At 46.4% G+C, this 139,169-nt stretch overlaps 9 protein-coding genes and 1 non-coding gene across 13 annotated transcripts; 9 read left to right on the top strand and 1 right to left on the bottom strand.

Moving 5' to 3' along the window:
- The first annotated feature begins 9,107 nt into the window (after nucleotides 1-9,107).
- Nucleotides 9,108-9,839, top strand: LOC133889195 (histone H2B.1-like). Its single transcript, XM_062329707.1, has one exon. It carries the CDS (start codon nucleotides 9,208-9,210, stop codon nucleotides 9,664-9,666), a length of 459 nt encoding a protein of 152 aa, XP_062185691.1. The 5' UTR covers nucleotides 9,108-9,207; the 3' UTR covers nucleotides 9,667-9,839.
- A 580-nt stretch (nucleotides 9,840-10,419) lies between these two features.
- On the top strand, nucleotides 10,420-22,769 carry LOC133888932 (aspartate--tRNA ligase, chloroplastic/mitochondrial-like). 4 transcript variants are annotated; one of them, XM_062329443.1, is made up of 16 exons: nucleotides 10,420-10,967; nucleotides 11,639-11,779; nucleotides 12,085-12,194; nucleotides 13,292-13,403; nucleotides 13,959-14,030; nucleotides 14,595-14,686; nucleotides 14,994-15,114; nucleotides 15,447-15,569; nucleotides 18,084-18,279; nucleotides 18,374-18,561; nucleotides 18,753-18,824; nucleotides 19,731-19,829; nucleotides 20,180-20,260; nucleotides 20,849-20,906; nucleotides 21,249-21,472; nucleotides 22,299-22,769. In XM_062329443.1, the coding sequence occupies exons 1-15, from the start codon at nucleotides 10,584-10,586 to the stop codon at nucleotides 21,428-21,430; spliced, it is 2,031 nt and encodes a 676-aa protein (XP_062185427.1). In that variant the 5' UTR covers nucleotides 10,420-10,583; the 3' UTR covers nucleotides 21,431-21,472; nucleotides 22,299-22,769. The 4 variants fall into 4 exon arrangements, with proteins under 4 accessions (XP_062185427.1, XP_062185582.1, XP_062185507.1 ...); XM_062329598.1 differs by having other exon boundaries at nucleotides 22,283-22,769; XM_062329523.1 differs by lacking the exon at nucleotides 22,299-22,769 and adding an exon at nucleotides 21,777-21,916.
- Nucleotides 22,770-28,720: 5,951 nt separating this feature from the next.
- On the top strand, nucleotides 28,721-29,448 carry LOC133887229 (uncharacterized). Its single transcript, XM_062327180.1, has one exon. The coding sequence runs from the start codon at nucleotides 28,727-28,729 to the stop codon at nucleotides 29,381-29,383; it is 657 nt and encodes a 218-aa protein (XP_062183164.1). The 5' UTR covers nucleotides 28,721-28,726; the 3' UTR covers nucleotides 29,384-29,448.
- A 21,947-nt stretch (nucleotides 29,449-51,395) lies between these two features.
- On the top strand, nucleotides 51,396-52,121 carry LOC133930604 (uncharacterized). Its single transcript, XM_062377285.1, has one exon. The coding sequence runs from the start codon at nucleotides 51,444-51,446 to the stop codon at nucleotides 52,119-52,121; it is 678 nt and encodes a 225-aa protein (XP_062233269.1). The 5' UTR covers nucleotides 51,396-51,443.
- Nucleotides 52,122-64,269: 12,148 nt separating this feature from the next.
- On the top strand, nucleotides 64,270-64,995 carry LOC133930596 (uncharacterized). The gene has a single exon (XM_062377272.1). It carries the CDS (start codon nucleotides 64,270-64,272, stop codon nucleotides 64,993-64,995), a length of 726 nt encoding a protein of 241 aa, XP_062233256.1.
- Nucleotides 64,996-77,526: 12,531 nt separating this feature from the next.
- On the top strand, nucleotides 77,527-78,252 carry LOC133930586 (uncharacterized). Its single transcript, XM_062377262.1, has one exon. It carries the CDS (start codon nucleotides 77,527-77,529, stop codon nucleotides 78,250-78,252), a length of 726 nt encoding a protein of 241 aa, XP_062233246.1.
- Nucleotides 78,253-90,783: 12,531 nt separating this feature from the next.
- LOC133930577 (uncharacterized) lies at nucleotides 90,784-91,509 on the top strand. Its single transcript, XM_062377251.1, has one exon. The coding sequence runs from the start codon at nucleotides 90,784-90,786 to the stop codon at nucleotides 91,507-91,509; it is 726 nt and encodes a 241-aa protein (XP_062233235.1).
- A 12,492-nt stretch (nucleotides 91,510-104,001) lies between these two features.
- Nucleotides 104,002-104,727, top strand: LOC133930570 (uncharacterized). Its single transcript, XM_062377241.1, has one exon. It carries the CDS (start codon nucleotides 104,002-104,004, stop codon nucleotides 104,725-104,727), a length of 726 nt encoding a protein of 241 aa, XP_062233225.1.
- A 3,340-nt stretch (nucleotides 104,728-108,067) lies between these two features.
- LOC133891330 (small nucleolar RNA Z247) lies at nucleotides 108,068-108,206 on the top strand. Its single transcript, XR_009904180.1, has one exon. It is a non-coding gene; the product is annotated as a small nucleolar RNA Z247 (small nucleolar RNA).
- A 27,061-nt stretch (nucleotides 108,207-135,267) lies between these two features.
- Nucleotides 135,268-136,660, bottom strand: LOC133888843 (carboxylesterase 15-like). The gene has a single exon (XM_062329255.1). The coding sequence runs from the start codon at nucleotides 136,441-136,443 to the stop codon at nucleotides 135,460-135,462; it is 984 nt and encodes a 327-aa protein (XP_062185239.1). The 5' UTR covers nucleotides 136,444-136,660; the 3' UTR covers nucleotides 135,268-135,459.
- Between the last annotated feature and the right edge of the window lie 2,509 nt (nucleotides 136,661-139,169).

The following is a 139,169-nucleotide window of genomic DNA, read 5'->3' as shown; positions in this document are numbered from 1 at the left end:
ATATCAATGTGCCGTTCTTATGTCAAATTTTATTTTTTTTGGATTCCATATGTTTAATCTATCTGGTGAGATGCTCGATTGTGCGAAAAAAGTTCGCTCTTTCATTTTCCTGGTTGATAAAAGAATCCCGATCGGTATGCGCGCGGGCAGTTCCCGCTGACTTACGTCTGTCGTGGTAGGCTGTGGTGTTCGATGTCGTGGCAGGCTCCCGGGCATCACCGAGTCCCTGGGGTTCTCGGGTAATCCTATCGCTCGAGCTGCTCGAGTAGTCTGGAACCTAGGCCCCAAGGGCAGGCTGTCGGTGCTCGGTCTGGTCTGTCATACCCGGGCGCCACCGAACCATAGGACCTCTGGGTTATGCCTTTGCCTGTTTTGTCTGCCGGTCTGGGTATTCGAGAGGTCTCGGGTCGAAAATGAGAGCAGTCTATAATGAGTACCGCACTAACAGAGCGCACCAAGCAAAGAATTTCTCTATTTTCCTCAAGTCACAGATCGACAATCAAAAGAGAAAGCAGCTCGACCGCGAGGGCCTCAGTGCCCCGGTCGCTGCTCGGCCCTAGGGGTCCTCGGGTGGTCCTACTACTCAGGCATAAGTGGTCGGGATCGCCTGAACCCGGGCTCTCCATGCGCCCCCAGTGCTCGGGCACCCCAGCCGTGGGAACTAAGTTCCCGAGCACCCCGAGCTCGGAGCGCATGCCTATCCTGGATCGGTTGGCCGAAAAGCTGACAGTTGTCCGGTGAGTGGTTAAATTCACATTAATTTACATTCAGTAATATATTGTTCTCGAGTTGTCCTCGGGGGCCCTCGTACTCTAATTTGTTCGGCGAGATGGTCTCCTCGCGCACAAAACCCTGCCACGTGTCCACTTTTCCCGGAACAGCAGAACGGACAGTAGAAAGGTGTACCGTACGTACGGCAATGTCTGACCAAAGTCTTTCATGGTGGTCGTGGTGTTCGGTCCGCTTAAAAGGCCCCGGGCACTACCGAGCCTCTTGGGTTCTCGGGTTATCTCACGGCTCGAGCTGCTCGAGCGGTCGGGAGCATAGACCCTAGGGGCGGGCTGTCGGTGCTCGATCCGGTCCGTCCTAGCCCGGGCACCACTAAACCGTGGGGACTCTTGGTCGCATTCCCGCCCGCAAGTGTCTCCAGTCTACCTGTTTGAGTGGTCGCAGAGTGGAAAGGTGTTCACTGGTCATGGCGTGCTCCGTGCTGGATTGATCTATCTCCCGAGCAAGGAAGTTCGTGCCTTTGTCTTTTGACTTAGCCGTTGCAGACTCGCGAGGGCTCGGGGGCTGAACGTGCAGAGAAGGCGTCACTGCTCGGGCGACGAGTGGTCGGGGCGACTTCATTCTGGGGGAGGGAAAGGTCGGGCTCGGTCCGACTGAGTACTCCTCGGGGCATCAAGTGAAAACAATAGAAACTTCATCAAGCACTCAGAAGAACACTGGAGTTGAGACCCCAAAGAAAGGCTTCCATTATATTCACAAAAAGAACAGCTATTCTGAGGGATCACTCCCATATTTACATCAAGTCGAAGAAAAAGAAAACTACCAAAGCCTAAACTAAGTCGGAGCCCTCGCCGCTGCTCCCCGGGTCCGGAGTCGGCGGCGCCTCTCACGTGAAGCAGGCCGCCACCTCGGCGGCGGCGCCCTAAACTGCCTCCCGGGCGGCCTCCTCCTCAGCTTCGACCACCCCTTCCCGAGCTGGTTCCAGCAGGAAGTTCGGGTCTCGGCTTCGATAGCAGGCCAGGATATGCTCGGCCACCGCTTGGGCCAAGCCTCGCCCTTCCCGGGCGGCTAGCTCCTGGACGGCCAAGGGAGATGTGGCCGATGCCCGTCCCCTTCGCCTCCACATGGACTCGCCCGAGCCCGGCCACCCTCACGGACCTATGCACTTGCTGAAGGATGTCTTCCATCATCAGCTTCACGTTAGCCCGTTCGGTCTTGGCGGTCTCGAGCTCCTCCGTCACGCTCTGCAGTCGCTCCTCGAGGCCCTGTCCCCTGGTCGCGCCAGCCGAGGCGGCGCCGGACGCCTGGGCTTCAGCCTGCTTCAAACGCTTTGCAAAGGCGGAGAGTGCCTGCTCGCGGGCGGCCAGCTCTGACTCCCACTTGGCAGCCCGCTCCTCCTGAGCGGCTGACGCCACCACCGCCTCGGCAGCCTCCGTCTCCCGGAGGATCAGCAGTTCCTCCCGGACTTCCAGATCCGCCGACGTCGGTCTCTCGGATCACGACGTCCTCCTCCCGGCACTGGAGCTCCTCCTTCCGCGCTGGAGTTCGGCGCGTATCTGGTCAGCCTCCGCCATCCTCTCGCGGGCCAGGACCGCCTCCTCCCGCGCCTGCACCTGCCTCTCCCTGGCGAGTGCCTCGGCAGCTTGCTGCTGTGATGCCTCGTCCAGGCGGGCGGCTTCTTTCTGCTCCCGCACGGCTGTCGGTGTATCAGGAACCAGGGGTCCCCGAATCCTGAGACCAGGTCAGCCATCCGCCACATGGCGCCATCCCGCGAGGTCTCTCCTGTAGGATGAGAAAAGGTCAAGTCCCGGGAGAAGGTGCTCGGGGCCACGGTCGGTGACCCCGAGTACCCCAGTTCCCCGATGATCCACGAAATCCAAGTACCGGGAAGAAAGTGCTCGGGGAGGTGTACGGTCACCCCCGAGCACCCTAGTCCCCCGACGATCAGAAGAGCTAAGTTCTAGGAGAGAATGCTCGGGGCTGCGTGCGGCAGCTCCCGAGCACTTGGTTCCCCGAGGATCCGTACAAGAGTACTCGGGAGAGAGTGCTCGGGGCTGCGCGTGGCAGCCCCGGAGCACTCGGTTCCCCGAGGGTCTGTGCAAGGGTGCTCGGGAGAAAGTGCTCGGGGAGGTGAACAGTACCCCCGAGCACCCGGCACCCCGTGACAAGGATAGGCATTCTCGTGAGAGAGTGCTCGGGGATGTGAACAGTACCCCTGAACACTCGGTACCCTGACGACCCAAAAAGACCCCCGAGGGGTTTGCCGATGAGGTGTCAACCAGTCAAAGGCCCGAGGCCGCATTTAATGAGCGTGCGTGGCCTGACATCTCCAACTGCTCCCGCCGCGCTCAGCGTCAGTTCCTGCCATGCTTTGGCAGAGAGGCGTGGGGTCATTAATTTCACGGGTCCCGTCCCGTGCCACCCGGCTTGTCTCAGGATAACGTCGTAAGGATAAAGGCGTTCCGTCTGCCACGCTGCTGTGGCAGGGGAACAAGACAGGGCGAGCACGCCGGGTTGCTCTGCGGCTGCCCGTTGGGCCCTCTCCACGGCGCCCGTTAATAGGGCATTTATGGCGACGGGTGACCGGGCGTGCGACGCATTTTCCACCCCCAATCACCTCCTCGCCGGCCGGTCTGCGCCGGATCACCTCCTCGCCGGCCGCCTCGTCCACCCCGGGAATCTGGATAGTCCCGGGGTTTCAGCGCCCTGGCCGGTCGACCAGCCCCTAGGCGTCGAACTCCGGCAGCTTTGCTTGCAGCGCCACCCGGTCAGGGTTGGCGCAAAGCGCTAGCTCCTTCTAGGGGAGCTCCGCCCGGCTCAGGTAGTCCACCCCGATCACCACCCGGAGCAGGCCCCTCAACGCCGCTTTGTCCAGGTCCGACTCCGCGTCGATCTGGGTCCGGGTGATGTCCTGAGAGCCGGTGTATACCCAGCAGGGCCGGGCCTGCTCCCGCAGTGGCGCCAGGCGGTGGCGCAGGTAGTCCACCACCACAATCACCGAAGTGAGCCTGGCCTGGCGCAGGAAGTCGATGCGCTCCAGGACCGGCGCCATCTGCGCGTCCGCCTGCGGCGGCACCTCCCAGGTCGCCTGCCGCGGCGCGCTCGGCGGGACGGTTTCCTCGGCTAGCGTAACCGCCAGGCGAATCTCCCTCGGGCCGTGCGGGTGTCAGCAGTTGCCAGGTGTATTTTCCTCGATTTGCGCGGTTACCACGCGCATCGCCTGCCTCGTTATCACGCGCCACCCGTCCCGTTATCACACGCCTCGGGAGTCGGTTGGACGCGCGTCCGTTCGGCTCCCCGTTGGGCCGTACCAGAAGCCCGGACCGAAAGGGCCACTATCTAAGAGCTCTCCATGTGGCGTCAGTACTGGCTTCGGCCTCATTGACGACGAAGGGCCCCTCCGCAGTCTCTGGGCCATCGCCTACCAATGGGCCCAGGGGCTACTGTCGGTGAATCAGGAACCGGGGGTCCCCGAATCCCAAGGCCAGGCCAGCAATCCGCCGCGTGACGCCATCCCGTGGAGTCTCCTCCGTGTGGTAAAAAAGATTAAGTCCCGGGAGAGGGTGCTTGTGGCCACAGTTAGTGCTCCCCGAGTACCCAAGTTCCCCGATGATCTACGAAGTCTAAGTACCGGGAAGAAAGTGCTCGGGGAGGTATACGGTGACCCCCGAGCACCCGAGTCCCCCGACGATCAGGAAAGCTAAGTACCAGGAGAAGTGTGCCCGGGGCCACGAGCGGTGGCCCCCTGGGCACCCAAGTACCCCGAGGACCCGCTGAAGGAAGTTCCGGGAAGGAGTGCTCGGGGCTGCGAGCAGCGGCCCCCGAGCACTCGGTCCCCCGAAGGTCCGTACAAGTGTGCCCGGGAGAGAGTGCTCGGGGAGGTGAGCAGTACCCCCGAGCACTCGGTTCCCCGAGGATCAAGAAAGAGCATTCTCGGAAGAGAGTGCTCGGGGAGGTGAACAGTGACCCCCTGAGCACTTGGTTCCCCGACGACTCAGAGAGCCCCATGATAGTGGCCCCCGCAGGGGCCCACTGATGAGGTGTCAGCAAGTCAAAGGCCCAAGGCCACTTTTAAAGAGCGCGCGTGGCCTGTCACCCCCAACTGCTCCCGCCACGCTGGGTGTCAGTTCCTGCCACATTCTGGCAGAAGGGCGTGGGGTCATTAAATGCACGGGTCCCATCCCATGCCATCCGGCCCGTCTCGGGATAACGTCGTAAAGGCCGAGGTGTTCCGTCTGCCGCGCTGCTGTGGCAGGAGAACAAGACAGGGCGGGCACGTCGGGCCGCTCTACGGCTGCCTGGTGGGCCCTCTCCACGGCGCCCGTTGCCATTGCATTTATGGAGACGGATGACCAGGCGTGGGGCGCATTTTCCACCCCCGGTCACTTCGTACAAAGGCTATGATGATGCCCTTTCCATTTATGGTATCTTGGAACTCGTGCCCCCCTCCCGTTCGGGGCACGCTATTGCCAGCGGGTATTTAAAGCAGCCGGCAGCACAGACAAAGACAAGTTTTTGAAGCTTTGAAATCTGTGAGCAAGTTGAAGAAACTGAGAATAGGTTTTAAAGCAGAGAAGAGAAGAGAAAATCGAGAGCACCCAGAGCCAACAGACACACGCAGACCGAAGAACAAGGAGCCTCAGGCTCTAAGATAGACAAACATTCTTGTAACTAGCAACATCCTTGAGGGACATTCTCAGGGCATTTATAATATCCATACAGGAGTAGGGTGTTACGCTCCGTGCGGCCCGAACTTGTCTAAACACCAGTGCATTTACTCCGTTCCGCACTAGATCGTTCCACCCCACCGGCCATCGCATTCATTTTCTCCGGCAAACATATTCAGGATCATCCCCCCGGCCGAATCTCTAAAAAGGGGTCCCTCAGGATCCCTGCGACAGGAGTTAACCCTCCGACAAGATGAGATCTAAAAAATTAGACGAAAATTATCCATTAATTTCTCTCCTATTTTTTATTTTATTTTATTAGTAGAATGAGTCCTATATTCATAGTCGGTAAGAGGTAGAGAGGCAAGAGAAATAGAATGGATGATAAAAGTGGGTGAATTATTTGAATTTTAGGGGCTTTTATTAGATGAGAGAGGAGTATGGAAAGAGGTGACGCAGGAAACAACTCATATTTTGTATAGTAGACATTTTCGATTAAAGATCTAATAATAGTATTTTAATGTGAACTAAGATTGTTTCCATATATTAATGGTTTACCAAAAAAGACTTGTATGTAGGAATATAGTAGCAAGTAGATCATTGTTTATAGGTGCAGTGGAACTAAGCTCAATTGATGATAGGAAATCAGAGTCCTTTTTCTTGCCATCTTCTCCATCAAATTTCTGATAATAGAAAGGCATAAAGTATAAATAACAAAACTTTAGCAACAATATACATGTTCAGTAAGTACAACTGAATGGAATGGATTTGAAAGCAAGGGTGTTGCAATGGTCTAAGAGATGGAGGTTGATACTAAAGGTGGGAGACAAAATGAAGATTGACAAGACTCTAGTTTATCGATGATTTGTCAATCTTACGAACCTGTGAATAAGGTATGTGATATTTCTAGTAGTTGAATCACATGTCACACACAGAGATTTATACAGGTCCAAGCCTCCCTTAATATAATAGCTATGCATCATTTTTATCTTGTATTGATCTATAAGACTGTTTATAAGGGGTTCTTAACTAGCCTAGATAGATCTCAAACTAGTCGAAGGGCTACTTGTGCTTAGTCGTGGAAAATTGCTGACGTAAATTAGGAGTGAAGGGCTCAAAACTTTTGCAGGTTTGAATGGCTTGAATAGACTTGTCCACCATAGGGTCCTCTGGCTCCGTATATATACAGAGGTTATTGTGCGATCTTTGTACTCCTCCCTTATCATTCTTACAGACAAACTTCTCTATTTACGAGATATCCCTATTATTTGTGAGCAGTTTACATACGTCTAGAGATTCCCCTCCCATGCACATAGATATGTCCCAAGAATATAGAAAACCATAAGGGATCATGATATGGTGGTTTTATACTACCCATCGTCAATGTTTTAATGTCTAAGACTCTAGGGTTGGGTGCCCAGATCTATGCTCCGAGGTGTTGGGTGGTAGCATGTTCGGCTGGGTGCCCGAATCTGAGCTTTGAGGTGTTAGGTGACAACGGGGTCTCTTACCTTGACCCGGAGGTGCTGAACAGTGGCAAGGCAGGACTGGGTGGCGAAGCAGTGTTGGAAGGCGGCAACAGGGCGGGGTTGAGCGGGCGCTCATGGTGCTCGGAGGTGGGAGCGATCGAGCAGAGAGCGTGGGATGGGAACAATAGCTGGAGGCTGGGTGCGTCCGTGCATGGGTGGTCGAGGGGTGTGGATGATAGGATAAGGGTGGATGTGGTAAGGGATTGGGTTTGGAGGATTGGGCCCACTTGTTAAAGAGCTACATGGGTGAACGGTTGTCATGGCTATAGGTATGTCTTACCTATATCCGTATACCCATCAGTTACTATTTTTCGCTCACGAACGTATCCATGGGTATCAAATGAGACCCATACCCGACCCCATTAGGGTATTTACCCATGAATAATTAGGTTAAATTATCATCTCTAGTCCGTATAGACTTGCTAGGATGACAAATTTAAAGAAAAATCGCAATACTCATTAACTTGAACCTTGGCCCAGACTCGAGTTTGGTTTGTTTTGAAATCGAGCCGAGCTCGAATCAAACCTAGAATGAGTCGAACTCGAGTAGCTCGGAAGTTTCGATCTTTTTTGACAGCCCTACACAAGTTGAGTTTGGTGTGGGCCAACATGATTTAGGTGCGGCATGAGTGGGAGGAGAGAGAAGAGATAATAGATATAGGCCATACGAGGATTCGATCCAAGTGGGAGGGAGAAGAGAGAGAACTTGGGCCATAAGAGGATTCCGCCCAAGTAGGTTTGAGATATTTCAATTCACTTTTCTTTTTATAGAATAAAAATCAAATAATTTGGAAAAAATAGCAAATATAATAATTTTTTAGTAAATCTCGAAGGACAACAAAATAATTATTTTTACTTAATTTAATAAAAAATCCTAAATATTTCTCATATATTCTATTAGAGTTTTATTAATTTCTCTATGATTTTTAAAAAGTTCAAAAGCATAAAGTGAATATGGTAAGAAACAACACTAAAATTAACTTTTTCATGTCTACCATTATTTTTCCTACATAAAGCATAGTGTAACTAAACTAATAAAAGTGGTTTCACTAATTTTGGAGATATGATGGGTTGGATATGAATTAATCTAGTCACAACATATTTATACAATCTTGCATGTTACAATAACTAATTCATGAGTTAATGTATTTTTAAAAGAGGTAGGATCATGTAAGAAGACTAACAAAATTGGTTTCGTGATTTTGGATTAGCAAACTATGCATTTAACTTGGTTTAGCAAATATATTTTCTCACAAAAAACATTCAACTTTTTTATGTGTAGAAATATTTTTATCATGTAGATAACGTTACAAGGAAACTAACAAAATTTGTTTCACTTGATATGAAGCTCAAATGAATTAGTTATGGATTTTACAAGCTTGAGCCCTTTTTTATTTTTTGTTAAACTTCACTAAAATTCAAGAAAACTCGGTTACCGACAAAACTGAGTGGTTACCGATAATACTGAAAATATGAAAAATACGCTTGATGAATCGACGAAACTGCTTGATAACCGGTGCAAACCGAGCGGTTACCGTTCGGTCGATTCAATCCAAATTCTCACCGAATTTCAAATTTGACCAAGTAAATTTTGAGTGAATTCTTGTCGAATTTCGAATAGTTATTACGATAACCGTGATTTTTCGGTTATCATTGTGTCTCGATTTTCATGCCCCAAACGATTTTATAAATACTGGATAGAGAAGAGGAAGCAGACTGTCAAAACAAAAGGAATAAATTACTCATGTGCCACTAAAAAAATCACTCAATTATTTAATATATTAATAACTTAAAATACTAAATTAAACCGATTTCATCACACCCATAAATAAATAACTATATATAAATAAAATTATCTCATCCAATATACCTAACCTGACACTAAGTTCTGAGTGCCATCCTGCTCACGCAACCGCCAGGAAACAAAAAAATCCCGCTCGTTTCGTATTACCTGTGGGAACACTCGCCCACGACGTCACGTACGCGCGTCGAAAGCCACTTCCCTCCGTCTCCTCCCGCCCTCATTTTCGCCACGTCAGCGATCCGCATCAAAATCGCATCGCAACCGTCCACATGAAGAAGAACCAACGCCTCACACCGCTCCATGTCAGCGATCCAGGGCACCTACCTTTCCGCGAATCAGCGCCCGCCGCTCCGGCTCTATAAAGTTACCGCCCCGTCTCCTCTTCTCTCCACAGCGACACAGGCTTCGCAGCTTCCTCTCCCCAATCGAGCGAAACCCCAGCCACCGCCTCCGCCCACCCCGAACCCGAGCGGAATCGATGGCTCCCAAGGCGGAGAAGAAGCCGGCGGCGAAGAAGCCCGCGGAGGAGGAGCCCGCGGCCGAGAAGGCGGAGAAGGCCCCGGCGGGGAAGAAGCCCAAAGCGGAGAAGCGGCTCCCGGCGGGCAAGTCCGCCGGCAAGGAGGGCGGCGACAAGAAAGGGAAGAAGAAGGCGAAGAAGAGCGTGGAGACATACAAGATCTACATCTTCAAGGTGCTGAAGCAGGTGCACCCGGACATCGGGATCTCCTCCAAGGCCATGTCCATCATGAACTCCTTCATCAACGACATCTTCGAGAAGCTCGCCGCGGAGGCCGCCAAGCTCGCGCGCTACAACAAGAAGCCCACCATCACCTCTCGCGAGATCCAGACCTCGGTCCGCCTCGTCCTCCCAGGGGAGCTCGCCAAGCACGCCGTCTCCGAGGGCACCAAGGCCGTCACAAAATTCACCTCGGCCTAGGCGCTAGGCTTCGCTCTGTTCCCTTATGGTAGTGGTCGTAGTTTGGTGATTTGGATGGTATGGATGGTGTAGTTAGGTGTCACTGTGTCGCCCTTGTAAGAATTATCCTGGTGGTTTTGGAAGACAACTGTTATCTGAATCTGCTAATAGTTATCGCGCTTCTTTAATCTGCAGATGATTGTTTATAATTTCTGTTCATTCTGATCTCTATAATTTCTTTCATCCTGATCTTTATGATTTCTTTCATTCTGATCTTGATGCCATGACTTTGATATGTCTCGTTTTTGGCGATCTGCAAATGTTCTTCCTCACTGTTCATGTTTTTACTGATATCTTGCGAACATTTCAGCTATCGATGTAGTAAAGTTTCGGAATCCATTCGATTTGTGAATTTGGCATCGAGACATGCACTGTTTGAACTTTGAAATGTCGTTCTCGATTTCTCTTCCTACTCCAGCGCTTTGTGCGTGGAAGGGGCCGATTCTGTCGCTTAATTTTGTGCACTTCGAGCGGTCTGTAAAGGTTGTTGCCGAACAATGCCTTGCTGTGAAATTTTGGTTGATTTTGGCGGCATCTAAAATTGGAGCCACAATTCGAACGATTTGGGGCAGTCAGTTCGGATTTGAAATTCCTCGTGAAAGATTTGGGCGGGATTTGAACTTGGAATCCGCCATGCGCCATGTGCAAACCTGTTTTGGTCCCGCTTCGAAATTTCAGTAATTCAACTCGTCCCTTTCGAGTGCAAATGGCGTATTTTGTTGATGTGTAAGCTCATCATCAAGGTGTATTCCATCTGCGAAATCTTGATGAAGGCGTAAACATTGATCTGTAAGATTCGTGCCGGAGGATAAGGCGTCTCTTCCTCCAATTCTCAAGTCCAAAACCCACCTCCGTCTGTTTCCTTGTCATCGTCTCCAATGGCTTCCTCTCTCCTCCGGGCCTCGCCCCTCTCCCTCCTCGCCCGCCTAAATCCTCTCAACCATAGGCTGCCTCCCGCCTCGCCCCTCCGCCTTGTCCTCCCGCTCTCCGCCTTGTCCTCCCGCTCGCCGCCCCCGCTCCGAACCCTAGCGGCCGCGGCGGCCACCGACGCGGCGACCCCGCCAGAGGAGGCGGCGCCCGCTGCGGAGCCGAGGCATGAGAAACTGCAGCCGCTGCAGTGGCCTTCGAGGGACGCGCTGTGCGGCGAGCTCGGCGTCGGTGACGCTGGCCGCCGGGTGCGGCTCTGCGGCTGGGTCGCCCTCTGCCGGACGCATGCCGGGCTCACGTTCCTCACCCTACGAGACCGCTCCGGCATGGTCCAGGTGAGCCACTTCCGTTGTTGTATTGGTGGAACGTTAGTGGCAGACTGATAGTTTGCTTGCTGCTGCGGTGGTTGTGCTGGCAATAGCTTTGGTTTCCTTGTTGTAATTGCTACTACAGTGTTGTGTGATCTCTTACTTGTGAACTCGTGACTACATTAATGTAGTTGCTGCTACTGTAGAGATAATGTTCGACAATTGTTGATAGTCTCACATTTTCACTAAAGCCTTCATTGCCCGATGTGTTATCTGGAATGCTTGTTGCATTGCTAAGTTATTGGTGTATTGTTAATCGTAGAACTAGCATCAGCGACTGTTTTATCCCCAAATGATTCTCAACTGCTTGTGGTTAATGGAAGGGCAATTGAGCAGCAGTATTCAATAACAGTTGTATTTGAATGATTTCTTCTTCAGAAAATATGTGTTGCTATGGCTACTTACCTTTTTTATTGACTGATGCTGACTACTTGAGTGATCTGGTAACTTTCGTAGTCAGACAAATGGTCACACTAGCACTATATTACTGGTAATTGTTATCCCCATCTGATTGGTGATTTATGGGAAGTTTTTAACACCATCAACTGGTAGAGTGATGATTCTTACAGGATTATGTATGTATGTGTTCTGGTTCTTGATGATTGGAAGGTCTGGTGCTCTTTCCCCCCTTTGTGTAGGTGACAACTTTGCCAGAATATCCAGAAGTTTACAACATAGTGAATAAGCTGAGAGTGGAGTCAGTGGTTGCTATTGAGGGGGTGGTGCGGCCACGCCCGACAGATGCCATCAAGGCAGATATGAAGACTGGGGCTATAGAGGTATTGATTGTTAGCCATTGTACCTATTGTTTTTTGGGATGAAGGAGCTAGAGGTGACTTTTCATGGACATATATTGAAAATTATACTATCTAGCATAGAAATATCAATCTTTAAAAAGCTCTCTTTTCTTTTATGCACTATGTTTTGGACATGCAAAATGTTTGGGATAAGGAATGATATCTGTAATATAATTCATAGTTCAAGTACTTGTTTCCTTGACTGTCAACAAAGTTTCTATTTTCCTTGTGTTCATCCAGAAACCAACATGACCTTCTAACTATGATGTCATGTTGATACCTTGAAGGTTGCTGCAGATCATGTTTTAGTGCTGAACTCGGTAACTCGTTCATTGCCTTTTCCAGTTACAACTGCTGATACTGTAAAAGAAAAGTTTCCAGAAGAAATTAGATTGAGGTACGACATTTACGATATGTAGTTTCTGCATCTTTTTGCCCTGGCCTATTTTGAAGTGGCTGGGAGAATGGTTAATCCCTCAAATTAGCCAGCTTGCGACCTTGTGTATTGCTTATTGGCTAACGAATGCTTAGACTTGCAAGTATTGTGCAGATTGGCAATTATATGGTGTATTTAAAGTTACACACAAGACTTTAGGCAAGATAATGATTAGACGACTTAGGCAGTATCAAAAATTTATTCAGGCATACATGATACTAAGTTACTAACTATTGGGTGCATGTTATTTGGATAAGGTGTTTAACCCATTTGTAAAGTTGCATGATTGCCTTGCGAATGGTATGCATTGAGATATCATGGGAGTATGGCATAACGATTCATCACACACTTTGTGACTGCTGAGATTGCTGTATTCATATTCACTTCAGTTTTTAACTGCATACTTAATTGTGTTCGCTTGCTGCTATAATTTTGGATTATTGTCCTTTCAAACCTCTTCAATAGTGCTGCATATTTGATTTTGTGATGAGGCTGAGCAGATTCCGTTTTGTTGGGAAATTCTTGTCATCATTCTGATTATGCTAACTTGTAGCAACTTATTTAACTATTCTACTGTAGTCAAACCAACCTTTGGATTCTGCTGGATCATAACGTCTTTCAATTGGCTGTATTATGTTCCTTGACCTGAACAACAGCTTTGTTCCAGTTATAAATGTTCTTATCAAAAGATATAGCATTACTCTTTCCCTAAATCTGATCTCCTTGTTCCCGTTCTTTTTTCCTTTCAGGGCTCTATATTACCGTTACACTTAAATTTATTTAAATTACATGTTTATTAAATGAGTGTGTGGGAGTTAGCAATCCACGTATCAGAACCATAACTTATGCATCAGTCTCCTTGTATCGTTATTATTTTATTTTTTACTATTACTAGTACCTTTATTATTATTATTATTATTATTGTTTTCTCATCATCTTTTTAGTTGGATCTTATGTGTTTCATCTCTAGTCTGCCCCAACTTGCTTGGGACAAAGGCTTTGTTGTTGTTGTATTAAATGAGTGCTTTTTTATGACTTCATTTTCGTAAATATTGTAGGTTTCGAGTGCTGGACTTGCGTCGTCCTCAAATGCAGTCAAACTTGAGATTGCGCCATAATGTTGTTAAGCTCATTCGTCGTTACTTGGAGGATAAACATGATTTTGTTGAGGTATGCTGGTTATATCTACTATTACACTCATTTTTTACTTCATCTGATTTTCCACCCCCAATACATCCTACCTTTTGTCGATATACCTGACATGTTCACTTCGGACCATGATATATCCAAGTGGTCCTATTGTTTAGATGAATTGCAGCAGAAATAGTAAAATATTTCCTCTCGTGTTGTAGTGCAAAAGGTCAACTCTAGACTCAGGGCTTTAATTCTTCAACCACTTCTATAATAGCATCAATTTTAATGTTATGGAAAATTTGTATCTCATTGCATAAAGATAATTCTTGTTTTGTCACAAACAGTACTAATTTAGATGATGAAAATTGTGTGTATTGGTTAAAATGGATCCATCATGCATGCACTCTCTGCTGTATGCTCTTGCCACCTTAATGACGAGTCCCTAAAATTTAAGGCATCACTTTAACTAGCATTTACTAGAATTTCTACGCTTGCTAGTAACTTAAATATCAATCTTCTCCTCTAAAAAGATAATTAAATGCCAATCTTCTATTTTATCTGAGCTAAAGTTTACTACATGTTCCAAGGTAGATTGAGACTCCAGTTTTATCCAAGTCTACACCAGAAGGTGCTCGGGACTATCTTGTACCATCGAGAGTTCAGGTGATTACGCTACGTGCTATGTGTCATTTTTTTCTTCACAGACATAGTATGTTTGATTCCACTGTTGAAAAACAAATGATTCTCTTTGCTAATTTCTCATCCTTTGCAACTCTGAGAGATCTAATGCCTGATGCCATGTTTGGACTTTGGATGCTTTACTTCAGAAGTAACTTTCTCCAATATCAATGCTTGCTTGTTGATTCTGGTATTTGAGAAAGTTACTTTGAGGTCTGGATTTTAAAAGTTGTTTTATTCTATGGGTGAAAACTATTCTGGGCAACTTCCCTTGAGTCCCTTTTTTTTTTTTTTTTTTTTTTTTTTTTTTTTTTTTTTTGCGTGTGCGGATGCCATGATGTTCAATGCTCTCCACTTCTGCTCTTCAATTGTTTGCTAAGTTGTGTTCTATTCGAGTATATCACAATATGTTTATGGAAGTACATCCTTAATCAGAATTCTATTTTGAGTGCTTGTTAGTGGTAGGTCTAATAACTATGCAGTGAAAGTTTTTAACTTTTTCAAATAAGTGCTGCGTGTTCCTGAATCCCTCCAACATTGTTTCTGAAGCCAGGAACATTCTATGCTCTCCCTCAAAGCCCTCAGCTGTTCAAGCAAATGTTGATGGTTTCTGGCTTCGAAAAGTATTATCAAATTGCAAGGTAAGTAGGCGATATGTTTGAAAGGCTGGGTGTTGTTTCATAGATTTTTTGTGTGTGTTTTACCAATCGCAACTCTCCAAGCATTATTTTATCTTCTCTGGTGTGAATTTCACTTATGCCAATAAAATTTACGTTCATTTTTATAGCCTCCGGAGCTCAATCCTTGAATTTATTTCCTTTTCCACCTGAATACAGTCAATATAAATTGCTCATAGCACAAGCATGTACATTATGACTATATTGGTGGCATATAGCATTATTAAACCAATTATTACCTTGAAAAGCTCTATCACTTGCTTTCTATCAGGTGCTTCCGAGATGAAGATTTGCGTGCTGATAGGCAACCAGAGTTTACACAACTTGATATGGAGATTGCCTTTACATCAATGGAGGATATGTTGAAGTTGAATGAAGAATTGATGAGACATGTATGCTAGTTTTGACATACCTTTTTTTCGCTATTTTTTATGTCAAAATTCATGTGTATTTTAGAGTACCCACCCCTTTTCACCCTTGCCTGTCAGTGAATGAGAAATGTACTAGGTAACTGCAAATAGTGATAACACATTTTTTATTGTTGAATTATAAAAATACAATGCAATCTGTAACTCTTATGGCTGATTGTTTCATTCGCTATTGCATATTAGATAGTAGTAGTCAAGCTCTTAGTTAGTTCATTGTTAAGAAAATGTCTTTGTTTCTTCAGCTAATACTGCTGTTCATACTGATTGAATGAATGATGGAACAATTTATATAACAGATATTTCAAGAGGTAGGAGATATCAAGCTGCCAAATCCTTTTCCAAGGTTAACATACGCTGAGGCAATGAATCGCTATGGGACAGACAGGCCTGACCTTCGGTTCGATTGGGAGCTAAAAGATGTGAGAACTTCTATGCTTTGTGCAGAATGACATGTGTAATTCACAACTAGTATTGTTAGTAGTGTGCTGTTGCTTCTATATGTTCTGTTAGTAGCCTGTTATGTAGATCCCTGCTTTTGCGATGCAACATATATGTTGAACTGATATGGTTGGGTTGATTGGATCGGTAAGAATAACTGGCGGAGCGTACTCACCCTCTCAAGGAGGCCTTGAGCAACCAATTTATGTGGACTAAACTTCTTAATTCATTACTTGATTACAATAGGTGATGCACCCTTCTTTATATAGGAGCCAACCCTGACAATCTAAACTAATAAATCTTATCTCTAAGACTAACTAATATATCTTATCTCTAACTAATCTAATCTGTTCCCTAATCTTATCTCTAACCCGACGCTACAACAACATGCTGCTATAGTAGCAACCAACCTAACTTAAACTAACAAACTATATCTCTATCTAATTTAATTCTCCTCCTGCTGAAGATACTCTCCATAACACTGCACCCTCCCGACTTGCAGCTCATCCTCGAGTTGCTAGGCGGAGGCTAAGGCTGAAGACCATGTTGAATCTGAATGGACGTGAGGTTGGCAAGCAAACATTGTAGTGTCACGGCCAGGATGATGGTGGTGTTGGCTGCAGTTGTCATCAGGAGATTGAGTGATCATTGATGGCCTGTCGTCGGCCGACAGCGAGGAGAACATCGAAATCCTCCCGACGAACGTGCACATGTCCTCGGCGGTGAGCTGTCGAGGTGGATGTCGGCGCCAACGTGGGGAAGCACAACTTGAATGTCGACGGATGTGATCTCCCGGTTGTTGTCGCAGATGTTGATACCCATGTGCAAGAGCCGAACTTGGAGCTCCTCTTTGTCCTGGATGTCAGCCTTGTCCATCTCACTTCCCGCGGCCACAGATGCCTCTAACACTGTAGATAGCCGTAGCACCACAACATCATTCGGAGGTGGTGGCGCAGAACCTCCGACATTGCCCATGCCAGAGCCGCTAGGCCTGTGCGTGATCTGCTCACCCAACAGCTGATTGACAACCACGTTGAGGGAGCAAAGCTGTGGTTTGATGTGTGCGATGTCCTTACTGTTGCGTTTGACAGTGAACAAGATCTGATCCAGCTTGGACGAGAAGTCGGCCATAGTCGGAGGATTACCCATGACTGACCGGACGTGTGCACAGGAAGAAGGCCGACGCAGGCGAGCACCAGCGGAGCTCGGGAGGGCAGGACTCGGTCGGCGGCGGCCAGAGGTCGGAGGCTGGTGAAAAGGCAGAGCAGGGGCGGCTCAGGAGGCGCCCGACCGGGGCGTAGCGAGAGGCGGTGGCTTGGTGGATAGGCGGCCCGACACGACGATGAGATTGAGGCGGCCGTGCGGAGTAGGGGCAGACGACATCGCGTGAGGGCAGGTGGTGCGGAGAGGCCGATCGGCACGGAAGGAGGGGCGTCCGTGTTGGAGGCGGAACAGAGATGACGGGGTGGACGACGTCGAGCGGGGCCGACGGCGCTGGTCGGGGGATCGATGGCTAGCGGCGTACTAGTGTGGAGGATGCCAGGGCCGGGAGATCCGGCAGGGGTGGACGGCGTCTGGCGACGCAGGCGTGCAGAGAGGCCAGTCGGAAGAGCGGCGATGGTCGGGTGGAGAGCAGGAGGCTTGATCTGGGCGGCGACATGAGCGGATCGGGCGGATCCGCTCGAGTTCTGGGTGGGCGGCGCCAAGACCGGTGTGGGAAGGCCGAGACGAGCGATTGGGTGGCTGATTTTGTGGCGGATGCTGTAGCGACGGAAGGCTAGATGATATGGTTTGCATGAAGGAAACGTCTCTGATATCAAAGATGATATGGTTGGGTTGATTGGATCGGTAGGAATAACTGACGGAGCGCACTCACCCTCTCAAGGAGGCTCTGAGCATCCAATTTACGTGGACTAAACTTCTTAATTCATTGTTTAATTACAATGGGTGATGCACGCTCCTTTATATAGGAGCCGACCCAGACAATCTAAACCAACAAACCTTATCTCTAAGACTAACTAATACTCTATTCGATTGCAAATGTAGGTCGTTTTAAACTTGTGCACAATGATTAAGAAAGTAGATCAATGACCTTGTTGCCCTTCATTTATTCTGCATTGGAAAAGATAACTCATTCATTTGTGAGAGTGATAGCATTTATTAAACAAGGATAAGACAGGAACAAAAGAGAAAAAAATACATAGAAGTTCGAGAATGACTTATATTTAGAGAATAGTTGAGGAGGCTAAAACGACCTACATTTGCAATCAGAGAGAGTATATCTTATCTCTAACTAATCAAATCCGATCCCTAATCTTATCTCCAACGCACTGCTACAGTACCAACCAAACTAACTTAAACTAACAAACTATATCTCTATCTAATTTAATTCTCCTCCTGCCGAAGATACTCTCCATAACATGAACATAGGCTTAGTCCTTCCTTGGTTTATTAAGTACAGAGTTCTCTCTTATTTTTTATTTTGTCAAATGCAGGTTAGCGATGTATTTTTGGGCAGTAACTTTAAAGTTTTTGCTGATACATTAGAAAATGGAGGTATTATAAAGGCACTGTGTGTGCCTGGTGGTGCCAATGTGTTTTCAAACACTGACCTAAAGAAAGGAAGTGTTTACACTGAAGCTTCCAAAGCTGGAGCGAAGGGCCTTCCTTTCCTCAAAGTTACAGAGAATGGTAAAAGCAAAATATATTTTCTTTTTCTGTTAGACAAATATTGTGACATGGCTTCTGGAATTGTGTTTTTATTTAAATTTATCTTCTCTTACAGGGGAGCTTGAAGGAATTGGTCCGCTGGTATCAAGTCTGAAATCCGAAAAGAAAGATCAGCTAGTGGAACTTCTTGAGGCGAAGGCAGGTGATCTTATCCTGTTTGCACTGGGCGAACAATCAACAGCTAACCGGATTCTTGGCAGGTTAAGATTATTTGTAGCTCATAAGCTTGAAGTGATAGACACGGTGAGTCTCAAACAGAGGATTTTTTTTGTCCTTATTGTCGATATGTTTCATATGTTACTTATGGCATATTGATGCGATGCTGTGGTTCTTTGCCATCTTTTGCTTTTTTATGAAGGGAATAGTTTTGTTTCTGCTTCATCTATGCTCCTGACATCTGCCTTTGCTTTTTCAATTTTTTTTCTTTACGTCAGTCAGCACAGTCAGTTCTCTGGGTAACAGATTTTCCAATGTTCGAATGGAATGGTGATGAGCAGAGATATGAGGTAAGTTTTTGATCTATCGAAGAATTATCGGAACTGCTTATTTCTTCGTACTTTTCAAAAACCAAAATGGATGTTCTTTTCTGTGTTGTTGTCACGTTATTTTAGAGAACTGTCATTATATTAGCTGTTTGAAAGGCTGCCTAGTATTTTGTTGAATGTGGACACTTGTCACGTGCATAGATTAGATGGCCCTGAACCCAAGCACCACAACCATACTGATTCCCAGCGGCCGCACCACAAGGACAGTGATAGATGAGATACTGGGAGCTCCGATATATTTCTTGGTTAATGAGAGAAGATACAAACCCATCCTTACATAGATGCAATGACTTGACCCTTAAGGAACTAATATCCAAAATCAAGGAAACAACTGAATCTAATCTTATCCCTAAATAACAACCCAATCCTGAGGCCACCAAAACAGCAATCACGTGGTTACAGTGCGCCAGCCCTAGGAATGCACGGTGCGCTTCTTCCTCCCTCACATGGGCCTTAATGGGCTGCACATGACAAACACCATCAACAAAACTTGGTATAGTTGGATATCAGATTTTATCACCAGAATACCCACCGTTATTGTGCGGAGTCTTCAGAATCTGTAAATGTCATCTAAAGACAATGTGGTTTGACACAAATATTAGCGAACATATTTAAAGACAACTAAGACAATATGCATTTTTTATTACATAAAAATGACATTTTAATGCATTGGTATCAATAGAATCCTGGCAATAGCTTATGGCCACTGTTCTCCTGGGTAGAAAGGTGAAATTGTGTTGTTGTGCCAAAATTCATGTAAAGAAGAGGCCGAATGCACTGAGAATTTGCATTTCGCTAAAAGTAAAAGGTTGTCGTATCTGATTTTCTGTTTTCTGAATGTCTATTCTGCCGCCTTTATGGATATAGGCCCTACACCACCCTTTCACTGCACCAAATCCTCAAGATATGGATGATCTACCATCAGCTCGTGCCTTGGCTTATGACATGATTTACAACGGGTTGGAGGTACTTCCTGTTTTTCATCTTTCTGAGTGTGCACACATTCTTTGTTCAGCTTTATATTTGTATTGTTGTTTGGTCCAGAATTGAAGACGGTATACTTCAACATCTTGACCCTAAGAGATGCTAAATCACTTACACAGACCTCACTGTTTTAGTGAATGCCCCCTTTTTTTTTATTATGAATAATGAAATGAGGTGTGCAAACTGCAAAAGTTTATCTTATTGGTAATTAGTTTAGCTACATACATGTATGTGTAACTGAAATACATGAAAAAAGAGTGCTAGATTTAATGATGTAGAAACAGAGTCGAAAATAGTACTGAACATCTTATATTCTGTCCTGTTATCAATAGATTGGAGGGGGCAGTTTGAGAATCTACAAAAGTGATGTACAACAAAGGATTTTTGAGATAATTGGTATCTCACCTGAACAGGTATGACTTCTGTTATCAGCTTACACTTCGAGGAGGCTTCTTTCAGTCCTCAGTTGTCTCATAGATTGTGCATACTGGAAGGCACGAGGCCATTAATTGTTTGTCAAATGCTCGACTCAAATGTACCTCTAAATTCTGGAGAAATGCAAGTTCCCCTGTGTGCTTTAGAATGGCTGCATACTTAATTTTTAAGGCACCCCAAGTGTGTAACTTACATTGTACCGACTTAATGCACCCCAGGGAGTTCAAAATTGTTCCTTTAAACAAGATCCGAACATCAAGTTGTGGAATGAATAATTTGACTGCCACAAATTCTGTAACATGCTTATTAGATGACCAGAATTACGGAATAAATTTAATTGCAAGGTTACCATATGTTTACAAACCAGATGGCCAAAACTATAGAACTGCCAACATTGTAGGGTTATAAATATGTGAACTGGCAACTTTCTGTAAACTTAAGTCTTTTTTTTGAAAGGGAGTAAACTTAATCTTTTTGATCCACGAATTCTGCTTAAGATTCTTAATTTGGAGAACATGGTGATGCTCTTTTTTTTCTTTACATCATATTCCATTTTTCTGATGCAGGCAGAGGAGAAATTTGGTTACCTTTTAGAATCTTTCGATATGGGTGCCCCTCCGCATGGTATGCATGTTCAATCTCAAGTAATACTGCATCTGTTGTTCTTCAGTTTTTACAATATGGCTAAGCTTGCAGAACTATCTTTGATTGGTCTTCTTTTTCTTTTTCATTAATCCGCTATTCCTCATACTAGAGCAGCTCTTTTGGAGCAATTCTACTTATCTCTCGTTACATCCATACCTTAAAACAAATTATTCATTCTAAGGTGCTTGAGTAAAGGCTAATGCTCATGCTTGATATTTTAGATCTACCATGTGTTGTTGTGCATAGTATATGTTGTTTTAGTTTGCTTATTATTTTGAAATGTCGAACGCAAAGGTCACCTTCATTATAATCTTACTGCAGGAGGCATTGCCTATGGATTGGATCGGTTGGTGATGCTTTTGGCTGGTGAGAATTCGATTCGGGATGTGATAGCTTTCCCAAAGACCACGACTGCTCAGTGTGCGCTCACCAAAGCACCATCAGCTGTAGACCCTCAGCAATTGAAGGATCTCGCCTTCCCTACTTCTCGAGGAAACTGTTGATTGCAAAAATGCATGGGGTTAAGGATCAGCTAATAGTTTACAGTGAGCTCCTTTTCTGTTTTGAACACATTCTTTTTTTGCACAGCAGGGAGTGTGAATTTGTTCGTGAATTTTTTTTGACCCAGAAAGATTATATATAGGGAGACGCGTATACCTGCCAAAGTACTGGATGCAACGTTAGTTTGATAATAGATTGAGGACCGCCAACACATTGGCGATGCTATGTATTTGTATACAACCTTGGCTTCTCTCCTATAAATTATCAATAGAACATGCATCATTGCCGAAATTCCATTTGCTGCACAGCGTCGTTGTTTCATGTAACTGATATATTTTTCTTCTGTAGCGTGCTCGGAAACTGGGATAACAGCGCAACTCCATTTGTACGAGCACAGGTTCCGTACGAGTCACCGTGAGATGCTTCTTCGAGTTTCACTTTCACCCACTGCACCATTCGCATTCGGTGGCTTTCAGCTATCGTGCTGTGATTGAGAAATCCGTTAATTTGGAAATCATTTCTAGGGAAACTCGAAGCCCAAGAGCACGCTTCATCTGCTAGCTATCGATCCATTGGTAGAGCGAGGGGGTGTTCCGAGTAGTCCCGGGCGTCTTAAAAAATCCTAGAAATGTTCAGTAAGTAGTTTAATATCAGGTATAAATTTGTATAGTATTAGGCTAATTGCACGTGGTCAATTATGTTGTTATGCTTTGCACGCCTAGGGCTCGGTTTCTAGCTCCGCCACTGTATCAATCAGAAGAACATCGCACTTCACAGTGCAGAATATCAATGTTAATGGTGCACCGAAACAAGACTAGGAAGCTTTCTAATCAGCACTTGCTCGACTTCTCCAGGAGATGGCCGCAGCAGCAGGGTCCTGGAGCAGCAGCTCGACCGCGGCGCAGACGGGCATGGCGAGGGGGAGGAGAGGAAGGCGGCGGCGAAGAGCACGCGCTTCCCAGAACCGTACGTCGACGAAGAGCCTCACGGTGAGCGTGGGTCGCCGTGGTCGTGGACGCCATGTCGAACGCGGGACGGACGCAACGACACGACGAACAGCTGCAGGAGGGATCGAGGTGGGGAGGCAAGAGCTAGCGTAGAAGGCGAGGAGGATTGCCAATCTTTTGAAGCGAGTACAGGTAGGAAGCAAGCTTTGCATGCACTGTGCTGTGCTTTCTGCTCTGTGATCGCAAGCGCCGAGGGCGTGAAGCTAGCACTAGTACACCTACCACTGGGAAGCTTGCACGGGGAAGTGGGATGAATCAGGACTGCACCTTCTATTCAGATAATGCTTCACTCATACAGAGTCTACTGGACCAGCGACATCCATGAGCAAAGTGGATGATTATGTCAGAAATTTGTCAAATTATTCAAGCTAATCAACACATGAATCGTCGATTCGAGTGTATTCAAATGGCGATCTCGGTGGCGGCGTCCGGCTTGGCGGTGAGGAGCGCGATCTCGTCAGCGGCGGCCGGCTCGGTGGGGGACAGAGTGCTCCATCGACGACGGGCGCCTGAAGCAGTTGAGAACTAGGGCCGCGACACTCTTTTACGTAGCGCGCCGCCATTTTACTCAAGCAGGATGAGAACTAGCGTGCACGGGAGGCTCCGGCTCCGTTTTTTTTTTGTTTGACGGAAGCGGCTCGGTGCGAAGACGAAGCGATCCTCGAGCCGCGCCTCGCTCGTTTGCTGGAGCCGCACCCGTGGCCTTGATCCGGAAAGGGGCCTCACCAGTGGCGGACGAAGAAAGTAAAACTAGAAGGAAGGGCTCATCTCCTCTTCTTTCTCCTTCAGCCCCTTCTTCTTTCTCCTCCCTCTCCTTTCTCTCCATGGAGCACCGTGCCGTTCGTTCTGGCTGCACAACTCAGCCAAATCACCTGTGGATAGCAAGGCGATCAACCTGCTCCTCCTCCGGTCCTCGTCGAGCAGCGCCGGTGTGCTTGGCAGCGAGGATCAGTGAAAGAAGCAGCAGAGCTGCTAATTCGCGCGTGTGCGAGCCGGTAAGCTCGTGCCTCTTTTGACAGCTCCTCTTCCTTTTTTTTTAAACTTTTATCCCTCAACATCTTTTTATTTTTGATTTTTTTTAAAAATTTCTATCAATTTTATTCAACAATACTCCTACTAAAGTGTGTTCCGTGCCTTTACAGCAAAATTGTCATGACGATTTTAACCAAGTTGGTCTCAAGTATGTCGCTCCGACTAGTTTGCTGAATTACGACTGATGGGCGTACGCTGATGCTTATTAGCCAGTTAAACCTGTTCTGCTTAACCTGCTTTTGCATCCAAGCGAATTTGTTTTTGTCAGTTTAGCCGTGTAGCAGAGTAGCAGGCGCGTACTCAGTTTTGTCCAGCACTCGACTAGCTTGGGCTCTGCTGCAACAACAGCTACCCTTCGTGCCGGCGCCAATTAAGCACCTCTTGGTTTCTTGTTTCTGCAACGACGCCAAGAAATCAATTCAATATAGCATATAGAGTGCACAACGGTTGTTGGATAATTTGGTACGTAGTTTCTGTTTAAAACACGTTGGATTTCGAGTTTTAATTCCATAAAGCCAAGCAAATCGCCGCCCAAACGCATCGCTACCAGATTTCTTTTCTTCTTGGGAAACTTCTGCAAACTTGTCCACCAAACAACTAATGGTGCACAGAAGTTGGTGTCTCGGTTAAAGTTAGAGCAAAAGCACATTGTATAACAAACCACAAAAATTTAGCCATATCACAACCAAACAAATAAAAGTTCAGTTTTTTTGCGCCCCAGCCCCCATCCACAAAAAATGACAGCGAGGACTACCTCTCCGACCCATTTTGACATGATCATCTTTTGTTAGAATGCTATTCTTTAGCACCAACCAAAGAAAGATCTTAATCTCAAGGGGTAACTTTGTTTTCCAAAGAAATTTATAAGAGAATTGCATCTGACTTATTTTCAGAGCTCCATAGAAAGATTTGACCGAAAATTGACCTTTTTTAATAAGAGACCAATATCAACAGATCTCCTTCTCATTTGAAAGTTGGACTCCAGCGCATATAATTTGAAGTTGTTGCCATAGAATCAAGGTTTCAACCCCTTCCTGCCCCCACATCAATCTAGGGTGTGATTGGTTGCCCGTACAAGGTCTTGCCCGCATGGACCGTATACGCAGGTTAAGAGGAAGCAACTTGAACGGAGTTATATTTGTTGAAAAGAAGAATATTTAGTTAGTTGTATCTGTCTACACAGGCTGAACTGAATTTCTGTTTGGTGACCGAATCTGAGACCATATAAGTAGATGCAAAGAGTTGAGATTGTGATTGGTTGCTGTCGGGACCGATCTAAGGATAGACTAATACATATATTATATATTGAGATAGGAATCAATCTCAATATATAGAGACTTCATAGATGATAACCAAAACATATTGTCACAACTTAATGTAATTATTCGTTATTACAATATGACCTTCGAGGGTCGAAAAAGCAATAACAACTCCGCAATTAGCATAGTCTTCTTATTCCTTATCTCTCACAGACTGTCAATGTAGAGCACCACCTTAGAATTCTCCATCCTCAGAGTGTTCCTTAAAATCTTCCTTAATTGAGTATTATGGTTATAGCAAGTATGAGTACGTCTCGTACTCTGCAAATTGTGGTAAAAGTTGAAATGAAAGTATTCACAATAATAAGGCTTATATAGGTTTATTTGCATAAAGATGGAATTTAGCAAAATATTTAATAAAAGTGAAAGTAAATGATTGAATGTAAACAACATCAAGAATTAACCTTCTTGATATAAACCATCTCAACCGAAGTTGACCACCTCAAACATGGTCCCACAACCTTGAATGAACCACTAACCACAGTGAGCACAACCGATTATCAGGTTTAATCATATGTGACATTCCTCGTCACTCATGATCGTGAGCATGACTGATTAATCAGTTTTACACTCTGCAGAGGTTGTACACTTTTACCTATAAGATGTGATTATCCATTATGCTTGTGTTTGCGAAACACATACACACTTCTGAAGTATACGGCCAGGATTATCACTGCAAGACCTTTACAAAGTTTCTCCCAATATGTGTCTACCTGCTAAGGTTCTACTGCCGCGTGAACAATAACCTCAACAACGTAAGTCCCCTTTTGCACCATACGGTTCCAGAGAAATCCTATCCATTCCCCGTTCCACCCTCTGGTCTACACTACATTGGGAGAAAACTAATTAGTCACCCATGCAAGTCCTATACCAGGCTTGTGGTTGTACTGTAAAGCTTAGTCTAATCGCACCATAAACCGGTTCTTAATGTGGTCTAGGCAAGACCGCCATCATCCAACATAGGAAAATCACCAAAAAGCCACAATCTTCCCAGAACACACCATATGTCAACCAATATGCTAAACTTGTCCAGATCCTAAGTTTCATGTTGTTAAAAATATTATCACCATTTTATCTCATGTTGCATAGAACCATTATCAATCCAGCTTTTACAACTAGCTGAAACGCGAATGCAACACATTGAGCTTGAAGCTTTATTCGAAAATTTGTATCTAGATATTGATGAGAATGTGTAATTTCTAATTTTCTGAGTTAGGTTGTATTCTTTTTTCCTTTGCTATAAAGATTTTTAATGAGGCAACCTACCAATAAAGCTTATTTTTATAATTAGTTATGTCTCCCTATTATTTCTAATTTTTTTAATGATTTTTCTTTATTTTTTAAAAGCGAACCAGGACCTGCCACCCACCTCTCATCTTTGCCTATCAATATCCACTGTCCGCCTATACCAAACTCCCAGTGATCCTAATATCCTATTCCCATCGGCCACCCCTTTTTCTTTTTCTACTTGCTAGCTAAAGTCACTTACTCATTTCAATAAATTAATCCTATATTTTCATTCATAGATCAAGACGAAGAGATTCTGTAAGCATAAATGAAAAATAAGTACATTTTCAACTCTAAAATAACAAATAAAAAAATACATAGGTAATAGACAAGTCTACCCCAAATTAACACTGTCCCTTCATCTTTAGACACTCTCAAAAGTGCATGTACAATTAGGGTCTGTTTGGCAGAGCTTTTAGAGCAGTTTCCCGGTTGGAATCAGGGGAAGCTCTGTCAAACAGCAGCTTTCAGCTTTTAGCTCTCTGAGTAGAATCTGTGGGAGTGATTATCTAAAATGAAATAAAAGTTGAGAGCTGAAAAAAAACAGCTTCATCTGATTCACTTCCGGCAGAAAATCACTTCCTCTATATATTTTATTTTAGAGAATCACTTTCAGTCACATAATCATTTCTTCAAAAAAATTACTCCCCGTAAAAAATTTAAATTAAAAAAACTCTACCAAACAGACCTTTGGTTCCCATCTATCCATCCATAACCTTGCTCCTCATTAGGGATGAAAACGGACGGAAACGGTTGGGAAAACTCTCTAACCGTTTTCACTTTCATATTTTCTCTGCCGGACGAAAAAGAAAACAGGATAGGCGGGAACGGGAAAAAATAAAAACGGTCGGACATAATCGGAGGGTCGAAAACGAACCAATCCGATCGGGAAAATACCGGTATCGGTCGGGATTTGAAAACACAAAATGGAAACACCGACCTACAGAACCATCAAGACATGTCAACATGTATAAGTTTAACATTATCTTCAGATAACACTGAATTAATAAGTTTAATGAACCAATCTAATCACCAAGTCGCATTAAAGTAAAAAAATGTCATATGCTTTTTTGATTCACATGACATATCATTTTTTATCAATATTTCACTCAAACAATACAAGATACGAAGATACAACAATATAAGCTTTAGGACCGAGTAGTAGTTTGGTTGGTTCGCTCTCAGTGGCAGACTGACAGGGACGGCCAGTCGTGGGTTCGATCCCTAGGATCGACCCACGAGCCTCATCGGGGGTTTTTCCTTAGTAGTTAGGGGTATGCACACACGTGCCCGTTTAGCGAGAATATATCTGTAACGTGTATGCTTAGGACATGCACGTGTGTGCGCGCGTTAGGCGTGAGTGTGATGTAAGTGGGTTATGTACGTCATGTTTTGTACCCCTCTAAAAAAGAACCACATAAACCTTAACTCGATACTCGAGCATATAATAAACATAAGTGATAAGTCTCAACCAAAGACATAAGTGAGCGTAGGGGTGAAAACGGACAAAAACGGTCAGAAAACGCCCCTACCGTTTTCACTTTCACATTTTCTCAGTCGGACAAAAACGAAAATAGGATAGACGGGAACGAGAAAAAACGAAAACGAACTGAAAAAAACGGGATACGGCACCAGAACGAAACGGGATTTTCCCGTTCCGTTTTTATCCCTACTCCTCATCACTTTCATGATTACTTTGCACACGACAGCAGATTTTTTAAAAAAAAAAAATCTTGAGAAGTACGTGGGTGTCTGGGTTCAAGCCCGGGCGGCGGGGAGCCCGATGGCACTCTCTACGGATAAATGTTTGCCACATTTACATGTGACCACGGTCACCATTCGAACCGTCGATCGGTGCAGTGGTTGTGTGCTTGGGGTAGTTGGAGAGAATATTCCTTGCGCTGCAAGCGGTTAGCGCAGATATCAACGCATGAATCAACGCTGTAGATATACACCACCGTTACTTATAAGTGTACGCAATCTTCCCTCTCCACTCTCCACCATTTTAGTCTATTTATTTCAACTAGAGATTATAAAAACAATTTGTATATTGTAGATTGTAAGAAGTTAGATTATGGATTGTTACAATCTGGTGGAAGATAGATTGCTAGATTGCTGGATTGTTATAATCTAGGTGTTGAATTATAACAATTCAGTTTTTACAACTAGCTGTTTATTTCAGCTTTTAAATTATAATCACAATACAACTTTTACGACCTAACTATTTATTTCAGTTTTTAAATTTTAATCATAATTCAGTTTTTACGATCCCAGATAAACAGGCTCTTAGCAAACGATTGGCCCGCAACAAAGTTAGAGTAGAAGGCATGGGCTTAAGACGCAGAGCAGTCAGATCACTCACGTACGGTCTATGCTTGCGCAAACCTTACCCAAAATCTAGATACTAGCTTGCGCTAGCTCTGATCGAGCACACGTCTATCGTAGTGCGTCCTTTGCTTGCGAAGCATAGGAGGTCACGGTCTATGCTTTCGAAGCACACGAGTGTGCCCGGCCGTGTGAGCGCGCGCGCGACGCTGCTCTATATATTCGTGCAAGCGTGAGGCCCGTTCCAATGTCACTTCCCCGTTTACTCCACACCAAGAAAGCTTAGCTAGCTAGCTAGTACTAAGTAGCCAGTGAGCTCCAAGATTCGATGGCAACCACCACCACCACGCTTAGCATGAAGCTTCTCATCGACCGGAAGGCGCAGCGCCTGCTGTTTGCGGAGGCGAGCAAGGACGTCGTGGACTTCCTCTTCTCCCTCCTCGTCTTGCCCGTTGGAACGGCCGTCAAGCTGCTTGGGAAGGAGGGCATGGTCGGCTGCGTCGGCAACCTCTACGGCAGCGTCGAGGACCTCGACGCCACCTACGTCCAGCCCGGCGCGGCCAAGGACGCGCTCCTCCGCCCCACCGTGCTCTCCCTGGCAGCGAGCTCTAGCAGCTCCCTCCTCCGCCTGCCAGCGCCGCTGTCTGCGCAGCCAAAGAGCTTCTACAGGTGCACGAGCATTTTCAACAGCAGCTGCCGCTCCTACATCACGGACGCGTACGGTAAAGCGTGTCCGACCTGTGGCAACCAGATGACGGCGGTAGCGCAGTATATCCCGCCGGCCGGCCAGATGGCCGAGAAAGGGTTCGTGCAGGGGGTGGTGACGTACACGGTGATGGACGACCTCACCGTGACGCCCATGTCCGCCATCTCCAGCATCACCCTGCTCAACGCCTTCGCGGTGAGGGACCTCGGCGATCTCCAGGAGAAGACCGTGCAGCTCGGCTACAACGAGGTCGATCACTGGATCTTTCATCTGTTCTGAATTATTCTTCGTTTTTAATTTATGAATGTGCGCGCATCAACTGATGATTTTGGTGCAGGGTTTGGAGATTCTCAAGGCGTCGCTGCAGTCCAAGACCGTCCTCACTGATGTTTTCCTCGGCAAAGGCTCCTCCCGGCTCCCGGTGATGCTTGAAGTTCAGTGGTGCATGCATGCGTTTGGCTGGCTCGTACGACATGGTTTTTTCCCCTTATAGGGGAGGCAGCTCGATCCGTCTGCAAGGTTTAAAAAGAATAATCCGAGGCCACTCTTTCGCGTCTTGTATAAAATGCCACTTCTTTAGTTCGAATTCATAAAATGCCACTTCCTTTATGGACATTCAAACTATTTGCCACCATTTGAATATTTCTAGGTATTTGTTTTACTTTAATTACAAAAGTCACATGTGCAGTGACTGTTTTTCCCTAGTAAAATTCGTTGATACACCGAGTTGACCTGTCCAGTCACCTTGCATAGAATTAGTGATTCTGGCGAGCACATGTCAGTTTTGTTGGCTTTTTCACCAGGATCAAACAACAACGAAGAACATAAACACATAAAAGAATAACGAGATTTTTCTCAACATACGCTGCTACTTTATTTCTCACACACGTACACTTTATAATTCACAGATACGACTTTTTTTTTCACGGCACCTTTCTCTTCTCCGGGGCACATTATAGGTTGCCCCCCTCTCTTCATTATATAGGGACCAAATACTAGACTTCTAATTCTACTCTGATACAATTCTATTCCTACTAGGACTTTAATCCTACTCCAACTCTCTACTTTGATATAGACTCTTCTACATGCCAAAACTAATCCTACCATAAAACAAGATTAATTTCCAACACTCTCCCTTAATCGTGTTTTCTTCACACTCGATTCAGGATGTCGAACACTTCTTCGTCACCCCGAACGCACTTGCACTTAGTTTAGGATGGCAAGCCCACTCCTGCCTGCCTCCTTGCACACTTAATTTAGGATGATGAACACTGCTTCATCAACCTAGGATAGCGAGCACACCTCTTTCACACTGCACTTGTTTTAGGACGACGAACACTACTTCATCATTCGAGGATGGAGAGCACACCTCTTTCACCCTGCACTTGTTTTAGGACGACGAACACTACTTCATCATCCGAGAATGGAGAGCACACCTCTTTCACCCTGCACTCACCACACACCACTTTGGACATGCATGGGCACTAACTACATGACCACACCTCAACACAAGATTACACGCTTCGCACTGCATTACACCGAGGCAGGCCTCTACCAGCGCCCACGGGCTGCACACGTCTTGCTAGCATACTTGGTTGCACAGGATCCCCACAAGCCATAAGAGCCGCACAGCATGCATGCAAGCCCATCAAGACCATGCTCCCAAACCAGCCATCAAGCAGCCTTGTCCGCTGCACGTGGCAAGACCTGGACCGTCTCCCACACAACAAGCCAAGCACAGAGTCCGGACCGGACACGCTTCCTACCCCGTCCAGCGATTCCTCCAGTGTAGGACTCCAACTTGGGCCCCACCAACTGATTCGGAACCGGCGCCCGATCCCGAAACAGACACCAACGCCGCCAACCAAGTATGACTCCTGAACAACAGCCGAGTTGAACTCTCGCACTCCAGTTCAACTCACAGCGCGACCGCCTAGATGCTGCTGAATCGAGTCTGAGTCACCGAATCACCCACGCCATCAACTCCCCTGTTCTTATCCACCTCCGCATGAGTCGTGCCTGGTCTCGCAAGCCGCACCACGCAGCTACGCTGCGCTCACGCTGCACACCCGCGACGCAACACCGGCCTTTGGATCTCATCAACTTCTACATCTTGACAGGCTCTAATACCAATTGTTGGCTTTTTCACCAGGATCGAACAACCACGAAGAACACAAACACACAAAAGAGTGACGAGATTTTTCTCAACCTATGCTGCTACTTTATTTCTCATGCATGCATACTTTATAATTCACGGACACGACTCTTTTTTTCATGGCACCTCTCTCTTCTCCGGGGCACATTATAGGGTGCCCCCTCCCTTCATTATATAGGGGTCAAATACTAGACTCCTAATCCTACTCTGATGCAATCCTATTCCTACTAGGACTCTAATCATACTCCAACTTTCTACTTTGACATGGACTCTCCTACATGCCAAAACTAAATCTACCATAAAACAAGATTAATTTCCAACAAGTCTTCGGCGATCACCGGCAGGGTGAGCGTCTAAGGATCCCATTTTAGGTTGATCCCACCTCACGGCGATGAGCGACTTGTACAGCCACGGCGTCGTGCTAGCTGTTTGTCGGAGGGTTAACAACTGTCGCAGGGATCCTGAGGGACCCCTTTTTAGAGATTCGGCCGGAGGGATGATCCTGAATATGTTCGCCGGAGAAATAAATGGGTATGAATGCGATGGCCGGTGGGGTGGAACGATCTAGTGCGGAACGGAGTAAATGCGCTGGTGTTTAGATAGGTTCGGGCCGCGCGGAGGCGTAACACCCTACTTCTGTATGGATACTATAAATGCCCTGGGAATGTCCCTCAAGGATGTTGCTGGATACAAGAATGTTTGTCTATCTTAGAGCCTGAGGCTCCTTGTTCTTCGGTCTGCGTGTGTCTATTGGCTCTGGGTGCTCTTGATCTTCTCTTCTCTGCTTAAAGCCTATTCTCAGTTTCTTCAACTTGTCTTTGTTCGTGCTGCTGGCTGCTTTAAATACCCGCCGACAGCAGCGTGCCCCGAACGGGGGGGGGGGGCACGAGTTCCAAGATACCATAAATGGAAAGGGCGTCATCATAGCCTCTGTGCGAAGTGACCGGGGGTGGAAAATGTGTCCCACGCCCGGTCATCCGTTTCCATAAATGCAATGGCAACGGGCGCCGTGGAGAGGGCCCACCGGGCAGCCGCAGAGCGGCCCGGCGTGCCCGTCCTGTCTTGTTCTCCTGCCACAGCAGCGCGGCAGACGGAACGCCTCGGCCCTTACGACGTTATCCCGAGACGGGTCGGTTGGCACGGGATGGGACCCGTGCATTTAATGACCCCACGCCCTTCTGCTAGAATATGGCAGGAACTGACACCGAGCGTGGCGGGAGCAGTTGGGGGTGACAGGCCACGCGCGCTCCTTAAATGCGGCTTTAGACCTTTGACTGGATGAGACCTCATCAGTGGGCCCCTGCGGGGGCCACTGTCAGGGGGCTCTTTGAGTCGTCGGGGAACCGAGTGCTCGGGGGTCACTGTTCGCCTCCCCGAGCACTCTCTCCCGAGAATGCCCTTTCTTGATCCTCGGGGAACCGAGTGCTCAGGGGTACTGTTCACCTCCCCGAGCACTCTCTCCTGGGCACGCTTGTACGGATCCTCAGGGGACCGAGTGCTCAGGGGCCGCTGCTCGCAGCCCCGAGCACTCTCTCCTGAAACTTCCTTCAGTGGGTCCTCAGGATACTTGGGTGCCCAGGGGGCCACCGCTCGCAGCCCCGGGCACACTTCTCCCGGTACTTAGCTTTCCTGATCGTCGGGGGACTCGGATGCTCGGGGGTCACCGTATACCTCCCCGAGCACTTTCTTCCCGGCACTTAGACTTTGCAGATCGTCGGGGAACTTAGGTACTCGGGGACCACTGACTGTGGCCCCGAGCGCCCTCTCCCGGGACTTAATTTTTTTTTACCTTGCGGAGGAGACTCCGCGGGATGGCGCCACGTGGCGAATTGCTGGCCTGGCCTCGGGATTCGGGGACCCCCGGTTCCTGATTCATCGACACTGTTGACTGGCCGACGATCGCTGGACCGGTCTCGCCTGCCCTGGGAGCAGGCACTCGTGGGCTGGGCACTCCCACGTTGTCGCACAAGTAGTGGGCGCTGACCATCGTCGACCCCAGGCTCGGCGCTGGGGGCGGGGACGACCTCCCTGCTGCCAGGTCCATGCACAAGGTGGCCATGCTGGCATACCACTACCTCAGCCACAACCCCACGGCGCAGCTGCTCAGGCGCGACGTCGTGGCGTCCCTCGATCTGCTCCAGTAGCCGCAGGAGGAACCCGCCGCGGCCGCCTGAATCGGAGAGGCCTGATCGGGCTCAAGGACTCGATCGTTAACAGGGTGTATCATACGATTGGTAGCTGTAGGTAGCTTATGCGCAGACGATGATTGCTTGATTGGTTTGAAGCAGTCGTTTGACGCGACAGGGTGTGACGGCCAGTTTGTGCGCAATCACTGCCGTTCATGTATATCTGACGCTTCTGCTACGTGGTCTAACCCCTCTTGCGGAAAGTGTTTGTCCCTCTGATGTGCAGCCGCAGTTATCAGCGTTTCGTCGCGCCAACCCAATATGTTGTCATCGTTGTTGAAATATGTGTTTAATATTGTATAAGATATGTTAAGTATTAAATTTAAAGTTATATTTGTAATATAAGGTAAAGTTAGACTAGGACCTGTGTAACCTAGTCTTTTCATAAAGGGATAAATGCAAAACCCCCCTAAAAGTCACTTGGATTTTGACTTTCCCCCCCAAAAGTTGTTTTGTTGCAAAAAACCCCCCAAAGGTTTGATTTTATTACAAAACACCCCCAAAAATTCAATTTTTTTAAAAAAAAATCACAAAAAATTCTAAAAAAAAACTAGAGACAATTATAAGACCTTTTGTGAATTTGTTTTTTCAAAAATAATAGCCTTTGCATCATATTTCATGGAGAGTAAGTTTGAAAAAAAAGAAAAACGTGCAACTCATTTATTAATTTTAGTTAAATGCATAGTTAATTATTTACTAATCCAAAAATCATGAAACAAAATTTTTTAGTCTTCTTACATGATCCTCTATCTTGTAAAAATACAAGAAATCTTGAAATAGTTATTGTAACATGCAGGATTGAGTAAATGTGTTGCAGATAGATTAATTCATAACTAATCCATAACACCCCCAAAATTAGTGAAACCACTTTTATTAGTTTACTTAAACAATTATTTGTGTAGAAAAAATAATGGTAGACATGACAAAGTTAAAATAACATGAGTTAATAAATGAGCTGCATATTTTTCTTTTTTTTTTCCCCAAACTTCCTCTCCATGAAATATGATGCAAAGGATATAATTTTTGAAAACAAATTTCACAGAAGGTCTTAGAATTGTCTCTAGTTGTTTGTAGAATTTTTTAATGATTTTTTTAATTTTTTAATTTTTAGGGGGTTTTTTGCAACAAAGTCAAATTTTGGGGGGGTTTTTTTTGCAACAAAACAACTTTTTGGGGGGAAAGTCAAAATCCAAATGACTTTTGGGGTTTTTTTTTTGCAGTTTTCCCTTTCATAAATATGATAAAAGGGCCGTTGTTATACCTATAATGACCAACGACAAACTCGTAAAGGGGCGCTGTTGATTTTGCTAGGACCCTAGAATGACAAGTGATGCAACTGTGTGGAGGAGCACCAATAGTTATACCTTAAGGATGTAAGCTTCAACTGAACCTCGTTAATAAACATAGTGTCTCTAGTATTATCTGTGATTTCACGCATATTGTCTTGGTAGATCAATTTATCGTTTCTGTAAGGCTAAATTTCTTAACAGTTGTATCTCCGTGGTGAAGCCGGCCTCGGCGACTGCAATGGATCGTAATGCGGGCTGTGAGGATTGGACCTAGGGAAGCGCGCGTGACTACCCAAGCCCGGTTGGATTTACAGATTTGCTCGACCCATCACGCATGATCACCGCGGTCCACGGGTTGGGCTCTGGTGCGCGGCATCGGGACCTGACCAGCTCAATACTGTAGGGGTGTGTTTAGTTGTCCGAATTTTCATAAGCTTGACGCGGTGGATTCGTATAATTTCAAGAAGAGCGTATTTGGTTGCCCGTATTTACTATTCTAAGTCTAGTCCAGCGGATACAAGTTCTGCATCCGCTCATGCAAGCGGGACCACTTGTCAGTGTATAAAATCATCTTCATGTGAATAATTAATCACAATCTCAAGTCTTATATCTGCTCATACGACCTCATATTCAGTTAACCAAATAGAAACTCAGCTCAGCATGTCCAAACAAATACAACAAACTAAACATTTTTCTTTTCAACAAATATGATTCCGCTCAACCTGCTTATATGATGTAACTCTACGAAATCTCGTTCAGGGAACTAAATACACCATAGCTCTGGGTCTCAGTGGTTGAGTGGAGGACAGAGGGATTTGAAGAGATCAATATTCAATATCCATGTGATTCTTCATCAGATACCACAAACCAATATAATTCCTCCACTCAGAGCTCCTGCTATAATTTTTAGGAAAAAATAAATAACTATTTGATTCTTGCTCTCCTTAAATCAATAATCCCCATGCTAGCTTTAGCTACCTCGCTGTGCACATAGTTGCATAGACAGGTCAAATCGAGCATCTCACATGGCTTCAAATGCGTAGTGTCCAAATCTCTATGATGGCCGCCAAAAATTATAGGTTTTTTCTTTTTTTCTTTTCTTCTTCCTCCTTCTACGTCCAAAATTAAAGAGAGCTAGGAGGGGGGGGGGGGGGTTCACAAGTGCGCCCGAGGGGTAAGGGGTCTTGAGCCCCCGGTGGATCCGCTTAGTCGCTTCCGCTCTGAGCTAGACTCTATCTAGCTACGACTAAGCATACACCACACCATATGTGCGTACATCCACACGTACATACCGCCTCACACAAAACCATACAATATTGATTAAGGTGGTCAGAATCCCGATTCGAATGTTAGAATCCGACTCTACAGGGCTCAAAGGACTCGAGTCCTGATCCTAGCCCTAATTCAACCCGAAGTCCAATTTAACTCTATATTTGAGCCGAAAGCTTATCTTCAAAACGACATAGTATCATATATATAAAGTTGACATAATTTTAATTTTTTATTCTAAGATGTAGTTTCATATTCAAAATTTGTAATTTTGGCAACTTATATCCATATAAACAACACATTCATAAACTTTCATGTATGTAATAAAAATATACTTACTAATTTTTTCGATCGAATTCACGTTGTTATGTTCAACACCACCATTCCACTCTAGAGAAGAAAATTGACCCGACTGGCTAGATACAATGTTGACAACATGAGGAACAAATCTTGTAAGCTGTTGTTGTTGTCAACGTTGAATACATGATGAAGGTCAAGGTACAGTGACTTTGTCCTTGTTGATCGGAATTGAATTGATGAGGGAAGGTGCATATTGGGATGTAAATGACTCGAGCTTGAGTGCAAGACGTCAATTGGTACTAAAATTATGGCTTATTATGATGAAAATATGGGGCTTTTGACAATTGAGATATGTGGATGATAGAGGAGAGGCCAATTTGGACGATTAGATCATGCAGTTCTCAAATTTGATTGAATAATATGTGTAGTATCTATGCTCTTAGATAAGTGGTAAGTATTTCAGTAATTAATGCCAACCATATTATTATGACTAGTAAGTTTATTTCACTACGTGAAAAAAGTCAATAATAACGGGTGATAACTGGTATTAGTGATGGGTCCTGTACCCGTCACTCTTATCATGGTCCTAATGACCCGTCATTAGTGATGGATGATGACCCGTCACTAATGAGGTTATTAGTGATGTGTCATAATCGTGACTCGTTACTAATATTCAGTCATTAGTGATTGGTCATAACCGTGACCCGTCGCTGACTGAACATTTGTGACGGATTGTAATCTTGACCCGTCGCTAATGACCGATGAATATTTTTCGTATTTTTTTGACACAAAAAAGTTAAAAAAATATATTTTTTCATCCGAGACATCCCAACGCAGGCCCATCCCATATACCTCAGAAGTCACATTTTTTTTCACATTATTTTCAAGTTTGCGTTCCATGGGAATCGAATCCACGACCTCCTACTCGCACGTGTAGCCATCTTACCACCTCTGCTATCATATAGTTATGATAGAAATCGGATATTTTATCGTTTTAATCTTCTTTGTCGAAAGTCATTAGTGACGTGTCATAACCATGATCCGTCATTAATGACTAATTTTGCCAAATTTCGTCGAGGGTTATAATTTGATAAGTGACCCGGAGTGCATTCGGTAAAACAGGCATAACTTTTGCATCCAGACTCTGATTTTGACATTTTCTTGACTCTACGAACATCTAAAAAAGTTACATCCGTTTCTCCCCCACTTCGTCGGGTTTAGAGAATTTTCGCGGCTAAAAACGGCTTGGAAGATTGAGTTCTCGCCCCTAAAAGTTTTTGCACCGTTTTCAGAACGCGTGTTTGTGTCTATAGCCGTCATACGTTACATCAAACTTGAGCAGAAATGTACAATGATTTGTATTCTAGTCCTGCCGAGGTGAGAAAAAATAAGAGAAAAATAAAATAAAAAATATATTTACGAATACCATCATTAGTGACCGGAGTTGGTCATTAGTGGTAGATTACAAGTTGATCTGTCACTAATTACTGGTATAAGACTACCCATCACTAATGAGTGGATCATTAGGTTACAACTTGACATGTCACTGATGACTGGTCTAGGACGACCCGTCACTAATGACTGGCCTAGGACGACCCGTCACTGATGACCTAGTCATTAGTGATGAGCAGTGACGGGTCACAACTTGACATGTCACTATTATCATTAGCGACAAGTCATGTTACGACCTGTCACTAATGATTGGTGACAGGTCTATATCTGATCCCGATCAGAAAGGATATTAGTGACGCGTCCTTATTGGACCCGTAACTAATAGGACATTGGTGACGCGTGTTGAGCAGCCGTCACTAATGTAGTGTCTCCTTTGCTGGTTTCTTACGTAGTGTTTTGAAGGGCAATTGAAATTAGTTCATAATATTGTTGGGTGATCTTGGTGCCTTAATAGAATGTTGAGCGATCAAAGGATGTGAATCTCAAAGTGGGGTAGTGTTTTTTAGCAAACACGACAGCCCTAGGAAAAGAATGACAAGTTATAATTTTGGAGTTAAGTGTTTGACCATCAATGAGGCAATATAGACTTTGAAAATTGGAAGTTTACCTCAGTAACCTCATAAAAGATTGAAGAAAATTCTTGACATCAATAGGCTAACACCCAAACTCACAGAAGTTTGCAAGTTTTCTCCTAAAAGAAAATACTTATAGTATGGAGATGACCATAACCGGAATTACTCCTGGATAAAATTGGATGAACGACCCGATAGCTAGAAGACCCTACCGGATGACGGTAAAGGAATCTACCTATGTTGTATCATAAGGGAATGAAGAAGTCAATCAACAGTATTGGACCAAGGAAATTGAAAGGTTTAAACTATGTTTTAAAGCAACATTAGTTTAGTGAGAACTGCAACCAAATCTCAACAGAGGATAAAGTGATAATTCATGAATAGACAAATCACTATAGTGTCGCATACTCTATGAGACCATCCGTAGTCAGAACCACTTTAAGTGGGGTAGCCCCACATTGACTCTGAAACCATATCGTTTAAGGATACAAACACAAGTATGTGTTGGAATCAAGGATGATTACCATGCAAGGACTGGTAAACCACCGGTGATTGGTAGAGATTATGGAATTAGAACCAAGAGTTATTGATATATCTAATGGATTAAAGGAAAATTATCGATCGGTGAATGCCAGACAACCCATAGATAATCAAAGTTATCAGTGAGATTCTAGATGATAATATTGATGTTCTGAAGAGAATAACACATGAAGTGGGATGATATCATGATTTATCACTGGACTAAAATTGGTTATAGGATATCAAGCATAGTTGATTAAGTAGTTATACTCGGAATAAAGTCCTGGTATTGAAATACTGGAATCACTTGGAGTCATGACGGTATGCAGTGGAAACCCATAAGAAATTATACGACATGACAAGATAAGTGTACTAATGACAGAGTGGTTTAGAAACGGAAGATAACCTAGGTTAGCGTTATATTGGAAAATATATTGGATATGATAAATCGTCTAGCCAAAAGGGATAACAGTTACATGCGACAAGCATTACGAAATTTCCACATAAAGGATAAAGTAGCAGTTGATCAAGAAAAAGATCCGATAGAAGATAGTATTTCTCTGATCCTTTTTAAAACCATTCGAATCTCAGGGTCGAGATTCACTTTAAGTGGGGTAGATTTGTAACACCCTGGATTTTAGTATATAAAAATATAGCAAAGTTCGCTCCAAATTAAAACTTTTTATAATTATTAAACTAGTATAAAATTAAGGAAATATATATTTGAATATGTTTATACTTGTATGTATGTATTTAAATATATTATTTTGGGCTAAGTATTCCAGAAAGCGCCAAGTTAATTTCTAAATAAATCGTTGCAATAAATTGATCATATGCATTTTGGTTTATTGGTTCTTCTGGTTCTTTGTGTGGCACTTTGAATTTGAATGCCTCTCAAATTCAAATTTCAATCTTTATTCTTTTCAGCTCAAATACAAATTGAATTCAATTATCCTGAATTCAAACATCTCTCAAATCCCGAAGCTTCAAGTATGAATCTTTCTCCTAATTCAAATACCCTTATTTGAATTAATGCCAAATTCAAATACTCCTATTTGAGTTTAATCCTATATATCTCAAATCCATTTTCAATCAAACCTTCGTCGATTTCCTATTCGAATGTAAATTCAAATCGTTCATAATGTGTTCAAATACCTTCCCGTTCAATCGCTTCACGAATCCATTTTCAGTTCAAATCTCGTATTCAAATCATCGCTATCCCAATCCAATCCACATACATTCATTGAATTATCACAAATCCATTTCGATTCGATTGCATTCAAATTGAATCATTCAATTTCAATTTGAATAATTTCAAATCCTATTACAAATTCAAATACATCTTTTGCAATTCAAATATACAAATATCTCACTCTAATCTCTCTCACATCTCTCTTTCTCTCTCATCTCTCCTTCTCTAAGCCCATCACCTTCCCCATGCTTCTCTCTGTGTGATCACCGACCCAAGGCAGGCCCATGCTCCTCTCTCTCCCTCTGATGTTTCCACCACAAGCTCATCCCCATGCCTCACTGATCTTCTCACTGAGGATGGCAAAACCAAATTCTCTTCATCCCTCTCCCTTCTCAAACAAGCTTCTCCACACACATACATACATACACAAAGCACAGCAGCAGCAGCACGCTGGCGTCGTTCTGCTCCTCTCCCTCGCATGCATCACACACACAAACATGCATACATATACACAGGCACCCACACGGAGCACAACATCACAGCGCGCCCCTGCAAGCAGCACAGTCGCGCTCGCACGTCCTCCTACGTTGTCGTCGTCGACCTTCCGCTGCCGGTCGTGCCCGCGTCGCTGTTTCGCCACTCGGCTATGCTGTCGCATAGAGCCGCCCTGATCCCCGTCGCTGTGCTCACTGCCGTCGCGCCGCAACGCCGTTGTGCACGTGTAGCCATGCCCTTCGCAGCCACGCACGCCACACCGTCCTCCGCGTCGCCGAGCCGCTGAGCTGAGCTTCGCCACCAGTGAGCCTCCCTCCGCTCCTCTCTCCTCGGCTGCCGAACCCGAGCCACCGCCGGCATGCTCGGCCCTCATCTTCCCTGACCGTTTATCATCTCCTTCGGCCTCCCTGCGAGCTCTCCGTGCTCAGTCGCCGCTGCCGCCGTGCAAGTTGCCGTCACAGCGCCGTCGCTGTTCGTCACGGTGAGCCCACCTCCCTTTCCACTGTTTTCCCTTTGCGTCGCCACGCCACCGCTCACGCGCACGTCGCCCAGCCCGCTGGATGTGCCGTCCGTGCGTGCCGTAGCTTGTCGCTGAAGACGCGCCGCAGCCCATCCGCGTCGCCACGCCGAGCGCGTCCTGCACGCACGACGCGCTGCTGCGCACGCCGCCACGCCTCCGGTCTTCGCCCCTCCCCGAGCTCTGGCGCCACTTCCCTCTCCCTCGGCCGGACTTCCTCCCGGCCGACCTCCCTTCTTCCCCGGCGCCTCTCCTCCCCGAGCTCCGGCCTCCTCTCTCTCCGGCCCCCATCCGCCTTCACCACCCCGGCCGGCGCCCCTCTTCCCTCCGGCGTAGCCGCTCCCTCCGGCACCACCGCCGCCCCTCACTCCACCTCTCTCTGTGCCGCATAGGCAAAGGTCGGCGAGCCCTCTCTTCTCCGTCCACTTCCTCTCTGCTGGAATCCCGCCGCCGCCGATCGTCTCCTCTCCGGTCGCCCCTCCCCAAGCTCCCTCCGCCTCTCTCTCTGTGAGCCACCGGCACAAGCCGAGCCACCGGACGGCCTTATCCCTCCCCCCTCTCACCGCCATGTGGACCCCACCAACCGGCTAGTCCACCGGCCGGGTCCACGGTGGACCATACACCGAGCTCCCCTTCGGTCTACCGGCCTACACACCGAGTCCACCGCACCGGCCCACGGCTTCTGGTCCACCGTGAACTCCCACACAAAACCTCCTTCGGTTCACAAATCCCGTAGACCGAGTCCATGAAATAGTACCCATTTTCTTTTTCCAGGATTTTCTATTCCGGCAATCTTCCGCCCGCTATAACTCCTCCGTTTCAACTCCGATTTCGGCGATTCTTTCGCCAATATTTCTCTAAAACCATAATCTTCATCTCTGTCAAATCTTGTAAATTTTGGAGTTCGTTTATTTTCTCATCCGGTATTTAATTCGTGTTGTCGTGTTTAATCTAGATTTAGATCTCATCTTTTAATAGATAAAGTTGAAGTTAAATAAATCGATAAATATGTTTAGGTTATAATCGTAGATTATTCACTCATGATAACCTAGATTAAGTAGGTTAATTCCTTTTTCTTAATAAGAGTAACTAAATGTTGTTTCAATTAAGTGTTTAAGAATAAATTGATATTTCATGTTATAGTTTATAGATTAAATCTTAGTTATAATTAATGTAATAGGTTAACTAGTGTAGCTGATAAATAAATAAGTATCAATCATTAGAATATGATAGAATAATTTATTGTTGGTAATTAATTAATTGAATACGCTTCTAATAGTTAATTAATTAGATTCAAAGAATAGATTAACCTAATTAATTAATTACACATATGCTTTTATGATAGAAATAGAATATAACTTAATTAGTGTGGCAATTAAACAACATTAAGTAATTAAGATTAGTTGCTAACTCACCATATTTAGTGCTATAGATTAGAATATCTAATCTCCACACTTAAACACAGATAATCGTCTAGAGTTATACTTACGGATATATGTATACATGCTTACATACATATAGACGTAAGTATTACACATACATTCATGTCAGTACACGTGCACTCACCTATACGTAGAATATCTAGCTGTCGCCTTCCGATAATTACTCATGATTTGTTATGGTTTTCTCTTAAGTTGATAAAACAACTAGGTTAATAGCTTAGCCTAGCTTCGCTAGATGATCCTGTTATTCTCTGTATATTAGTTTCGTATTGATTAGAGTTGCCGATCATCTTTCGCTAGGTTTAGCTTTTGTCGTTTTCTCCGTTGTTCTTCTTCTGTTTTGGTATTTCTTGGTTTTGTTCTGGTATTCATTTGCTTAGTCGTTGTGCGCTTTTTGTCGTTATTATGCATAGACTCGAAGTCAAGGTTCTAAGCAAGAACACAAGGAAGGAACTGAAGACGAGGCCTGACGATGAAGAAGAACCCTACGAAACTCAAGAGACAAGACCAATCGTGAAATGACCCTTCAAGAAGGCAAGTCATATCTCCTTGATCATATTGAACATATATTTTCAAATAATATACATGATCAACTAAAACCGGACTTATTATCGTATGTGCTATATATTGCGTTTTTTTTCAAACTACTTATAGTAGTTAATCCTATCAACACTGCAATACCTTACATGTCATCCTCCAGAATACATATCACCCTAGGAATACCTGTTGTTATATATATTAACAATAGACGACACCTTGATATCTAGCATGCTTAGGATTGAATACATCTCCTTAGGGATGTCGCTTTTAAAATACGTCTCCTCGGAGATATCACTTTTAAAACACTTCTCTTCGGAGACAAGATTTACTATTATCAATGATAACTCATATACCATGATTCCTTGATGGTTGTGAATTCCGTGATGGTCGGGAAATCCTTGATGTCATGTGGGACATGGAAGGTGATGTGTAAAATGGGTGAAAAACTGTTTTGGCGTGGGCAGGTAGAGTAGTCCTCCGGCAAGGATGCTCTTAGGGGCTTGAGTTACATGATGGTATTCATTACCCATGAAGATGCCTAGCCCGGCCGCTTAAGGACTGAGTCATTTCGTCGACATGTCTTAGCGACCCTGTGCAACCATACGTCCTGAATGGGCATAACTTGACTTTTCCTTCACCAGATTGAGTTGGGCATCATCCAGGAGGCCGAGAGCAACGAGAAGCCAAGGGTCTATCTGTCCCGCTGTTTGGAGGTTTTAGGGACCGGCTTAGGCTTAAAAAGGGAGGCTGGCTTTCGGAACATGCAGCTCTGGAATTTGGCGTGTCTCGTGGAAAAGCCTAGTAGGAAAGGTGTTTGGAGAATCTCGGTATGATTCGCTCCTCTGCTTACAACGGTTGGAGGCTGAGCATATCATATGGGTAAAGCTGTACAACCTCTACAGAGTGTAAATCTATTCGAATAGCCGTGTGCACGGTCATGGACATGCGAAGGCAAAACCTTTTTGACTAGACTTTGGGTGCGTGAGTTTTGATGAGTGAGTGTGTGGACTAGATGTCCGTGTGATGTGGTTCCTGGCTCGATCCGCCAGAAGCTGTGTGGTACTAGAGGTACACCAGATATGATAAAAGGAACTGTAGAGTGAGGTATAGCCCCTCCCAGGACCGAAAACCCCCAGATACAACTTGTTGCCCTGGTTTTGGTTTTAAAACTATTTCGACAGCTTTTCTACCAGGTCACCTTCTAACACGTTGGGGACTTGATGTGATACTCAGTACCAACAGAAGATGCCCGAACCATTTTACTTTTAAAACTGTTTTGACACTTTTGTTACCAGGTTACCTTCTAATACATTGGGGACTTGAGGTGATACTCAATACTAGTAGAAGATACCTGCGTTTGTTTTCAAAAGCTTTGTTACTTTTATTTCAAAAGGTTAACAGTGGAGAATATAACCAGATAACTGCATAAAACCTGCTTTACGCTTAAAACTATGCCGTAAAGCTTTATCCTTGAAATATCCATTATGCATTTATCAACCCCCTTGAAGTAGTGTATGACTTGTTGAGTACCTTCCGTACTTAGTCTTGTTGCTTTCAGATTGTTGAGTTGGAGATTAGCCTCAACCCAGTTGAAGTCAAAGAGAAGAAGTCTAAAGTCGCGTCCGCACCCTTGTTGCATGTGGCATTGGGTTGCATCGTCGTTTCGCTCCGCTGCGTTGTAGGCTCTTCTACCTGGCTGGTTTGCTGTGGATTCTTGTCCACCGGACCATCTTTTCTCTTTTCAGGTATTTATTTTGCTTATTTGTATTCGAAGTATGTCTTTGATATCATTCTGTTGAATTCTGTGCGTATCAGCTACTTGATCCAGGGACTGATACGGGAGGCACAGGGGAACCCGGGTTCGGGGTCCTGACACTTAGTGTGTGATCAAGAGGCAAGGGGGTGTACTAGAGTTATTTGTAAAGTTCTTAGTTGAAGATTAAGGACATCATTAGTGAAAGGAGAGTAACAAGTGTATATCTAGCTATAGTCTAGACTTGATTTTGATCAATTGAAGCTATTGGTTTGTTACTCTTGATTGTTGGTAACACCTAGCCGGTCTTGGTGATTGGAGGTGTCTTGGTGAGCTCTTGGAGTTCTTGTGGGAGCTCTAAGAGGAAGCTCTGTGCTTGGTTTGAAGCTCGTCAATCTGGAGAAATTGAGAAGTGGCTATCACTAGGGAGTACTTGAGGTTTGGTGACTCAAGAGAGAGTGATATCCTTAGTGGATGCTCCAACGAGCATTAGGGGAGAGTGTCAACTCCTCGATACATCGGAAAAAAAATCTAGTGCCTTCTTGACTATCTCTTTACTTTTCTGTATTTACATTCTTGCAATCTAATATTCCACAATTCTCTCCGTGTTGTAGCTTGCATGTTTTCTTGCTTAGCATTCTATCTATTTTGGTCTTTGTAGTTGCTTTACTATTCATATAGGTTAATGTTGTTTACTTGTTCTAGAGTTCAGTTGAAATAGTTTTAATTATGATCTAATTCACTTCCTCTTAGACCATTCGATCCTTTCAGTATGGTCGCTTACCATGTTCAAAGGAAGATGGTGAATTTTTCGATGGGAGACACCTTAGGATTGGAGTGGGAAAGAAACTAATGGCTTCTTTGGAATATAGGAATGCAAGCATGGAATGTCTCGTACCGCTGAATCCTATAGGGTTCCAAAACACAAGAATGTTGGATGGTTTGCAGGTATTTTTTTTAGGGTTGAAGAGAGTAGAGATAGATGCATTGGACTTCTCAAAACATGAGGGCATAGTAATGCAATCCATATATGGGAATTCATACTACTCCATTCCCTGTTCCAAAGGAGCTCTACGAGGAATATTTATAAGGATTATAATCCATTAAAAATTGTACAATTAAAAGGAGCCCTAAGGGTGATAGGATTTGACAAAATGTTACGAAACTAAGGCAGTTGCAGATAAAGATGGCCAAATGGGTCGTGCTTACTGGACCGGCCCGAGGCACGGAATTGTAGGCACGGCCCAGGCACGGCCCGGCCCGAGCCGAGATGGGCCGGGCCAGCACGGCACGAGGCCACGGGCCGTGCCTGGGCCGAGCGCGCGGCACGACGGGCCGGCACGGGCACGGCCCGGCCCACGGGCGGCACGGGCACGGCACGGCCCGGCTTAGGCACGGCCGGGCCGGGCCGGCACGGCACGCGGCGGCCCATCACGGCACGGCCGGCCCGGCACGGCACGGCCCACCGTGCCGGCTCGGCACGCGGCGGCCCACGGCACGGCCGGGCCGGCACGGCACGGCACGGCCCACCGCGGGGGGCACGGCCCGGCCGGCACGTGGGGCACGATGGGCCGGCGGGGGCACGCGGGTTAACGGGTTAAACGGGCCGTTCCCGGCCCGTTTAACCCGTTAACCCGATATTTTTGAATTTTATAGCCGTTTTGTGACCGTTTGAGCTCCAAAAAATTCGAAAAAAATTGCAAAAATCACCATTTTTCACCTATAAATAGAGGAGCACCTTGCTCTTCCATTCCACACCAGCAACACCATTTTCTCTCTTGTATCCTCTTCTCATTCTTGTCTCAAAGTTCATGAGAATTAGCGATAATTTGGCAAAATTAGTTTGAATTGTTGCAAAAAAATCCGAGCAATTCCAAAATCGTCATCCTGCTGACTTGCTATCTTGAAGTTGAAGAAATCTTGGTGATTTTTTTGCATCGTTGTTGAGTCTTATTTTATTATTAGTTTTATTATTTGATTATTTCTAACTCTGAATATTTGCAATTTTTGTAGTGTCATTCGACATTGATCATGGATGCCGGTGATCATGATACATCCATAGATCATGATTTTTTTCTCCAAGGACTCACAGGGGACTACGGCCCCTTTGATACTAGTGCTGCATGTGATGATGGACCCGACGGTGAACCTCCGGTTGGTTCACATCCAGATCCAGGTGATGCAGCAGGAGTGCCATCGTCAGGCTCTACAAGTGCGCACACATTAGCAAGCAGCGGGTCTAAAAGATCAAGAGCCGGTACTTTCGAAGTTTGGCAAGACTTTGAAAGGATCTACAAAGAGGAAGATGAGGTAAGTGTCAGGTATGCTAAGTGTTATATTTGTAAAAATAAATTATCTGCAAAGCCCTCGGGTGGAACGGGGCACTTGAAGAGGCACGTCATAAGTTGCAAGCGAAAGAGTGGAGCAGCCATGAAGCAGACGGTGTTGCAGTACAACCCCGACGGCTCTGTTCATCATTGGGAGTACGACTCTGCCAGTGCTCGAAAAGAGCTATGTCGCTTCATTGCAAGAGCGGATCTACCACTCAATATCGGTGAGTCTGCTGCATTTGAAGATTACATTAAGCAATCTCATAATCCTAGGTTCACGCATGTTTCTAGATAGACAACTAGTAGGGATATGGTAAAATACTACAATACGTGTCGTAGCAAACTTAAAGAAATGTTGCAAACATGTACATTTTCAGTTGCTTTGACCTCGGACATATGGGCAGGTAGGGCTAGAGAGGATTATCTTAGTGTGGTTGCTCATTTTGTTAATAATGATTGGGAATTAGAAAAGAGAATAATAGGATTTCGCTTGATTGACAACGAGCATACCGGTGAAAATATTGCTGAAAAAATATCTCAAGTAGTTGCAGACTTTGGCCTCACGAATAAAATATTTTCTATCACTTTAGATAATGCCGGTGCAAATTCTAGAGCAATGGATATTCTTACTCCGTTGTTTAGTACTTATGCTGAATCTTTCTTGTTACATCAACGTTGTGCTTGTCATATTATCAATCTTATAGTAAAATCCGGTTTGAAGAGGTTATCGCGATACTTAGAAGATTTTCGTACTGCAATATCTTTTGTGAACTCCTCTAACCAATGAATTGCAGCATATAAACAGTATTGTGTTGCAATGGGTGTGCGTCCACGTAAGTTTGCTCTGGACATGCCGGTGAGATGGAACTCTACTTTCTTGATGCTTAAAAATATTATACCATATAAGAGCACATTTGGTGTGTTTATTCATACACATTACCATCAGCATGGGGTCAAACTTTACTCACGGAAGTGCATTGGTATGTTGCTGAAAGGATACTGGAGTTTCTTGAATTTTTTTATGATTCAACTGTGAGTTTATCAGGAGTTTATTATCCAACATCTTGTTTAGTAGTGCATAATATTGTTGAAATTGCTACTCATTTAAACAACTATGAAAATGACTATCTTTTACGAGATTGTGTAGTTCCTATGAAATCTAAATTCTTAAAGTATTGGAAAGAAATTCCTTTGTTATACGCTTTTGCCTTTTTTTTAGATCCTAGAGCTAAAATTGTAGCTTTCTGTAGAGTTCTCGCAATTCTAGGTGATGCTCTTGGCCATGATTATTCTAATTATTATACTAATGTTCGTTCTAAGTTATTCGAAGTTTATAGTAAATATGAAACAAAGTATGGCGGAGTTCGGCTGCAACGACCTCCACTAGCACCCACAACAAGTAAGAAGACGACAACGTGGGGGAAAATATTTGGTGCAGGTTCTTCATCAAGAAGTTCAGATTCTTCGTCACGATTGTCTACGGGCACCGGAATTCCAACATCCGGAGGGGAGCTAACTACCTTCATCGACAGTGACGTTATCAGCCACGAACAATAAAACTTCAACATACTGCAATGGTGGCATGAGCACAAGACGAATTATCCAGTCCTTTCACTGTTAGCGCGAGATTTGTTAACGGTTCCTGTATCTACAATTTCTTCTGAGGCTGCCTTCAGTCTTACAGGAAGGATAATCGAAGAGAGAAGAACAAATCTGTCAAGTGAGATGGTTGAAATACTTACCATAGTAAAGGATTGGGAACAAGCTGAAGCACGAATGCAACACACTGCAGAAAATATTGAGCTTGAAGAATCATTTCAAAATTTGTATCTAGATGCTGATGAGAACGTGTAATTTTAAATTTTCTGAGCTAGGTTGTACTCTTTTTTCCTTTGCTAGAAAGGTTTTTAATGAGGCAACCTATCAATAAAGCTCATTTTTAGAATTAATCATATGCCCCTATTATTTCTAAGTTTTTTTATTCATGTTTTTTGTTTATTTTTTTAAAATACCCCCGTGGCCCCACCCCCACCTACCTCTCCTCTCATCGTGGCCTATAAATACCATCTACTCCATCTCAAACTCCATGTATTCTCATTGCCCACCCTGCCCACCCATCTCTCTTTTCCTATTTGATATTTGCTAGCCAAGTAGCCAGTATTCACTTCACATCAAGAAACTAATTCCATATTTTAATTTATGGATCAAGACGTCGAGAACTCAGGTGCATGGTCCCAAGTGTGGCAACCAGTGCACTGGTACAGCTCCCGTCCAATCTACTACGTATCACTCGATCCGACCCTCGATTGGGTACTGTAATCTCTCGAGTCTTGGATGAAAAGGACGGGGTCTGGTTACAATTTTGATTACGTAGGGAAGTTTTTTTATTATATTATAAATTATGGAATTTTATAGTATATTTTGATTTATGTAATGTAAGCAGAGGTGGACCCACCATAATGCATGGGTATTCAATTGAATACCTAATTTTTTTCAAAAAAATTAAGTATATAGCAGCTATGTTATGTATATATATCTCTAGTTAGATAACTTACTTATTTGCTGTTTCAATCCATCAAACCATCTAGCAAATCGTGAGCCTAAGTTACTATTTATCCTTCACTCGACCTATTAACTGGAAAGAGCCTATCTTCTCAAACCACAACAACAAGTATCAGGAGCTCATGATCTCCATGTTGTGACTGTCCAGTTCGACAGTCAGCATTTGAGTATGAATTTTTTGTGCAAGTTAAGAATAGTAACATCATTAAACACTTCCAAACCATGAAGGAACATAAAGTTAAATTATAATTTTTTTTAGTACTTTGTAATTTCACTTAATTAGTTGAAACTTCTGAACAATTTATACTTTAAAATTTACACTACTATGGACTTCTCGTATTTTAGATTGAACATTTTTTTAATACTGAATACCCAATCGATAAATTTTGGATCGACCACTAAATATGAGAATGAGTTCTTAGATTGATATTATTTATTTTTGTTTTTACTTTTAGGCCTAGAATCCATTATCAAACAAACACTGGTTAAGTCGAATGGATTGTTTTGGGCTTGTCTGACAGAAAATAGCTCCTCTCATTTGCATATTGAGCTGAATTTTTGTGGGATTTACGTGATACTGCTCACGAAACGTTTTGAGAAATTTTCACGGGCACTGGATATCATCTCACCGTCTGGGGGATCACGCTTTGGCGACGCTGGCGCCTGATGGAGTATCTTTTGCTTCTGCAGCCGGACCGGCACACGACAGCACAGCACATCTGAATTGTTCCATCACACAGCAGGCGGCACAGTACGGACTGAATGGAAAGTTTCACCGGGATAGCCTGTCACAGTTTCGTGGAGCGACGCACACAGGCAGAGCAGGGTTTGCACGCACCGGCTCCAAGAGGCTGTCAGATCACGGCCTATGCCTGCAAAACCTTTTGCTTGTGGTACCTCCATCTGAGCACACGTCTATCCAAGAACAGTACGTCCTCTCCCGGTCAAGTCAGGTCCTGCTATCTCTGCAGTCTGCACTTGCCTCGCTACGGACGGCCGCGTGGAGGCGCGCGATCAGGCACACCAGTGCGTCTAGGGATGAAAACGGATCGAATACGTATGGAATTAAATTTAGATAGTATAATTTATTACATTTTAATCTGAATACGAATACGGATTTGGATATCTTCGAATACGAATACGAATTGGATAGTTCGAATACGAATCCGCATTCGGATATCTACTCGATCTTCGAAATTCAGGTTGGAAATTTAAATTTTTGAAAAAATTTGACTGAAATTTGATAAAATTCGAATGAAATTTGTTCTACTTTGATTGGGCCGGAATTTTACAAATTTTGTTCAAAATTCATGTTGAAAATTTAAATTTTTGATCAAATTTAACTGAAATTTGATGAAATTTGACTGAAATTGTTCCAATTTGATTGGGTTGGAATTTCGTTCATATCTGAAATTTCTAAAACTTTAGCAAAATTTAGTTTCCTGGTTGGCGGATACGGATACAAATCGGATATATCTCGAATTCGGATATCCACATTTGAATCCGAATCTCAAAAATGAATTCAGATATATCCATTTTAGTATCCATTTCAGAAACAAATATGAATACGAATATCCATATTCGCATTTTAACAGATACGGAATCGGATAATTCGAATTTCCTGCCATCCATTTTCACCCCTAAGTGCGCCTGCGTGAAGGTCCATTGGTCTTTATAAACCCGTGCAGCCGTGCCATTGTCCCTTGCCAAGTTAGTCTATACTAGTACTATCCAAGAAGGCAAGAAAGCTAGTGAGCTCTGAAAAGATGGAAACCGCCGCCGCCGCGCTGAGCATGAAGCTCCTCATCGATATGAAGGCACAGCGCGTGCTGTTCGCGGAGGCGAGCAAGGAAGTCGTCGACTTCCTCTTCTCCCTCCTCGCCCTGCCCGTCGCCACGGCCGTCCAGCTGATCGGGAAGAAAGGCATGGTCGGCTGCGTCGGCAACCTTTACGCCAGCGTCGACAAGCTCGACTCCACCTACGTCCAGCCCGGAGCGGCCAAGGACGAGCTCCTCCGCCCCACCGTGCTCTCCCCGGCAGCGAGCTCTAACAGTTCCCTCCTCCTGCCAGCGCCGTCGTCTGGCCAGCCAAAGACCTTCTACAGATGCGGCTACAACTGCTTCAGCTATGTGACGGACGCGCACGGTACGAAATGTCCGTCCTGTGGCAAACATATGATGACGGTAATGCATTATGCCTCGCCCGGGTCTGGCGGCTCCGGCAAGGAGGCGGAGAACGCCGAAGGGTTCGTGCAGGGCATCGTGACGTACACGGTGTTGGACAACCTCACGGTGACGCCCATGTCCACCATCTCCAGCATCACCCTGCTCAACACCTTCGCGGTGAGGGACCTCGGCGATCTCGAGGAGAGGACCGTGCAGCTCGGCTCCAACGAGGTCAGTCACTGGATCTTTCATCTGCTCACAATTATCCTTCGTTTTTAATTTATGCATGTGCGCGCATCAACTGATGTTTGCTGCAGGGCTTAGAGATCCTGAAGGCGTCGCTGCAGTCCAAGACCGTCCTCACTGATGTTTTCCTCGGCAAGAAGGCTCCTCCCTCTCCCGGTGATGCCTGAAGCTCAGGTGAAGCATGCATGCGTTTGGCTGACTCTACGACATGGGTTAAGTAGGTTAATTAGGTTGGTCTTTTGTGATGCTTCAACTAGTTGCTGTGATGATACGTTCGACTCTTTGGGATACCTAAATCAGCTAGTAGCTATGGGTCTTTTGTTGCAGTGTTGCCTCATAAGTTCGCAGCTGGGTAGGTAGGTAGGTCTGCTAGTTCCTGTTGAGTGGTCGCTGAACTATGTACGAATCCTACCCTGTTTCCTTGACTCGTTTGCTGTATGCACGTGTGATCTATATATACTACTATGGTGCTATGATATCATGCTGTGGTTATGTTAATGGTTAGTCTTTTTTCTGATACGCTGATGCTTGAACACTGGGCCGGGCTGGACTTGGCTTAGAGGCTGACATGAAGCCTCAGAGCCGACTGTCACGGTAAGTTCCCGCTTCTCACGGTCACGGCAGATCGATCAGTTGATGCTACGTTGTGATTCGCAGGCTTTTCCGCGTGCATGAAACTAATTATATCCAGAGTCCAGGATAGGATTGACGTGCGCGACCTATTAAACTAACGTCTTAAATCACAAGATCCTTCCCTTTAATATCGAACACCACTTTAAATGAAAACATATGGAGCAATGTGAGGAGCGTCATGAAGGCGTGCATGGTGACGAAGGTGATCGGTCGGTGAAGATGATGCCGCACTTGATCATCGGTGTTGGGGAATGTGTTGATGCAATGGATATCGACATGGTGAAGCAGTCCTAATTATTGTGGGTGGTTTAGATGTGTTAGGAAGAGATAGGGTCACGTGAGATCGATTTCTTATGGGTGTTGGCTCCTCCCCGTGTTGTAGTTGGTTGGTTTCGCCTTTGATCAAGGCATGCAAAGGGGACGAACTCTTTTTCTTTCTTGGTCTCTTTTTTTCACTCATTAGGTGATCAATTTAATATTCTCTCTTTTGATCGTAAGATTAAACATTATAAGTCCATTCTAAATGAAAATAGTAAACCAAGGTAAAACGTTATTCATTATTCTTAATAGGAGTTGATTTGTATTATAGCCTTTTATCTAGAATCACAAGCTTTCTAATAACATCATACCGGTGATATAATCGCGAAAAATATGGCGTGATAAACCTGTAGTGAACGGATTCATAACTATTGACTTAGTATTTATATGCTGATGTTTGATCCAGTATTCTATCTTTCACACTATGAAATTTAATAACGATGTGTTTGACAGCATTACTCGACATGTTGTTACCTATATAAAAAATTACGGGTTGATTATCGTAGTATAATGTATGTGGCTTTTAAATACCTTCGATCACTCTTAATCCCGGGATAAAATTTTTTAGTCATATAACTTGTCCGATAGCCTTATAATATGCTATAAACTCGGCTTGCATAGTTGATGATGCTGTAAGTGTCTGTTTGGAGATTTTTTCACGAGATAACTCTCCCAATGAGGCTGAAGATATAGCTTAACGTGAATTTCTTAGTATCCACACACCCCGCAAAGTCTGCATCTGAATAACTATAACTTCAACGTTATAAGATTTACTAAATATGAGCACATAATTTTTAGTGTCTTGTAGATAGCGAAAGATTTCCTTAACCGCTTCCAGTGGTCCGGTCCTAGAGTTAATTGATATATGCTAGCATCTCGGTAACAAAAGCTAAATTAGGGCACACACATACTCGAGCATACATAATACTTTCAACACCTGAAGCATAAGGAACCGATTTAATCTGATCAGATTCATATTGATTACTCGGATATTGAAATATCCTAAACATGTCGCCCTTAACAATAGGAGCAGACATGGCAGATCACTTATGCATGTTATATTTTTTCAGTACTATGTTAATGTATGCTTTTCGAGACAAGCTTAATACTTTTTTGACCGATTTAGATGAATCTTAATACCAAGAACGTAAGAGGCTTCACCTAAATCCTTTATATCGAAATTAGAGGAAAAAATCTCTTAGTCTCAAACAGCATATCTTTATCGTTGCTGGCCAATAAGATATCATTCACATAAAGAATTAAGATGGTGAATTTCCCCCATTTAAATTTTACATAAATGCAGTTATCAACTTTATTTTCTTTAAAGCCAAAATTTCTAATGACTTTATCAACTTAAGATACCACTGGCTAGAAGCTTGTGTTAGACTAAAAATTGATTTCTTAAGGCGACATCTTAAATATTCATTGTCTTCCATGACAAAATCTTCCGATTGAGCCATATAAATATTTTCTTCTAAGTTACTATTAAGGAATATCATTTGCACGTCCATCTAATACAGCTTTAAATCATAATGCGCTACAAGCGCCATAATTATTCTGAAGGAATCTTTATTTGATACAGGAGATAAATTTTCGTTATAGTCAATTCCTTCTCTTTGCGAGAAGCCTTTAGCTATGAGTCTTACTTTTAACCTTTCGATGTTCCTCTTAGAGTCATGTTTGGTTTTGTAGCCTCATTTATAGCCTACTGTTTTGGCTTTATTATGGATTTCTACTAGGTCCTATACATCATTATCTCTCATAGTCTTTAATTCGTCCTTCATAGCATTTAGCCACTTAGGTGAATGCTTACTTATCATGGTCTCTTTATACAAGTTGGGATTTTCTGCCTTCCCTATATTATTAACATCTTTATTTATATAGACAACGTAATCATTCGAGATGGCAGGTCTCCTGTCATGCTATGATCTTCCACTTGGTTCACTGTACACTGTAGGAACAGGACTGAGTCCTGCAGGGGACTACTGAGGCTCATCATTAGATGCATCATTAGGAATTTTAGAGATCTTAATAGCGGGTGTACTAACATTAGTTTCTACTGAAGGTGCAACCACCTAAAGCATACGGATGTAGGGTTCTTGGACCAACGATGTACGAATATAAACCCGTTTTCCCTCGGGATCAACTTCCTTGGGCTCTAAATCCCTGTTTTCAAAAAATATAGCATGTCTTGTTTCAACAAACTTATAGATCATAGGTGGACAGTAAAAATGATACCCTTTTGACCTATCAAGATACCCGATAAAATGACAACTAACTGTATTATAATCTAACTTTCCAACATATGGATTTAAAACTTTAGCTTCAGTTATATAGCCCCACACTCATAAATACTTCAAAGAGGGTTTTTCTTTCAGTCCATAATTCGTAAGGTGGCTTTAGAACTAATTTACTTGAAAACTGATTGAGAATGTGCGTGACTTTTTTAAGTGCCTCCATCCATAGTCTAATTGTTAAACTAGAATAGTTGAGCATATTTCGTACCATGTCTATAAGTGTGTGCTTGCGTCGCTCAGCTACCCTCCTGAAGGAATATGGCAAAGGGACTGGGGATTTATCCGTAAGGGGCATATCTCCCATAATACTTTCTCATCGATCCGATCTTACTACTTTAATCTTTTTAACTTATACTGATTTTCTACCTTAGTTTTAAATATTTTAAATTTATTGAGATTAGTGGGTAGATATAACCTAGTTGTTTCCTCCCCTTTTATATATATATATATATATATATATATATATACATATATATATATATATATGACACCTATTCTTCATTTTTGCTATATACTCTTTTTTATACATAAAAGAAGTATATACGCAAATTAAGATAAAAATCATGGAATTTCATAAAAATTTTTGTGGGATTTGTATTGTAGTATCTTATAATTACTAATGAAGTATATTTAAAGTGATAAAGAAGTATAACACATGTGTAAAAGTGGTATATGAGAGGTGGGAGTACATACACCCAGGAGTACATACTAATTTTCCTATATATATATATATATATATATATATATATATATATATATATATATATATATATATATATATATATAGGAAAACTAGTATGTACTACTAGGTGTATGTACTCCCACCTCTCATATACCACTTTTACACGTGTGTTATACTTCTTTATCACTTTAAATATACTTCATTAGTAATTACAAGATACTACAATACAAATCCCACGAAATTTTTTATAAAATTCCATGATTTTTATCTTAATTTGCGTATATACTTCTTTTATGTATAAAAAAGAGTATATAGCAAAAATGAAAGGCTAACATTGATTTTTTTTCATACAACTCATATTGGAGTATCTTAGAATTAGTATTAGAGTATACTAAAAATGATAAAAGAGTATAAAGTGTTTGTTTAGGTGGTATATTGCATGTGGGAGTACATACTCCTAGAAGTATAGAATAGGTGTCCTATGTGTCCTATATATATATATATGATGTTATATGGATTGGGACCACAACCAATTATTAGTTGTGCCTCCGATCAAAACACGTAGAGAAGATAGACTCTCCTGTTTTTCTCGGTCTTTCTATTTTCACTCGTTGGGTGCCAGATTATTCCAACACGGACATCACTAATTTGGAAGTGTACAGTCTTTTCAGTATCGATTGAGCTCGATCTGTCGAGCTAAGGACATCAACTAGAGTTAGATCGGTATCCTTCCAAACTTCGCATCTTGTAAGAGTCTTCAGGAGCTTCATGGTAATGCTAAGAAAAAATAGATAAATTCTAGAAAATCCCACGATAAAGCAAATGTCCGACCCTTAATTTATAGATAGTAATATACATTAAAAATCTATTATCTCTTTTGTTGTAGACATCTATACTCATATCATGTTTGAGATAAGAGTCCAACAAGAGAGAAAAAAAAGAAGAAGAGGAAAGGTCAAGCCGTACGTGAGATTTGCGGAAGTCTAATCGATCGTGGCATACGTAAGGATTGTAACTCCATCTTAGCTGGTCTGGTGTATTACGGAAAAGAGTCCCGTGGACACATATGGTTATTCATGTCTTAAATTGAGACACCTTCCATACGTGACCAAATCTGATTTCTGATTGGCTGTAGAGGATGGCCAAGTGTCTAAACAATTCACAAAGAATCAGCTGGAAAGATGATCTATCCGTTAACCTATACATGCAACTTGATTTAGGCTAACTCCAATAGCTACTCTAAAATTTTATCCTTAAAATAATATTACAGTATCCTCTATTACGATTACAGCATTCTAAACTCTATCCATCTTCAACAGATACTCTATATTATATCCCCTATCTTTAACCGTTTCCCTCACTCCGCCCCCTCACCATCTCCTTCGTTCACTCCCCCCTCCCCCAGCTCCTCTCTTCGCAGAGAAGAGCAGAGAGCTGCCGACTAAACCCAGCGCCGCCGGCCAAATCCTTGAGCCTAAGCCCAAATTCGACACGCTCGAGCACTCAAGAGCTAGGAGAGACGTCGTCGTCCGCTTCTCCTCCCTTTCCCGGGGCGAATCCACCATTTTCCCCACCGAGCTGAGCCCTCTGGCACCTTCTTCCCCATCTCCAACACGGAGCTCCTCAAACTCACCGAGTCATCGGTAAAAGCCCCTCCACGAGCCTCCACCATTCCATCCAATGCCTTGGTGAGTTTCCTCGCGGCGCGCTGAGGTTCGCCGACCGTCCTCCTCCCTTCCCTCGGCCACCTCCTACTTGCACGCCGGCAATCGAACGCCACCGCTGCCACGTGCTATCGCTGGACGCCATCTGGTCATTGGTGCTGGCCAGGGAACCCTCAATCGAGTTCCCCCTTGTGCGCTAGATCTTCTACCGCTAACCCCAAGGTGGATCCCGATTGGAATTGCCGGCGAGGACGACGCCGGCGAGCTCACACCGTGCCGGCCACCATGAGTCACGGGGGCTCAATCCACTTCGTTCACTTTGCCTCCGCCATGCCGATTCCGCGAACTCACGGGAGCACGAAGTCGTTGCCGAGTGGGCCCCCGCACAGTGTTGCGGCTGAGCGTTCCTTTGACAAATATGCCGCTCCTCTCTCCTCTTTGAGTTTTGGCCTCATCACTATATCACTCGAAACCGTCTCCGCTGGAGAGCGTTTGCAAGCCGTGCGGAATCCGTATCCGCACTATAGCACTGGATATAGACCCCGCTGAAGTTGACCTAAGTCGGTACAAAAGGAGAGCCGTCGCCGATAACAATAAATTAATGTGTAGTGAGACATTTTGATATCTTTTTGGTTCGAGTCTGGATCACGTACCTCACTAATAAAATGGAGATTTCTTTTGGGAATATATCTTTTCTTTCTCTATTTATACTCAACGAGGCTCCTCCAGAGTCCATCACATACTAGATGAAACATGTAGCAACAGTAACCTTAATCCAAGAAAGGAAACATTTAGAGATTCATTTATAACTATCTGGCCTCTATGTTTCTAGTGGAACACGTGTATGTAATGCTTGGGTGAATTCAACTGGAATCGTTGTATCGTTATAAACGCAATGGTATATTGGTTTTTCTTTTTTGACAACCATACTCTATTGGAATTTTGTTTCATCACAAAATTCTATTGCACACACTATGATAATTAAGTGTCCATGCGTTACAAAAAATTTTTTTTTTTGGACAGGACAACATCAATTATAAACTTAAGATACGAAGATGCGGATACGTTATGAGAATAATACCGTAGTTTGATTTCAGATGAGATCCAAAAAGAGAAGATTATCCACTAATCTTTCTCTTAATTTCTATATTTATTTTTATTAATAAAATAGATCTTATATCTGTATTGGTAACGAGACGATGATGCCAAAAGACAAGAAAGGATGGCAAAAGTGGAATAAATTATTCAAATATTAAGGCTTTTATTACATGAGAGGAGTAGAAAAAGATATGATAGTGGGAACCAACTGTTATATGGTAGAGATATGGTTGGAGTCCCAGAAGGGCTACACAGTGACATATTTTTTCCTTAATACTGTCATTTCATAGCATTTATCTATTCTAAAAAGGTTATTTAGACAGTTGTGGAGAATTATGTCTTCAATAATCAAGGATAAAATTTTCATTTCTATTTAAAATTTATCTATTTTAAATTTACCACATCCTAGATCTATTACACGACATATTTTCACGGATTTCTAATACCCAAAACCAGCAGCAGGGTTCTCGTCAAACAGAGTTAATGGAGTATTTGCTCGATGAAATTGCCTCATAATAATCTTCAAACAGAGGGTATAGAGTGATGCACTACGTGAAAAAAATATATGAGTGACATGTGATAACCATTATGCATGACAGATCATGTATTCATCACCTCGAATACGTCACTGATGATTAGTCATAAGTAATGGGTAAAGACCTGTCACTAATGATATCATAGTGACACATCGTAACCGTAATTTTTCACTGAAGTGCGTCTCCCATGCGCTAGAGAGGAAGACATAAATGACGACTAAACTAGTTACCTATCACTTATATTAAGATATAAGTGACAGATTAATAAATTATCCATCACTTATATTAAGACACAAGTGACTAATACATAAGTGACGAGTAACAATATTATCTATCATTTATTACTTAATATAAGTGACAGGTAATAAGTGATAGATAACCTTGTTTCTCGTCACTTATGTATTAATATAAATAATGGATGAAGAGGTTACCCGTCACTTGTATCTTAATATAAGTGATGGGTAACTTATTAACCTGTCACTTATGTGTAGCTTATCCTGAAGGATTGTCCTATTTTCTAGCTGTATCCTAGAGCATAGTCAGGATTTGACAATCATCTTCTCCTTGCAAATAACAGAAATATATCCAAATCCATATCAACAAACACATTTATATAATAACTCACTTCATCATAGAATTGCAAAAATTACAAAGTTTAAATCAATTCATCACAGAATAGCAAATGTTACAAAGTTTTAATCAATTCATATTACATAAGACCTTAGAACCTAGGGTTTTTATTGTATAACTCACCGTGTGGGTTGATGACTTCAGATATTATGAACTTGGCGATCCTTTGTCGAATCTTCGGGAGTTCACCATTGTCAAAAAACAAGCTGAATTTTTTTGCATAATTTGATGCGTAGCCAATCTCATGTTATCATAGAATTAAACTAATTACTACAATTAGTTATGAATAATCTTGTATTGAACTTACATCAGAGGATTTTATATCCTTTGCTCGGATCATGAGAAGCATGTTCCATGCAACATAGAATCCACAGGCGTTACCCGGTGGTTGTTGGTGACACTGTTTAAAAGAAAATTTATTGTTAGATTGAAAGAAAAAAAGCAACAACAAAGAGCAATTGTTATATGTTTGGTAGTATTTACCACGAATCCGGTCTTGTGTGTCAGTATGCGGCCGTCTTTTGCATTGTAGTTAGGATCAGCTCTAATGTACTTGTTCTGCATAAAGAGGGATATATTAGGGAACCTTTGAATGTTAGAAAAGTTAAATATATAAACTAAGCTAAACAAAACTTATGCGTTGATGAATCCTTTTACAGTGTTGTAATCACGCTCTTTAGGTTTGCCTTTTGGTTCTACTGATCTTGATGAGTCGAGGTACCACACCAAGTTTCACTTGGGGCAAATGACCCGTAAGATCCAGTGACCACTGGTATTGTGGGCGCCCAACAGATAGTCCATTTTGAAATATTGTTGCATTTTCCTAGCCATATAGTCAACAACGCAGTCTCTATGAAGTTGGATGATCGAGATTATAATGGCCTAAGGGTCAAGTAATCCGTTAGGCTCCTTGTTCTTCTTTATTTCTTTGATCAAGTGTCTACAGATAATAATATAGTTAGATTCAAGAATTAGTGGTATTAATTAATGAATGTACAGTTTCAAGGGACTACAATGTGAAGATTCGTAATAACGATACGTCTATGGCATCAAGGTTGAAGAGGTCATATAAGTCATTGAAACCTATAAGAAAGTAGTTGTCTTCAGTTAATGAGTGTTGTCATTTGTACTGTACGAATATGGATTGAACATTGGTGTCTCTAGAAGTCTACATGTAGTAATTATGCAGATCGACACATGCTTGTCCGCCCTTGTTAGGTCATCTACAGTCATCAAGGTCTTTCCATATTAGAATTTCATGTTGGCACTAGTCTACGCTGCTCCAACGTTTGTGAACTTCTTTGCTGGTACAATAGCCTTCGATCCCTTTGGCGGAGTCTTTCTTCCTGACTCCCTTTTTCTTCTTCTTTGAGCTCTCTGGGGGAGACATAATTGGAGCTAGAAGCGAGGTCGTCTAATGCGGAAGAGAATGTAGTGAAGTTGGCTTCTCTAGAGGAGGAGAAGGCAGTGAAGCTACCTTCTCTGGAAGTGAGGGGTGAGGCGGTGGTGCACTTGAAGCTCGTCCAGACTAGGATGCAATGGAGACCACGACGTCGCCCCTCTTCTATTAGATTCTTTGACGAAGAGCTTCATGCAAAGTTGTGACTTCATCATTGGGGGAAGCTCCAACATGTGATCGGTGGCATTGCTATGTACCATGTCCACTGTAACCACGGCATAGCCAGCACATATCGGGACCGTATGTAAAATATGGATGTTTGGATGCACCTGGCCCCTTGCAACCTCGATGTAATACCCGTCAGGCCTGATTACAAGGCTGCAGGGCATGTGCCCTTCTAGCAGGTCAATCGTATCCAAGGCAGTCATGGCGGCTACAGGTCGATCGACCTCCTTAGAGGTGCAACTACTCTTTCGCTAGGATAGAAATCTCTATTCCCTGTGCTGCAAGCATTTGCATGATGTTTGCATAAACTTTTCAGCTGATGTCTTGCATCAATGCATCCATGTCTATTACACTCAACCTCCTTCTCTTCTTGTACATTCTGAGGTCTCTGGGAAAGCCGTATTTTTAGCCATGGGAACTGGATACACCTCGCACTAGACCTGGGTGCTCTGGGTTTTCCAATGCCGTTAAGAGAACATCATGTTCCCTGACCCTGGTGAAAGAACATCAGCTAGCTTCAGGAACCTTTTCTTTTACTTTGTCTGCAATTGACTGTGTTTCGCTATTTTTAAATGTGATTTCTCCGCTTTTGGACAGCTCACCCCTTGCACGCAAATATGACTGCGATCGTCTCGAGAATTACAACCAAGAATTCTCATTGTCTTCTTTAGCTAACTTTTCATCGTCTGCCTGCCAATTTGCTCTTTTCCCCACGTATTCGCTTGCATCGGTCCTGTGGTTGTGCTTGTTCCTAGCTCGAAGGTATTTTTTCTCCTTACTCTCCTTTTTGAACTGCTCTGAGTTCTTCATCTACACAAAAGCATCACAATCTTCCTCTTTCAAGTGCTTGTAGCTCTCGAAGGGCAACACCCCTTTAGCTAAGCACCGATTAACAAGTTTGCTCTTAAAGGTTTAGTGAAGTTTTCATGATCACTTTGATTGCTACATTGACCGCGGTGATCGTGTGACACTCACTCATGTTTTCAGGGTACTCCAGATACTCCTTGATGACATTATTGAACAAGTCCATCTTCGCTTCATCACCGAGGTCATCGAACTTAGTCGTTATTAGCACCCTCTCCCGAGCAATGAGCCATGCGACCCTCTGGAATCTATTAATGCCTTTTCATCCATAGGTAGCCCGTCAACATTGATTCCGGTGACAGTAACGTTGTCTGTCGGCCACTGTGTTTGTGACCTTAGCTTTCGTGCTCGTGCACCACTACCAGCTGTCTGGCTTGGAAAGTGTGCTTCCTTCATCTAGAGAGAAAATAAGAGAGGTTGCATGAACAAAAAATATTTCTCCATTCAAGAAATATAAAATACATTGACTCATCTCAATACTTCTTCGGCGGGATCATAGTCGAAGCTACCTGTCAGATGTCGGCTCTCCCACTTGCACGGAATAGGGCTTGGGTTGTGTCACGAGCGCTAGCTTTCGCTGCTGCTGAAGGAAGACGACGAGTGCGGGCTTGAGCTCCTATCCCCCTTCATCTTGTGCCAAGACTGGCTCTAGTGTGAGCATTCTCTGTACTTGTAGTTTCTTAGGGGTGACAGTCCTTTTCTGTCCCATAGTTTCTTAGAGGAAAGAAAAGAAATCAAGGTTCAGAATAGGGTGGAATCCTGGAGTTCATACCAACGCAAACAAGTGTAAATGCTCTGGTTTTGTAAGTAGAAGGGGATACTCTGTTTATTCTGTAACATAATGGATTATCGAAAGTTGAAACACTTAAACAGGACAATTTGGAAAGTAGAGGAGGGTAACATGGTGTCAAGTTGTGTAAAGAATCTGGTTCGTGGATATTGGTAGTACTCTTACTAAGGTTGCCCGAATTTTGAAGCACAAGCCAAGAGTTGATTATAACCACTTATTTCCTTCAAATGCTTCAGGATTTATGCAACTTCTGTTGAAGGCATAGAGCCACTAAGGGCTCTGAGAGTGGACGTTGCAGTCCCAATGATGCAATGCAATAGGTAGGAGATCGAATCAATTCGCGAACCGCTCGATGCGCTTAGTATAGACAAGCTCAGCTCGAGAGTAGTAGTATTCGATTTTCACGAGCGGTTTCTCAAGTCGCAAGTTCGCAACACGCAGCACCGTTCGTTGGAAATTTTCCATGATCAAGACCGTATATTTGCACGCAGTCCCAATGCAGGACACGCGTGCGTTTGCAATTCTCCCCCGATTCGGGAGAATCTCGATAGTAGAGTAGTACCCTGCTACAACCTTGGGGAAATGGTGTGTGAGTGTGTCGATGACAGCTTTTGGAGAAAAAAATGGCAATGCTCAGACGTTCTATTTATTCAGCAAATGGTGGTCGATCGGCCTGGAAGGTCAAGAGGCCAACGTCGCAATTATGTAAGGGCAAGCGAACAGGCGCCCGGAAACATTCAGAACGAATCGACAGAGAAGGCGGTACGCATGCCCCGGTGATCATATCGTGATTAATTAGATGAGGAACTAATTGATCGATCAATTAACTTGACCCTACGGCTTCCAGCGCACGTATATATGAAACCATTCACATACCCGTTTCAGCGTGGAAGCGTGGAGGCCCGTGCGCCCGCGTGAAGGTCCATGCTCTTTTATAAACCCGTGCGGCCGTGCCATTGTTCCTTGCCAAGTTGGTACTGCTATCAAGAAGGCAAGAGAGCTAATGAGGTCCGAAAAGAAACGAGAGCTAGTGAGGTCCGAAAAGATGCCAACCGCCGCCGCCGCGTTGAGCATGAAGCTCCTCATCGATAGGAAGGCGCAGCGCGTGCTGTTCGCGGAGGCGAGCAAGGAAGTCGTCGACTTCCTCTTCTCCCTCCTCGCCCTGCCCGTCGCCACGGCCGTCGAGCTGATCGGGGAGGAGGGCATGGTCGGTTGCGTCGGCAACCTCTACGCCAGCGTAGACAAGCTCGACTCCACGTACGTCTTGGCCGGCGCTGCCAAGGACGCTTTCCTCCGCCCCACGGTCGTCTCGCCGGCCACGACCATCAACAGCTCGCTCCAGCGCCTGCCGGAGCCGTCGTCTGGCCAGCCAAAGACCTTCTACAGATGTAACAAGTCCGGTCGCAGGTGCTACAAGTCCGTGGATTGCAGCTGCTACAACTACGTGACGGACGCGAGCGGTACGTATTGCATGTGCTGTTTCTATCTGATGGAGACGGTAATGTGGTATGTCCCGCCCGGCTATGGCTGCTCCGGTAACAAGGCGGAGAACGCCTCCACCGGAGGAGCGGAAGGGTTCGTCCAGGGCATCGTGTACACGGTGATGGACAACCTCACGGTGAGGCCCATTTCCGCTACCTCCATCATCACCCTGCTCAGTACCTTCGCGGTGAGGGACGTCAGCGATCTCGAGGAGAGGACCGTGCAGCTCGGCTACAACGAGGTCAGTCACTGGATCTTTCATCTGCTCACAATTATCCTTCGTTTTTAATTTATGCATGTGCGCGCATCAACTGATGATTTTGCTGCAGGGCTTGGAGATCCTGAAGGCGTCGCTGCAGTCCAAAACCGTCCTCACTGATGTTTTCCTCGGCAAGAAGACTCCTCCCGGTGATGCTTGAAGTCCAAAATTAGCTACCCCGGTCAATTTTGCTCGATATTAGCAAAATTCTAAAAGAATCCCTGTGTTTTGTGCAACTCTTTTTGACAAAATATGGCAGGAGCACTGCGCTTCATTTAGGTTCAGGGTAGAAAAAAAAGTCTACAACAGCCGGATTCCACACTAGCCGGCGGAAGAAGTTCTCTTAAAAACTTAAAGGTACATGACGAAACATTGCAACGTGAGAAGGTCGTGTAACAACAACCATAAAGATTTATGGCTGTTGTTACACGACTGCTTCCCCAAACTCCCTGCTGCCTCCCTGGGACGCCAGTCTGGGAGTGTCGATCTCCTCCTCGCGCGCCATGCCAGTATGCCACATGCAGATGGTCAAGCCTTTCGCCCTAGAAGATCCACCAGTTCCATTACTTCCACACATTCCACCGATCACGGTACATATAGGATTGCTCCTGCTTTTCTCTCCGCTGCTCTTTCGGCGTTCCCGTCATGGTTCCCTGAACCACTCCGTCCGTCACGCCACCTTCATCCGTCTCTTGCGTGAGTTAGGATTTGTTTAGTTTGTGTCTAAATTTGTCACGTTATAAATTTTTAAGTAATTGTTTAGTTAATTATCATATTCATCCATATGTCTACAGAATTAAGAACAACTTCAACAAAATCACATTGTATCAGCAGGTGATTCGTTGTCTCCTGGGTCAGTTCGCATAGACAACGAACAGGCTCATGGTCCCATCCTCTCCTCGACAGGTAGTCAGCCGCTAGAATTTTTTGGTACCTTGGTCTCCTCTTCCCGGGGACGTGGCAACCTTCCCAATGCAGTACCTTGGCTTGCTAATGACATTAGGACGACTTCGCCTGGTACAATTGCCCCAGTCAATCTTCGCCACAACCTGACCACACCCTTATTGCCGAATTTGTCCAATTGTGAGATAGGATCAGTGTAGTGCAGCTAAACCAAACGAAAGACACAATCACCTGGTAACTCACTGTACACGGAACATACACAACAAAGTTTTTTTGCATGGTTGTTCATCCATGATCGAGTATGGACAGCTAAATGCTTTTAACTTCGCCATTGCATCAACTAATATTTTTGTCCAATGTGCTTTCAAAATCTGAAGACCTCGGTGCACTTGTTCATTGAGTGCCCGGCTTCTAGAAGCCTTTAGACACGAGTAGCGGGGTGGCTACATCTACCATCCTTAAACCTTGCCGCATAGACTCTGTTGAAGCTTGGTGGAAAGAATATGCCTGCCAACCGGACAGGTTGTATAAAGGCGTCAAGACACTGATCATTCTGATACTCTGGAAGTTATGGAAAGAACAGAATTGATGGATCTTTTAGGGCAAAGAACTCACTGAAGGCGCGTTATTAAACAGGATTCAAGAGGAGACTATGGTCTGGAGTATGGCAGGTGCCCACACGTTAACATCTCTTAGAGATAGCCGGGAAAGTTCATCTTAATATGACCATCTGATCCTACTTTGTATGTTCACCAAATTTTTTACATAATCTTTAGCCTTGGGCCTGGCCGAAGGACTGTAACCTAATTTGTAAGCATCTTTGATGCCACTTTGCTTCTCTTTCTAACATAATCGTCCATATGGTGGCCTTCAAAAAAAAAAAAAGATTTTATTTACATGGCTATCCATTGATCTTGCAGTCACTTATATTAAGTTTATAGATAATACTATATTTAAGTATTATGGACATTGTCTACGGTGTTATCTACTTAGTGACGTATACAACTATTATAGGTATTATTCCACACGCCGGCGCTAGGACCAATCCAAATCTGCCAGAGCGACCAAACAGGCCCGCGCTGATTCATTCTTGCTGGACGGTGGTCGTGTCGGCTGGTTTGGATATAAATAACTGAGAGTGATACATAGGACAAGTCTATTATAAATAACTGAGTGACACATATACAAAGTACGAATCCTTATTAAAATACTGACTTCACATTCATTCTAGAACGAAATAAACGCACAAGATTATTAGCATGGCGAGTTCAAAAAATGTTTGAAACAGAGTACTTCCACTTCAAGTATGCGTTTAGCATTTCTCTAAATTAAAACCAAATCACAATCCGCAGCGTCACGTCCATGAGCCCATGACCAGAGTTTTCCAAACATGCATGCAAGCGAAGGGTGCTCTTGAATCTATACGGAGTTGTGGACTCCCAAATCTCAATCAAGCGCCTCAAAGAAGCACTCTGCTTCGCGCCGAGGAAGACGTAGGTGAGCACCGTCTGCGACTGTAGCGATGCCTTCAGCAACGCCAAACCTTACGCATGGACCAACATGAAAATCATCAGTGTACAAAACACACCAATCTCTATGCAAATCCAACGGGCCACGAGATATGAAACCACCTCTTTGTAACCAATCTCCACGGTGTTGGGATCTTGGCCTGCAGCCCGTTGATGTCCGTGATGCCGGGCGCGACCGAGAGGTCGTCCATAACAGTGTGCGTTATCATGCCCCGTACATACCCCCAGCTGCTCCCTTCGTCTGCCGCCGTGGCGGTCTTCCAGCCAACGGAGTCGCCCTCCGGCTCCACGAGCTGCACCGTCGTCATCTTGCCCTTGCACACACCGGGCACGGCGTGCCGCTGGTCCAGCTGGCGTAATCGTAGCAGCTGCAGCCCTTGCACCGGTACAGACTGTTGGGCGACGGCGGAGCCGGAGCAGCGGCCACCGGCGTGTCGACCAGGTGGAGGACGGCGGCCTCGAGCAGCGGGTTCGTGGCGTCGCGGCCGCAGGCATAGCCGGCGTCGATCGTCTCCACGCTGCCGTAGAGGTTACCGACGGAGCCGACCATGGTGCCCGCGGTCAGGAGCTAGGTGACGACGCCGAGCGGGAAGGCGAGGATCGAGAACAGCAAGTCGACGACGTCCTTGCCAGCCTCGGCATACAGCACGCGCTGGCCCTTGGTGTCCACCAGCAGCTTCATGGTCAGAGTAGCGGTAAGTTTTCCTGCCATCTCAGTCTTCATTCGAGAAGAAGTAGCACTACGAGCAGTACCTGTGGAGGGCTAGCGAGAGGGGACCGAAGCATGCGCTTTGCGTGCACACGAGACGTTCGCTTCGGGCTTCTTCTATTCTGCATGTCCAGAAAACCAAAAAAACATAATGATGTATTAAGTTTATCTATAACAAAATAAAAAATATATATTAAAGTGAATACTTTTGTATTATCTTTCCACCAACTGTCGTTCCTTTAGCATTATTCTATCCAAATCTAATTGCTTTATTAATGGTTAATTAAAAGTTATACAAACCATTTAGTGCATTCTATCGGTTTTTCAGTTGCAGTCTTGTGTGTTTCTTTCTTGTCCTAGCGAAAAATTTCTCATATGGATTCTTATACCCTTTCCAAAGAGGCTATTCTCAGTATCTATGTCCTCCATACAAAATTCATAAAACATCCTATTGTGAAAGTCATCCAAATTGATTTTATCCAGAACAAAGTCCTTCATCTATTTTCATAATAGTAGGTAAGCAAAACAACAACAGTGAGTATCGAATTGTCAAACTGTATAATAAAAACAACACACTTGATACAAAAGTGATAGCTAACGTAGAAATGAAAAATGATAACTCATTAATTATTAACATTATCCAAAATATATGTAAGCTAATTAAGAGTTCATTCTTGTAGAAGAAGAGTGTATCTTTTTATTAGTTCTGTAAAGTAGCAACAAACAGATATCCCCTTCCATTTGATCCATCATAACATATTCTTATCAAGTCAAGTAGGAACAATGCAGAATGTTCAATGCAACGGTGTGGTTACTGGAGAAGCAAAAGGATATGGAAACAGACTCGAAGCAAGGCAGTGACGCACGTGGGGGAGATACTGGCATGTGGAGGCCGAACCATGGTGAGGCGGACCGGACCAAACCCGCTAGCATGGGTCTTGCGGTGGTGCAATCCAGGGGGGTTGACGCCTGTGGCCTCATCAGGAACAGGGACAGTGTAATGTAGTGTGTAGAGGTCCACAAGGTAGGGTATAATGAGTGGGTTAAGAGCTACAACTCTGTATTGGCGTGGAAAGAAAGAAGAAGAATACATTGAAATTTCCCCTCCCCAAGTTTTTCTTCCTCATGTCTCTCTTCCTGAGTTGTGATTTATGTTACTCACGTCCCGGTGATCTCCATCTGTGGCCACGGGCTCAATGATCGTTGGATTCCGGTGGCTTGGAGCTGTAAAATCCCGGGTTGAGGTTGGTTGAGATCTAATTCGCTCCCTTCTGTGTGCCAAATTAGACATACCATAAATCCTCCACACTGGTTGGCTCAGCTTATGGTGCAAGCCCGATGGCACCTCACAAACCCTCGGCGCAAACTTAGTTCCTGCTCGGCGCGAGGGCGGTGTCAGAACAGAGGGACGAGGAGCGTTAGGGCAAAGTGTTTGAAACATTTGATCTACTATGTGTGCGTGTGGGTACGATTGATACAGCGCAGCAGCAGCTGGTGGCACAAGTGAATTTGGCGGTGCAGGTGGCAGAACAGGTAACACGAGAGCAAATGGTTTTGGAGAAGCAAATGGGGGTGACTGGGCAGGCGGTGGCAAAACTGACATTGGAGCAGATGGTGGCGAGCCAAGAGAAGCGTGATGGCAGCGGGAATGGATGTCCAATGGTGATAGCGTTGTCTTGGCCTTCTCCGTCGATCAACATGAGCGTGGGTGATGGCGTCTTGTCTACACCTCCACTGGTGCATGCCAACCATTTGGCAAAAGTTTCGCCAAGAGGAGGACATGAACTCTCGGGGGGGGGGGGGGGGGGCACCAGGAATTCACTGTCGAAGATGTCATTCTCCAAGTTCGGAGGAGATAATCCGCGCATCTAGATTGAAAAGTGTCTTGATTATTTTCGTATCTTCAATGTCAATGAGGTGATGTGGGTTACAGCAACGTCTCTACATTTGGAAGCAAAAGCTGCAAAGTTTTGGCAGGTTTACAAGATCCAGCATGGGCTAGTTCCTTGGGAGCAATTCACTGAAGCTGTGGAATAGACATTTGGAACGCATGACTATCGATGAACCATGGGTGAATTTTTGGAGCTAAAGCAACAAGGGACACTAGGCGACTATGATGAAGCATTCGAGGCCAGTCATTATCACCTGTCTATGCATAATTCAACGATTGATGAAACATTTTTTGTCTCCTATTTTGTGAAAGGCCTGAAGGAGGAGTTGAGAGGCTCTATGTAGTCCATGATACATGAGAAAGTCGATCAGGTGATCTTTTTGGCTTAACTACAATAGCAAGTGTATAATCATGCTAAATGGCAGCCACCCAAACCCTTCTCAATATCCAACAAGAGTAGCCACGGTATTAAACCTGAGACTAAACAAGCACATCCAGCTGGAGATCTGTGGAAGCCTGGCAGGTGCATGAATATCGGCACTCACATGGTCTCTGTTTTCTATGTGGGGAGAAATTTGATCCCTCACATCCCGATAAGTGTCCTAAGCGTGCTCCAGATCAAGTCGATGCACTGTCGGCTGAAGATCAAAGTATGGAATTATGAGATGAATTGTTAGATCAATTGGAAAGAGAGGATGCCTTAGCCTCAGAGCTGTGTCATTTGTCCCTACATGCACTGGCTGGAATAGACAGTGAAGATACCATATGGATGCGTGCGCTCATCAAGAATCAGGTGATGTTGCTTTTGATTGATTCGTGGAGTTTCCATAGCTTTGTCAATGCAACTTTTCTTCCTCGTGTGGACATTGCACCAACTAAAACTAGACCAGCTCAAGTTTGTGTGGTCAATGGGGACACTTTGCTTTCTGATCAGTGTGTGAATAACTTGGAATGGTGGGTAAAAGGCCACATGTTTCACATGGATATGTGTGTATTGGAGTTGGGTGCATATGATGCTATACTCGGCATGGACTGGTTAAAGCTGCATAGCCTAATGAATTGTCATTGGGCCAACAAAACAATCAAATTCAAGGAAGGTGGCCAGTCAATCAAGCTCAAAGGAGTGCACCAGATGCAACAGGAGGTCAAAGAAATGTTACCACATCAATTACTGAAGTGGTGCAGTGGGAATGAAATATGGGCTTTGGCAGTGGTTTAGCTAGATGTGATGGCAGAGCAGCATGAAGTCCCAGCTGCAATTAGCAATTTCTTGAAACAATTTGCTGAGGTATTCCGGGATCCAAAGCAATTACCTCCCTCCCACATCTATGATCACAAGATTCCCCTCATGCCAGGTGTTGTGCCAGTTAATTCACGTCCTTACCGATATTCACCACTTCACAAGGATGAGATCGAGAAGCAAGTATCTGAACTCTTGGTGTTTGGTCTCATTGTCTCGAGCTCTAGCCCATTCGCTTCACCGATGTTTCTTGTTTGGAAGAAGGATGGGTCGTGGTATTTTTGTGTGGACTTTTGCAAACTCAATGCGCTCACCATTAAGAACTATTTTCCCATGCCGATAATTGATGAGATCCTTGATGAGCTTGCTGGCACTCGGTTCTTTACCAAGTTGGATATTCGAGTTGGGTGTCATCAAATTTGGGTGGACGATGATGATGAGTAAAAGACAACGTTTAAGACGCATCACGAACATTACCAATTTCGAGTGATGCCATTTGGTTTGACAAATGCACAAGCCACATTCCAATGCGGAAGAGAATGCAGTGAAGTTGGCTTCTCTGGAGGAGGAGAAGGTAGTGAAACTACCTTCTCTGGAAGTGAGGGGTGAAGCGTTGGTGCACGAAGCTCGTCCAGATTAGGATGCATTGGAGACCACGATGTTGCCCCTCTTCTATTAGATCCTTTGACAAAGAGCTTCATGCAGAGTTGTGACTTCATCATTGGGGGAAGCTCCAACATGTGATCGGTGATATTGCTATGTATCATGTCCACTGTAATCATGGTATAGCCATCACGTATCGGGACCGTATGTAAGATATGGATGTTTGGATGCACCTGGCCCCTTGTAACCTCGATGTAATACCTATCAGGCCTTATTACAAGGCTACAGGGCATGTGCCCTTCTAGCAGGTCAATCGTATCTAGTGCAGTTATGGCGGCTACAGGTCAATCGTATCTAGGGCAGTTATGGCGGCTACAGGTCAATCGACCTCCTTAGAGGCGCAACTACTCTTCTATGTAGTTCCAGAGCTAGCTTTCGCTAGGATAGAAATCTCTATTTTCTGTGCTGCAAGCATTTGCATGATGTTTGCATAAACTTTTTAGCTGATGTCTTGCATCAATGCATTCATGTCTATTACACTCAACCTCCCCCTCTTCTTGTACATTCTAAGGTCTCTGGGAAAGCCATATTTTCAGCCATGGGAACTGGATACACCTCACACTCGACTTGGGTGCTCTGGGTTTTCCAGTGCCATTAAGAGAACATCATGTTCCCTGACCCTGGTGAAAGAACATCAGCTAGCTTCGGGAACCTTTTCTTTTACTTTGTCTGCAATTGACTATGTTTCGCTGTTTTTAAATATGATTTCTCCGCTTTTGGACAGCTCACCTCTTGCACACAAATATGATCGCGATCGTCTCAAGAATTGCAACCAAGAATTCTCATTGTCTTCTTTAGCCAACTTTTCATCCTCTGCTTGCCAATTTGCTCTTTTCCCCACGTACCCGCTTGCATCGGTCCTGTGGTTGTGCCTGTTCCTACCTCGAAGCTGTTTTTTTCTCCTTACTCTCTTTTTTGAACTGCTCTAAGTTCTTCATCTACACAAAAGCATCACGATCTTGCTCTTTCAAGTGCTTGTAGCTCTCGAAGGGCGACACCCTTTAGCCCAGCACCGATTAACAAGCTTGCTCTTAAAGCTTTTGTGAAGTTCTCGCGATCGCTTTCATTGCTACATTGACCGCGGCGATCGTGTGAAACTCACTCATGTTTTTAGGGTACTCCAGATACTCCTTGCTGACATTATTGATCAAGTCCATCTTCGTTTCGTCACCGAGGTCATTGAACTTAGTCGTTATTAGCACCCTCTCCTGAGCAATGAGCCATGCGACCCTCTGGAATCTATTTAATGCCTTTTCATCCGTAGGTAGCCCGTCAACATTGATTCCTGTGATGGCAACGTTGTATGTTGGCCATTGTGTTTGTGACCTCAGCTTTCGGGCTCGTGCACCACTATCAGCTATCTGGCTTGGAAAGTGTGCTTCCTTCATCTAGAGAGAAAATAAAAGGGGTTGAAATGAACAACAAATATTTCTCCATTCAAGAAATATAAAATACATTGACTCATCTCAATTCCTCTTCAGCGGGATCGTAGTCGGAGCTACCTGTCAAATGTCGACTCTCCCGCTCGCACGAAATAGGGCTTGGGTTGTGTCATGAGCGCTAGCTTTCGCTGCTGTTGAAGGAAGACAACGGGTGCGGGCTTGAGCTCATATCCCCCTTCATCTTGTGCCAGGACTGGCTCTAGTGTGAGCATCCTTTGTACTTGTGGTTTCTTAGGGGTGACAATCCTTTTCTATCCCATGGTTTCTTAGAGGAAAGAAAAGAAATCAAGGTTCAGAATAGGGTGGAATCCTGGGGTTTATACCAACGCAAACAAGTGTAAATGCTCTAGTTTTGTAAGTATAAGGGGATACTTTGTTTATTCTGTAACATAATGGATTATGGAAAGTTGAAACACTTAAAAAGGACAATTTGGAAAGTAGAGGAGGGTAACATGGTGTCAAGTTGTGTAAAAAATCTGGTTCATGGATATTGGTAGTACTCTTACTAAGGTTGCCCGAATTTTTAAGCACAAGTCAAGAGTTGATTATAACCACTTATTTCCTTCAAGTGCTTCAGGGTTTGTGCAACTCCTGTTCTAATTCCTTTTACATATTTGACACTATGCATCTCATTCAAGATAAGAAAATAGGAAGAAGGAACATTTTATCTTTTTATTTCCCTACTACATGGAAATTGTAATTGACCATTGGAGGGCAGCTCAATTCCAGGGCACTTTCACCCAGATGTTTTCTAATCAAGGTAACTCATACATTGTGATTTCTTAGCATGGGTATATAAAGATTAAGGCAATACTTGTGCCTTTTTTGGTTGCAGGGCTCATTGCTCGGCATGTGATTCCTTTTACATATTTATACTCTCGACATAGCAGATTATGGTTGCCTCATGATAAAAATACAATAAATAGTAAAAAGACTCTAGATAAACAAAGTTGGTTTCAAGGAAAGACATATGTAAACTTTTAGTATATGCAGCATATTAATGCAAAATTAGCATATTTAGTAAATGAAAAATAAGTATAGCTTCATAGTCACATGTCAATCCACTTCAGACTTCAAAAGAAAATATTGGCCTAGTTTTTGCATGTTCCCCATACACTTGATAGTGTGCAAATCCGTAGCAGAAATCACATATGTCTCACTTTAGTTAGAGGTATTATGGAGAAAAGTAGAAAACAACATGGATAGTGCAATATGTGCAGCAAAAGTTTGGATTGCAATTTTGATCTATGGTACATGACATGAGGCCTCTTCAAAAGCTATAACATTCAACGCATGCACTGGAGAGCTCTGCTGATTATAAAGAGCAATCAGCTTCACCTTAATAATAAACTAAACATCACTAACAAGAGAGGGCGTCGACGGCGAAAACTAAAAAACACTAACAACGCATGCGAAAATTGAATTTTGATATCTAAGCTTTATCCTAATCTATTCAAGTTTTTAGGTACCTAGCCTTTAAAACCAATTTAACAAAAATCTTATCATGATTAAATTCAAAATCCAAACAACCCATAAGCATCGATGAACTAGATCAATCCCGCCACATGGTGCACTCAAAGCTACTAACTAGCTGGATGACCCAACTAGATCTCACAAAAATAACACTGAGGTGAGCTCGAGCTAGAAGGGACACCAAGCCTACACCTGAGGTGAGCTCAAGCTAGAAGGGAAACACATGCTAGGCAAAAAGAGGGAGAGACCTGAGGTGAGCAGTGGAGGGAGAGAGGGAGGGGGAAGGATCCAGCGAGCTTCACGTCGGTGTGGGGGAGATCGTGGTGCGGTCAACTCGGTTGGAGGGCGCGGTTAGAGGCGGTGGCCAGAGGCACGAAGGAAAGGGCGTCGATGGCGATAGGGTGCTCAGAGGCGGCTCGAGGTCGATGGAGGAGGTGCACGGTGGAGAGCGGAGGGCAGCGGGGCTCTAAGAGTGGCGGGGACTGGAGGGAGGCCGGAGGCACAGAGGAGAGGGCGTTGCCGGGGGCTGGGTGCTTTGAGGTAGCTCACGGTCGATGGAGGAGGCAAGCGGTGGAGGGCGGATGGCGGCAGGGCTCTGAGAGTGGCGGGGACCAGAGGGCGGCAGGGCTCTGAGGGTGACGGAGAGGCTCCGGGAGGCGGGGATGTGTGGTGGAGCGGGCGGCGACGAACCTTAGAGTGGAAATGACTTAGACAAAATGACACAACATATATATACATATATGATCATAGGTGACGGGTGATATTCTTCACCATTGTGCTGGTATATTCTTCACCTATCACCTATGATAACAACCTGTTACCTATTACTTATTAGTAGATGAGTATGTAAAAAATTGATCCTCGCAAACTTAGACCAAGGCCAAGGGATTCCCTTCACGGCCAGATTCCCGTCGTGAAGGGATTCCCGTTCCCTTCAGCGCTCCCAATGGTTCCTCTTCACGGTTCCCTTTACGACGGGATTCCCAGGGTCATTCCCTTCAGGATGGGATTCTCTCTCATTTCCCTTCGCGATTCCCTTCGAAGGGAAGCTGTTGGAGATGAGAGGAAATAAAGGGAATGAGAACAGGGAAGGGAATCGAGAAGGGAATGAAATGAAGGGAATATGATTGGGGGTAGTCTTATGTGAGGATAGGAAGATGCTCTCCATCTCAGCTTCCCGTTATACCCTTGATATCACATATATACATTTTTTATATATAAATATACAAACATTACATTATATAGAATAAATAATAAATTACTCTTATAATTTTATTATCTAACCTATCATATTTAATCCATCTTGTATTAATTAGCATTGTATGTATTAATAAATTACTTATTTATACTATTAACAATCAATTAGTATTGTATGATTTAATTTTACATCTCTATTAAAAACTCGATTCCCACAAAATTTCTCGTGAGAATAGAGGTGAGAGAAAACTTCCCCTATAACCAAATAAAAACATAAATGGACAAACATTCCCGACAAAGATTACCCCATTACTATTCCAATTCATAACCCATAGTTCCTGGGACTGGATGCATTAACCAACAAGTGCACACAACAGACGCACGACCGAAACAGAGCAATAATACAACCGAACTAGGACACGCAGGCTGAGACACGGACAGATAGATATCGGCAACCAATTGAACTCCCGCAGAGGGCAGTGAGAGCACGGTCTTGTATTGCAACGACACGCGCAGAATCTCCAAACCCTAAAAAGTACGAAACATGGTTAACACGCACAGATTAAACAATTTACGTAAAGAAACCCTGCAGCGCGGTCTTCTCCTTGGGCATGCCGATGTCCGTGATCCCGAAGGTGTCGAGGAAGGCTATATGATGCCGGAGATGGTGGACATGGGTGCGTCTGCAACCTTGAGGTCGTCCATGACAGTGTACGTCACCACCCCCTGCATTGCACAAACCCCCGCGTCTGCAAGAGTGGAGTGGACGTTGCAGTCACAATGCAATAGGTAGGAGATCGAATCAATTCGCGAACCGCTCGATGCGCTTAGTATAGACAAGCTCAGCTCGAGAGTAGTAGTATTCGATTTTCACGAGCGGTTTCTCAAGTCGCAAGTTCGCAACACGCAGCACCGTTCGTTGGAAATTTTCCATGATCAAGACCGTATATTTGCACGCAGTCCCAATGCAGGACACGCGTGCGTTTGCAATTCTCCCCCGATTCGGGAGAATCTCGATAGTAGAGTAGTACCCTGCTACAACCTTGGGGAAATGGTGTGTGAGTGTGTCGATGACAGCTTTTGGAGAAAAAAATGGCAATGCTCAGACGTTCTATTTATTCAGCAAATGGTGGTCGATCGGCCTGGAAGGTCAAGAGGCCAACGTCGCAATTATGTAAGGGCAAGCGAACAGGCGCCCGGAAACATTCAGAACGAATCGACAGAGAAGGCGGTACGCATGCCCCGGTGATCATATCGTGATTAATTAGATGAGGAACTAATTGATCGATCAATTAACTTGACCCTACGGCTTCCAGCGCACGTATATATGAAACCATTCACATACCCGTTTCAGCGTCGAAGCGTGGAGGCCCGTGCGCCCGCGTGAAGGTCCATGCTCTTTTATAAACCCGTGCGGCCGTGCCATTGTTCCTTGCCAAGTTGGTACTGCTATCAAGAAGGCAAGAGAGCTAATGAGGTCCGAAAAGAAACGAGAGCTAGTGAGGTCCGAAAAGATGCCAACCGCCGCCGCCGCGTTGAGCATGACGCTCCTCATCGATAGGAAGGCGCAGCGCGTGCTGTTCGCGGAGGCGAGCAAGGAAGTCGTCGACTTCCTCTTCTCCCTCCTCGCCCTGCCCGTCGCCACGGCCGTCGAGCTGATCGGGGAGGAGGGCATGGTCGGTTGCGTCGGCAACCTCTACGCCAGCGTAGACAAGCTCGACTCCACGTACGTCTTGGCCGGCGCTGCCAAGGACGCTTTCCTCCGCCCCACGGTCGTCTCGCCGGCCACGACCATCAACAGCTCGCTCCAGCGCCTGCCGGAGCCGTCGTCTGGCCAGCCAAAGACCTTCTACAGATGTAACAAGTCCGGTCGCAGGTGCTACAAGTCCGTGGATTGCAGCTGCTACAACTACGTGACGGACGCGAGCGGTACGTATTGCATGTGCTGTTTCTATCTGATGGAGACGGTAATGTGGTATGTCCCGCCCGGCTATGGCTGCTCCGGTAACAAGGCGGAGAACGCCTCCACCGGAGGAGCGGAAGGGTTCGTCCAGGGCATCGTGTACACGGTGATGGACAACCTCACGGTGAGGCCCATTTCCGCTACCTCCATCATCACCCTGCTCAGTACCTTCGCGGTGAGGGACGTCAGCGATCTCGAGGAGAGGACCGTGCAGCTCGGCTACAACGAGGTCAGTCACTGGATCTTTCATCTGCTCACAATTATCCTTCGTTTTTAATTTATGCATGTGCGCGCATCAACTGATGATTTTGCTGCAGGGCTTGGAGATCCTGAAGGCGTCGCTGCAGTCCAAAACCGTCCTCACTGATGTTTTCCTCGGCAAGAAGACTCCTCCCGGTGATGCTTGAAGTCCAAAATTAGCTACCCCGGTCAATTTTGCTCGATATTAGCAAAATTCTAAAAGAATCCCTGTGTTTTGTGCAACTCTTTTTGACAAAATATGGCAGGAGCACTGCGCTTCATTTAGGTTCAGGGTAGAAAAAAAAGTCTACAACAGCCGGATTCCACACTAGCCGGCGGAAGAAGTTCTCTTAGAAACTTAAAGGTACATGACGAAACATTGCAACGTGAGAAGGTCGTGTAACAACAGCCATAAAGATTTATGGCTGTTGTTACACGACTGCTTCCCCAAACTCCCTGCTGCCTCCCTGGGACGCCAGTCTGGGAGTGTCGATCTCCTCCTCGCGCGCCATGCCAGTATGCCACATGCAAATGGTCAAGCCTTTCGCCCTGGAAGATCCACCAGTTCCATTACTTCCACACATTCCACCGATCACGGTACATATAGGATTGCTCCTGCTTTTCTCTCCGCTGCTCTTTCGGCGTTCCCGTCATGGTTCCCTGAACCACTCCGTCCGTCACGCCACCTTCATCCGTCTCTTGCGTGAGTTAGGATTTGTTTAGTTTGTGTCTAAATTTGTCACGTTATAAATTTTTAAGTAATTGTTTAGTTAATTATCATATTCATCCATATGTCTACAGAATTAAGAACAACTTCAACAAAATCACATTGTATCAGCAGGTGATTCGTTGTCTCCTGGGTCAGTTCGCATAGACAACGAACAGGCTCATGGTCCCATCCTCTCCTCGACAGGTAGTCAGCCGCTAGAATTTTTTGGTACCTTGGTCTCCTCTTCCCGGGGACGTGGCAACCTTCCCAATGCAGTACCTTGGCTTGCTAATGACATTAGGACGACTTCGCCTGGTACAATTGCCCCAGTCAATCTTCGCCACAACCTGACCACACCCTTATTGCCGAATTTGTCCAATTGTGAGATAGGATCAGTGTAGTGCAGCTAAACCAAACGAAAGACACAATCACCTGGTAACTCACTGTACACGGAACATACACAACAAAGTTTTTTTGCATGGTTGTTCATCCATGATCGAGTATGGACAGCTAAATGCTTTTAACTTCGCCATTGCATCAACTAATATTTTTGTCCAATGTGCTTTCAAAATCTGAAGACCTCGGTGCACTTGTTCATTGAGTGCCCGGCTTCTAGAAGCCTTTAGACACGAGTAGCGGGGTGGCTACATCTACCATCCTTAAACCTTGCCGCATAGACTCTGTTGAAGCTTGGTGGAAAGAATATGCCTGCCAACCGGACAGGTTGTATAAAGGCGTCAAGACACTGATCATTCTGATACTCTGGAAGTTATGGAAAGAACAGAATTGATGGATCTTTTAGGGCAAAGAACTCACTGAAGGCGCGTTATTAAACAGGATTCAAGAGGAGACTATGGTCTGGAGTATGGCAGGTGCCCACACGTTAACATCTCTTAGAGATAGCCGGGAAAGTTCATCTTAATATGACCATCTGATCCTACTTTGTATGTTCACCAAATTTTTTACATAATCTTTAGCCTTGGGCCTGGCCGAAGGACTGTAACCTAATTTGTAAGCATCTTTGATGCCACTTTGCTTCTCTTTCTAACATAATCGTCCATATGGTGGCCTTCAAAAAAAAAAAAAGATTTTATTTACATGGCTATCCATTGATCTTGCAGTCACTTATATTAAGTTTATAGATAATACTATATTTAAGTATTATGGACATTGTCTACGGTGTTATCTACTTAGTGACGTATACAACTATTATAGGTATTATTCCACACGCCGGCGCTAGGACCAATCCAAATCTGCCAGAGCGACCAAACAGGCCCGCGCTGATTCATTCTTGCTGGACGGTGGTCGTGTCGGCTGGTTTGGATATAAATAACTGAGAGTGATACATAGGACAAGTCTATTATAAATAACTGAGTGACACATATACAAAGTACGAATCCTTATTAAAATACTGACTTCACATTCATTCTAGAACGAAATAAACGCACAAGATTATTAGCATGGCGAGTTCAAAAAATGTTTGAAACAGAGTACTTCCACTTCAAGTATGCGTTTAGCATTTCTCTAAATTAAAACCAAATCACAATCCGCAGCGTCACGTCCATGAGCCCATGACCAGAGTTTTCCAAACATGCATGCAAGCGAAGGGTGCTCTTGAATCTATACGGAGTTGTGGACTCCCAAATCTCAATCAAGCGCCTCAAAGAAGCACTCTGCTTCGCGCCGAGGAAGACGTAGGTGAGCACCGTCTGCGACTGTAGCGATGCCTTCAGCAACGCCAAACCTTACGCATGGACCAACATGAAAATCATCAGTGTACAAAACACACCAATCTCTATGCAAATCCAACGGGCCACGAGATATGAAACCACCTCTTTGTAACCAATCTCCACGGTGTTGGGATCTTGGCCTGCAGCCCGTTGATGTCCGTGATGCCGGGCGCGACCGAGAGGTCGTCCATAACAGTGTGCGTTATCATGCCCCGTACATACCCCCAGCTGCTCCCTTCGTCTGCCGCCGTGGCGGTCTTCCAGCCAACGGAGTCGCCCTCCGGCTCCACGAGCTGCACCGTCGTCATCTTGCCCTTGCACACACCGGGCACGGCGTGCCGCTGGTCCAGCTGGCGTAATCGTAGCAGCTGCAGCCCTTGCACCGGTACAGACTGTTGGGCGACGGCGGAGCCGGAGCAGCGGCCACCGGCGTGTCGACCAGGTGGAGGACGGCGGCCTCGAGCAGCGGGTTCGTGGCGTCGCGGCCGCAGGCATAGCCGGCGTCGATCGTCTCCACGCTGCCGTAGAGGTTACCGACGGAGCCGACCATGGTGCCCGCGGTCAGGAGCTAGGTGACGACGCCGAGCGGGAAGGCGAGGATCGAGAACAGCAAGTCGACGACGTCCTTGCCAGCCTCGGCATACAGCACGCGCTGGCCCTTGGTGTCCACCAGCAGCTTCATGGTCAGAGTAGCGGTAAGTTTTCCTGCCATCTCAGTCTTCATTCGAGAAGAAGTAGCACTACGAGCAGTACCTGTGGAGGGCTAGCGAGAGGGGACCGAAGCATGCGCTTTGCGTGCACACGAGACGTTCGCTTCGGGCTTCTTCTATTCTGCATGTCCAGAAAACCAAAAAAACATAATGATGTATTAAGTTTATCTATAACAAAATAAAAAATATATATTAAAGTGAATACTTTTGTATTATCTTTCCACCAACTGTCGTTCCTTTAGCATTATTCTATCCAAATCTAATTGCTTTATTAATGGTTAATTAAAAGTTATACAAACCATTTAGTGCATTCTATCGGTTTTTCAGTTGCAGTCTTGTGTGTTTCTTTCTTGTCCTAGCGAAAAATTTCTCATATGGATTCTTATACCCTTTCCAAAGAGGCTATTCTCAGTATCTATGTCCTCCATACAAAATTCATAAAACATCCTATTGTGAAAGTCATCCAAATTGATTTTATCCAGAACAAAGTCCTTCATCTATTTTCATAATAGTAGGTAAGCAAAACAACAACAGTGAGTATCGAATTGTCAAACTGTATAATAAAAACAACACACTTGATACAAAAGTGATAGCTAACGTAGAAATGAAAAATGATAACTCATTAATTATTAACATTATCCAAAATATATGTAAGCTAATTAAGAGTTCATTCTTGTAGAAGAAGAGTGTATCTTTTTATTAGTTCTGTAAAGTAGCAACAAACAGATATCCCCTTCCATTTGATCCATCATAACATATTCTTATCAAGTCAAGTAGGAACAATGCAGAATGTTCAATGCAACGGTGTGGTTACTGGAGAAGCAAAAGGATATGGAAACAGACTCGAAGCAAGGCAGTGACGCACGTGGGGGAGATACTGGCATGTGGAGGCCGAACCATGGTGAGGCGGACCGGACCAAACCCGCTAGCATGGGTCTTGCGGTGGTGCAATCCAGGGGGGTTGACGCCTGTGGCCTCATCAGGAACAGGGACAGTGTAATGTAGTGTGTAGAGGTCCACAAGGTAGGGTATAATGAGTGGGTTAAGAGCTACAACTCTGTATTGGCGTGGAAAGAAAGAAGAAGAATACATTGAAATTTCCCCTCCCCAAGTTTTTCTTCCTCATGTCTCTCTTCCTGAGTTGTGATTTATGTTACTCACGTCCCGGTGATCTCCATCTGTGGCCACGGGCTCAATGATCGTTGGATTCCGGTGGCTTGGAGCTGTAAAATCCCGGGTTGAGGTTGGTTGAGATCTAATTCGCTCCCTTCTGTGTGCCAAATTAGACATACCATAAATCCTCCACACTGGTTGGCTCAGCTTATGGTGCAAGCCCGATGGCACCTCACAAACCCTCGGCGCAAACTTAGTTCCTGCTCGGCGCGAGGGCGGTGTCAGAACAGAGGGACGAGGAGCGTTAGGGCAAAGTGTTTGAAACATTTGATCTACTATGTGTGCGTGTGGGTACGATTGATACAGCGCAGCAGCAGCTGGTGGCACAAGTGAATTTGGCGGTGCAGGTGGCAGAACAGGTAACACGAGAGCAAATGGTTTTGGAGAAGCAAATGGGGGTGACTGGGCAGGCGGTGGCAAAACTGACATTGGAGCAGATGGTGGCGAGCCAAGAGAAGCGTGATGGCAGCGGGAATGGATGTCCAATGGTGATAGCGTTGTCTTGGCCTTCTCCGTCGATCAACATGAGCGTGGGTGATGGCGTCTTGTCTACACCTCCACTGGTGCATGCCAACCATTTGGCAAAAGTTTCGCCAAGAGGAGGACATGAACTCTCGGGGGGGGGGGGGGGGGGCACCAGGAATTCACTGTCGAAGATGTCATTCTCCAAGTTCGGAGGAGATAATCCGCGCATCTAGATTGAAAAGTGTCTTGATTATTTTCGTATCTTCAATGTCAATGAGGTGATGTGGGTTACAGCAACGTCTCTACATTTGGAAGCAAAAGCTGCAAAGTTTTGGCAGGTTTACAAGATCCAGCATGGGCTAGTTCCTTGGGAGCAATTCACTGAAGCTGTGGAATAGACATTTGGAACGCATGACTATCGATGAACCATGGGTGAATTTTTGGAGCTAAAGCAACAAGGGACACTAGGCGACTATGATGAAGCATTCGAGGCCAGTCATTATCACCTGTCTATGCATAATTCAACGATTGATGAAACATTTTTTGTCTCCTATTTTGTGAAAGGCCTGAAGGAGGAGTTGAGAGGCTCTATGTAGTCCATGATACATGAGAAAGTCGATCAGGTGATCTTTTTGGCTTAACTACAATAGCAAGTGTATAATCATGCTAAATGGCAGCCACCCAAACCCTTCTCAATATCCAACAAGAGTAGCCACGGTATTAAACCTGAGACTAAACAAGCACATCCAGCTGGAGATCTGTGGAAGCCTGGCAGGTGCATGAATATCGGCACTCACATGGTCTCTGTTTTCTATGTGGGGAGAAATTTGATCCCTCACATCCCGATAAGTGTCCTAAGCGTGCTCCAGATCAAGTCGATGCACTGTCGGCTGAAGATCAAAGTATGGAATTATGAGATGAATTGTTAGATCAATTGGAAAGAGAGGATGCCTTAGCCTCAGAGCTGTGTCATTTGTCCCTACATGCACTGGCTGGAATAGACAGTGAAGATACCATATGGATGCGTGCGCTCATCAAGAATCAGGTGATGTTGCTTTTGATTGATTCGTGGAGTTTCCATAGCTTTGTCAATGCAACTTTTCTTCCTCGTGTGGACATTGCACCAACTAAAACTAGACCAGCTCAAGTTTGTGTGGTCAATGGGGACACTTTGCTTTCTGATCAGTGTGTGAATAACTTGGAATGGTGGGTAAAAGGCCACATGTTTCACATGGATATGTGTGTATTGGAGTTGGGTGCATATGATGCTATACTCGGCATGGACTGGTTAAAGCTGCATAGCCTAATGAATTGTCATTGGGCCAACAAAACAATCAAATTCAAGGAAGGTGGCCAGTCAATCAAGCTCAAAGGAGTGCACCAGATGCAACAGGAGGTCAAAGAAATGTTACCACATCAATTACTGAAGTGGTGCAGTGGGAATGAAATATGGGCTTTGGCAGTGGTTTAGCTAGATGTGATGGCAGAGCAGCATGAAGTCCCAGCTGCAATTAGCAATTTCTTGAAACAATTTGCTGAGGTATTCCGGGATCCAAAGCAATTACCTCCCTCCCACATCTATGATCACAAGATTCCCCTCATGCCAGGTGTTGTGCCAGTTAATTCACGTCCTTACCGATATTCACCACTTCACAAGGATGAGATCGAGAAGCAAGTATCTGAACTCTTGGTGTTTGGTCTCATTGTCTCGAGCTCTAGCCCATTCGCTTCACCGATGTTTCTTGTTTGGAAGAAGGATGGGTCGTGGTATTTTTGTGTGGACTTTTGCAAACTCAATGCGCTCACCATTAAGAACTATTTTCCCATGCCGATAATTGATGAGATCCTTGATGAGCTTGCTGGCACTCGGTTCTTTACCAAGTTGGATATTCGAGTTGGGTGTCATCAAATTTGGGTGGACGATGATGATGAGTAAAAGACAACGTTTAAGACGCATCACGAACATTACCAATTTCGAGTGATGCCATTTGGTTTGACAAATGCACAAGCCACATTCCAATGCGGAAGAGAATGCAGTGAAGTTGGCTTCTCTGGAGGAGGAGAAGGTAGTGAAACTACCTTCTCTGGAAGTGAGGGGTGAAGCGTTGGTGCACGAAGCTCGTCCAGATTAGGATGCATTGGAGACCACGATGTTGCCCCTCTTCTATTAGATCCTTTGACAAAGAGCTTCATGCAGAGTTGTGACTTCATCATTGGGGGAAGCTCCAACATGTGATCGGTGATATTGCTATGTATCATGTCCACTGTAATCATGGTATAGCCATCACGTATCGGGACCGTATGTAAGATATGGATGTTTGGATGCACCTGGCCCCTTGTAACCTCGATGTAATACCTATCAGGCCTTATTACAAGGCTACAGGGCATGTGCCCTTCTAGCAGGTCAATCGTATCTAGTGCAGTTATGGCGGCTACAGGTCAATCGTATCTAGGGCAGTTATGGCGGCTACAGGTCAATCGACCTCCTTAGAGGCGCAACTACTCTTCTATGTAGTTCCAGAGCTAGCTTTCGCTAGGATAGAAATCTCTATTTTCTGTGCTGCAAGCATTTGCATGATGTTTGCATAAACTTTTTAGCTGATGTCTTGCATCAATGCATTCATGTCTATTACACTCAACCTCCCCCTCTTCTTGTACATTCTAAGGTCTCTGGGAAAGCCATATTTTCAGCCATGGGAACTGGATACACCTCACACTCGACTTGGGTGCTCTGGGTTTTCCAGTGCCATTAAGAGAACATCATGTTCCCTGACCCTGGTGAAAGAACATCAGCTAGCTTCGGGAACCTTTTCTTTTACTTTGTCTGCAATTGACTATGTTTCGCTGTTTTTAAATATGATTTCTCCGCTTTTGGACAGCTCACCTCTTGCACACAAATATGATCGCGATCGTCTCAAGAATTGCAACCAAGAATTCTCATTGTCTTCTTTAGCCAACTTTTCATCCTCTGCTTGCCAATTTGCTCTTTTCCCCACGTACCCGCTTGCATCGGTCCTGTGGTTGTGCCTGTTCCTACCTCGAAGCTGTTTTTTTCTCCTTACTCTCTTTTTTGAACTGCTCTAAGTTCTTCATCTACACAAAAGCATCACGATCTTGCTCTTTCAAGTGCTTGTAGCTCTCGAAGGGCGACACCCTTTAGCCCAGCACCGATTAACAAGCTTGCTCTTAAAGCTTTTGTGAAGTTCTCGCGATCGCTTTCATTGCTACATTGACCGCGGCGATCGTGTGAAACTCACTCATGTTTTTAGGGTACTCCAGATACTCCTTGCTGACATTATTGATCAAGTCCATCTTCGTTTCGTCACCGAGGTCATTGAACTTAGTCGTTATTAGCACCCTCTCCTGAGCAATGAGCCATGCGACCCTCTGGAATCTATTTAATGCCTTTTCATCCGTAGGTAGCCCGTCAACATTGATTCCTGTGATGGCAACGTTGTATGTTGGCCATTGTGTTTGTGACCTCAGCTTTCGGGCTCGTGCACCACTATCAGCTATCTGGCTTGGAAAGTGTGCTTCCTTCATCTAGAGAGAAAATAAAAGGGGTTGAAATGAACAACAAATATTTCTCCATTCAAGAAATATAAAATACATTGACTCATCTCAATTCCTCTTCAGCGGGATCGTAGTCGGAGCTACCTGTCAAATGTCGACTCTCCCGCTCGCACGAAATAGGGCTTGGGTTGTGTCATGAGCGCTAGCTTTCGCTGCTGTTGAAGGAAGACAACGGGTGCGGGCTTGAGCTCATATCCCCCTTCATCTTGTGCCAGGACTGGCTCTAGTGTGAGCATCCTTTGTACTTGTGGTTTCTTAGGGGTGACAATCCTTTTCTATCCCATGGTTTCTTAGAGGAAAGAAAAGAAATCAAGGTTCAGAATAGGGTGGAATCCTGGGGTTTATACCAACGCAAACAAGTGTAAATGCTCTAGTTTTGTAAGTATAAGGGGATACTTTGTTTATTCTGTAACATAATGGATTATGGAAAGTTGAAACACTTAAAAAGGACAATTTGGAAAGTAGAGGAGGGTAACATGGTGTCAAGTTGTGTAAAAAATCTGGTTCATGGATATTGGTAGTACTCTTACTAAGGTTGCCCGAATTTTTAAGCACAAGTCAAGAGTTGATTATAACCACTTATTTCCTTCAAGTGCTTCAGGGTTTGTGCAACTCCTGTTCTAATTCCTTTTACATATTTGACACTATGCATCTCATTCAAGATAAGAAAATAGGAAGAAGGAACATTTTATCTTTTTATTTCCCTACTACATGGAAATTGTAATTGACCATTGGAGGGCAGCTCAATTCCAGGGCACTTTCACCCAGATGTTTTCTAATCAAGGTAACTCATACATTGTGATTTCTTAGCATGGGTATATAAAGATTAAGGCAATACTTGTGCCTTTTTTGGTTGCAGGGCTCATTGCTCGGCATGTGATTCCTTTTACATATTTATACTCTCGACATAGCAGATTATGGTTGCCTCATGATAAAAATACAATAAATAGTAAAAAGACTCTAGATAAACAAAGTTGGTTTCAAGGAAAGACATATGTAAACTTTTAGTATATGCAGCATATTAATGCAAAATTAGCATATTTAGTAAATGAAAAATAAGTATAGCTTCATAGTCACATGTCAATCCACTTCAGACTTCAAAAGAAAATATTGGCCTAGTTTTTGCATGTTCCCCATACACTTGATAGTGTGCAAATCCGTAGCAGAAATCACATATGTCTCACTTTAGTTAGAGGTATTATGGAGAAAAGTAGAAAACAACATGGATAGTGCAATATGTGCAGCAAAAGTTTGGATTGCAATTTTGATCTATGGTACATGACATGAGGCCTCTTCAAAAGCTATAACATTCAACGCATGCACTGGAGAGCTCTGCTGATTATAAAGAGCAATCAGCTTCACCTTAATAATAAACTAAACATCACTAACAAGAGAGGGCGTCGACGGCGAAAACTAAAAAACACTAACAACGCATGCGAAAATTGAATTTTGATATCTAAGCTTTATCCTAATCTATTCAAGTTTTTAGGTACCTAGCCTTTAAAACCAATTTAACAAAAATCTTATCATGATTAAATTCAAAATCCAAACAACCCATAAGCATCGATGAACTAGATCAATCCCGCCACATGGTGCACTCAAAGCTACTAACTAGCTGGATGACCCAACTAGATCTCACAAAAATAACACTGAGGTGAGCTCGAGCTAGAAGGGACACCAAGCCTACACCTGAGGTGAGCTCAAGCTAGAAGGGAAACACATGCTAGGCAAAAAGAGGGAGAGACCTGAGGTGAGCAGTGGAGGGAGAGAGGGAGGGGGAAGGATCCAGCGAGCTTCACGTCGGTGTGGGGGAGATCGTGGTGCGGTCAACTCGGTTGGAGGGCGCGGTTAGAGGCGGTGGCCAGAGGCACGAAGGAAAGGGCGTCGATGGCGATAGGGTGCTCAGAGGCGGCTCGAGGTCGATGGAGGAGGCGCACGGTGGAGAGCGGAGGGCAGCGGGGCTCTAAGAGTGGCGGGGACTGGAGGGAGGCCGGAGGCACAGAGGAGAGGGCGTTGCCGGGGGCTGGGTGCTTTGAGGTAGCTCACGGTCGATGGAGGAGGCAAGCGGTGGAGGGCGGATGGCGGCAGGGCTCTGAGAGTGGCGGGGACCAGAGGGCGGCAGGGCTCTGAGGGTGACGGAGAGGCTCCGGGAGGCGGGGATGTGTGGTGGAGCGGGCGGCGACGAACCTTAGAGTGGAAATGACTTAGACAAAATGACACAACATATATATACATATATGATCATAGGTGACGGGTGATATTCTTCACCATTGTGCTGGTATATTCTTCACCTATCACCTATGATAACAACCTGTTACCTATTACTTATTAGTAGATGAGTATGTAAAAAATTGATCCTCGCAAACTTAGACCAAGGCCAAGGGATTCCCTTCACGGCCAGATTCCCGTCGTGAAGGGATTCCCGTTCCCTTCAGCGCTCCCAATGGTTCCTCTTCACGGTTCCCTTTACGACGGGATTCCCAGGGTCATTCCCTTCAGGATGGGATTCTCTCTCATTTCCCTTCGCGATTCCCTTCGAAGGGAAGCTGTTGGAGATGAGAGGAAATAAAGGGAATGAGAACAGGGAAGGGAATCGAGAAGGGAATGAAATGAAGGGAATATGATTGGGGGTAGTCTTATGTGAGGATAGGAAGATGCTCTCCATCTCAGCTTCCCGTTATACCCTTGATATCACATATATACATTTTTTATATATAAATATACAAACATTACATTATATAGAATAAATAATAAATTACTCTTATAATTTTATTATCTAACCTATCATATTTAATCCATCTTGTATTAATTAGCATTGTATGTATTAATAAATTACTTATTTATACTATTAACAATCAATTAGTATTGTATGATTTAATTTTACATCTCTATTAAAAACTCGATTCCCACAAAATTTCTCGTGAGAATAGAGGTGAGAGAAAACTTCCCCTATAACCAAATAAAAACATAAATGGACAAACATTCCCGACAAAGATTACCCCATTACTATTCCAATTCATAACCCATAGTTCCTGGGACTGGATGCATTAACCAACAAGTGCACACAACAGACGCACGACCGAAACAGAGCAATAATACAACCGAACTAGGACACGCAGGCTGAGACACGGACAGATAGATATCGGCAACCAATTGAACTCCCGCAGAGGGCAGTGAGAGCACGGTCTTGTATTGCAACGACACGCGCAGAATCTCCAAACCCTAAAAAGTACGAAACATGGTTAACACGCACAGATTAAACAATTTACGTAAAGAAACCCTGCAGCGCGGTCTTCTCCTTGGGCATGCCGATGTCCGTGATCCCGAAGGTGTCGAGGAAGGCTATATGATGCCGGAGATGGTGGACATGGGTGCGTCTGCAACCTTGAGGTCGTCCATGACAGTGTACGTCACCACCCCCTGCATTGCACAAACCCCCGCGTCTGCAAGAGTGGAGTGGACGTTGCAGTCACAATGCAATAGGTAGGAGATCGAATCAATTCGCGAACCGCTCGATGCGCTTAGTATAGACAAGCTCAGCTCGAGAGTAGTAGTATTCGATTTTCACGAGCGGTTTCTCAAGTCGCAAGTTCGCAACACGCAGCACCGTTCGTTGGAAATTTTCCATGATCAAGACCGTATATTTGCACGCAGTCCCAATGCAGGACACGCGTGCGTTTGCAATTCTCCCCCGATTCGGGAGAATCTCGATAGTAGAGTAGTACCCTGCTACAACCTTGGGGAAATGGTGTGTGAGTGTGTCGATGACAGCTTTTGGAGAAAAAAATGGCAATGCTCAGACGTTCTATTTATTCAGCAAATGGTGGTCGATCGGCCTGGAAGGTCAAGAGGCCAACGTCGCAATTATGTAAGGGCAAGCGAACAGGCGCCCGGAAACATTCAGAACGAATCGACAGAGAAGGCGGTACGCATGCCCCGGTGATCATATCGTGATTAATTAGATGAGGAACTAATTGATCGATCAATTAACTTGACCCTACGGCTTCCAGCGCACGTATATATGAAACCATTCACATACCCGTTTCAGCGTCGAAGCGTGGAGGCCCGTGCGCCCGCGTGAAGGTCCATGCTCTTTTATAAACCCGTGCGGCCGTGCCATTGTTCCTTGCCAAGTTGGTACTGCTATCAAGAAGGCAAGAGAGCTAATGAGGTCCGAAAAGAAACGAGAGCTAGTGAGGTCCGAAAAGATGCCAACCGCCGCCGCCGCGTTGAGCATGACGCTCCTCATCGATAGGAAGGCGCAGCGCGTGCTGTTCGCGGAGGCGAGCAAGGAAGTCGTCGACTTCCTCTTCTCCCTCCTCGCCCTGCCCGTCGCCACGGCCGTCGAGCTGATCGGGGAGGAGGGCATGGTCGGTTGCGTCGGCAACCTCTACGCCAGCGTAGACAAGCTCGACTCCACGTACGTCTTGGCCGGCGCTGCCAAGGACGCTTTCCTCCGCCCCACGGTCGTCTCGCCGGCCACGACCATCAACAGCTCGCTCCAGCGCCTGCCGGAGCCGTCGTCTGGCCAGCCAAAGACCTTCTACAGATGTAACAAGTCCGGTCGCAGGTGCTACAAGTCCGTGGATTGCAGCTGCTACAACTACGTGACGGACGCGAGCGGTACGTATTGCATGTGCTGTTTCTATCTGATGGAGACGGTAATGTGGTATGTCCCGCCCGGCTATGGCTGCTCCGGTAACAAGGCGGAGAACGCCTCCACCGGAGGAGCGGAAGGGTTCGTCCAGGGCATCGTGTACACGGTGATGGACAACCTCACGGTGAGGCCCATTTCCGCTACCTCCATCATCACCCTGCTCAGTACCTTCGCGGTGAGGGACGTCAGCGATCTCGAGGAGAGGACCGTGCAGCTCGGCTACAACGAGGTCAGTCACTGGATCTTTCATCTGCTCACAATTATCCTTCGTTTTTAATTTATGCATGTGCGCGCATCAACTGATGATTTTGCTGCAGGGCTTGGAGATCCTGAAGGCGTCGCTGCAGTCCAAAACCGTCCTCACTGATGTTTTCCTCGGCAAGAAGACTCCTCCCGGTGATGCTTGAAGTCCAAAATTAGCTACCCCGGTCAATTTTGCTCGATATTAGCAAAATTCTAAAAGAATCCCTGTGTTTTGTGCAACTCTTTTTGACAAAATATGGCAGGAGCACTGCGCTTCATTTAGGTTCAGGGTAGAAAAAAAAGTCTACAACAGCCGGATTCCACACTAGCCGGCGGAAGAAGTTCTCTTAGAAACTTAAAGGTACATGACGAAACATTGCAACGTGAGAAGGTCGTGTAACAACAGCCATAAAGATTTATGGCTGTTGTTACACGACTGCTTCCCCAAACTCCCTGCTGCCTCCCTGGGACGCCAGTCTGGGAGTGTCGATCTCCTCCTCGCGCGCCATGCCAGTATGCCACATGCAAATGGTCAAGCCTTTCGCCCTGGAAGATCCACCAGTTCCATTACTTCCACACATTCCACCGATCACGGTACATATAGGATTGCTCCTGCTTTTCTCTCCGCTGCTCTTTCGGCGTTCCCGTCATGGTTCCCTGAACCACTCCGTCCGTCACGCCACCTTCATCCGTCTCTTGCGTGAGTTAGGATTTGTTTAGTTTGTGTCTAAATTTGTCACGTTATAAATTTTTAAGTAATTGTTTAGTTAATTATCATATTCATCCATATGTCTACAGAATTAAGAACAACTTCAACAAAATCACATTGTATCAGCAGGTGATTCGTTGTCTCCTGGGTCAGTTCGCATAGACAACGAACACGCTCATGGTCCCATCCTCTCCTCGACAGGTAGTCAGCCGTTAGAATTTTTTGGTACCTTGGTCTCCTCTTCCCGGGGACGTGGCAACCTTCCCAATGCAGTACCTTGGCTTGCTAATGACATTAGGACGACTTCGCCTGGTACAATTGCCCCAGTCAATCTTCGCCACAACCTGACCACACCCTTATTGCCGAATTTGTCCAATTGTGAGATAGGATCAGTGTAGTGCAGCTAAACCAAACGAAAGACACAATCACCTGGTAACTCACTGTACACGGAACATACACAACAAAGTTTTTTTGCATGGTTGTTCATCCATGATCGAGTATGGACAGCTAAATGCTTTTAACTTCGCCATTGCATCAACTAATATTTTTGTCCAATGTGCTTTCAAAATCTGAAGACCTCGGTGCACTTGTTCATTGAGTGCCCGGCTTCTAGAAGCCTTTAGACACGAGTAGCGGGGTGGCTACATCTACCATCCTTAAACCTTGCCGCATAGACTCTGTTGAAGCTTGGTGGAAAGAATATGCCTGCCAACCGGACAGGTTGTATAAAGGCGTCAAGACACTGATCATTCTGATACTCTGGAAGTTATGGAAAGAACAGAATTGATGGATCTTTTAGGGCAAAGAACTCACTGAAGGCGCGTTATTAAACAGGATTCAAGAGGAGACTATGGTCTGGAGTATGGCAGGTGCCCACACGTTAACATCTCTTAGAGATAGCCGGGAAAGTTCATCTTAATATGACCATCTGATCCTACTTTGTATGTTCACCAAATTTTTTACATAATCTTTAGCCTTGGGCCTGGCCGAAGGACTGTAACCTAATTTGTAAGCATCTTTGATGCCACTTTGCTTCTCTTTCTAACATAATCGTCCATATGGTGGCCTTCAAAAAAAAAAAAGATTTTATTTACATGGCTATCCATTGATCTTGCAGTCACTTATATTAAGTTTATAGATAATACTATATTTAAGTATTATGGACATTGTCTACGGTGTTATCTACTTAGTGACGTATACAACTATTATAGGTATTATTCCACACGCCGGCGCTAGGACCAATCCAAATCTGCCAGAGCGACCAAACAGGCCCGCGCTGATTCATTCTTGCTGGACGGTGGTCGTGTCGGCTGGTTTGGATATAAATAACTGAGAGTGATACATAGGACAAGTCTATTATAAATAACTGAGTGACACATATACAAAGTACGAATCCTTATTAAAATACTGACTTCACATTCATTCTAGAACGAAATAAACGCACAAGATTATTAGCATGGCGAGTTCAAAAAATGTTTGAAACAGAGTACTTCCACTTCAAGTATGCGTTTAGCATTTCTCTAAATTAAAACCAAATCACAATCCGCAGCGTCACGTCCATGAGCCCATGACCAGAGTTTTCCAAACATGCATGCAAGCGAAGGGTGCTCTTGAATCTATACGGAGTTGTGGACTCCCAAATCTCAATCAAGCGCCTCAAAGAAGCACTCTGCTTCGCGCCGAGGAAGACGTAGGTGAGCACCGTCTGCGACTGTAGCGATGCCTTCAGCAACGCCAAACCTTACGCATGGACCAACATGAAAATCATCAGTGTACAAAACACACCAATCTCTATGCAAATCCAACGGGCCACGAGATATGAAACCACCTCTTTGTAACCAATCTCCACGGTGTTGGGATCTTGGCCTGCAGCCCGTTGATGTCCGTGATGCCGGGCGCGACCGAGAGGTCGTCCATAACAGTGTGCGTTATCATGCCCCGTACATACCCCCAGCTGCTCCCTTCGTCTGCCGCCGTGGCGGTCTTCCAGCCAACGGAGTCGCCCTCCGGCTCCACGAGCTGCACCGTCGTCATCTTGCCCTTGCACACACCGGGCACGGCGTGCCGCTGGTCCAGCTGGCGTAATCGTAGCAGCTGCAGCCCTTGCACCGGTACAGACTGTTGGGCGACGGCGGAGCCGGAGCAGCGGCCACCGGCGTGTCGACCAGGTGGAGGACGGCGGCCTCGAGCAGCGGGTTCGTGGCGTCGCGGCCGCAGGCATAGCCGGCGTCGATCGTCTCCACGCTGCCGTAGAGGTTACCGACGGAGCCGACCATGGTGCCCGCGGTCAGGAGCTAGGTGACGACGCCGAGCGGGAAGGCGAGGATCGAGAACAGCAAGTCGACGACGTCCTTGCCAGCCTCGGCATACAGCACGCGCTGGCCCTTGGTGTCCACCAGCAGCTTCATGGTCAGAGTAGCGGTAAGTTTTCCTGCCATCTCAGTCTTCATTCGAGAAGAAGTAGCACTACGAGCAGTACCTGTGGAGGGCTAGCGAGAGGGGACCGAAGCATGCGCTTTGCGTGCACACGAGACGTTCGCTTCGGGCTTCTTCTATTCTGCATGTCCAGAAAACCAAAAAAACATAATGATGTATTAAGTTTATCTATAACAAAATAAAAAATATATATTAAAGTGAATACTTTTGTATTATCTTTCCACCAACTGTCGTTCCTTTAGCATTATTCTATCCAAATCTAATTGCTTTATTAATGGTTAATTAAAAGTTATACAAACCATTTAGTGCATTCTATTGGTTTTTCAGTTGCAGTCTTGTGTGTTTCTTTCTTGTCCTAGCGAAAAATTTCTCATATGGATTCTTATACCCTTTCCAAAGAGGCTATTCTCAGTATCTATGTCCTCCATACAAAATTCATAAAACATCCTATTGTGAAAGTCATCCAAATTGATTTTATCCAGAACAAAGTCCTTCATCTATTTTCATAATAGTAGGTAAGCAAAACAACAACAGTGAGTATCGAATTGTCAAACTGTATAATAAAAACAACACACTTGATACAAAAGTGATAGCTAACGTAGAAATGAAAAATGATAACTCATTAATTATTAACATTATCCAAAATATATGTAAGCTAATTAAGAGTTCATTCTTGTAGAAGAAGAGTGTATCTTTTTATTAGTTCTGTAAAGTAGCAACAAACAGATATCCCCTTCCATTTGATCCATCATAACATATTCTTATCAAGTCAAGTAGGAACAATGCAGAATGTTCAATGCAACGGTGTGGTTACTGGAGAAGCAAAAGGATATGGAAACAGACTCGAAGCAAGGCAGTGACGCACGTGGGGGAGATACTGGCATGTGGAGGCCGAACCATGGTGAGGCGGACCGGACCAAACCCGCTAGCATGGGTCTTGCGGTGGTGCAATCCAGGGGGGTTGACGCCTGTGGCCTCATCAGGAACAGGGACAGTGTAATGTAGTGTGTAGAGGTCCACAAGGTAGGGTATAATGAGTGGGTTAAGAGCTACAACTCTGTATTGGCGTGGAAAGAAAGAAGAAGAATACATTGAAATTTCCCCTCCCCAAGTTTTTCTTCCTCATGTCTCTCTTCCTGAGTTGTGATTTATGTTACTCACGTCCCGGTGATCTCCATCTGTGGCCACGGGCTCAATGATCGTTGGATTCCGGTGGCTTGGAGCTGTAAAATCCCGGGTTGAGGTTGGTTGAGATCTAATTCGCTCCCTTCTGTGTGCCAAATTAGACATACCATAAATCCTCCACACTGGTTGGCTCAGCTTATGGTGCAAGCCCGATGGCACCTCACAAACCCTCGGCGCAAACTTAGTTCCTGCTCGGCGCGAGGGCGGTGTCAGAACAGAGGGACGAGGAGCGTTAGGGCAAAGTGTTTGAAACATTTGATCTACTATGTGTGCGTGTGGGTACGATTGATACAGCGCAGCAGCAGCTGGTGGCACAAGTGAATTTGGCGGTGCAGGTGGCAGAACAGGTAACACGAGAGCAAATGGTTTTGGAGAAGCAAATGGGGGTGACTGGGCAGGCGGTGGCAAAACTGACATTGGAGCAGATGGTGGCGAGCCAAGAGAAGCGTGATGGCAGCGGGAATGGATGTCCAATGGTGATAGCGTTGTCTTGGCCTTCTCCGTCGATCAACATGAGCGTGGGTGATGGCGTCTTGTCTACACCTCCACTGGTGCATGCCAACCATTTGGCAAAAGTTTCGCCAAGAGGAGGACATGAACTCTCGGGGGGGGGGGGGGGGGGCACCAGGAATTCACTGTCGAAGATGTCATTCTCCAAGTTCGGAGGAGATAATCCGCGCATCTAGATTGAAAAGTGTCTTGATTATTTTCGTATCTTCAATGTCAATGAGGTGATGTGGGTTACAGCAACGTCTCTACATTTGGAAGCAAAAGCTGCAAAGTTTTGGCAGGTTTACAAGATCCAGCATGGGCTAGTTCCTTGGGAGCAATTCACTGAAGCTGTGGAATAGACATTTGGAACGCATGACTATCGATGAACCATGGGTGAATTTTTGGAGCTAAAGCAACAAGGGACACTAGGCGACTATGATGAAGCATTCGAGGCCAGTCATTATCACCTGTCTATGCATAATTCAACGATTGATGAAACATTTTTTGTCTCCTATTTTGTGAAAGGCCTGAAGGAGGAGTTGAGAGGCTCTATGTAGTCCATGATACATGAGAAAGTCGATCAGGTGATCTTTTTGGCTTAACTACAATAGCAAGTGTATAATCATGCTAAATGGCAGCCACCCAAACCCTTCTCAATATCCAACAAGAGTAGCCACGGTATTAAACCTGAGACTAAACAAGCACATCCAGCTGGAGATCTGTGGAAGCCTGGCAGGTGCATGAATATCGGCACTCACATGGTCTCTGTTTTCTATGTGGGGAGAAATTTGATCCCTCACATCCCGATAAGTGTCCTAAGCGTGCTCCAGATCAAGTCGATGCACTGTCGGCTGAAGATCAAAGTATGGAATTATGAGATGAATTGTTAGATCAATTGGAAAGAGAGGATGCCTTAGCCTCAGAGCTGTGTCATTTGTCCCTACATGCACTGGCTGGAATAGACAGTGAAGATACCATATGGATGCGTGCGCTCATCAAGAATCAGGTGATGTTGCTTTTGATTGATTCGTGGAGTTTCCATAGCTTTGTCAATGCAACTTTTCTTCCTCGTGTGGACATTGCACCAACTAAAACTAGACCAGCTCAAGTTTGTGTGGTCAATGGGGACACTTTGCTTTCTGATCAGTGTGTGAATAACTTGGAATGGTGGGTAAAAGGCCACATGTTTCACATGGATATGTGTGTATTGGAGTTGGGTGCATATGATGCTATACTCGGCATGGACTGGTTAAAGCTGCATAGCCTAATGAATTGTCATTGGGCCAACAAAACAATCAAATTCAAGGAAGGTGGCCAGTCAATCAAGCTCAAAGGAGTGCACCAGATGCAACAGGAGGTCAAAGAAATGTTACCACATCAATTACTGAAGTGGTGCAGTGGGAATGAAATATGGGCTTTGGCAGTGGTTTAGCTAGATGTGATGGCAGAGCAGCATGAAGTCCCAGCTGCAATTAGCAATTTCTTGAAACAATTTGCTGAGGTATTCCGGGATCCAAAGCAATTACCTCCCTCCCACATCTATGATCACAAGATTCCCCTCATGCCAGGTGTTGTGCCAGTTAATTCACGTCCTTACCGATATTCACCACTTCACAAGGATGAGATCGAGAAGCAAGTATCTGAACTCTTGGTGTTTGGTCTCATTGTCTCGAGCTCTAGCCCATTCGCTTCACCGATGTTTCTTGTTTGGAAGAAGGATGGGTCGTGGTATTTTTGTGTGGACTTTTGCAAACTCAATGCGCTCACCATTAAGAACTATTTTCCCATGCCGATAATTGATGAGATCCTTGATGAGCTTGCTGGCACTCGGTTCTTTACCAAGTTGGATATTCGAGTTGGGTGTCATCAAATTTGGGTGGACGATGATGATGAGTAAAAGACAACGTTTAAGACGCATCACGAACATTACCAATTTCGAGTGATGCCATTTGGTTTGACAAATGCACAAGCCACATTCCAATGCGGAAGAGAATGCAGTGAAGTTGGCTTCTCTGGAGGAGGAGAAGGTAGTGAAACTACCTTCTCTGGAAGTGAGGGGTGAAGCGTTGGTGCACGAAGCTCGTCCAGATTAGGATGCATTGGAGACCACGATGTTGCCCCTCTTCTATTAGATCCTTTGACAAAGAGCTTCATGCAGAGTTGTGACTTCATCATTGGGGGAAGCTCCAACATGTGATCGGTGATATTGCTATGTATCATGTCCACTGTAATCATGGTATAGCCATCACGTATCGGGACCGTATGTAAGATATGGATGTTTGGATGCACCTGGCCCCTTGTAACCTCGATGTAATACCTATCAGGCCTTATTACAAGGCTACAGGGCATGTGCCCTTCTAGCAGGTCAATCGTATCTAGTGCAGTTATGGCGGCTACAGGTCAATCGTATCTAGGGCAGTTATGGCGGCTACAGGTCAATCGACCTCCTTAGAGGCGCAACTACTCTTCTATGTAGTTCCAGAGCTAGCTTTCGCTAGGATAGAAATCTCTATTTTCTGTGCTGCAAGCATTTGCATGATGTTTGCATAAACTTTTTAGCTGATGTCTTGCATCAATGCATTCATGTCTATTACACTCAACCTCCCCCTCTTCTTGTACATTCTAAGGTCTCTGGGAAAGCCATATTTTCAGCCATGGGAACTGGATACACCTCACACTCGACTTGGGTGCTCTGGGTTTTCCAGTGCCATTAAGAGAACATCATGTTCCCTGACCCTGGTGAAAGAACATCAGCTAGCTTCGGGAACCTTTTCTTTTACTTTGTCTGCAATTGACTATGTTTCGCTGTTTTTAAATATGATTTCTCCGCTTTTGGACAGCTCACCTCTTGCACACAAATATGATCGCGATCGTCTCAAGAATTGCAACCAAGAATTCTCATTGTCTTCTTTAGCCAACTTTTCATCCTCTGCTTGCCAATTTGCTCTTTTCCCCACGTACCCGCTTGCATCGGTCCTGTGGTTGTGCCTGTTCCTACCTCGAAGCTGTTTTTTTCTCCTTACTCTCTTTTTTGAACTGCTCTAAGTTCTTCATCTACACAAAAGCATCACGATCTTGCTCTTTCAAGTGCTTGTAGCTCTCGAAGGGCGACACCCTTTAGCCCAGCACCGATTAACAAGCTTGCTCTTAAAGCTTTTGTGAAGTTCTCGCGATCGCTTTCATTGCTACATTGACCGCGGCGATCGTGTGAAACTCACTCATGTTTTTAGGGTACTCCAGATACTCCTTGCTGACATTATTGATCAAGTCCATCTTCGTTTCGTCACCGAGGTCATTGAACTTAGTCGTTATTAGCACCCTCTCCTGAGCAATGAGCCATGCGACCCTCTGGAATCTATTTAATGCCTTTTCATCCGTAGGTAGCCCGTCAACATTGATTCCTGTGATGGCAACGTTGTATGTTGGCCATTGTGTTTGTGACCTCAGCTTTCGGGCTCGTGCACCACTATCAGCTATCTGGCTTGGAAAGTGTGCTTCCTTCATCTAGAGAGAAAATAAAAGGGGTTGAAATGAACAACAAATATTTCTCCATTCAAGAAATATAAAATACATTGACTCATCTCAATTCCTCTTCAGCGGGATCGTAGTCGGAGCTACCTGTCAAATGTCGACTCTCCCGCTCGCACGAAATAGGGCTTGGGTTGTGTCATGAGCGCTAGCTTTCGCTGCTGTTGAAGGAAGACAACGGGTGCGGGCTTGAGCTCATATCCCCCTTCATCTTGTGCCAGGACTGGCTCTAGTGTGAGCATCCTTTGTACTTGTGGTTTCTTAGGGGTGACAATCCTTTTCTATCCCATGGTTTCTTAGAGGAAAGAAAAGAAATCAAGGTTCAGAATAGGGTGGAATCCTGGGGTTTATACCAACGCAAACAAGTGTAAATGCTCTAGTTTTGTAAGTATAAGGGGATACTTTGTTTATTCTGTAACATAATGGATTATGGAAAGTTGAAACACTTAAAAAGGACAATTTGGAAAGTAGAGGAGGGTAACATGGTGTCAAGTTGTGTAAAAAATCTGGTTCATGGATATTGGTAGTACTCTTACTAAGGTTGCCCGAATTTTTAAGCACAAGTCAAGAGTTGATTATAACCACTTATTTCCTTCAAGTGCTTCAGGGTTTGTGCAACTCCTGTTCTAATTCCTTTTACATATTTGACACTATGCATCTCATTCAAGATAAGAAAATAGGAAGAAGGAACATTTTATCTTTTTATTTCCCTACTACATGGAAATTGTAATTGACCATTGGAGGGCAGCTCAATTCCAGGGCACTTTCACCCAGATGTTTTCTAATCAAGGTAACTCATACATTGTGATTTCTTAGCATGGGTATATAAAGATTAAGGCAATACTTGTGCCTTTTTTGGTTGCAGGGCTCATTGCTCGGCATGTGATTCCTTTTACATATTTATACTCTCGACATAGCAGATTATGGTTGCCTCATGATAAAAATACAATAAATAGTAAAAAGACTCTAGATAAACAAAGTTGGTTTCAAGGAAAGACATATGTAAACTTTTAGTATATGCAGCATATTAATGCAAAATTAGCATATTTAGTAAATGAAAAATAAGTATAGCTTCATAGTCACATGTCAATCCACTTCAGACTTCAAAAGAAAATATTGGCCTAGTTTTTGCATGTTCCCCATACACTTGATAGTGTGCAAATCCGTAGCAGAAATCACATATGTCTCACTTTAGTTAGAGGTATTATGGAGAAAAGTAGAAAACAACATGGATAGTGCAATATGTGCAGCAAAAGTTTGGATTGCAATTTTGATCTATGGTACATGACATGAGGCCTCTTCAAAAGCTATAACATTCAACGCATGCACTGGAGAGCTCTGCTGATTATAAAGAGCAATCAGCTTCACCTTAATAATAAACTAAACATCACTAACAAGAGAGGGCGTCGACGGCGAAAACTAAAAAACACTAACAACGCATGCGAAAATTGAATTTTGATATCTAAGCTTTATCCTAATCTATTCAAGTTTTTAGGTACCTAGCCTTTAAAACCAATTTAACAAAAATCTTATCATGATTAAATTCAAAATCCAAACAACCCATAAGCATCGATGAACTAGATCAATCCCGCCACATGGTGCACTCAAAGCTACTAACTAGCTGGATGACCCAACTAGATCTCACAAAAATAACACTGAGGTGAGCTCGAGCTAGAAGGGACACCAAGCCTACACCTGAGGTGAGCTCAAGCTAGAAGGGAAACACATGCTAGGCAAAAAGAGGGAGAGACCTGAGGTGAGCAGTGGAGGGAGAGAGGGAGGGGGAAGGATCCAGCGAGCTTCACGTCGGTGTGGGGGAGATCGTGGTGCGGTCAACTCGGTTGGAGGGCGCGGTTAGAGGCGGTGGCCAGAGGCACGAAGGAAAGGGCGTCGATGGCGATAGGGTGCTCAGAGGCGGCTCGAGGTCGATGGAGGAGGCGCACGGTGGAGAGCGGAGGGCAGCGGGGCTCTAAGAGTGGCGGGGACTGGAGGGAGGCCGGAGGCACAGAGGAGAGGGCGTTGCCGGGGGCTGGGTGCTTTGAGGTAGCTCACGGTCGATGGAGGAGGCAAGCGGTGGAGGGCGGATGGCGGCAGGGCTCTGAGAGTGGCGGGGACCAGAGGGCGGCAGGGCTCTGAGGGTGACGGAGAGGCTCCGGGAGGCGGGGATGTGTGGTGGAGCGGGCGGCGACGAACCTTAGAGTGGAAATGACTTAGACAAAATGACACAACATATATATACATATATGATCATAGGTGACGGGTGATATTCTTCACCATTGTGCTGGTATATTCTTCACCTATCACCTATGATAACAACCTGTTACCTATTACTTATTAGTAGATGAGTATGTAAAAAATTGATCCTCGCAAACTTAGACCAAGGCCAAGGGATTCCCTTCACGGCCAGATTCCCGTCGTGAAGGGATTCCCGTTCCCTTCAGCGCTCCCAATGGTTCCTCTTCACGGTTCCCTTTACGACGGGATTCCCAGGGTCATTCCCTTCAGGATGGGATTCTCTCTCATTTCCCTTCGCGATTCCCTTCGAAGGGAAGCTGTTGGAGATGAGAGGAAATAAAGGGAATGAGAACAGGGAAGGGAATCGAGAAGGGAATGAAATGAAGGGAATATGATTGGGGGTAGTCTTATGTGAGGATAGGAAGATGCTCTCCATCTCAGCTTCCCGTTATACCCTTGATATCACATATATACATTTTTTATATATAAATATACAAACATTACATTATATAGAATAAATAATAAATTACTCTTATAATTTTATTATCTAACCTATCATATTTAATCCATCTTGTATTAATTAGCATTGTATGTATTAATAAATTACTTATTTATACTATTAACAATCAATTAGTATTGTATGATTTAATTTTACATCTCTATTAAAAACTCGATTCCCACAAAATTTCTCGTGAGAATAGAGGTGAGAGAAAACTTCCCCTATAACCAAATAAAAACATAAATGGACAAACATTCCCGACAAAGATTACCCCATTACTATTCCAATTCATAACCCATAGTTCCTGGGACTGGATGCATTAACCAACAAGTGCACACAACAGACGCACGACCGAAACAGAGCAATAATACAACCGAACTAGGACACGCAGGCTGAGACACGGACAGATAGATATCGGCAACCAATTGAACTCCCGCAGAGGGCAGTGAGAGCACGGTCTTGTATTGCAACGACACGCGCAGAATCTCCAAACCCTAAAAAGTACGAAACATGGTTAACACGCACAGATTAAACAATTTACGTAAAGAAACCCTGCAGCGCGGTCTTCTCCTTGGGCATGCCGATGTCCGTGATCCCGAAGGTGTCGAGGAAGGCTATATGATGCCGGAGATGGTGGACATGGGTGCGTCTGCAACCTTGAGGTCGTCCATGACAGTGTACGTCACCACCCCCTGCATTGCACAAACCCCCGCGTCTGCAAGAGTGGAGTGGACGTTGCAGTCACAATGCAATAGGTAGGAGATCGAATCAATTCGCGAACCGCTCGATGCGCTTAGTATAGACAAGCTCAGCTCGAGAGTAGTAGTATTCGATTTTCACGAGCGGTTTCTCAAGTCGCAAGTTCGCAACACGCAGCACCGTTCGTTGGAAATTTTCCATGATCAAGACCGTATATTTGCACGCAGTCCCAATGCAGGACACGCGTGCGTTTGCAATTCTCCCCCGATTCGGGAGAATCTCGATAGTAGAGTAGTACCCTGCTACAACCTTGGGGAAATGGTGTGTGAGTGTGTCGATGACAGCTTTTGGAGAAAAAAATGGCAATGCTCAGACGTTCTATTTATTCAGCAAATGGTGGTCGATCGGCCTGGAAGGTCAAGAGGCCAACGTCGCAATTATGTAAGGGCAAGCGAACAGGCGCCCGGAAACATTCAGAACGAATCGACAGAGAAGGCGGTACGCATGCCCCGGTGATCATATCGTGATTAATTAGATGAGGAACTAATTGATCGATCAATTAACTTGACCCTACGGCTTCCAGCGCACGTATATATGAAACCATTCACATACCCGTTTCAGCGTCGAAGCGTGGAGGCCCGTGCGGCCGTGCCATTGTTCCTTGCCAAGTTGGTACTGCTATCAAGAAGGCAAGAGAGCTAATGAGGTCCGAAAAGAAACGAGAGCTAGTGAGGTCCGAAAAGATGCCAACCGCCGCCGCCGCGTTGAGCATGACGCTCCTCATCGATAGGAAGGCGCAGCGCGTGCTGTTCGCGGAGGCGAGCAAGGAAGTCGTCGACTTCCTCTTCTCCCTCCTCGCCCTGCCCGTCGCCACGGCCGTCGAGCTGATCGGGGAGGAGGGCATGGTCGGTTGCGTCGGCAACCTCTACGCCAGCGTAGACAAGCTCGACTCCACGTACGTCTTGGCCGGCGCTGCCAAGGACGCTTTCCTCCGCCCCACGGTCGTCTCGCCGGCCACGACCATCAACAGCTCGCTCCAGCGCCTGCCGGAGCCGTCGTCTGGCCAGCCAAAGACCTTCTACAGATGTAACAAGTCCGGTCGCAGGTGCTACAAGTCCGTGGATTGCAGCTGCTACAACTACGTGACGGACGCGAGCGGTACGTATTGCATGTGCTGTTTCTATCTGATGGAGACGGTAATGTGGTATGTCCCGCCCGGCTATGGCTGCTCCGGTAACAAGGCGGAGAACGCCTCCACCGGAGGAGCGGAAGGGTTCGTCCAGGGCATCGTGTACACGGTGATGGACAACCTCACGGTGAGGCCCATTTCCGCTACCTCCATCATCACCCTGCTCAGTACCTTCGCGGTGAGGGACGTCAGCGATCTCGAGGAGAGGACCGTGCAGCTCGGCTACAACGAGGTCAGTCACTGGATCTTTCATCTGCTCACAATTATCCTTCGTTTTTAATTTATGCATGTGCGCGCATCAACTGATGATTTTGCTGCAGGGCTTGGAGATCCTGAAGGCGTCGCTGCAGTCCAAAACCGTCCTCACTGATGTTTTCCTCGGCAAGAAGACTCCTCCCGGTGATGCTTGAAGTCCAAAATTAGCTACCCCGGTCAATTTTGCTCGATATTAGCAAAATTCTAAAAGAATCCCTGTGTTTTGTGCAACTCTTTTTGACAAAATATGGCAGGAGCACTGCGCTTCATTTAGGTTCAGGGTAGAAAAAAAAGTCTACAACAGCCGGATTCCACACTAGCCGGCGGAAGAAGTTCTCTTAGAAACTTAAAGGTACATGACGAAACATTGCAACGTGAGAAGGTCGTGTAACAACAGCCATAAAGATTTATGGCTGTTGTTACACGACTGCTTCCCCAAACTCCCTGCTGCCTCCCTGGGACGCCAGTCTGGGAGTGTCGATCTCCTCCTCGCGCGCCATGCCAGTATGCCACATGCAAATGGTCAAGCCTTTCGCCCTGGAAGATCCACCAGTTCCATTACTTCCACACATTCCACCGATCACGGTACATATAGGATTGCTCCTGCTTTTCTCTCCGCTGCTCTTTCGGCGTTCCCGTCATGGTTCCCTGAACCACTCCGTCCGTCACGCCACCTTCATCCGTCTCTTGCGTGAGTTAGGATTTGTTTAGTTTGTGTCTAAATTTGTCACGTTATAAATTTTTAAGTAATTGTTTAGTTAATTATCATATTCATCCATATGTCTACAGAATTAAGAACAACTTCAACAAAATCACATTGTATCAGCAGGTGATTCGTTGTCTCCTGGGTCAGTTCGCATAGACAACGAACACGCTCATGGTCCCATCCTCTCCTCGACAGGTAGTCAGCCGTTAGAATTTTTTGGTACCTTGGTCTCCTCTTCCCGGGGACGTGGCAACCTTCCCAATGCAGTACCTTGGCTTGCTAATGACATTAGGACGACTTCGCCTGGTACAATTGCCCCAGTCAATCTTCGCCACAACCTGACCACACCCTTATTGCCGAATTTGTCCAATTGTGAGATAGGATCAGTGTAGTGCAGCTAAACCAAACGAAAGACACAATCACCTGGTAACTCACTGTACACGGAACATACACAACAAAGTTTTTTTGCATGGTTGTTCATCCATGATCGAGTATGGACAGCTAAATGCTTTTAACTTCGCCATTGCATCAACTAATATTTTTGTCCAATGTGCTTTCAAAATCTGAAGACCTCGGTGCACTTGTTCATTGAGTGCCCGGCTTCTAGAAGCCTTTAGACACGAGTAGCGGGGTGGCTACATCTACCATCCTTAAACCTTGCCGCATAGACTCAAGCTTGGTGGAAAGAATATGCCTGCCAACCGGACAGGTTGTAAAAAGGCGTCAAGACACTGATCATTCTGATACTCTGGAAGTTATGGAAAGAACAGAATTGATGGATCTTTTAGGGCAAAGAACTCACTGAAGGCGCGTTATTAAACAGGATTCAAGAGGAGACTATGGTCTGGAGTATGGCAGGTGCCCACACGTTAACATCTCTTAGAGATAGCCGGGAAAGTTCATCTTAATATGACCATCTGATCCTACTTTGTATGTTCACCAAATTTTTTACATAATCTTTAGCCTTGGGCCTGGCCGAAGGACTGTAACCTAATTTGTAAGCATCTTTGATGCCACTTTGCTTCTCTTTCTAACATAATCGTCCATATGATGGCCTTCAAAAAAAAAAGATTTTATTTACATGGCTATCCATTGATCTTGCAGTCACTTATATTAAGTTTATAGATAATACTATATTTAAGGTATTATGGACATTGTCTACGGTGTTATCTACTTAGTGACGTATACAACTATTATAGGTATTATTCCACACGCCGACGCTAGGACCAATCCAAATCTGCCAGAGCGACCAAACAGGCCCGCGCTGATTCATTCTTGCTGGACGGTGGTCGTGTCGGCTGGTTTGGATATAAATAACTGAGAGTGATACATAGGACAAGTCTATTATAGATAACTGAGAGTGACACATATACAAAGTACGAATCCTTATTAAAATACTGACTTCACATTCATTCTAGAACGAAATAAACGCACAAGATTATTAGCATGGCGAGTTCAAAAAATGTTTGAAACAGAGTACTTCCACTTCAAGTATGCGTTTAGCATTTCTCTAAATTAAAACCAAATCACAATCCGCAGCGTCACGTCCATGAGCCCATGACCAGAGTTTTCCAAACATGCATGCAAGCGAAGGGTGCTCTTGAATCTATACGGAGTTGTGGACTCCCAAATCTCAATCAAGCGCCTCAAAGAAGCACTCTGCTTCGCGCCGAGGAAGACGTAGGTGAGCACCGTCTGCGACTGTAGCGATGCCTTCAGCAACGCCAAACCTTACGCATGGACCAACATGAAAATCATCAGTGTACAAAACACACCAATCTCTATGCAAATCCAACGGGCCACGAGATATGAAACCACCTCTTTGTAACCAATCTCCACGGTGTTGGGATCTTGGCCTGCAGCCCGTTGATGTACGTGATGTTAACGTATATGTAAACAAACAATCTATAATCACCGTGATAGACCTGCATCGGTTAAGGATATGCTGTTGTGATTGTATTCTATAGTTTCCATGTAAATAGGATCTAGCTTTCCTAACCGGTTAAGCAAATCACGGTGAATCTTGTAAACCACGCCAGGGGTGTTTCCTGGCCTATATATCAACACGTAGGCGCGCACGGGAACGATGCGACGCTTCCATCTCTGGTCTTCTCACATGGTACCAGAGCCTCTCCTCTAAAAAGAAAAAAAGAAGAGAGCGAGCGATCCCATCTACACCGAAGCCATGGCGAGCTCTTCGAGCAATCTCGCCGTCAATGCCATCGGACATCCTGTGACCGAACGGCTCACCAAGACAAACTATCCGCTATGGAAGATCCAAGTGCTTCCTGCCCTTCGTGGTGCCCAATTGATTGGGTACGTCGACGGCTCGATCCAAGCTCCGGCCGCTGAGATCGACGACGAGAAGGAGAAGAAGAAAGTCTCTAATCCTGCGCATGCACAGTGGTTGATACAAGATCAACAAGTCTTCAGCTACCTCGTGTCATCGCTCTCTCGCGAAGTGCTGACACAGGTCGCGACATGCACCTCTGCTACACAACTATGGAAGGCATTGGAGGACATGTATGCCTCCCAGACGCGTGCTCGGGCTGTCAATACCCGGATCACGTTAGCCACGACTCAGAAAGGCAACATGACGATTGCTGAGTATGTTGGAAAGATGAAGGCACTCGGCGACAAGATGGCTTCTGCCGGCAAACCGATCGATGATGAGGAGCTTGTGGGCTATATACTCACAGGCCTTGACATGGAGTATAACTCGATTGTCTTTGCAGTTCTTGCTCGGGTCGAACCGATCTCTTTCAATGAGCTGTACGCGCAACTGCTCAGTTTTGAGCAGCGCGTTGATCTCTGGCAAGGTGGATCATCCTCTTCGGCGAACGCGGCCTCGCGTCGTGGTCGTGGCGGCATGCGCGGCGCTCCTGGTGGACGCGGACGTGGCGCATACCGAGGGCGCGGTGACGGACGTAGCAACAATGGAGGCCGTGGACGCGTGGGTTTTCAAGGCCACGGCAACAACAGAAACCGGCACGTCAACAACACGTCCTCTGGTAATAATGATAAGCCTGTTTGTCAGGTCTGTTTCAAAGAAGGGCATACGGCGGTTGATTGTTGGCATCGATATGATGAAAGTTACACGCCTGATCCAAGACTTGTTAATGCTGCTACATCATCGTATACTTAAATAATATCCTTCATGTTCCAAAGGCCAAGAAAAATTTAGTTTCAGTTCATCGTTTCACTACTGATAATCATGCCTTTATGGAATTTCATCCTGATTTCTTTCTTGTCAAGGATCAGGACACGAAGAAAACCCTTCTTCAAGGCAGATGTAGACGTGGGCTATATCCCCTCCCTTCATCATCTTCCATTGATCCCGAGAAACATGCTTTTGGAGTCAATAAAGTGTCGCCATCCAGGTGGCATAGTCGTTTAGGCCATCCGTCATACTCTATTACTCAGCATGTCATTAGTCAAAACAATTTGCCTTGTTCTAGTGAATCAAATAAACAGTCTGTTTGTGATGCTTGTCAAAAGGCCAAAAGCCATCAGCTTCCATATCCAAAGTCGATCAGCATTTCTTCTGCCCCGTTACAACTTATTTTTTCTGATGTTTGGGGTCCTGCCCCTGATTCCGTTGGTCGAAAAAAATATTATGTCAGTTTCATTGACGATTATAGCAAATTTACTTGGATTTATCTACTTCAGTATAAATCCGAGGTGTTTCAAAAATTCCATGAATTCCAACAGCTTGTAGAAAGGCAATTTGATAAAAAAAAAATCTAGCTGTGCAAACAGACTGGGGTGGTGAATATGAGAAGGTAAGTTCTTTTTTTACCAAGATTGGTATTTCTCATCATGTTTCTTGTCCTCATACTCACCAGCAAAACGGTTCGGCAGAGCGCAAACATCGCCACATAGTCGAAGTAGGCCTATCTCTCCTTGCTAATGCTTTTATGCCTCTAAAATTTTGGGACGAGGCTTTTCTTGCCGCAACTTTTCTCATCAACAGAACTCCTAGCAAGGTTATACGATTTTCCACTCCTCTTCATCGTCTTTATGATCAGCAGCCTGACTATACATCTCTTCGGGTCTTTGGCTGTGGATGCTGGCCTAATCTTCGACCTTATAATTCTAGAAAATTAGAGTTTCGCTCACAACGCTGTGTTTTTCTTGGATACAGCAATCTTCATAAAGGCTATAAATGTCTTGATATTCGTACCGGCCGAGTTTATATTTCAAGGGATGTTGTCTTTGACGAAGAAATTTTTCCTTTCAAAGATCTACACCCTAATGCTGGAGCACGTCTCCGATCTGAGATCCTTTTGTTACCCTCTTCATTGCGTAATGATCCTGGGGATGGACACTTAGATGACCACTTAACTAATGTTCCAATTTACTTGCCTTAAAATTTAGATAACAGAGATATTATGCCTGTTGCTTCTGACGATATTATGCAGCAATCAGGAGATTTTTCAGGAACTGGAATTTCCGAGGAGTATCTGTCCTCGTCTGCACCGAGTGACTCTAGCGTGCAGCCCGTGCCTGACACGCACACCAGCTCGGTGTCACCTGCGCATGACTCGGCAGGAGGGACAGCTGCTGCGCCCACCGAGTTCCCAGCTCCGGCGTCCGCCGAGTCTCCGCCTACAGCGCCCGGATCGGCTGTGGTTACAGTCCCTGCTACCTCTGCTCCGGTGCAAGACAGGCCTGTTACAAGACTACAACGAGGTATCCGGCAACCAAAAATTAGAACAGATGGCACCATCAGGTATGGCTGTTTTACTAGCACCGGTGAACCTCAGAGTCTAGAAGAAGCCTTGAGTAATACGAACTGGAAGGATGCTATGGATGATGAATATCATGCACTTATAAGAAATAATACTTGGCACTTGGTTCCTCCGAAAAAAGGTAGAAATATAATCGACTGTAAATGGGTCTATAAAATTAAAAGAAAAGCTGATGGTACAATAGACAGGTATAAAGCTCGCCTAGTTGCAAAAGGTTTTAAACAGAGATATGGGATTGACTACGAGGACACCTTTAGTCCAGTAGTCAAGGCTGCTACTGTCAGGACAGTCTTATCTATTGCGGTTTCTAATGGTTGGCATCTTCATCAATTAGATGTTCAGAATGCGTTTCTTCATGGCATTCTAGAGGAGGATGTTTATATGAGACAACCACCAGGGTATGAGAAGCAGTCTATGCCAGATTATGTATGCAAGTTAGATAAAGCTTTATATGGTCTTAAACAAGCGCCTAGAGCTTGGTACTCACGACTTAGTCAGAAATTGCAGGCTATTGGCTTTCAAGCATCAAAAACTGACACTTCACTGTTCTTCTATAAGAAAGGAGCAACTACTATATTTTTGTTAATATATGTTGATGATATTATAGTTGCAAGTTCATCACAAGATGCCGTGAGTGCTCTTCTTCAGGACTTGAAGGCGGACTTTGCATTAAAAGATCTTGGAGATTTACATTACTTCTTGGGAATTGAGGTAAAAAAGGTGTGCGGAGGTATTTTACTATCACAAGAAAAATATGCAAATGATATAATTAAACGTGTGGGCATGCAACACTGTAAATCAGTTAGTACTCCGTTATCTGTATCTGAGAAGCTCTCTATCCAAGATGGCGATCCACTTGGGCCTGATGATGCCACACGGTTTCGTAGTATTGTTGGAGCTCTACAGTATCTTACTCTGACTCGGCCTGATATATCTTTTTCAGTTAATAAGGTATGTCAGTTTTTGCATGCGCCTACTAGTTCTCATTGGTCAGCAGTTAAAAGAATTTTGAGATATCTCAAGTTAACAGGAAGTATTGGCCTCAAGATAAGAAGGTCAACATCTATGCTTGTTAGTGCCTTTTCTGATGCAGACTGGGCAGGATGTGTAGATGATCGTCGCTCCACTAGTGGTTTTGCAGTATTTCTTGGGTCTAATTTGATATCTTGGAGTTCAAGGAAGCAAGCCACAGTATCACGATCTAGTACAGAGGCTGAATATAAAGCTATGGCAAATGCAATAGCTGAAATTATCTGGATTCAAACTCTTCTACGAGAGTTAGGTATTAAAAGTCCACTAGCAGCACGACTCTGGTGTGATAATATTGGAGCAACCTATCTCTCAGCAAATCCTGTATTTCACGCTACAACAAAACGCATTGAGGTAGACTATCATTTTGTCTGAGAACGTGTCACTCAGAAGCTATTGGATATCCGGCTCATATCTACAGATGATCAAGTTGCAGATGGTTTCACTAAGCCCCTCGCTATTCAGAAGCTTCAAGATTTTCGACACAATCTTAACTTATGTAAGTTATGATTGAGGGGGACTGTTAACGTATATGTAAACAAACAATCTATAATCACCGTGATAGACCTGCATCGGTTAAGGATATGTTGTTGTGATTGTATTCTATAGTTTCCATGTAAATAGGATCTAGCTTTCCTAACCGGTTAAGCAAATCACGGTGAATCTTGTAAACCACGCCAGGGGTGTTTCCTGGCCTATATATCAACACGTAGGCGCGCACGGGAACGATGCGACGCTTCCATCTCTGGTCTTCTCACACGTGATGCCGGGCGCGGCCGAGAGGTCGTCCATAACAGTGTGCGTTATCATGCCCCGTACATACCCCCAGCTGCTCCCTTCGTCTGCCGCCGTGGCGGTCTTCCAGCCAACGGAGTCGCCCTCCGGCTCCACGAGCTGCACCGTCGTCATCTTGCCCTTGCACACACTGGGCACGGCGTGCCGCTGGTCCAGCTGGCGTAATCGTAGCAGCTGCAGCCCTTGCACCGGTACAGACTGTTGGGCGACGGCGGAGCCGGAGCAGCGGCCACCGGCGTGTCGACCAGGTGGAGGACGGCGGCCTCGAGCAGCGGGTTCGTGGCGTCGCGGCGGCAGGCATAGCCGGCGTCGATCGTCTCCACGCTGCCGTAGAGGTTACCGACGGAGCCGACCATGGTGCCCGCGGTCAGGAGCTAGGTGACGGCGCCGAGCGGGAAGGCGAGGATCGAGAACAGGAAGTCGACGACGTCCTTGCCAGCCTCGGCATACAGCACGCGCTGGCCCTTGGTGTCCACCAGCAGCTTCATGGTCAGAGTAGCGGTAAGTTTTCCTGCCATCTCAGTCTTCATTCGAGAAGAAGTAGCACTACCTGTGGAGGGCTAGCGACAGAGGACCGAAGCATGCGCAGTTTGCGTGCACACCAGACGTTCGCTTCGGGCTTCTTCTATTCTGCATGTCCCAGAAAATCAAAAAAACATAATGATGTATTAAGTTTAGCTATAACAAAATAATATATATATATAAAGTGAATACTTTTGTATTATCTTTCCACCAACTGTCGTTTGTCATTACCTTTCCTTTAGCATTATCCTATCCAAATCCAATTACTTTATTAATGATTAATTAAAAGTTATACAAATCCTTTAGTGCATCCTATTAGTTTTTCAGTTGTAGCCTGTGTGTTTCTTTCTTGTCCTAGCGAAAATTTTCTCATACAGATTCTTATACCCTTTCCAAAGGGTCTATTCTCAATATCCATGTCCTCCATACAAAATTCATAAAACATTCTATTGTGAAAGTCATCCAAATTGATTTTATCCAGAACAAAGTCCTTCTCTATTTTTATAATAGTAGGTAAGCAAAACAACAACAGTGAGTATCGAATTGTCAAACTGTATAATAAAAACTACACACTTGATACAAAAGTGATAGCTAACGTAGAAATGAAAAATGATAACTCATTAATTATTAACATTATCCAAAATATATGTAAGCTAATTAAGAGTTCATTCTTGTAGAAGAAGAGTGTATCTTTTTATTAGTTCTGTAAAGTAGCAACAGACAGATATCCCCTTTCATTTGATCCATCATAACATATTCTTATCAAGTCAAGTAGGAACAATGCAGAATGTTCAATGCAATGGTGTGGTTACCCGAAAAGCAAAAGGATATGGAAACAGACTCGAAGCAAGGCATTGACGCGCATGGGAGAGATACCGACATGTGGAGGCTGAACCATGGCGAGGCAGACCGGATCAAACCCGCTAGCAGGGGTCTTGCGGTGGTGCAATCCCGAGGGGGGGGGGGTTGACGCCTGTGGCCTCATCAGGAACAGGGACGGTGTAATGTAGTGCGTAGGGGCCCACAGGGCAGGGTATAATGAGTGGGTTAAGAACTACAACTCTGTATTGGCGTGGAAAGAAAGGAGAAGAATACAGTGAAATTTCCCCTCCCCAAGTTCTTCTTCCTCATGTCTCTCTCTTCCTGAGTTGTGATTTATGTCACTCACGTCCCGGTGATATCCATCTGTGGCCACGGGCTGTTACATTTGGTTTCAGAGCTATCAATGATCGCTGGATTCCGGTGGCTTGGAGCTGTAAAATCCCGGGTTGAGGTTGGTTGAGATCTAATTCTCTCCCTTCTGTGTGCCAAATTGGACATCCCATAAATCCTCCACACTGGTTGGCTCAGCTTATGGTGCAAGCATGATGGCACCTCACAAACCCTCGGCGCAAACTCAGTTGCTCGGCGCGAGGGCGGTGACGGAACAGAGGGACGAGGAGCGTTAGGGAAAAGTGTTTGAAACATTTGATCTACTATGTGTGCGTGTGGGTACGATTGATACAGCGCAGCAGCAGCTGCTGGCGGCACAAGTGAATTTGGTGGTGCGGGCGACAGAACAGGTAACACGAGAGCAAATAGTTTTGGAGAAGCAAATGGAGGCGACTGGGCAAGCGGTGGCAAAACTGACATTGGAGCAGATGGCGGCGAGGCTAGAGAAGCGTAATGGCAGCGGGAATGGATGTCCAACGGTGATAGGGTTGTCTTGGCCTTCTCCGTCGATCAACATGAGCGTGGGTGATGGCGTCTTATCTACACCTCCACTGGTGCATGCCAACCATTTGGCAAAAGTTTCGCCAAGAGGAGGACATGAACTCTCCGGAGGGGGGGGGGGGACCAGGAATTCGCTGTCGAAGATGTCATTCTCCAAGTTCGGAGGAGATTATCCGCGCATCTAGATTGAAAAGTGTCTCGATTATTTTCGTATCTTCAATGTCAATGAGGTGATGTGGGTTACGACAACGTCTCTACATTTGGAAGCAAAAGCTGCAAAGTGGTGGCAGGTTTACAAGATTCAGCATGGGCTAGTTCCTTGGGACCAATTCACTGAAGCTGTGGAATAGACATTTGGAGCGCATGACTATCGGCGAACCATGGGTGAATTTTTGGAGCTAAAGCAACAAGGGACACTAGGCGACTATGATGAAGCATTCGAGGCCAGTCATTATCACCTGTCTATGCATAATTCAGCGATTGATGAAACATTTTTTGTCTCCCATTTTGTGAAAGGCCCGAAGGAGGAGTTGCGGGGCCCTGTGTAGTCCATGATACATGAGACAGTCGATCAGGCGATCTTTTTGGCTTAGCTACAATAGAAAGTGTATAATCATGCTAAATGGCAGCCACCCAAACCCTTCTCAATATCCAACCAGAGTGGCCACGGTATTAAACCTGAGACTAAACAAGCATAGCCAGCTGGAGATCTGTGGAAGCCTGGCAGTTGCATGAATATCGGCACTCACATGGTCTCTGTTTTCTATGTGGGGAGAAATCTGATCCCTCGCATCCCAATAAGTGTCCTAAGCGTGCTCCAGCTCAAGTCGATGCACTGTCGGCTGAAGATCGAAGTATGGAATTATGAGATGAATTGTTAGATCAATTGGAAAGAGAGGATGCCTTAGCCTCAGAGCTGTGTCATTTGTCCCTACATGCACTGTCTGGAACAGACAGTGAAGATACCATACGGATGCGCGCACTCATCAAGAATCAGGTGATGTTGCTTTTGATTGATTCGGGGAGTTCCCATAGCTTTGTCAATGCAACTTTTCTTCCTCGAGTGGACATTGCACCAACTAAAACTAGACCAGCTCAAGTTCGTGTGGTCAATGGGGACACTTTGCTTTCTGATCAGTGTGTGAACAACATAGAATGGTGGGTAAAAGGCCACATGTTTCACATGGATATGTGCGTATTGGAGTTGGGTGCATATGATGCTATATTCGGCATGGACTGGTTAAAGCTGCATAGCCTAATGAATTGTCATTGGACCAACAAAATAATCAAATTCAAGGAAGGTGGCCAGTCAATCAAGCTCAAAGGAGTGCACCAGGTGCAACAGGAGGTCAAAGAAATGTTAGCACATCAATTACTGAAGTGGTGCAGTGGGAATGAAATATGGGCTTTGGCAGTGGTTTAGCCAGATGTGATGGCAGAGCAGCATGAAGTCCCAGCTGCAATTAGCAATTTCTTGAAAGAATTTGCTGAGGTATTCAGGGATCCAAAGCAATTACCTCCCTCCCACATCTATGATCACAAGATTCCCCTCATGCCAGGTGTTGTGCCAGTTAATTCACGTCCTTACCGATATTCACCACTTCACAAGGATGAAATCGAGAAGCAAGTATCTGAACTCTTGGCGTTTGGTCTCATTGTCTCGAGCTCTAGCCCATTCGCTTCACCGATGTTTCTTGTTTGGAAGAAGGATGGGTCGTGGCGTTTTTGTGTGGACTTTTGCAAACTCGATGCGCTCACCATTAAGAACTATTTTCCCATGCTGATAATTGATGAGATCCTTGATGAGCTTGTTGGCACTCGGTTCTTTACCAAGTTGGGTATCATCAAATTTGGATGGGCGACGATGATGAGTAAAAGACAACGTTTAAGACGCATCACGAACATTACCAATTTCGAGTGATGCCATTTGGTTTGACAAATGCACCAGCCACATTCCAATGCGTCATAACTCGATTCTCAGCCCTTTCTTGTGCAAGTTTGCACTGGTCTTCATCGATGATATATTGGTGTATAGCCCTACTCTTCCAAGTCATGTTGAGCATTTGCTGTAGGTTTTGACCCAGCTAAGAGCACATCAATTTTATGTCAAACAATCCAAGTGTTACTTTATGCAACATAAAGTAGAACATCGCGGGCATATTATATTAGACCAAGGGGTGTCAACTAAGCCTAGTAAGACACAAGTTTGTCAAGCACTATAGGATTATTGCCGAACCACTCACAAACTTGCTGAAGAAGAAGTCTTTCCACTGGGATGCAGAAGTGCAACATGCCTTTCAAGCTTTGAAGATAACCATGGTCACTCAGTTCTTGCCTTGCCACACTTCTACCATACATTTGTGGTGGAAACTGATGCATGTGATACCAGCATTGGGGTTGTCCTCATGCAGCAGGATATGCTGGTGGCTTTCCTCAGTAAACATTGAGCTAAGCGCACAAACAATTATCCATCTAAGAGAAAGAATTTCTAGCCTTGATTATGGCAGTTGAGAAGTGGAGGCCCTACCTGCAGTGGCAAGAATTTGTGATTTGCACAGACCATAGATCTCTTTGCTATTTGAAGGAGCAGAATCTGCAATCTGAAATGTAGCGCAAAGCGATGACTCGGCTTATGGGGCTCCAATTCCGAATTTTGTATTGCAAGGGCGAGGAAAATATAGCTGTTGATGCACTATCACGGATTGGCCATTTAATGCAAGTGCAAGCCATTTCTGAAGTATGTCCTCTATGATACAAGAGGTGTTCAATTCCTATGCCACTGATGTGGATGCGCAGCACTTGTTGGCCCAGTTGGCACTCCGGAGTCCAAATGAACACGGGTACAACTTGAACCAAGGGCTCATTCGGCATGGTGATCGCATTTGGGTTGGGGAGAATTCTGCTCTCTGCATTACATTGATTGTCGCCTTGCATTCTAGTGCACTTGGTGAGCATTCGGGCGTTCAAGCTACATATCAGCTCCTCAAGCGCGTATTCAGTTGGCGAGGTCTTAAAGTTGATGTGGAAAATTTTGTGCAGTAATGTGGTACTTGTCAACAGGCAAAGCATGAACATGTTCCACCAACGGGTCTTTTGCAAGCATTGCCCATTCCGGACGGAACATGGCAGGACATTATGATGGACTTTATTGAGGGCTACCAAAGTCTGAGGGTTGTGACGTGATTTTGGTGGTAGTCGACCGCTTTTCAAAGTATGCCCACTTCATCCCCTTACATCCATTCACAACTCCTCAAGTAGCCAGAGCTGTCTTGGACAATGTAGTTAAGCTCCATGAAATGCCTAAGTCTATAGTTTCTGATCGGGACAAAGTATTTACCAGTGCATTTTGGAAAGCGTTGTTTAAATTGGTCGATACAAAGCTGTTGATGAGTACAACTTATCATCCGCAAATGGATGGGCAAAGCAAAAGGGTGAACCAATGCCTCAAAATGTATTTGCGTTGTGCAGTACATGCTTCACCCAAGAAATGGAAATCATGGCTTGCCTTAGTAGAATTTTGGTATAACTCCTCGTTTCATACTACACTTGGTTGTTCTCCATTCAAGGCCTTATATGGATATGAACCCAATTTTGGAGCTGCTCCTACATATTCGGCTTCCACCAATATAGAAGTGGCTAACATGTTGCGCGAGCGAGCAGAGCAGACATAGTTGATAAAATAGCACTTGGCTACATCACAAAACAGGATGAAGTTACAAGCTAATCGGAAACATATAGAGAGGGAATTTCGGGTTGGCGAACAGGTGCTCCTCAAGTTACAACCATATGCTCAACACTCTATTATTCAGCGTCATTGTCCGAAGTTGGCATTCAAATACTTTGGGCCTTGTCAGATCATTGAAAAGATTGGTGCAGCGACATACAAGTTGGAATTACCAGTGGGGAGCCAAATTCATCCTGTGTTTCATGTATCGTAATTGAAGCCTTTTACACCTCAGTATTCCCCCAGTCTACTCAAAATTGTAAAAACTTATTGATCTGGAGGCCCAACCGTTACAGCCGTAGGTAATCTTGCAGTGGCGGCTGGTCAAGAAGGGTAACAGGGTAGTCCCTGAGGTGTTGATCAAGTGGACTAATTTGTCCCTGATTCTGCGACTTGGGAGGATTATCATGTGGTTCACCGAAGGTTTCCAGATGTACTTGCTTGGGGACAAGAAAATTTTGGCGAGGCAGGAGGTGTGACGCTTGTGGCCTCATCAGGAATAAGGACAGTGTAATGTAGTGCGTGGGGACCCACAGGGCAGGGTGTAATGAGTGGGTTAAGAACTGCAACTCTGTATTGGTGTGGAAAGAAAGGAGAAGAATATAGTGAAATTTCCCCTCCCCAAGTTCTTCTTCCTCACGTCTCTCTCTTCCTGAGTTGTGATTTTTGTCGCTCACATCTCGGTGATCTCCATCGATGGCCACATGCTGTTACAGGGGGCTGCGGGGAGGGGATGCGAGGAAGTGCTGACATCAAAGAGTGACGGCGAGGAGGGGCCGACATTAAGGGGCCAACGGAGGCCACGACGGGGCATGGGCGACGGCCGAGGGGCGGGTGTCGGGGAGGGAGTGGCGAGGAGAGGTGACGACATGGAGGGGGCGGGTGGAGGGGCGTCAGTGGCGGAGAGGAGGCGGTGTCAGGGGAGGTGGCGAAGAGGGCACAACGTCGGTTGGGAGGTGTCGGAGAGTGAACTCCTGTCGCAGGGATCCCGAGAGACCCCTTTTTAGAGATTCGGCCGGGGGGATGATCCTAGAAAAGCTTGCACGGGAAATGAGCGGAAAAGGAAATAAAATGCGATGGCTTGCGGGGACACCGGGTTTTTGGACAGGTTCGGGCCGCGCGGAGGCGTAACACCCTACTCCTGTATGAGTGTTATATCTATCCTTGAAGGAGATCCTTCAAGGGTATATCTGGTTCTCGAGGGAGAGCTGTTTACAAAGAGCAGGAGGCTCTTATGTTCTAGCTAGCTGGTTTCTTGATTGTCTTGTGATCGGGGGTGGTGATTTCTTGTTCTTCGACTGACCTCTTGTTTTTCTCTTGTCCTCCTCTTTTTCGTTGTTCGTCTCTCCGTCCTCTTCTTGGTGCCCCCCTTCTTTTTCTTTTATAGATGCGCCGACCTCGACATATCCTGAATGGGAAAGAGGGGACGCGAGTGCCCAGGTGCCACGGAGAAAGGTCTAATCATTTCACTTTGGCGAAGTGACAGGGGCGGTGGAGGAAGGCGGCGCGCATTCGACCACTAGCCGCTGCGGAAGCTTCGGGGTGCCATAAAAAAAAAGCCCACCGGACAGCCTCAGAGGTGCCCGGTGCGTCCACTCTGTCTTGTTCTCCTGCCAGGGCAGGGTGGCAGGCCGAGTGCTTCGATTCTGGTAACGTTATCCCGAGGTGCGCAAGTGGAAACGGGACGGGACCCGTGCATTTAATGAACCCACGCCCCCCAGCCAGGGCATGGCCGGGTCTGACACTGGGGCGTGGGCAGCCGAGAATGTCAGGATGTCAGAATGCCAGGCCACGCGCGCCTATTAAATGCGGCATCGGGCCCTTGACTGGATGATACTCTGGCGACGGGGCCCTTTGAGTCTTTGAACGATCTTGCGCGAACCTTCTGGGGACCGAGTCCCCGGGGGCTGCCACGTGCAGCCCCGAGCACTATTTCCCGAGCATCTTGGGGGGACCTTCGGGGCACCGAGTCCTCGGGGGCTGCCACGTGCAGCCCCGAGCACCCTCTCCCGAGTACTTCAGTGAGACCTTCGGGGCACCGAGTCCTCGCGGGCTGCCACGTGCAGCCCCGAGCACCCTCTCCCGAGCACTTTAGAGGGACCTTCGGGGCACCGAGTCCTCGGGGGCTGCCACGCGCAGCCCCGAGCACCCTCTCCCGAGTACTTGAGTGAGACCTTCGGGGCGCCGAGTCCTCGCGGGCTGCCACGTGCAGCCCCGAGCACCCTCTCCCGAGTACTTGAGTGAGACCTTCGGGGCACCGAGTCCTCGCGGGCTGCCACGTGCAGCCCCGAGCACCCTCTCCCGAGCACTTCAGTGAGACCTTCGGGGCACCGAGTCCTCGGGGGCTGCCACGCGCAGCCCCGAGCACCCTCTCCCGAGTCTCTGCTTTTACCTTGCAGGGTGGTGATATGTGGTGGGCGGCCGGTTTGGCCTCGGGACTTAGGGACCCCTGGTTCTAAATACACCGACAGTAGCCCCCGGGCCCGTTTGGCAGCCGATGGGACAGAGACTGCGAATGGGCCCTTCGTCGCGACTGAGGTCAAGGCGGGCCGAATGCCACGCGGCAAGCTTTCCGGAGGTGGCCCCTGCGGTTTCTAGACATCAAGCAGACCCCAACGGGCAAATGAGTGGACGCGTGTCCATACAACTTCCGAGGGGTGTGATAATCATACGGGCGGCCCGTGCGGTAACCGTGCGGGAGCAAAAACTCCTTGATGACATCCGCGCGGGAGCCGCGCGGGAACTTGAAGACGCCGTCCGCCTGGCCGAGGCGTCGAGGCGGCAGGCTGCCGATGCCCTTGCCAGGATGGGGCAGGCGCAGGTGAGGGAGGCGGCGGTCACGTCCCGGGAGCGGCTTGCAGAGGAGCGGCAGGCCGAGCTGGCCCGCCGAGAGGGCGCGGTCGAGAAGACGCGCGCCGACCTCCAGCGCTGGGAAGACGACCTCCAGAGGATCAGAGGAGAAATCAAGCGCTGGGAAGAAGACGTCTCCATCCGGGAAGTGGACAACGCGCTGTCGGCGTCTGACCTCGGAGCCCGGGAGGACTCGGTGGTCCAGCAGGAGGAGGCGCTGGCCCGGCGGGAGAGTGAGCTGAGTCGCCGGGAAGGCGAGCTGAGTCGCCGGGAAGGCGAGGCAGCTGCCGCGGCGGCCGCCGCGGCTACCAGGGCGGAAGAGAATGCGAAACACGAGGCGGAACTGACCGCCCGTGAACAAGCCCTGTCCGAGGTGGTGGCCAAGGCGAAGCAGGATGCTGCCCCTGCCGCAGCTGGCGGTTCTTCTGGTCCGGCCGGGGACCAGGGACTTGAGGCACAGCTGCGGGTCGCCAAGGAGAAGCTCGAGGCGGCCTTCGTCTCGCGGGTTAACCTGGTGCAGATGCTGGAGGATATACTCCGGCGGATGCGACGGGCCATGGAGAAAGGCGGCCTTGGGCGGCTCGTCGGCGATACGAAGGGCGACGGCCCCGCGCGGCAAGTGCTGGAGCTGCAGCAAGTCTGCGAGCGCCTTGAGACCCTGCCTTGGGCAGTCCAGGAGCTCGCCGCCCGGGAGGGGCGCGGCCTGGCTCATGCCGTGGCCGAGCATGTCTTGGCCTGCTATCGAAGCAGGGACCCGAACTTCCCGCTGGAGCCGGCGCGGGAGGGAGTGGTCGAGGCTGAGGAGGAGGCCGCCCGGGCAGCGGTTAGCAGTACCGCCTCTGCGGTGGCGGCCGGCTTCAGGCGGGAGGTGCCACCATCGCCAGCCCCCGGGGACGACTCAGAAGACTCAGCCGACGCCTCTGCCGCAGACTAGGCCGTCGGCGCCCTTATCTTTTTTGTTGCAGATGTAGGAGCGAACCTTTAGAAAAAGCTTTGTCCAGGTCTTGCGAATATAATGGCAGCTTTTCCTTGGGCTCGAAACTCCAATTTCTTTTGTATGCTTGAGGTTTCTTTCCGGCGCTCTGTCTGGAAGTCCCGAGGAGTACTCAGTCGGGCCGCTCCCGACCTTTCCATCCCCGAAAAACGAAGTAGTTGTAGTCGCTGGTGTGTGTTGGCGCAGCCAGCTTTTAAGCTCTCGTGAGTCCGCACTGCCTAGCTTAAGAAACAAAGACATAGACTCCTTGCTCGGGAGATAGAACAGCCCTGTCCGGAACACGCCGTGCCCTGTGAACACCTTTTCGCCTTGCGACCACTCAGCCGGTAGATGGGAGACGCGTGCGAGCGAGAATGTGACCAAGAGTCCTCGCGGTCCGGTGGTGCCCGGGCTCAAGAAAGGGCCGGACCGAGTACTGACAGCCTGCCCCCAAGGCCTGAGCTCCGGACTACTCGAGCAGCTCGAGTGATAGGATTACCCAGGGCACCTGAGGACCCGGTAGCGCTCGGGGTCCTTAAGAGCGGACCGACCACCACGACCACCACGAAGGGCTTCGGTCGAACGTTATCGCACGCACGGTACTCCTTTCTACGAACCGCTCTGTCGTTCTAGAAAAAGGCCGACACGCGGCAGGGTTTGTTCACGGGCCAGGAGACCACCTCACCGAGCAGATTAAAGTGCGAGAGCCCCCGAGAATGACTCGGGAACATAAAGTTACTGAAAGCAGATTTGTTTGAATATAACCACTCACCGGGCAGCCGTCGGCCTTCCGGCCAGCCGACCCAGAAGGGGTTGATTCCGAGCCCGGGGGCCCGGGAACTTGATCCTTTCAACGGAGCGCCCGACCGCCCATGGGCATACGAGGCTCCTAGGGTCGGGTGATCTCGACCACCCAAGCCTAGGCGGTAGGACCACCCGAAGAACCCTGGGGGCCGACCAGAGACCGGGGCATTGAAGCCCTCGCGGCCGAGCTGCTTGTGATTGCTGTCCTGTGACTTGATAGAGAAAATGTAGAATTTCTTTGTCTGGTGCGCTCTGTTAGTGCGGTACTTGCCTTAGACTGCTCTTGTTTTTTCGACCCGAGACCTCTCGAATACCCGAACCGGAAGACAAGGGCGGTCAGAGGCATAACCTAGAGGTCCTATGGTTCGGTGGCGCCCGGGTATGACAGGCCAGACCGAGCACCGACAGCTCGCTCCGGGGGCCTGAGCTCCGGCCTACTCGAGCAGCTCGAGTGATGGGATTACCCAGAGCGCCCCGAAACTCGGTTAGTACCCGGGAGCCCGTTACGACACCGAATACCACTGCCTACCATGTCAGACGTAAGTCAGTGGCGACTGCCCGCATGTATACCGATTGGGATTCTTTTATCAATGGGAAAAAACGAGAGAGCGAACTTTTTCTCGCACAACCGAGCACCTCACCAGACAGGTTAAACATAGGGAATCCAGAGAAATAATTTGCCATAGTGATTGCTTTATTAAAATACTGAATGTACGATATTTACAAGGTTGGGCGACAGCGATTTACCATACGGGGCGAAGCCTCCAGATTGCTCGGGCGAGGAGAAGCCCCCGGCCTTATCAACCTGAACCGCGAGCTTGACCATCTACGGGTAGAAGCGTCGGAGATGCTCGATGTTCCACGGATTCGGGAGTGGCTGCCCCTCCTCCGTTGCCAACCTGAAAGAACCTGCCCGGGGGACCGCGATCACGGTGAACGGACCTTCCCACACAGGGGACAACTTATTCATTCCTTCGCGCGACTGGATGCGCCGGAGAACTAGGTCCCCCACCTCGAAAGACCGGGCCCGGACGTGACGCAGATGATAACGGCGCAAACTCTGCTGGTACCGAGCCGCCCGGACAGCAGAACGCCGCCGGCGCTCTTCCAGGTAGTCTACGTCGTCGCGCCTTTGATGCTCCTGCTCACCCTCAGAGTACGCGTGCACTCGAGGGGAGCCGAGAGTAAGCTCGGAGGGGAGGACCGCCTCGGCGCCGTAGACGAGGAAGAAAGGAGTTTCCCCGGTAGCGCGGCTTGGCGTAGTCCGGTTGGCCCATATCACAGCCGGCAGCTCATCCACCCATCCCTTCCCGTGCTTAGCGAGCACGTCATAGGTCCGGGTCTTGAGGCCCTTTAGTATCTCCGCGTTGGCACGCTCGACCTGCCCGTTACTCCGAGGATGAGCGACGGAAGCGAAGCAAAGCTTGATGCCGAGATCCTCGCAATAGTCCCCGAACAAGGCACTAGTGAACTGGGTGCCGTTGTCGGTGATGATCCGATTGGGGACACCAAAACGGCTAGTGATACCGCGGATAAACTGGAGCGCCGTGCCTTTGGTCACCTTGACGACTGGGACTGCCTCCGGCCATTTGGTGAATTTGTCGATAGCGACGTATAGGTACGCATAGCCCCCGATTGCTCGGGGGAATGGACCCAAAATGTCCAAACCCCAGACCGCGAAAGGCCATGACAGGGGAATGGTATGGAGAGCCTGAGCTGGCCGGTGAACCTGCTTTGCATGGAACTGGCATGCCCTGCAGCGCCGAACCAGCTCGGAAGCATCCTGGAGAGCTGTGGGCCAGTAGAAACCTTGCCGGAAGGCTTTCCCGACCAGCGTGCGGAACGATGAATGGCCACCGCACTCGCCCTCGTGGATCTCAGCGAGAAGATCGCCGCCTTCTGCCCGAGAGATGCATTTCAGGAGAACACCTCCTGCGCTACGTCGGTAGAGATCCCCGTCTACTATGGCATAGCGTTTGGACTGCCGAGCAACCCTTTCGGCAGTCGCCTCATCCTCGGGTAGGAACCTTTCTTTCAAGTACCCTCGGATGTCAGACATCCACGAGGCATCTTGAGAACATTCGGTGAGCACAGCGCACTCGCCGGACGGCGGCGCCCTGACGGGGCTTCCCACTGAGGGCACCGCCGGGGTCCCCTGAATTGAGTTCGAGGTTTCCCCTTCACCCTGTTCGGCAGGCAGGATGGAAGGCCGTGTGAGTCTTTCTTCAAAGACTCCGGCAGGGACGCGCGCACGTGATGAGGCCAGGCGAGATAGCTCGTCGGCCGAAGCGTTGTCGCGGCGAGGGATATGCCGCAATTCAAGGCCATCGAAGCGTTTCTCGAGCTTCCTGACCGCGGCCACGTACGCCGTCATTTGAGGATCCGTGCACTGGTACTCCTTGGAGACCTGGTTGACGACCAGCTGGGAGTCCCCCTTGACCAGGAGGCGACGAATCCCGAGCCCCACCGCAGCCCGGAGGCCAGCGATGAGACCTTCATACTCCGCCATGTTGTTGGATGCGCAGAAATGCAACTGTACGACGTACCGGAGCTCTTCACCCGTTGGGGAGGTGAGAACCACTCCGGCCCCTGCGCCTTTCAGCGAGAGGGAGCCGTCGAAGTGCATGACCCAGTACCCGGGCATGTCGCGCCCGGGATAGGCAGAAAACTCTTCTGGGTCGACGCAGGGGATGGGGGTCCACTCTGCCAAGAAGTCGGAGAGCGCCTGGCTTTTAATTGCCTGGCGACTAACGAAGTGTAGATCGAACTCCGCCAGCTCTACTGCCCATTTGACAACGCGCCCGGTGCCCTCCCGATTTCGGAGAATGGGCCCTAGTGGATAAGTGGTAACCACTGAGACTTTGTGCGCCTGGAAGTAGTGGCGCAGCTTCCGGGAGGCGACGAGCACGGCATAGAGCAGCTTCTGAGCCTGAGGATACCTTGTCTTGGCTTCCCGGAGGACCTCGCTGACGAAGTACACCGGTCGCTGTGCCCGGCGGGCCCGGACGGTGGCCCCGCCCGGGGGGCTGCTACAGCCCCCAGGGGCGACGGCATGGTCGGGGTTGGCCGGGCATTCGAGCTCGATTCCTTGGCTAGGAAGAGCAGCGTGCTCGGGCTCGACCCCTAGCTCCGGGGGAGCCACGAGGACAGGTGAGTGGTCGGGGGCCTCTGGGAGCTGGGACCCAGCATCCGGCCCTGAACACTCGTCTCGCTCCACCACCAATACTACGCTCACAACCTGAGGAGTGGCCGAAACGTAAAGTAGCAGGGGCTCACCTTGAGAAGGAGCCACCAAAACGGGCGGCGAGGTAAGGTATTTCTTTAAGTCGCGGAAGGCCTGCTCGGCCTCCGGCGTCCAGTCGAAACGACCGGATCTCTTCAGAAGCTTGAAGAGGGGGAGCCCCCGTTCCCCGAGCTTGGAGATGAAGCGCCCGAGGGCGGCCATGCAGCCGGCGAGGAGCTGGACCTCCTTGAGTCGAGCCGGGGGTCGCATCTGCTCGATGGCCCGGATCTTCTCCGGATTGACCTCGATTCCTCGGCCAGAGACCAAGAAACCAAGGAGCTTGCCCGCCGGGACCCCGAAGACACATTTCTCCGGGTTGAGCTTGAGGCGGGTAGAGCGGAGACTGTCGAAAGTCTCGGCAAGGTCCTCGAGCAGGGTGGCGCGGTCTCGGGTTTTGACCACGAGATCGTCGATGTAGGCCTCGACGTTGCGGCCGACCTGCGAGTTAAGTGTGATTCGAATGGCGCGCTGGAAGGATGATCCAGCGTTGCGCAGGCCGAAGGGCATTGACATGTAGCAATAAGTCCCCACCGGGGTAGTAAAAGCAGTTTTTTCCTCGTCCCCTATGGCCATGCGAATCTGGTGATACCCAGAATTCGCGTCTAGGAAGCACAAAAGATCACATCCCGCAGTTGAATCTATGATTTGATCAATGCGAGGTAAAGGGAAAGGATCTTTTGGACAAGCCTTGTTAAGGTCGGTGTAGTCCACGCACATGCGGAGCTTGCCGTTGGCCTTCGGGACGACGACTGGATTTGCTAACCAGTCGGGGTGGAGGACTTCTCGGATAAATCCGGCGTCGAGGAGCTTGCGGACTTGCTCGCGGATGAACTCCTGGCGCTCTGGCGCCTGCCGCCGGACCTTCTGCTTCACCGGGCGAGCGTCCGGACGCACGGCCAAGTGATGCTCGATCACCTCCCTAGGGATCCCGGGCATATCGGACGGTTGCCAGGCAAACACGTCTGCGTTAGCTCGGAGGAAGGCGACGAGCGCGCTTTCCTATTTGCTGCCCAGGTCGCTGCCGATACGGACAACCTGGGCAGCGTCTTCGCCCACCTTGACCTCCTTCGTTGGAACGGAAGTGTTGGCGGCGAGTCGGGGTCTGGATGTAGAGGGTCCCGGGCCCCCTGAAGAGCCATCAGCCTCGGCTTGCGCTGAGACTAAGGCCATATAGGTTTGTTCGGCGCAGGAGACAGCGCCACCGGAGTCAGCGGTCACGGAGATAGAGCCTGCGGGGCCGGGCATCTTAACCGTAAGGTATGCATAATGCACGGCCATCATGAACTTGGCAAGCGCCGGACGCCCGAGGATGGCGTTGTAGGGGAGAGGGAGCTCTGCGACATCGAAGAGGACGCTCTCCGTACGAAAGTTGTCCCGGCTTCCGAACGTGACAGGCAACTCAACCTGCCCGAGGGGCAGGGAGTGCCCGGGCGTTACTCCACAGAAGGGGAGCGACGGCTTCAGGCGTCGGGAAGGCACTTGCAGCTTCTCAAAGGCCTCTTTGGAGAGGAGGTTGAGACCGGCGCCGCCGTCGACCAGCACTCTGCCGATTTTAACATTGCAGACAGTGGGAGACACGACCAGAGGCAGTCGCCCCACAGCTGCAGTACTGACGGGGTGGTCGGCCATGCTGAACGTGATCGGAGCATCCGACCACCTCAGGGGTCTTGCGGCCTCCTCGCTCGGGGTTGCCGAGCACACTTCGCGCCGCATGACTTTGATGCCACGGCGCGAGCAGGGTGTGTAGGCGCCTCCGTTGATGAAGGCAACCGTATGCTCGGGCTCCTGGAAGCCGAGCTCGGTATTGTCGGGGATGACCTCGGTATTGCCTCCCCCGCGGGATTCGTCGCGCTCCCTCTGGCGCTGCTCTACGAGTCCCTTGACCGTACGGCACTCCGTGAGATCGTGCCATCTGGTCTGGTGTATGGGACACCATTTACCTGGCTCAGGCCCCGCGGGAGCGGGGACCCTCGCTGGAATAGGGGGCCGACCAGGGGCCGGGGCTCTGACCATCTGCTGGGGGTCAGAGAGCACGCCGGCAGCGGCGGCGCTGATGGGCCCAGCGCCCTGATCCCCTTGGGCGGGAAAAACCTCTTGGCCGTGGGGCGGCGTTCCGTTACTGGAAGTGGAGCCGGAACACTGGAGACGATGCCCACCGGCCATCTTTTCCTGTGGAGAAAAAAGGGAAACAAACAATCTAGGGATATTCCCCCCTACCTGGCGCGCCAGCTGTCGGAGAGTGAACTCCTGTCGCAGGGATCCCGAGAGACCCCTTTTTAGAGATTCGGCCGGGGGGATGATCCTAGAAAAGCTTGCACGGGAAATGAGCGGAAAAGGAAATAAAATGCGATGGCTTGCGGGGACACCGGGTTTTTGGACAGGTTCGGGCCGCGCGGAGGCGTAACACCCTACTCCTGTATGAGTGTTATATCTATCCTTGAAGGAGATCCTTCAAGGGTATATCTGGTTCTCGAGGGAGAGCTGTTTACAAAGAGCAGGAGGCTCTTATGTTCTAGCTAGCTGGTTTCTTGATTGTCTTGTGATCGGGGGTGGTGATTTCTTGTTCTTCGACTGACCTCTTGTTTTTCTCTTGTCCTCCTCTTTTTCGTTGTTCGTCTCTCCGTCCTCTTCTTGGTGCCCCCCTTCTTTTTCTTTTATAGATGCGCCGACCTCGACATATCCTGAATGGGAAAGAGGGGACGCGAGTGCCCAGGTGCCACGGAGAAAGGTCTAATCATTTCACTTTGGCGAAGTGACAGGGGCGGTGGAGGAAGGCGGCGCGCATTCGACCACTAGCCGCTGCGGAAGCTTCGGGGTGCCATAAAAAAAAAGCCCACCGGACAGCCTCAGAGGTGCCCGGTGCGTCCACTCTGTCTTGTTCTCCTGCCAGGGCAGGGTGGCAGGCCGAGTGCTTCGATTCTGGTAACGTTATCCCGAGGTGCGCAAGTGGAAACGGGACGGGACCCGTGCATTTAATGAACCCACGCCCCCCAGCCAGGGCATGGCCGGGTCTGACACTGGGGCGTGGGCAGCCGAGAATGTCAGGATGTCAGAATGCCAGGCCACGCGCGCCTATTAAATGCGGCATCGGGCCCTTGACTGGATGATACTCTGGCGACGGGGCCCTTTGAGTCTTTGAACGATCTTGCGCGAACCTTCTGGGGACCGAGTCCCCGGGGGCTGCCACGTGCAGCCCCGAGCACTATTTCCCGAGCATCTTGGGGGGACCTTCGGGGCACCGAGTCCTCGGGGGCTGCCACGTGCAGCCCCGAGCACCCTCTCCCGAGTACTTCAGTGAGACCTTCGGGGCACCGAGTCCTCGCGGGCTGCCACGTGCAGCCCCGAGCACCCTCTCCCGAGCACTTTAGAGGGACCTTCGGGGCACCGAGTCCTCGGGGGCTGCCACGCGCAGCCCCGAGCACCCTCTCCCGAGTACTTGAGTGAGACCTTCGGGGCGCCGAGTCCTCGCGGGCTGCCACGTGCAGCCCCGAGCACCCTCTCCCGAGTACTTGAGTGAGACCTTCGGGGCACCGAGTCCTCGCGGGCTGCCACGTGCAGCCCCGAGCACCCTCTCCCGAGCACTTCAGTGAGACCTTCGGGGCACCGAGTCCTCGGGGGCTGCCACGCGCAGCCCCGAGCACCCTCTCCCGAGTCTCTGCTTTTACCTTGCAGGGTGGTGATATGTGGTGGGCGGCCGGTTTGGCCTCGGGACTTAGGGACCCCTGGTTCTAAATACACCGACAGGAGGGGATTAGGAGACCAAATAGAATAGATCCGAATTGTTCGGACGGAATGGCTTAGGAATAGTAATATTATTGTTGGGTAAGTATCTTAGGTTTGTATGTACATTTCTATTTTTTATATAGTCATAATATGTAAAAAGCTAGTGAAAAACAGTTTGTAGATTAGATAGAAAAGAATATTACATTTTAAAAAATAAATTGTACAATCTACTTAATTATTTTAACTTCAGCAGCTTTTAAAATTAATAACTTTTCAGAATGCCAAGCCAAAACGCGGTTAGGCCCATGAAAAGTTGGCTATTGCCATGTTTAGTCCAAGTGCCCGAGCCTGATTGCTCCTAAAACCATCCTCCCCCACGGCACGGAACACACCTGTAGCAAAACCCACCCGTCATGTTCATCATCCTCGTCGCCGGCAGCGCTAGCGGTTGGCATTAACAGTGCGCCATTGTGAGCGACTTCCTCGTCATTCACCGTGCTACTCCTCCTCCTTAGCTTTGATTTTGTTGTTTCTTTGTATTTTTTTATACTCGAGATGAATCGGCCCTATCTGGTTTGGACCATTTCATCTTGCTGTGCGAATGTCGTTGTTGCTGATTTGTCGCCCTACATCCGGATGGTGATTCTCCTATTCTTCATGCTCTGGTTGCATCAGTTAGGATCTTAGGGTTTTGGTGGTTGGACTGGTGTTAGGTTTGGATATAGCTAGGGCTCTACGGGGAATGGGGGTGTCAGTGGTTTATGGATAACGATACTCGACTCATATAGGAGGACGATAAATGTCTTAGCGCAAATTTGTCACATGATCTGCGCTGTTCGAACTCCAAATAGCATTTAAACTCTGTAAGGGTGCCCTATTGGTAGAAGAATGGACAAATACAATGAAAGGGGAAAATGATATTTCTCAGTTAAGTATAGCTATTTTGTAGTGAGTTTGTCGTGGCCTATGTCACTCACATGAACAAGGAAAACTGGTAGAGTCATTCTTTCTATAATTGAGTGTTTCGGCATGGGAACTTGATCCTATGTTGTCCATCCCAATGTAGCATTATAGATTTCTAAGATTCTTGCTCTCAAACTAAAGTGGTTTGCATGAGTGCACTACCTTGTAGTTTACACTTGGCTGTCCTATTAACCTCTATCTCTCCCAAATGCTATTTTGTGCAACATATGATTTTTGCACGGAGGAACAGTTTTAGTATCATGTTTGTTGGAATATGTGTCGAATATGTATACATGGTAGGTTACAGATAGACTTGAGTTGTAATTGGGTGGGACTAGGATTAGAGTTGTAGTCGAACTCTAATTCCGGGCCTTTAAATAGAAGGCACCACCGTTGTAATCATGGCAAGACGAAATAGTTGGGGAGGAGCACCCGTAGTCATACCCCGAGGATGTAGGCAACTTGGCCGAACCTCGTTAAAAATATCGTGTCTTGTGTGTTGATCTTGTACTTGGCTTGATGATCCTGGTGATACTTCCGCTAAATTCATAACAAGTGGTACCAGAGCCATGTTGAAAGATCAAGGAAAGGCACGAGGATATGTTCCACACCGCGCAAAGCTTGCACGGGTCTGTAGAAGGACGGCGCAAGGTGGAGCATGGCGGCGATCGACGACTCGATCGGTGGATTCGGACACTTCGAGCATGCGCGGCTTGAACCATCCGATGGGCTGCATCAATGGGATCCGTCCAGACGTGGAGATCATGTTGATAGCGGCTGGGGGCTGCTGTTCGATAGGGGTCGGTCAGACGTGACGACCAGATTCGACGGTGCGGCGGGAGACGTTGCGGACAAGGCGGCGGCTTTGACTCACTATGGTGGACTTCGGAGGTTGCAGATGCGATACGACGGATGTGACGTAGCTTGTCGGGTTGCTCAGCAGGAGCTCGCGCGGCTGGAAGATGCATGCGGACGAGCAGCAGGCAGTCGTGCCAACTCGGCGAGGCTGGGTGATCGTCGTACGGCTGTGCGGCTGGTCAATAAAGAAATAAAATAAACTTGCATGCATGGCATGGAAATTTGGGCCATTGGCATGCATGCTGGACGGTAGTAAATTCAAGCAGCTGGTGGGGTCGGAATTTGCATGTAGTGATCTCATGCATTGGTGAATTAAAAAAAGGAAAGAAAGGTGCATGCAGTCGTATGCATCGACATGCATAGTACTACTTGGATTAATCAAGTGTATGTGTGTTGCATGGCTTTTGATGTGATGTGCATGCATGTGACTACTTGGATTAAAAAATCAACTCCATGTTTGGCGGATTGGACTCGGCTGGAGACGTGCGCGTTTGGTAAGAAGACTCTGCTGGAGCCGTGACCAACCCGACGTTTGTGCGAAGCGCCAGGTGCCGGGCGGGGGTCGGTCAGTCGGACATTAAAGTCCTGGTCGATCACGGCTCTGTGGGCACCAGAGGAGACGTGTGTGGACGCGCCTGCATGGAGACTGACGGGACACGCGAGGAGATGCTCACGGATGAGGCCCAAGCTGGGGGAGCGTGCGAGAAGCAGGCGCGTGGAGGGCGCTGGCAACCGGCTTGAACGGGCGTCGGTGGCTCGTGTGGAGGCGTGGGTCCCGTGCAGCGTTTGGCGCGTCGAGCAAATTGTTTCAAAGGCTGAGTCCGACTACTACCGGCATACGAGCACAGGAGACCGATTCGTGTGCGTACAGGAGTCTATCTGATTTCCTGCTCGGATCGGTATTGTGTTGTGGTCTGGGAAATAAATACAAGTGTTCGAACGAGAAGCCATGAACGCAAAAATAGCAGAGAATGCAGAGGCAACCGAAGTAGAAGTCCATAGGATTGCGGGAAAATTGTAATTGTGCTGTTCGTGAACTGTTGCTTGTGACGGTTGACGGTGAACGGCGGGCGGCGATCGAGCGGGTCGGCTTCGTCGTGTGCAAGCGGCGTGGCAGTCGACGGGGCTTGAGAGCGGCGGATCGTGCACGAGCGGTGTACGAGGCGGGCGTACGTGCGGTTCGGCATGTGCGTGGCGGTGCGTCCACGCGAGGCGCAGGTACGAGCGTGCAAAGGCGCGTTCAGCACACGTGAGGTACACGTGAGCGGGATTCGGCGGTCTACGGCAACAGGTAGATGGCGTCGATGGCATCCAAATTCGAGGTGATGAGATTTGACGGGACTGGCAACTTCGGGCTTTGGCAAACAAGAGTGAAGGACTTGCTGGCGCAGCAGGGGATCCTGAAGGCTCTTAGCGACAAGAAGCCAGTCACGGTAGATGATGACAAGTGGGAAGAGATGCAAGCACAAGCGGCGGCGACAATAAGGTTGTGTCTCTCCGATCAGATCATGTACCATGTCATGGATGAAACATCACCTAAGAAGATTTGGGATAAATTAGATGATCAATTCATGTCCAAGACATTGACTCGGAAGTTGTATCTGAAGTAAAAACTGTATGGGCTGAAGATGCAGGAGGGGTCAGATCTTGCTGAGCACGTAAACATCTTTAATCAAGTTGTTGCTGATCTTATGAAGGTGTAGGTGACAATTGATGATGAAGACAAGGCGATTATTCTTCTGTGTTCCTTGCCAAGGTCTTATGAGCACTTGGTCACAACATTGACGTATGGTAAAGAGGCAGTCAAAGTGGATGATATTCTTGCGGCGTTGTTTGCTCATGAACAAAGGAGGAAGAACAATGCTGGTGAGAGTTCATCTGGAGATGCTTTTTTCGTCAAAGGTGATCGAGGCAGGGAGACTAACAAGAAAAGGAAGAAGAAGGGGCCACAGTGCTATAAATGCAAGGATTGGGGACATGTAAGGAAAGATTGTCCAGAACTGAAGAAGGGCGTGGCAAATATTGTGGTTTCCAAGAAAGATGACTCGGATAGCGATGGTGATCTTCTCGTACTATCAAGTGAAAAGTCTTGTGGTGAAGCATGGCTGTTAGATTCGGCGAGTTTATATCATGCAACATCAAACAAGGAGTGGTTCTCTTCATACTCTGAAGGTGATTTTGGTCTTGCTCTCTTGGGAGATGACACGGGTTACCGTGTTATGGGAGTCGGCAATATCAAATTGAAGATGTATGATGGACAAGAAGTGCTACTTGAGGGTGTGCGGCATGTGCCAGGACTTAGGAAGAATCTAATATCGCTTGGATTTCTGCATGGAGAAGGTTGGCTATATCAGGCGATGTCAAATAAGAAGACCTTAAATGTGATGCAGGATGGCAAGATTGTGATGATAGGTGAGAAGATGGGAGGTCATCAATACAAGTTGAAAGGTGAAGTCATGAAGGTGGGAGCTGCAAATTTTGCGGAATACGTTCCTAGCGGCGAGGCATCCTCGTCGGACTGTTCAGGATGAGCAACAGAGATAGATGGCTCAAGTCTAGGTATACGGAGGTTCACACATGGCAGACTCAAGTTGACGTGCATATTCGTCAAGGTGGAGTTTGTTGGAATATGTGTCGAATATGTATACATGGTAGGTTACAGATAGACTTGAGTTGTAATTGGGTGGGACTAGGATTAGAGTTGTAGTCGAACTCTAATTCCGGGCCTTTAAATAGAAGGCACCACCGTTGTAACCATGGCAAGACGAAATAGTTGGGGAGGAGCGCCCGTAGTCATGCCCCGATGATGTAGGCAACTTGGCCGAACCTCGTTAAAAATATCGTGTCTTATGTGTTGATCTTGTGCTTGGCTTGATGATCCTGGTGATACTTCCGCTAAATTCATAACAATGTTTTTATTCAGCTTTTCTTCCTTTTCAAATGCAACATTCAGAGAGGCAGATTACTCAAACTGAAGCAGTATTGCTGTCTGAGAAAGCTTAACATGCTGCTATGTTATTGCCTACTATTATAGAAATATTGATCAATTGGTACTCAGCTCGTAGCTGAAGTTGTGTTTGTTTATAGAACCATTTTCTTTTGGTTTTTACAAGTTTATTGCTCATTTGGAGATCCCTTTTAGTTAGAAGCAGCAAAAATTTTCTCCATCTGCTTAACATCTCTGGGAAAATCAATTGTTTTGTTGCAAAACTGAAACACACATTTTCCACTTTTCAGCCAACTGTTGCTTAACATATCTTTGTTTACATAATATATGAAGGCTAAAGCAGGTCCTAGAGCCTTAATATTATTCAATTAGTTAGAGCTGTGTTGTGGACAAATCGGATAAAGTCCCTTTGGTAAGCTCAAGAACTCCACGCCAGTGGAGCCTTCTAGCCTATTAGTCTGCACCATATGGTTTCGGAAATACTTGGATGGTTTATGGCCAACAAAAAATAGCTGGATGGCACAGATCCTAGGACAATTATATTTGCAATCCGAAGGACTAATCATTCTTCAGTAGGCAACTGATTTCTAGTTTGTCGTTGTACTAGTCAAATTTTCAGTTATAGTTTCCGCAGTCTGAAAAGTGCTTACAACTGCGGGTCAACTGTGGGTTCTGAACGTTTCTTCTTCAATTTAGTCTCCAAGTTTTGTGTACCCGCTTAAATCCATCGGTTAGAAACAGGCGAGCGAAGAAATTCGAATGGTAGATCAATTCAAATATTTGACTTGGCTATCGATTATCTTCTTCTCTGACGGTAATGTCTGAAAAATTCGGCGGCGTGAGCGACCGTTGCCAGATGCTCGTACGAACACGACTTAGAACTCAGACCCCTGCCAAAGCCAAATCATCCTCTTCCAAGCAGACTAGAATAGAAGTTAGCAGTTGACTATTACTCTGAAGATAACAATTATTTTGGTTTATTGATCATCACAACCCCGATACCTTATTGTGAACAAGCCAGTTGGAGTACAAAATACTAGTAATGGATGCGTTAAAAAGTCCTAGTATAAAACGCAAACATGCTCGGGAGCATCACCACAGCGGCACTGGTTCACCTCAGTTGGGCGCGCTGCCCTGGTGCACGAACCGCTTCAAGATTCGGATAAGCTCGGCGTTCGCCTCGCTCCACCGTCCGACGGAGAAGGCATGCTGCTCCCCTTTGAACTCGGCGAGCTCCACGGCCTTTCCCATCTCCTTGAGCCTCGCCGCGTAGCGCAGCACGTGGCCGCAGAGCACGTCGCGCCCGGGTGCCACGATGAGCGCCGGCGGCAGCGCCACCGGCTCCAGGCTGGGGCTGTCCGGGCCGAACGGGTTGGCCAGCGGGTGGTCCCTGGTAGCGCCCACTGGCAGCGCCATGCGCCAGAGCTGGTCGGGCATCGCGACGGCCGTCGGGTCGGACTCCGTCGCCGTGCGCTCGACGCTGCCGAAGAACGCGGAGAAGAGAACGTACCCTGCGAGGCGCACCGGGCCGAGCACGATCTGCCCCGAGGCGATCTGAACCACGACGTGGTGGGCCAGGTTGGCGCCGGCTGACACGCCGGACACGAACGTCCGGGCGAAGTCGGCCGACTCCGCCAGCCACGGCTCGGCACCCGCGCCGAGCGTGGCCTGAACGCGCAGCCAGGAGAGGAACGTTGCGCCGTCCTCGATGGCCGCGGGGAGCCGGTGCTCGGGGGCGAGGCGGTACTGGATGGAGAGCACGACGGCCGGGAGCTTGGCGGCGAAGCGCTGGCAGCAGGAGTGGAACATGGGCTGGTCGTAGGCGCTGACGCAATAGCCGCCTCCGTGGAAGTACACGAGCACGGGAAGCTTACCGCCTTCGCCGCCGGCCACCGAGGACCTGTACACGCGAACCTTGAGGCCGCGCGTCGCGTCGTACACGACGTCTTTCCACTGAACGCCGGGGACGTCCGGGAACGGCCCTGCCGGCATGAGGGCGGAGAGGACGGATTCGTCGCCGCGGACGACAGAGCCGTCGCTGAGGAGCCGGACGACGCCGAAGAAGTCCTCGACGACGTGCGGCGCGGTGTCGCCAGACATGGTGGTCGATCGATCAACGATTGCAGGCTGTCACGAACTCACGATTGCAGTGCTGGATCTAGGCGACTGGGCTCCTAGCTACTTGTAGGTTTTCTGAATGGAGAACTCAAACGACGCACGCGCTCTCGTCACACTCGCATCGGACGTGCCAGATTGACCGTGACTCGTCATCAGCATTCGCATGTGGCTGCGAGGTTTCGAGGCAGCCACGGTGAGAGTCTGAGAGAGATATCAAGAGCAGCAAGATGCTATGGAAGCGGTTCCTCTTACGGACGGGGTGACGTCGTCCCTGACACGCGAGATTATTAAGAGTTAGCCCATATATTAGTAGTCACGTCACAGTGGGATCAAAATTCTCTAGCTTCACGAAGAACAATAAATCGTGAGAAATGCTACAGTGATTTGCAACAATAGACGCGCGGGGTATTGTAGGTGAAATTACTGTGCAAAAATATTGTAATATCAAATCTTATCCGGCTATCTCAGATCCAACGGTCTACATCGATTTCTAAGAATCCCATTCCGTTAGGATATATTTACACCAGAGAATCTACTTGATAAGCCATATGACAGCACGAGAGTGGCTTATAGCCAAGGTGGGGAGACAATCCTACTTGTCATCTTTTATCCGTTAGTATCTGTTGGGCTATAATCTGATGGAATACGGACGGATACAGCTTATTTGGTATCCTATCTCATTTTTTTTTAAGTCAGAGTCGCATACGGATATTGCCAAATAATTATTTCTTTATCATGTATCATATCCTATATTTTTTCCAAAGTCGAAGTGAATATTATTGTAAGTTTTTATTAGTCAGATAGATGGAAATTTTCACTTCATTTTCATCCACACACAACATATTAAACAATATAGGGATACAATTAAAGTGAGCACAGAGAGTAATCGCTAAGATTTAAAAACAAGAGCATTCAATATTATCTGTCTACGAATTTATGATAATCTAACTATATATTATTATATTTTTAAGTAAAATCATAATAAGCTTTTTCCTAACACTTAATATTCGAGTACTTCGAACGGATACCAGTCATTTTGTATACTATCTTTTTTTTTCTCTTAGATCTAAGTCAAACACGAATAGTATCAAATAACTATTATTACATTCCATATTTACTTCACAAACCTTCGATCAGTCTGACAAGCGAAAATATCCATTTCATTTTCACCCTTAAGTGTCCAGATTCCCTGATCCTGTTGGTCGATCTCCAGGGAGGTTTGGAAAATCTGCAAAGAGAGGAACGCTCGTGTCTTCTGGCGTGCAGCACGGTCTGAACAGGCCTTTTATCCGGTGATACAAGATGAGTGGAGTCAGAGAAGGAAGGAGATCCTATTACATAACTGTACTAGATAATGTCATTGCTGACAGGTGCAGTTACGTCAACCGGTGCAATTACGTGAACCAAATCCAAGAAGAATGGGTTCATGACTTCGTATCGTCTTTTTTTTTAAAAGAAAAAATATTTCACGGCACTTGTTTAGAGGGTGGTGATTTGGTGAATGGGGACGTTCTCGAAAAATTGTCATCAACGGTGGTTGTAATCCGCTACAACCTGTTAACTCAAATTTAGGTGCCTATTTATTTAGGTTAGTCTTTTTTTTTTCATGCATGGTTTTCTAGTATATAAAAGCAAGCTGTTGCGTGTTCTAAAAGAAAAACAGAAAAGTAAAAGAAGTTGGTGACTTGTTGATTCCTTCTCCGAAGGCAATCCTTGGTGTGCTTGAGTAGTAGTAGTATACATAATTAAGTAGGTGAATTAACAAGCAAACTGGCACTTGCCGAATCATGTTTGGAAGTTGGAATTTGGCTTAAACTTGCTCGGAACCTAAACTGGAACTTGCCAAATCATGTCCGAAAGTCGGAAGTTGAAACTTGATGCCCTATCCCATCGGATGTCATCACAACGGTAATATTATACAGGTAGTAGATCTGTAAAATGAAAAGCATATCTACATAAAAAAGTGACATTTTAAATTCATGAGCGTCAATAACGGTACAAATTGTAGACTTGATCTTTATAGCGACAAATACAAAACACACATAAACTCACTGAAAATACAAAAGAAAAAAATCAGTTGGAGTTGCTGCAGTGGACAAACCGCCTCATGACGCGGATCAACTCTGTGGCCGCCTCGCCCCACGATTGCAGGACAAAGAACCCATGCAGCCATGCTCCTCCCCGCGGAAGTCGGCGAGCTCGACCACCTTTTCCATCTCTTGAGACTCTCGGTATAGCCCAGAACACGGTCGCGGAGTAGCTCAGAGTTTTTTTTTAATTTTATATTTTTTTATTAACAATTTAAATAAATAATTTTTTCGTATGAGAAATTGCAAAACTAGACGCCTGCAGCCCTCTCAGAGGACGGTTAGGCCACATAACCGCCTTCTGAGAGGGCGGAAGGCCTAACCGCCCCTCAGACTGTCCCCTTGCCGCCCTCTGAGGGGGCGGTTAGGGCCTTTTTTTTCTTAAAAATGGCAATTTTTATGTAATTCAAGGAATAAAAAAGGACTTTAAGAAAATTTAGAATTTAAATTTGGAGTAGGTTATGTAATAGTCGGAGAATAAAAAATCAGTAATTAGCACTCGCAGCATATTACGTAGGTATGGGGTGCGAACGACGACAAACATAGTATTAAACATAGGCTAAAAATATTACATAAGACTGTAACCGTGACGACTCGATGAGGAAACAAAGGTGGCATGTA

The sequence above is a fragment of the Phragmites australis genome, chromosome 1, assembly GCF_958298935.1.
Source record: "Phragmites australis chromosome 1, lpPhrAust1.1, whole genome shotgun sequence".
Taxonomy (NCBI): domain Eukaryota; kingdom Viridiplantae; phylum Streptophyta; class Magnoliopsida; order Poales; family Poaceae; genus Phragmites; species Phragmites australis.
Note: the sequence above shows the minus strand (reverse complement) of the source record. Positions and strands in the feature narration are given on the sequence as shown.

Bases quoted from the DNA above. Each gene is read 5' to 3' on its own strand.
- LOC133889195 (XM_062329707.1), top strand. From the start codon at position 9,208: ATGGCTCCCAAGGCGGAGAAGAAGCCGGCGGCGAAGAAGCCCGCGGAG.
- LOC133888932 (XM_062329443.1), top strand. From the start codon at position 10,584: ATGGCTTCCTCTCTCCTCCGGGCCTCGCCCCTCTCCCTCCTCGCCCGC. The intron at 12,195-13,291 runs GTACGACATTTA...TAAATATTGTAG, and splicing joins CCAGAAGAAATTAGATTGAG to GTTTCGAGTGCTGGACTTGC. The intron at 18,280-18,373 runs GTAAAAGCAAAA...CTTCTCTTACAG, and splicing joins CCTCAAAGTTACAGAGAATG to GGGAGCTTGAAGGAATTGGT.
- LOC133887229 (XM_062327180.1), top strand. From the start codon at position 28,727: ATGGCAACCACCACCACCACGCTTAGCATGAAGCTTCTCATCGACCGG.
- LOC133930604 (XM_062377285.1), top strand. From the start codon at position 51,444: ATGGAAACCGCCGCCGCCGCGCTGAGCATGAAGCTCCTCATCGATATG.
- LOC133930596 (XM_062377272.1), top strand. From the start codon at position 64,270: ATGCCAACCGCCGCCGCCGCGTTGAGCATGAAGCTCCTCATCGATAGG.
- LOC133930586 (XM_062377262.1), top strand. From the start codon at position 77,527: ATGCCAACCGCCGCCGCCGCGTTGAGCATGACGCTCCTCATCGATAGG.
- LOC133930577 (XM_062377251.1), top strand. From the start codon at position 90,784: ATGCCAACCGCCGCCGCCGCGTTGAGCATGACGCTCCTCATCGATAGG.
- LOC133930570 (XM_062377241.1), top strand. From the start codon at position 104,002: ATGCCAACCGCCGCCGCCGCGTTGAGCATGACGCTCCTCATCGATAGG.
- LOC133888843 (XM_062329255.1), bottom strand. From the start codon at position 136,443: ATGTCTGGCGACACCGCGCCGCACGTCGTCGAGGACTTCTTCGGCGTC.